At 34.1% G+C, this 101,519-nt stretch overlaps 13 protein-coding genes across 17 annotated transcripts; 7 read left to right on the top strand and 6 right to left on the bottom strand.

Moving 5' to 3' along the window:
* Positions 1–13,784: 13,784 nt before the first annotated feature.
* On the top strand, positions 13,785–18,953 carry eIF3e (eukaryotic translation initiation factor 3 subunit e). The gene is made up of 9 exons (XM_090102992.1): positions 13,785–13,973; positions 14,050–14,166; positions 14,462–14,629; positions 14,753–14,875; positions 17,119–17,360; positions 17,518–17,652; positions 17,791–17,985; positions 18,377–18,611; positions 18,844–18,953. The coding sequence occupies exons 1-9, from the start codon at positions 13,878–13,880 to the stop codon at positions 18,868–18,870; spliced, it is 1,338 nt and encodes a 445-aa protein (XP_089959118.1). The 5' UTR covers positions 13,785–13,877; the 3' UTR covers positions 18,871–18,953.
* LOC149907872 (uncharacterized) lies at positions 15,519–16,896 on the bottom strand. The gene has a single exon (XM_090102993.1). The coding sequence runs from the start codon at positions 16,724–16,726 to the stop codon at positions 15,740–15,742; it is 987 nt and encodes a 328-aa protein (XP_089959119.1). The 5' UTR covers positions 16,727–16,896; the 3' UTR covers positions 15,519–15,739.
* A 90-nt stretch (positions 18,954–19,043) lies between the features above and the next one.
* LOC149907870 (uncharacterized) lies at positions 19,044–19,254 on the bottom strand. Its single transcript, XM_090103419.1, has one exon. It carries the CDS (start codon positions 19,252–19,254, stop codon positions 19,081–19,083), a length of 174 nt encoding a protein of 57 aa, XP_089959545.1. The 3' UTR covers positions 19,044–19,080.
* Positions 19,044–20,301, bottom strand: mRpL53 (mitochondrial ribosomal protein L53). The gene is made up of 3 exons (XM_090103417.1): positions 20,111–20,301; positions 19,524–19,651; positions 19,044–19,415 (listed from the first exon to the last, which is right to left on the bottom strand). The coding sequence occupies exons 1-3, from the start codon at positions 20,254–20,256 to the stop codon at positions 19,261–19,263; spliced, it is 429 nt and encodes a 142-aa protein (XP_089959543.1). The 5' UTR covers positions 20,257–20,301; the 3' UTR covers positions 19,044–19,260.
* A 435-nt stretch (positions 20,302–20,736) lies between these two features.
* Positions 20,737–36,381, top strand: AGO1 (protein argonaute-1). 2 transcript variants are annotated; one of them, XM_090102990.1, is made up of 15 exons: positions 20,737–20,885; positions 21,064–21,401; positions 21,477–21,677; positions 21,758–22,001; positions 23,018–23,240; positions 23,480–23,725; positions 23,999–24,164; positions 24,433–24,557; positions 26,119–26,303; positions 26,547–26,713; positions 27,436–27,584; positions 29,712–29,889; positions 30,269–30,460; positions 31,110–31,279; positions 31,628–36,381. In XM_090102990.1, exons 1-15 carry the CDS (start codon positions 20,867–20,869, stop codon positions 31,764–31,766), a joined length of 2,742 nt encoding a protein of 913 aa, XP_089959116.1. In that variant the 5' UTR covers positions 20,737–20,866; the 3' UTR covers positions 31,767–36,381. The 2 variants fall into 2 exon arrangements, with proteins under 2 accessions (XP_089959116.1, XP_089959115.1); XM_090102989.1 differs by having other exon boundaries at positions 29,700–29,889.
* Positions 36,382–36,940: 559 nt separating this feature from the next.
* On the bottom strand, positions 36,941–45,137 carry LOC149907867 (tumor protein D52). The gene is made up of 5 exons (XM_090102988.1): positions 44,342–45,137; positions 43,145–43,308; positions 40,576–40,679; positions 38,500–38,662; positions 36,941–37,824 (listed from the first exon to the last, which is right to left on the bottom strand). Exons 1-5 carry the CDS (start codon positions 44,712–44,714, stop codon positions 37,705–37,707), a joined length of 924 nt encoding a protein of 307 aa, XP_089959114.1. The 5' UTR covers positions 44,715–45,137; the 3' UTR covers positions 36,941–37,704.
* Positions 45,138–47,853: 2,716 nt separating this feature from the next.
* Rpn13 (regulatory particle non-ATPase 13) lies at positions 47,854–53,320 on the top strand. Of its 3 annotated transcripts, none has more exons than XM_090102987.1 (6): positions 47,854–48,010; positions 48,118–48,458; positions 48,587–48,801; positions 49,608–49,807; positions 51,578–51,744; positions 52,833–53,320. In XM_090102987.1, the coding sequence occupies exons 2-6, from the start codon at positions 48,129–48,131 to the stop codon at positions 53,076–53,078; spliced, it is 1,158 nt and encodes a 385-aa protein (XP_089959113.1). In that variant the 5' UTR covers positions 47,854–48,010; positions 48,118–48,128; the 3' UTR covers positions 53,079–53,320. The 3 variants fall into 3 exon arrangements, with proteins under 3 accessions (XP_089959113.1, XP_089959112.1, XP_089959111.1); XM_090102986.1 differs by having other exon boundaries at positions 51,530–51,708; XM_090102985.1 differs by having other exon boundaries at positions 51,530–51,744.
* A 13,226-nt stretch (positions 53,321–66,546) lies between these two features.
* On the top strand, positions 66,547–79,838 carry shn (zinc finger protein schnurri). The gene is made up of 6 exons (XM_090102980.1): positions 66,547–67,079; positions 68,811–72,064; positions 72,147–72,314; positions 72,549–72,799; positions 75,366–75,565; positions 75,853–79,838. The coding sequence occupies exons 2-6, from the start codon at positions 68,831–68,833 to the stop codon at positions 77,511–77,513; spliced, it is 5,514 nt and encodes a 1,837-aa protein (XP_089959106.1). The 5' UTR covers positions 66,547–67,079; positions 68,811–68,830; the 3' UTR covers positions 77,514–79,838.
* Positions 79,750–81,749, bottom strand: Polr2K (DNA-directed RNA polymerases I, II, and III subunit Rpb12). The gene is made up of 3 exons (XM_090102981.1): positions 81,573–81,749; positions 81,138–81,230; positions 79,750–79,889 (listed from the first exon to the last, which is right to left on the bottom strand). Exons 1-3 carry the CDS (start codon positions 81,631–81,633, stop codon positions 79,867–79,869), a joined length of 177 nt encoding a protein of 58 aa, XP_089959107.1. The 5' UTR covers positions 81,634–81,749; the 3' UTR covers positions 79,750–79,866.
* A 3,069-nt stretch (positions 81,750–84,818) lies between these two features.
* On the top strand, positions 84,819–85,693 carry LOC149907863 (ARL14 effector protein-like). The gene is made up of 3 exons (XM_090103416.1): positions 84,819–85,098; positions 85,171–85,314; positions 85,432–85,693. The coding sequence occupies exons 1-3, from the start codon at positions 85,019–85,021 to the stop codon at positions 85,511–85,513; spliced, it is 306 nt and encodes a 101-aa protein (XP_089959542.1). The 5' UTR covers positions 84,819–85,018; the 3' UTR covers positions 85,514–85,693.
* Positions 85,522–88,249, bottom strand: LOC149907862 (nucleoside diphosphate kinase 7-like). The gene is made up of 7 exons (XM_090102593.1): positions 88,238–88,249; positions 87,487–87,764; positions 87,223–87,384; positions 86,937–87,135; positions 86,294–86,539; positions 85,926–86,039; positions 85,522–85,665 (listed from the first exon to the last, which is right to left on the bottom strand). Exons 1-7 carry the CDS (start codon positions 88,247–88,249, stop codon positions 85,522–85,524), a joined length of 1,155 nt encoding a protein of 384 aa, XP_089958719.1.
* Positions 88,250–90,122: 1,873 nt separating this feature from the next.
* On the top strand, positions 90,123–92,707 carry nmdyn-D7 (nucleoside diphosphate kinase homolog 7). 2 transcript variants are annotated; one of them, XM_090103414.1, is made up of 7 exons: positions 90,123–90,261; positions 90,351–90,631; positions 90,756–90,917; positions 91,041–91,239; positions 91,357–91,602; positions 92,003–92,116; positions 92,321–92,707. In XM_090103414.1, the coding sequence occupies exons 1-7, from the start codon at positions 90,259–90,261 to the stop codon at positions 92,459–92,461; spliced, it is 1,146 nt and encodes a 381-aa protein (XP_089959540.1). In that variant the 5' UTR covers positions 90,123–90,258; the 3' UTR covers positions 92,462–92,707. The 2 variants fall into 2 exon arrangements, with proteins under 2 accessions (XP_089959540.1, XP_089959541.1); XM_090103415.1 differs by lacking the exon at positions 90,123–90,261 and having other exon boundaries at positions 90,491–90,631; positions 91,052–91,239.
* A 6,409-nt stretch (positions 92,708–99,116) lies between these two features.
* On the top strand, positions 99,117–99,737 carry LOC149907860 (uncharacterized). The gene has a single exon (XM_090102591.1). The coding sequence runs from the start codon at positions 99,117–99,119 to the stop codon at positions 99,735–99,737; it is 621 nt and encodes a 206-aa protein (XP_089958717.1).
* Positions 99,738–101,519: the final 1,782 nt, after the last annotated feature.

The raw sequence follows: 101,519 nt of genomic DNA, 5'->3' as shown, positions 1-101,519 counted from the left end.
TCCATGTGTACAAGGTTGATCCAAAAGTAATGATAATTGGGATTTCCTGTGTACATAAAAATCAAAAATAACCGTTTCTTGCTTGCTCATGTACTCACTAAGTTATCACAAAAAAATCATATCAATAGGCCACGTTTCCAAGTATTTAGATTAATTTCTGTTGGTAACACTGATCTGCTGTACGTCCGCGCTATTCACTGTCCATCTGCACGACGTTCGCGGTGGTGGGGGTGCTTGCTGGATGAAAAGTTGGTCGTGCACATCCAGCAAGATAATAATAATAATTATTGACGTACGTCAACGCTATTCACTGTCGTTTTGCGTCGTGCATCGTGTATGACCTTGGCGGGACGTACGTCAAGATGGACCGTAAATAAGACGCTTTACACGAGATACCAACATTAAAAAAACATAAATTATAATTTTGAACACAGAGTATCTATAAATAAAACAGATTAAGTAAACGCTGTTTTCAAAATATATAATTTGATCTATAATTAAATTTTGATTTGTTAAAATAAAATGGTGGTCTTATTTAAGATTTATGACGTGATATTTATCTAATGAGATACGTTTTAAAAATAGATATATACCACAGATATATACGCACTATTTAAATGACAAAAATAAAATTATGTGGCTATGCTTCGTTCAAACCTTGGTTCAAACTTGGTTCAAACCAAGAAGCTTATAACTAATACACTGGAGATTGCACTATGACCATTAACTTGTAACAAGAAAATATGACGTTGAATGACGCCTGTACTTAGAGTATAGAATATATAGTATAGAGCGCGTGTATTGCACAAATTGCTTTGTGCCTTAGATCATTAAGTAATGGATAACACTCGCAGGCGTTTCCCCTTTTGCCGAGGTATAAGATTATTCGAATCGAAAAATCTTATGCTTTCATAAAAACTACTTGCGTAATCGATTACAAACACTCTGCGTATTCGTAAAACATCGAAAGGACGTCTGCGAGTGCTCCGCTAAAAATGCCGTTTTGCACTGTCAAGTCTTGCAGAAGCAATTCAAACATGTCGAATATTAAAAAAGATGGAATAACCTTTAATTTGTGTATATTTTTTTATTTTTTAACGTACATTTCTAATTAAATGCAATTTCTAATAATCGTCGATGTATCGTTTAGCGATATGATCAAGACAAATAATCGAGTCATGTTTCGAGAGAGAAAGAGACGAGACTATCATGGAAAGAAAATATACAAATTTAATCTTTATCTACTAAGAGATAAAGTTGAATTTAAAACGCGATAATGAACCGCATTCCTTACGAGACTATCTTTTAAAGAAATACAAATTTAATCTTTATGGTATAAGTTATAAAGTTGAATTTAGAACGCGATATTGAACCACACTCCCCACGAGACAACTTGGAATGAAATTCAAATTTAATCTTTATGAACTTAGGGATAGAGTTGAATTTAAAAACTCGTCGCTTAAAAGGTCGTAAATTTTTACGACTTTCGTGACACAAATTATTTTTATGAATGTGTGATTGTGTTTCAATAGTGTGAGTTACCCTCCCCGCACCAAAATCAGCAGAAAGTTTAGTTAGAACATTTGCCAGCGTACTCCATCCATTACTTAATGATCTAAGCTTTGTGCACATCGTAGGCAGATGAGCTATAAGATCGTATCGGTCAATTAGGGAAAGCTGGCATGTTCACAGTACTCACACTTATGCAATTTCACTTACAGTATGTTCAAAAATAAATGCGACTCTAGTTTCATTTTAGACTTGAATTGTAAAATGGGTGCGTTGTAGATATGTATATGCAAATATAATTACTTATGAAAGCTCTCATAATTTACCTGTAAAATTATAATTTAAAAGTAAATCAATTGATGAAGTTAATTATTTATTCTAATAATAATCAATTGGATAAAAGTATTAATAATCATTCAATTATCAAATAATAATTAAATTCCTGACTTTGGTCGAGTAAAGATATCTAAGAAATATTATATTTGTAATAAGTACGTAATACCTACCAATACACGCTAACAAATATGTGTTACATGTTTATTGTATAATTTTCACACTATTGGTTTTAAACTCAAACTCAAACATTTATACAATTAGACTTCTTCTAGAAGCACTTTTGAATCGTCATAACAGCTTAACAGTTTTAACATTTACCACCAATTCAGAAAGCAGTATCTATAGAGAAGAAGAAGAATCTATTTAATCATAATCGTAATCTTCTACTTCACTGTAACTTTCATCGCTCGAAGAACTCGATGTTTCGTTGTCGGAATTTCTTAATGTTATTATAAATGAGTCAGTGTAATTATCTACTTTTGGTTCTAATTGAATATATTTTTCCTCATGTTCTCGCGTCTTTCTCCAAACGTCACTAAACATATCCAGACTAATAGCATTTGCTTCCTTTCTAAATAATTCTTACACAGTTTTCAAGTTAAAGTTCACATTTTGTGATGCTGCTTTCCCTTTAATTATGCCCCATAGTAACTCTATTGGGTTGAGTTCTGGATGGTATGGTGGAAGGCGCAATACACTATGTCCATGATCTTTGAGGATTGCATCAAGTAGGTAAAAATTGTGTATAGTTTGGCTTATTTTTTTTAATAATGTGATAACTCTGATTATTAATTAGTTATTTGATTTTTGAAAAAAAAAAATGCCGATTTTAGTCAAAATTTATATTTCTCTAACAAGATCCTTATCATCCAAATTTCCACCTTGGTGAGAAAAATTGACATTTCTAATGAAAATGAACAAAAAATTAAATGATTTTATTAAATACTGTAAAATAGTCTATAGTAATTCTTCCATTTACTGTATCACAAAATTCTTCATAGATTTTTAGATATTCGTACTACACCAATTACATCACCCTGTATTTATAAACAATTGCAAAAAATGACACATACATAGGCCGGGAGATACTGACACAAAATTTCGAGTCATTTGTAACAGAATGGCGGTTCTACAGAGGTCTTATTACGCAATGACTAAAAGAAAAATGATGGTCAGAACTCAGAACGCTGGTACCGGCGGACTAGTCGCGTGGGCGTTAGTCGAACTCGTCGGATAAATAGCGAAAGTCAAACGATTTACAAATCTTCGCTTTCCGCGCTTTCCGCTACTTTTCCGCGGTATGGCGACCATTTGGAATCGTCCGAAAAGTATGGCTTGGCGATTTTAGTAAATGGCGAATGCACGACGATGGTTACCTGTGCAAAAGTGAGCCCGGTACAAATGGTTGAATTGTTTTTTTTAAATCAACGCATTCACGTCGGTATGGTGGACTGTAAGTCACATCGTAACTGTATGGCATGACACTACCGCCTACATCTTTTTTAAGGGCTATCGGTAAATTCTAAAATTTTTGTGTTACAAATCGTTGGACTTTCGCTATTTATCCGACGAGTGTGACTAAAGCCCACGCGACTAGTCCGCCGGTACCAGCGTTCTGACCATCATTTTTCTTTTTGTCATTGCGTACTAAGACCCCTCTAGACCGCCATCCTGTTACAAATGGCCCGAAATTTTGTGTCAGTATCTCCCGGCCTAACATGTGCAATGTGTAAATGTGTTGACGTTCCAGCTCTTCTTAATATACCTATAGACAGAGAATTCTCCGTCTACGTATAAGATACTATATAGATGTGTGTGTGACAAATAGGGATGGATAGATATCAATTGCGTGATGAGCTATCGATAAGTTATGTAAATAAATATGTATGTATCATATGTAAATTTTATGTTCAATATGTTATTAAAGGAGAAATGTATGAATCCATACTAATATTATAAATGCAAAAGTAACTCTGTCTGTCTGTCTGTTACTCAATCACGCCTTAACTACTGAACCAATTTGCATGAAATTTGGTATAGAGATATTTTGATACCCGAGAAAGGACATAGGCTACTTTTTATTGCGAAATATGTACTACGGGCGAAGCCGGGGCGGACCGCTAGTAAAGTATAAATATGTAATTTTAAATTTGTTTACCAAGTGAATAAAGTGTGCTTATTCCATTTGAATATTTTTTTGTATTAATTATAAGTACTTTAAAAAAATATGTTTAATTGGAATATCAGAAAAACGTATGCACTTCTTAAATATTAAAATTAATAAAATAAAAGAACGGGTTTAGTGCTATTTTTTCAATAATAAATAGAACAATAATAATAATGTTTTAAAATGAGAAATAATTAATAATTTAAAATGAAATAACAAATAAATAATATTAATAATTTTTTATTTAATTTTATCCATTCTATACCTACCAAAATCTTCAAAATCAATTTAGCGGTCCATATATCGTAACATTACATACTTTTCATTTACACTATAATACATTCGCATTCATAATATTAGAAATTGTATCATACCAAACACACCACAAAATTATTTATAATACATTTCTAGAAGAGTTTTAATTTTAAAGTAAAATAAATAATAAGTTAAAATATAGTTCTTCTAGTAAACTATCGAGTACAGCGTTGGTCAAGTCACATCACTACGATCACGTGAGTTGCGCGAGCGAGCCTGCGTGGGTCCCCTCCCACTTTCCCTTCACCCCCGCGATGCTAGATTTATTTTCATAAAAATAATTATAAAAATCGACTTACCGATGAAATGTGATACTGGATTTCAATTTTGTGATTTTTCTACTATACACATTAACTTGCTTTATGTTGCTCTGTGACAATCGAGTCAACACCTCTGAACAACGATCATATGGAACTGCCATATGCATGTACTTTTCCTGCATACCTAAGTAAACAAATCGGGGTACAAACATGGCGGGCTAGGGACGTTCACTTGTTCGTCTAGTCGATAATATTGTATCGATTGATGATAGAGTTAAGAATGGGTAATTCAGGTAATAAGAATTTTGTCTTTTTGAATGATAAGTATGCAGTAGGTGCTTACCTAGTAAGAGGTACTTCTTTCAACAAAATAAAAAAGATAACTACTTCTATCGGGCAATCGTTACTCGGTAATTCGTGATTCGGATTAACCATTTTGCAATTGTACCTACCTACTAGGGATAGCTGTAGCACAGTATTACCATATTTCCTATAGGAAATAATATTGTAATACTGTGGCTGTAGTGTGTAATCAATACATTTTGATATTTTCGTTCTGCAGTTTTATATGAAACAGCTGATTTTTTTCGCGATTGACAGGGTTTTCTTTATATACCTATGTATCCTCACTAATCCTATCCTATCACTTCCTACTAATATTATAAATGCGAAAGTTTGTGAAGATGGATGTGTAAGTTTGTTACTCTTTCACGCAAATACTACTGAACCGATCACAATGAAATTTAGCACACATATTGAGGGTAACTTGAATTAACACATAAGATAGGTTTTATAATATTATAAATGCGAAAGTGTGTATGTATGTATGTATATTCCGTTTTCACGCTAAAACGGACAAGCCAATTTTGATGAAATTTAACATCGGGTTTTATTTGACCGGAGCCATCCATAGGGTACTTTATTTATTTATTTATAAGCTTTATTGCACACAAACAGAAAATACAAATTTTACTTAATAGGACATATTTAGTCAAAAGGCGGCTTTATTGCTCCAAGCAATTTCTTCCAAGCAACCCATTCGATCATAAGAGCATTCTTTACCCGCGACTTCGTTCGCATGTACGAAAATAAAAAAGAGCAGAGCCGCTGGCTAAAATACATGTGAGTGACTCAAGCAGATGTTCAAGGGCAAGTATAGTTAAATAACAAACACAATTTTTTCATAAAATAATTTATTTAAGTTATAGTGGTTACTATATATGTTTAGGTACATGCGACAGTAGTCACAGATGCGGCAAATGAGCTTGGCCATATACAGTGTGGAAATTTGTTGACGGACCACTTCATTTAAACATTTAATTTTCTTTCTCTGTTTCTCCACTTTTTCTTCTATTTTTTTCATTCTTCGAGTGCTGAAGCCTAAAACATTAAATAAATTTTAATTATTGATAACAGTTCTCATAATTATACACATGAATCTCAGCATGTATGACTAAGACTATGAAAAAGTTACGTATTGAAGTTCCCTTTTTTTAAACAAGAATTATTTCATATAGGTTTTCTATTCAAGAACTGCTCTTACCAATTCAAGATCCTTGGCATCTTGTGGATGTGAATAACCTGAGCATGATGGTTGATCAGTAGTATTTGATATGTCAATTAAAGCAAATTGAGATGGATGGTCTGCCTGAAAGAGATAAAAATGTTACATTAGATATGGTCCCAAGTAATAATAAATAGATTGCTACAGAAACATGGACTCAATGTTTGGTAAATTGTAAAACTTTTAGTATTTTTTTTTTATTAAAATAATTTATTGAACAAACATAGTGTATTATATACTTATGGAAAGTGTAGCTTTCCAACAACGAAAGAATTAAAAAAATTTGAGGTACGTAAAGCTGGCGATGAAAAATTAGCGAAATTAAAAAAAAACAACACCAGAATTTGTTGCTTATTTGTTGCTAATTAGTTGCTATAATGATGATTTTGTTGCTCAACCCGTTCGCTGAAAATCAGCAACAGTTCTAGCTTAACGTTAAGGTAGCGTGCAGAAATCGGAAAAAGGGATGGATCGTTCCAAAAATGCAGATGAATTTGTTGCTAATTTGTTGCTGCATAAAAACAGTGAAAATTTTAAATTTTTTTCATTGGCGCCAAAAATAACACTGGCCATGTCAACTTAATTGTCGATTTTCGGTAGTGAAACATAAAAAAAAATTTGTTGCTCCTCACATCGTTCACTGGCAAAGTGTACAGAGCCAGCAACAAAATAGAAACCGGAAGTAGAGTTAATTTTGAAACCGGTTTGCTAGAAAATCGTCCACGCCAGCTTAACTGTCGATTTTCGGTAGTGAAACATAAAAAAAAAATTGTTGCTCCTCACATCGTTCACCGGCACAGTGTACAGAGCCAGCAACAAAATAGAAACCGGAAGTAGAGTTAATTTTGAAACCGGTTTGCTAGAAAATCGTCCACGCCAGCTTAACTGTCGATTTTCGGTAGTGAAACATAAAAAAAAAATTTGTTGCTCCTCACATCGTTCACCGGCACAGTAAACAGAGCCAGCAACAAAATAGAAACCGGAAGTAGAGTTAATTTTGAAACCGGTTTGCTAGAAAATCGTCCACGCCAGCTTAACTGTCGATTTTCGGTAGTGAAACATAAAAAAAAATTTGTTGCTCCTCACATCGTTCACCGGCACAGTATACAGAGCCAGCAACAAAATAGAAACCGGAAGTAGAGTTAATTTTTAAACCGGTTTGCTAGAAAATCGTCCACGCAAGCTTAACTGTCGATTTTCGGTAGTGAAACATAAAAAAAAAATTTGTTGCTCCTCACATCGTTCACCGGCACAGTGTACAGAGCCAGCAACAAAATAGAAACCGGAAGTAGAGTTAATTTTGAAACCGGTTTGCTAGAAAATCGTCCACGCCAGCTTAACTGTCGATTTTCGGTAGTGAAACATAAAAAAAAAATTTGTTGCTCCTCACATCGTTCACCGGCACAGTGTACAGAGCCAGCAACAAAATAGAAACCGGAGGTAGAGTTAATTTTTAAACCGGTTTGCTAGAAAATTGTCCACGCCAGCTTAACTGTCGATTTTCGGTAGTGAAACATAAAAAAAAAATTTGTTGCTCCTCACATCGTTCACCGGCACAGTGTACAGAGCCAGCAACAAAATAGAAACCGGAAGTAGAGTTAATTTTTAAACCGGTTTGCTAGAAAATCGTCCACGCCAGCTTAACTGTCGATTTTCGGTAGTGAAACATAAAAAAAAAATTTGTTGCTCCTCACATCGTTCACCGGCACAGTGTACAGAGCCAGCAACAAAATAGTTAAATTGAACAAGCGCTCTTAGACAATATTATAATATATAAGTGCTTTCGCGGTTTTGCGTACAAAATAATATTGTCATTGTAGTACCCTCGGACGGTGAAGTGGTGAGTGTACCAAAGTACATGAAGATTAATAAGAATAATTATTGTGTTATCGTCTCCTCAAGCACGTAAACACTTCTTTGCAAGAAAAACGGGCACCTTAGATTTTCTCACGTATTTTTAGTATAAACAGTTGTTAAAGGAATTTGATGCAATAAAATAAAATAAATATTATTTACTGCTGGCGTGGACGATTTTCTAGCAAACCGGTTTCAAAATTTACTCTACCTCCGGTTTCTATTTTGTTGCTGGCTCTGTACACTGTGCCAGTGAACGATGTGAGGAGCAACAAATTTTTTTTTATGTTTCACTACCGAAAATCGACAGTTAAGCTGGCGTGGACGATTTTCTAGCAAACCGGTTTCAAAATTAACTCTACTACCGGTTTCTATTTTGTTGCTGGCTCTGTACACTGTGCCGGTGAATGATGTGAGGAGCAACAATTTTTTTTTTTATGTTTCACTACCGAAAATCGACAGTTAAGCTGGCTTGGACGATTTTCTAGCAAACCGGTTTCAAAATTAACTTTACTTCCGGTTTCTATTTTGTTGCTGGCTCTATACACTGTGCCGGTGAACGATGTGAGGAGCAACAAATTTTTTTTTTATGTTTCACTACCGAAAATCGACAGTTAAGCTGGCGTGGACGATTTTCTAGCAAACCGGTTTCAAAATTAACTCTACCTCCGGTTTCTATTTTGTTGCTGGCTCTGTACACTGTGCCGGTGAACGATGTGAGGAGCAACAAATTTTTTTTTTATGTTTCACTACCGAAAATCGACAGTTAAGCTGGCGTGGACGATTTTCTAGCAAACCGGTTTAAAAATTAACTCTACTTCCGGTTTCTATTTTGTTGCTGGCTCTGTACACTGTGCCGGTGAACGATGTGAGGAGCAACAAATTTTTTTTTTATTTTTCACTACCGAAAATCGACAGTTAAGCTGGCGTGGACGATTTTCTAGCAAACCGGTTTCAAAATTAACTTTACTTCCGGTTTCTATTTTGTTGCTGGCTCTGTACACTGTGCTGGTGAACGATGTGAGGAGCAACAAATTTTTTTTTTATGTTTCACTACCGAAAATCGACAGTTAAGCTGGCGTGGACGATTTTACTAGCAAACCGGTTTAAAAATTAACTCTACTTCCGGTTTCTATTTTGTTGCTGGCTCTGTACACTGTGCCGGTGAACGATGTGAGGAGCAACAAATTTTTTTTTTATGTTTCACTACCGAAAATCGACAGTTAAGCTGGCGTGGACGATTTTCTAGCAAACCGGTTTCAAAATTAACTCTACCTCCGGTTTCTATTTTGTTGCTGGCTCTGTATACTGTGCCGGTGAACGATGTGAGGAGCAACAAATTTTTTTTTATGTTTCACTACCGAAAATCGACAGTTAAGCTGGCGTGGACGATTTTCTAGCAAATCGGTTTCAAAATTAACTCTACTTCCGGTTTCTATTTTGTTGCTGGCTCTGTACACTGTGCCGGTGAACGATGTGAGGAGCAACAAATTCTTTTTTTATGTTTCACTACCGAAAATCGACAGTTAAGCTGACGTGGACGATTTTCTAGCAAACCGGTTTCAAAATTAACTCTACTTCCGGTTTCTATTTTGTTGCTGGCTCTGTACACTGTGCCAGTGAACGATGTGAGGAGCAACAAATTTTTTTTTTATGTTTCACTACCGAAAATCGACAGTTAAGCTGGCGTGGACGATTTTCTAGCAAACCGGTTTAAAAATTAACTCTACTTCCGGTTTCTATTTTGTTGCTGGCTCTGTATACTGTGCCGGTGAACGATGTGAGGAGCAACAAATTTTTTTTTTATGTTTCACTACCGAAAATCGACAGTTAAGCTGGCGTGGACGATTTTCTAGCAAACCGGTTTCAAAATTAACTCTACTTCCGGTTTCTATTTTGTTGCTGGCTCTGTACACTGTGCCGGTGAACGATGTGAGGAGCAACAATTTTTTTTTTTTATGTTTCACTACCGAAAATCGACAGTTAAGCTGGCGTGGACGATTTTCTAGCAAACCGGTTTCAAAATTAACTCTACCTCCGGTTTCTATTTTGTTGCTGGCTCTGTACACTGTGCCGGTGAACGATGTGAGGAGCAACAAATTTTTTTTTTATGTTTCACTACCGGAAATCGACAGTTAAGCTGGCGTGGACGATTTTCTAGCAAACCGGTTTAAAAATTAACTCTACTTCCGGTTTCTATTTTGTTGCTGGCTCTGTACACTGTGCCGGTGAACGATGTGAGGAGCAACAATTTTTTTTTTATGTTTCACTACCGAAAATCGACAGTTAAGCTGGCGTGGACGATTTTCTAGCAAACCGGTTTCAAAATTAACTCTACTTCCGGTTTCTATTTTGTTGCTGGCTCTGTACACTTTGCTTGTGAACGATGTGAGGAGCAACAAATTTTTTTTTATGTTTCACTACCGAAAATCGACAATTAAGTTGACATGGCCAGTGTTATTTTTGGCGCCAATGAAAAAAATTTAAAATTTTCACTGTTTTTATGCAGCAACAAATTAGCAACAAATTCATCTGCATTTTTGGAACGATCCATCCCTTTTTCCGATTTCTGCACGCTACCTTAACGTTAAGCTAGAACTGTTGCTGATTTTCAGCGAACGGGTTGAGCAACAAAATCGTCATTATAGCAACTAATTAGCAACAAATAAGCAACAAATTCTGGTGTTGTTTTTTTTTAATTTCGCTAATTTTTCATCGCCAGCTTTACGTACCTAAAAATTTGACCAGTAGTTTTGAGGTCTTTTTGTGCATACACAATCAAATCTTTCCTTTTTACAATATTAAGTATAGAAAAAGTTTGAGACGATGTAATAAAAGTTTCACTTTAAAAGATTTTAATAATGTAGGTAATATCTTAAAAACTAAAAAATAACTCAGTAGGTTTTAAGTACCAGTCATCACACCACTTGTCTCATGACAGTCTAGGTCTCTAGAGCATTATGTCAAAAAAGATATTGTGAAGCATATAGCAATTAGATTAATCGGTCAACAGTAAGGGGGTACAATTTCAATTACTACCTTGTACCTAAAAAAAACAAACAGGATGAGCTAAATAAAATCTATACTATAATATTATAAAGCTGAAGAGTTTGTTTGTTTGTTTGAACGCGCTAGTCTAGGGAACTACTGGTCCGATTTGAAAAATTCTTTCGGTGTTAGATAGCTCATTCATCGAGGTAGGCTATAGGGTATATAATATATATCACCACGCTTCGACCAACAGTATTGGAGCCACGGGGGTGAAACCAGGGATGTTAGGGAGCTCCGTAACCGTAACCGAAACTATCGGATATCCGATATAAAAAAATATCCGTAACCGTAACCGAATCCGAAATAAAAGTTTCGGATAATATCGGATAGGGGCGGAGCTTAATTGAGACACGTTGACTTGTTGTTTTGATCGGCCGGGCGCAGCCGACACACAAGCCGCGCGCATTACAGTTTTATTTTAGGTACATAAGATAACACTCAATATTTATCTATACTTAATATTATAAAGCTGAAGTCTTTGTTTGTTTGTTTGAACGCGCTAATCTCAAGAACAACTGGTCCGATTTGAAAAATTATTTAGGTGTTAGATAGCCCATGTATCGAGGACGGCTATAGGCTATATATCATGACGCTAAGACCAACAAGAGCGGAGCAATGTGGGTGAAACCGCAGGGCACAGCTAGTTTATAATAATTTTCATTTTAAATACACACTGATTGTAATTCAAAACTCACAGACTGATTGTAATTTTTACCAAATGGTAACATATAAATAAAACCATTATAATATTAGCTATTTGTATTTTACTTTTGAAATTCCTTAAAATTTTAATATCCGTAACCGAAATTATCCGAAACTAACGGATAATCCGAAATAATTTCATATCCGTATCCGTAACCGTATCCAGTATAATAATCATTCCTATATCCGTATCCAATCCGTATCCGAAACTTCATATCCTTAACATCCCTGGGTGAAACCGCGCGGAGCAGCTAGTTGTTTAATAAAAAGATTGATGAATTATTTACCTTTGCAAATACTGTTGGGATAGCATCATCTCTCAATCAAACAATGTTTAAAGTCTTATTAAATGCGCTCTCTTCAAAGTGCAATGAGCACACATTAATGTTTTTAGTTCCTGGCCGGATATTTTCTATGCCAATCTTTTCCAACCATGCCTTTCGCCAGGATTCGTTACTTGGTAAACTAAAACGAGAAAATATACAACAATATATAACTTCGCACGTAATTAATAAACAAATTAATAATTTATCGATAAGGTGTTTATGCGATGATGTTCGACACTAGCACTCATGTTTATGTTTTCGATGCAAATGAAATAAGGAGAATATTGCGGGTTTCTACAGCTCATAATAACTAAGACGATTAAATGTAAAATGATTAAAAGATTTCTATACACTTGATAATAAATACACTTTAATATAAGCAACAATTTAACAAAATGTTAGCCACTTACCGTTGAAAGGTTAGATTCGGCCTGTTTTTGCTTTGGCATAGGCCACAACCTACTATAGAACACTTCATGGTACCTATTATTATTTTCAATTATACTTATTACACTCGATTATGGTCGAAAAACACTGGAAAATCATAAAAATTTCACAATTACATCTTCTCACATGTAAACAAAACCGTATACTAAGATGGCGTCCGCGCAGCAAAGGTACCAGTGTTGCCAACTCGGATTTTAAAAAAGGCGTAGGTCAGATAAAGAAAATTATGTAGAAATGTGAAATTGCCATATAGAAAATACGTAGATCTACGTACTTTTTTTCTGAGTGAAATTAAGAGAGTAGGGTAGGTAAAAGTAAATAAAACGACAATTTATATTACCCTAAAAGTAGTAGACAGCAGACAAACAATAAATTTAAAAATAAATTACTGTGAGCAAACAAAAAATCTACCTATGAAATAAGGTCTACCAGAATCTCAGGGCAAATATAAAATCATTTATTTATATAGATATTTATATAATTGCACATAGGGTATGAAATAAATAAGGTTAAATAATGAATGGATTAATATATTTGTGTATAAAGTTTGGCTTATTTGCCATGAGATTCTGGTAAACTTATACCACCTGTACTTAATTTAAACAAGTTTACTTTCAGTATCATAACTTTATTTAAATTATTATTTTTTTATTATACAGTATCCTTTTCAGGCAAATTAAATTTATACATATTTTTATTAAAATGCTTGAAGTTGAAAAATAATATTTTTTTAGGTTATGAAGATTCACTTTGACACTTTGACGGTCACGCGGGTCACGTCACATTTCATTTTTTTTTTTTAATTTATGGCTCCTCCGTTTCAAATGAATGGCGCGACGTGTTGAGTGGCGAGGCGAGGGGTGTGCGTTAGTATGAAACGGAACGTTTATTAATTTTTTTTTGCGAAAGTAAAGGTAATTATGCCCATTCAGTCTATTTTGCAAATTTGAATAATTTTGATAGAAAATACGTAGATTCTGGGACTAAAATTCGTAGGTTTGCAAGAAAGGTTTAAAGTACGTAGATCTACGTAAAAAGACGTAGAGTTGGTACCACTGAAAGGTACATCGATGCCAATGAAGAGAGCGCTAATAAAAAGAGTGTAGATGCTTTTTCTAAGGTAAAACCACTGTTGTGAGAAAGAGATGGGTATATCATTATTATTTCCGCGTCAAATTGAACAATTACGGCAGTTCCATAGGATTCTTTGTTCTGAGGTCAACACATAAATGACGCTTGTCAATGAAATATGACGATCTTGTGAGCTGTCGTCTGTCAAGTCTTCTGTCTTGAACACGAGAGATTTTTGGTTATTTTGTGAAAGGATAAAGTAAATAACGTAAATCATGAGTTATTCTAAATTTGATCTAACGTTTAAAATAGGTCAATACCTAGATCGACATCTCGTGTTCCCTTTATTAGAATTCTTGGCAGCAAAAGAGGTAACATGCATGTTCCCGTATTTCGATGCATAACCGGGTATAAAGTCTTTATAAAATCTTTGTATTTTGTTTTCAGACGTATGATCAATCAGAATTACTGCAGGCAAAACTGGAAATCTTAAGTAAAACTAACATGATAGATTACGTGATAGACATAAGAAGGTTGTTGTACCCTGATGAAGATACCCCAGAAGTAAGTTTCTATGATTGTAAATATTTTATATAATCGCATTATTTATATAAATCAAGAGTACCTAAAAGATGCCACATACAATGTCATTATAAATATAATTTGTATGTTGATAGTATTTCACTGTGTTAAATTTGTTATTGTAAGATACATGATGTTAATTTATATCATTACTTCTTATCATTTCAGAATACAGTTTTATTATTTCAATGTGACTGTTTGTTTCCATTATTTTTATTTATTAACATTAAAGGTGGCATTATTAACATGATTTAAATGTAAATTTATGTTGAAACAGGAAATCAAATCCCGCAGAGGTGTTGTACTATCACAGTTGCAAGAGCTTCAAGATGCAGTTGAACCAGTACTGAGATTAATGCAACGTGATGATGTCATGAAGACAATGGAAACCATGAGGGATCCTAAAACTCTCATCAATTACTTGACAACAAATAAGGAATTTGAGGTAAATACCTATTCAAAATTAGTACTTAACATTTTTATTTTTCTTATTTGTTTATTTGATTATAATGAATAACCATACACAAGAAAAGGATTAATTAAATGAAACAATTGTAATTTTTTTCAGTTCAAAATTGATATGATAGACAGCATGTATCGGCTGGCAAAATACCGATATGAGTGTGGTAACTATGTGGAGTCTGCTTCATACCTCTACTTTTGCCAATTGGTCATGTCACCTACTGATAAGGTAAAAATTTTCAATATTCTATTTATCATAAAAATTTACATTACAAAATTGCATAGAGTTGCAAAATAATATACAATTGAGTTTAAACTGCAGTTGATTATTCTAACGCAATCTGTTGAATTTTGTTAATTACTATAATATATGCTTGTTACTTCTTTTGCGTTCAAATTATAAATCTTAACCAATAGTAGTAACACAAACCACCCAGCGTGCAATATTACAATACATTGGCCACGGGAAAGCAGTACTTGAACAACTTGGCAGCTGCAATTTGCAAGCCTGAGCCATTTATTTGTTTGTTTAGCTGAAATTTAACAAACCACCCATATGTTTAACAGTGGCAATACGAGCAAGGCACGAAACAGAGCTTCACGCGGCAAATGCCACGCAGGATGTTACTGGGCTTCTACTCATTTTTAATGATACAAAACAGCAATCTTTAATTTATTTCGTATATTGTAAATAAATCAGTATTATTGTCACACATGACTTCACTGCTTAATTATATCTTGAATCGTAAGTTTCACTGTCTTCAATTGAATTCCTAAAAGTATGAAGAATTGTATAATAGTTTTAATTTAAAAACGTACAATAGGTTATTAAATACATAAGAAATACATACAAGCTGTTGTAAAGCATAAGCTGATTGAAAGATGGGTGGCATAGATTTCGATGTGCTTGAAGATGCGTTACTCCTGGAAAACATTGCGCACAAGTCTCACATTGATACACCATATTTGGTGTCAAATTAGTCTCTGCTTCATTACATACCTTTAGGATAAAATGGCCCACTTTATATCTGAAAAAAAGTTATTGGTATAAGCTTTTCAATCGTAATATAAATCTTGTTAATAACAAATCCCCTTACCTGTGATTATATAAATAATCATAGCTTCTAAATTTGCGATCGCATGCATTGCATAGTAGCATTTTTGGTAAAGAAAACTTATAGCACATGAGTAGCCAAGGACATAAAATCCAATGTTTTTCAGCCATCTTATAGGAATCAAAAGATAGGTTGCATGCATTACAATTGTAATTTTTATCGGTTGTGTGGGTTCTGGTGTGCTTTAGCAGTCTTGGTATACTTGTGTAGACTTTCTCACAAAACTCACATTGCAGGAGTAAAGATGTCTTTATTTCTTTAACGCAATCTGTATTATTAGGCTTGCAACAATAGGTTGAATGCTTTAACGCTAATTCCCGATGAGGCCAAACTTGGAAGCATTCTGTACAAGTAAAAATTATCTGCCAACGTGGTTGCTTGTTGATACCTGCATGTCTCATAGAATAATGTCGTCTGAGACCTGTTTCATAAACGAAAGATTTTCCACATAAATTGCAGGGATACGATCGCATTGGCCTTGGGCAATTTATATCGAATAACTCTTTCTTTTTTGTGTATATCAAGGTTCTATTCAACTTATGAATATTATCCAATAATCGAGCATTGTTTTCTTTTACTTTTTCAAGACTGTGTTCTAGTAAATTGACATCTGGTTCATAATTGTCTTGAATTCTTTTATTGGATATACTTTCTATACTTGAAGTTAATTTAAGTGGACTTTTCTCCGTTTCATTTTTTTTAATATGCAATTGTGATGCATTGCTGATATTTAAACTGTTTATTTCTTTTGCACATTTTTCGATGTTTAGGTTGGTATCATCGTCAACTGAAACGATTTGCACAATCAATCGAGATTTTTCTATATCTTTCTTTTTTACGTCAATTTTACCTTCTAGCCATTCACCAAATGTACATTCTTCGTCTTCATTTTGCCCGATAATAATTGATAATGACTTTGAATTAATACCGTTCTCTAATTTGTGTATAATTAATTTTGTCGACATGTTGCTCCGGCAGCAGCAGATAAATTGTCACGCTCACGTCCAATATTTTTTTACGAGAGATTGTCAACATAAAAAAATGAATAAAAGCAAGGCATAACAAAAAGGTTTTTATAAATAGAAATTAGTGATAAAAATTTTTTAATTATGATGGACCGGATATTTTTCTCTTTTTCCAATACGTTTATCTCTATTTTTGTGTCATAGTCATGAACGGTAAACTTTAGGGAAAATCAAATTTAGGGAAAGATATTTTAACTCGGCTCGATACGCCAAACGGGCTAAGTGGACTAAATAAATATGGTCAATGCTTGTCAATGTTACAAGTTGTAATCTTAAGGTTACAAAGTTAAAATGAAGCTTTGACTAATCAATTATGTATTACCATATTTTAGAACTATCTACCTGTATTGTGGGGCAAGCTTGCTAGCGAAATTCTCGTGCAAAATTGGGATGGAGCTCTCGATGATTTGACGAAACTTCGCGAATTCATCGACAACGGTGGCGCGGGAGCCACTGCTAGCAACATGCAGGCTCTGCAGCAACGCACTTGGCTCGTACACTGGTCACTGTTTGTGTTCTTCAACCACGTCAAGGGACGTGACCTGATCATTGAGATGTTCTTGTACAGACCATTGTGAGTATTTGAAGTGCGATTTTCGTAATAGTTTCAGGAAAAACGAAAGTTTCAGTATACCAGAGCCATTCAAGATTTTAAACCATAGAGCATTTTCAAGATTTTAACCTTACCCTATGACATATCTCCGTATAACGCATTTATTATTTTTCCACAGGTATTTGAACGCAATCCAAACCATGTGTCCCCACATTCTCCGTTATTTGGCGACAGCCGTTATTATAAACCGTTCAAGACGGAACGCCCTCAAGGATCTTGTAAAAGTTATCCAACAGGAGGCTTACACTTACAGGTATGTGAGTTAGGGTAGATGCTTATGAATTTTACAAAATAACATGCATTTCGCATGGATTTTTTCCACCATATCTATAGATGTCGCTATTGACACAATATTTTTCAAACTGCAATTATTATTTAATTAAAATTTCAGGGATCCGATCACCGAGTTCATTGAGCACTTATACGTCAATTTCGATTTCGAAGCGGCACGCAGAAAGTTGAACCAGTGCCAGGCTGTGCTCTCCACAGATTTCTTCCTTATCGCGTGTCTCGAAGAATTCGTTGAGAACGCTAGGTTGATGATTTTCGAAACCTTTTGCCGTATCCACCAAGTTATCAGTATTGGGTAAGTGGGAACTTTACTTCGATTTCTTCCCCTTTACTGAAGTTATTAATATAATCGATATATTTTAGACAAATTAACTAGATAGGTACATTTTTAAAACTATATGTTTCCCGCGATTTCACGCTCGTATAAAACCACGGGAAAAAGTATTCAGACCTTCAGGATCAAATTTTTAAATTATATTTGACCTTGTCTTTATATTTTCATACCAATTAATTCATATAATTTTATCCAAATCATTGCTATGGTTTACCTGAGAAAATGTAATACATAGACAGACATAGTTTCGTGTTTAATAATAATATTATGAATTTTTTGCTGCAGTCTTAAAATAGGTAAATTCTATAAGTAAATGATTTTTATGAAAATATAATTGACCATTCTTTTACAGAATGTTAGCAGAAAACTTAAGTATGCAACCGGACGAAGCGGAGTGCTGGATCGTGAATTTGATCCGTAACGCGCGTCTAGACGCAAAGATCGACTCGAAGCTCGGCCACGTGGTGATGGGCGCACAGCCGCTGTCACCGTACCAACAGTTAGTTGAGAGAATCGACTCCCTGTCCGTAAGGTCAGAAGCATTGACGTCACTGGTGGAAAGGAAACAGAAAGTTCGCAATCAAGACGTAAGTGACCTAAATGTTTTATAGTATGGTTTACAAATTACAATGCATATCTTATGTAGGCTAAATGGTTTGTAAATTTACATAAAATAAGAATTATAGTCTCAATTTATTTTACCATAAAAAATATTATGTTAAATTAATATAACTTCAAGCATGGAAAGTAAATGTAGTTTGGTTTGGAATAAAATAAAAGGTAATGGCATGTGTATAATATGATTTTTTCTCATTGCAGATACGCTGGGGAGCACAAGAATTCTAAGCCAAGTGTAATTTACGGTGTCTCAAATTTGTTCATTTTTGTAAAATGATAAAGTTTTATAAAATATACATATTCTTACCACACTTTGTTTTTTATTATGGTGAACTTTCCCAAATACTCTTTCCAGCAACTTTGAATTAGGGCATCATTTTGGAATAAAATAAAAACAAACATAAATCATATTAAATTTAATCTTTGATAACTACAATATTATTCTACAGGCTTAATTGTTATAAATCTAGACAGGATGAAGGCAACCAAAATTGTGGACATAACAAAAAAGACCACAAAAACGTAGAAACTGTCTTCAGAGAAGACATCTGTAAATGCTGGTATTTGGTTGTACAGCTCCTCAACTACATGCAGGTTTCCCTTTCTGGTCATTGTAGATTACTTCTTTTTACCTTTCTTTTTCTCTAATTTGGTTTGCGTTACAACTTGTTCTGGGGGTGCTAAAGATGAGACGTGTTTGTTCAGCAGTTGAAGAATTTCCAAACAAGTTAAATTTCCACTTTTTAATGTTACACCTTTTATATTTGCTTTTTCTAAAATAAATTTGAAAAGTCATTATTAATACCTATAGGAAGATTACTCTGAGGAAATATACTCAAATTTTATTTAATTTGAAGAATTTACAACTAATCATTTCATACCAGCTATGGATGGCAAGAGGTTTATGTCGACCGTTGGTTCAGATCTATCACAGATAACTTCAGTTTTTAACACACAGTTTGGGTTTGTCAGTAATATCTTAGGAGAGCTGATGTAATGTAGAAAATTTCTGAAAAGAAAAAAATAAATTTTGTCTTAAAACTTATAATATTTGCAACTGCAAATGCAATGATTACTCAATAACAGCTACATAATTTAAAAAGGTTATTTTTTATATGAATCATATTATTATGAGAATAATGACATTTCATTTTATAAACCATGCATTGGTATAAATTTCAAATTAAAGAAATGACTAGATACAAAAAATATAAATGAATTTTGGTGTGTACATCTAACATTGCCAGTGGGATTACCTTTAAACTCTCAATTCACATATTATCTTATTCTGAAAAGACTACATTCATATTACATATTATAAGTTAGCTACAATATGGTAAAACAAACACATATAATGCACTAAATTCAACACATTGAAATTAAATAGCTAGTTAAAAATAGACACCATAATTGCAATGTTTATCTTTGTTTTAAGGGTTAGAATATAACCCAATAATATTATTGTTACCTTGTGTGTGTTACGTTTTCACCGAAAGGATCAAATTTAACAGTTATTCTCTTGGCTGCTTTGAGATTTACAGCCCGTAATTGCTTTCCTATCGCTGAAACTACACCCCCCGATCTCCTGAAAGTACCACTGTATGGGATAGACATTTTCAGGACTTTTCTGGTTCACAAATATCAAAATCGACTGACTTTGATTTCTGTCACATCGTACCATAGATTATGTAATACTCTATACAGACTACTAATAAGTAGTGATACAGACTGATATAATAAAAAGTTATTGAAGTGAAACTTCTATATGCACGTTGAGAGTAAAATTTTAAGGCGACGATTTTCGTATCTTTCTAACTTTCCAAAGAATTTTCACTTCTGACACGTGTGCTCGGCACACAAGGTCCTTTTTTATATATTATCTTATTGTAATGAAAATTCAAAAATGTTTCTTGCCTAGTTCTTTAAAGTCGGTTAAATAAGTTGATGTATATAAAAAAATATTTTAAATTATATTTTGTGTAATAATTATCCATAGTCCGGGAGAAAAGCATAGAGAAGAAAATGAGGCGTATTTATGGATTGACAATGGTTATGATATGTCAAAATAGCTATTATCTATTCCAATCCATTAGATTAGACGTCAAATTCCAGCTTACTCGTAGTTCAAAGCCACATAATTTTAATGTATAGTTGATTTTTTTCAAACCTGTAACTTGTACAATATTTGTTTTATATATTTAAATTGATATAAACATATTACAAGATGTACCCCGTTGGCCAACGTAAGTATTCACCCATTATGTATTTACGACCACGAGTCAGAAAGCAGCTACATCCTTTGTTTGGTTGTCCTAAATAACGTTTTAGAAGTACTAATAAGTTAGAATTTATAAAGCATATGGTAATATTGGTATGCGGAATTATTATTTACGAACGTAAATAAATTTTCATGTTTTTTAGCTCCAGCGGGGGAGACTAGTGCAGGGGCGGTGGGTGTTACGGGTGCTGCTAGCACGCCAGTTGGCACAACTGGTGCAGCACCAGGGGCTCCCAGCGCTGCACCGACTACTGGTGCACCGCCCACTGGAGTTGCAGCGGGAGTTGGGGGATTATCTTTAGTATCGCCAGTTGCTGCTCCACCAGACATGCCTGATGTACTCACCTGCCCACGAAGACCTAATTTAGGTCATGAAGGCCGACCCATTATGCTACGTGCCAACCATTTTCAAATATCCATGCCAAGAGGATTTGTTCATCACTATGATGTGAATATACAACCAGATAAATGTCCTAGAAAGGTAAAGTACAAATCAAATGGGAAAATTTTTGTGTGATATCATACAAGATACTCATAAAGGTTAATTTTATTACAGGTAAATAGAGAAATTGTTGAAACTATGGTTCATTGTTATAATAAAATATTTGGTGCTTTGAAACCAGTGTTTGATGGTAGAAACAATCTGTACACCAGAGATCCGCTCCCCATTGGTAATGATAGAGTTGAATTGGAAGTAATTTTGCCCGGCGAAGGTAAAGATAGAGTGTTCAGAGTGACAATTAAATGGGTTGCACAGGTATGTGTTTTATTTATGATTGATAAGAATAATCATTCTATGTTTTTTTTACAAAGTTTTAAACTATGTATCAATTTAAGGTGTCATTGTTTGCGTTGGAAGAAGCTTTGGAAGGCCGTACTAGACAGATTCCATATGATGCAATTCTGGCCTTGGATGTTGTAATGAGACATTTACCATCCATGATGTATACACCTGTTGGACGTTCATTCTTCTCATCTCCAGAGGGATATTACCACCCACTCGGGGGTGGTCGTGAAGTATGGTTTGGTTTCCATCAGTCTGTAAGACCAAGCCAATGGAAAATGATGTTGAATATTGATGGTAAATTTTGTGTATATTTAAAAACTATTGTCTCCATTTTTAGGGTTCCGTAGCCAAAATGGCAAAAACGGAACCCTTATAGTTTCGTCATGTCCGTCTGTCCGTCTGTCCGTCTGTCCGTCTGTCACAGCCGATTTACTCGGAAACTATAAGTACTACAGTGATGAAATTTGATGGGAATATGTGTTGTATGAACCGCTACAAAAATATGACACTAAATAGTAAAAAAAAGAATTGGGGGTGGGGCCCCCCATACATGTAACTGAGGGATGAAATTTTTTTTTTCGATGTACATACCCGTGTGGGGTATCAATGGAAAGGTCTTTTAAAATGATATAAAGTTTTCTAAAAAACATTTTTCTTAAAGTGAACGGTTTTTGAGATATCAGCTCTCAAAGTCGTAAAAAGTATGTCCCCCCCCCTCTATTTTTATAACTACGGGGTATAAAATTCTAAAAAAAATAGAGGTGATGCATGCTAATTAACTCTTTCAACGATTTTTGGTTTGATCAAAGTATCTCTTATAGTTTTTGAGATAGGTTGATTTAACTGTAATTTATTATATTTGCTGCTACGGAACCCTTTGTGCGCGAGCCCGACTCGCACTTGGCCGGTTTTTATTTTGCTAAAATATAACTTTATTGAGAGCATTTTGCATGTGCTATTTGTTTAAAATTCAGTTGATGATTTTTATCTTATTAGAATAAAAGCAGAAATTGTTAAATAGTGTGAAGTTTGCCTGAACACTTATTATTAATATCATAATTTTTCCTGTGATATATTACATCAGACTAAATCATTTTGGATGTTAACTATACACATTTAGGGAAAAAGTAGTTTTCATGTTATTTACTTCTGAGATTATTAACAGATGCAAAATTTGTATCCCATAAGGAAGTTGTTAATTAATAACTAAGCTTCATTAACTTCACATTGATATCTTATTAATTGATGCAAATGTGTATTATTAGAGTTGTTTTTCAATGCCGTATTTTATTTTTATTTACTATTTTTAGTATCGGCAACTGCATTTTACAAAGCTCAACCAGTTATAGAATTTATGTGCGAAGTATTGGATATACGGGACATTAATGACCAAAGGAAGCCATTGACGGATTCACAGAGAGTTAAATTTACAAAGGAAATCAAAGGCCTAAAGATTGAAATTACTCACTGCGGTACAATGAAAAGAAAATATAGAGTATGTAATGTAACTAGAAGGCCGGCTCAGATGCAATCGTAAGTTTTGTTTTAAATTGTGTATGCTACAAAGGAAAAAAAAGTTTCAAAAAAGATATATTAAAGTGTTTTGTTTTGTTGAAAAAACTAAAACCTTATTAGGTTTTTATTATGTTTAATATTCAGTGTTATACTTTGCAGTAAATTATCCATTCTCAGTTAAAAAAATTCCGATCAATAAATGTTATCCTTAATTTTTAACTCTCACATAAATATTTAAATTAATTATTAAATTACAGATTTCCTCTACAATTGGAGAATGGTCAAACGGTTGAGTGTACTGTAGCTAAATATTTCCTAGACAAATACAAAATGAAACTGAGATACCCACATTTGCCCTGTTTGCAAGTAGGTCAAGAACATAAGCACACATACTTGCCTCTAGAAGTGTGTAATATTGTACCAGGACAGAGGTGTATCAAGAAACTAACGGACATGCAAACTTCTACTATGATTAAGGCTACGGCAAGATCTGCACCAGACAGGTAAGTGTTTTTTTAACATTTGCTATTTATTTTAATTTTAATTTTCATACAACAAACTATGAATATAAGTATGTTTTCGAAAATTCCCTGGAGTAATGATTTGTAAATTATATTTTTTTCCAATTTGAAAAAATAATTCTAGATTTTATCTTTTATATTTGCCAAGTTGAATAATGAACAATCTTGAATCATGTTTGAAAAATATCTATTCCTACAGGCTTATTATCTTATTTCTGTTTAACTAAATAGTATCCCTATTATTTAATAAAACAGGGAGCGCGAAATCAACAACTTAGTTCGTCGCGCCAACTTCAATACGGACTTGTATGTAAAAGAGTTTGGTCTCACAATATCTAACAACATGATGGAAGTCCGCGGTCGAGTGTTGCCGCCGCCGAAATTGCAGTATGGCGGCCGAGTCTCCTCACTGGGAGGACAAGTAATACGTTTCATTCTTTTTATTTTGAATACATGATAAAAAACGTTAAAAAAATAAAAAAAAAATGTTTTTTTTGTTACCATTTCTTATTAGTTTCCAATAGATCTTTTAATTTTTATTCAATATTTGCTCAATTTCATTGAATTAACAAAATCAGGGAACAATGAAATAAAAAATCAATAACTATTTTTTTTACAATTATAATTTAAAACAGGTAAAAAAAATATTTTGTCAAAGAATAGTTGCATTATGGTGTTTACTTTCGCAGCAAGCTTTACCCAACCAAGGTGTTTGGGACATGCGCGGTAAGCAATTTTTCATGGGCGTTGAAATACGAGTGTGGGCCATCGCGTGTTTCGCACCGCAAAGGACAGTACGAGAGGATGCACTTAAGTAAGCAAAATAATACATATTTTTTATGACATTAGAAGGCTTATTAATAACTAGCGGTCCGCCCCGGCTTCGCCCGTGGTGCATATTTACGTTTTCTCTACATAAGAACCATCCTCGTACTTCAAGGAATATAATAGAAAAGAATTATCGAAATCGGTTCAGCCGTTCACACGTGATGCCGTGACAACGCGAAACGGGTGCGGACCCGCCGCCTTTTTATAGCTCCCGCCGCGAAGCGCGTCGAACGCGGCAACTGATACACAAAAATAATCCTTATGGCATGTAATTCACGCGCGATGACCTATAGCGTATTTCATGTATAACTTTGGTGTTTCTACACCGATTTACATGATTCTTTTACTATAACCTGCCCAGGAGTATGAAGAATAATTGTGCCAAATTTGGTTAAAATCCGTCGTGTAGTTTTTGTTTCTATAACGAATATACAGACAGACAGACAGACAGACAGACAGACAGACAAAAATTTTACTGATTGCATTTTTGGCATCAGTAGCGATCCCTTATCACCCCTTCATAGTTTTTTTTTAAATATATTTCATGTACAGAATTGGCCTCTCTACAGATTTATTATAAGTATAGATTAAACAACAAGTAACCATATTTTATATTTATGTCTCATTCAACAAATTAAACTTATAATATAAATGAAATTATTGTATAGATGTTGGTGTGAGTATGTGTAAAAATGAATTTCCAATAAGACGCTTTTAAAGTGGTTGAAAGTATAAATATAATTAATAATCTTTGAATTCACATTCAAAGATTATTTATATTCATACATATCAATCTAATAAAAGGTGTTAAAATAAATTACTACTTTAAAATGATTTTAATAATGGAAACCAGTTCAACAGGTGATACCAAAAAAATACGAAAATCATTAAAAAAAAACCGGCCAAGTGCGAGTCGGGCTCGCGCACAAAGGGTTCCGTAGCAGCAAATATAATAAATTACAGTTAAATCAACCTATCTCAAAAACTATAAGAGATACTTTGATCAAACCAAAAATCGTTGAAAGAGTTAATTAGCATGCATCACCTCTATTTTTTTTAGAATTTTATACCCCGTAGTTATAAAAATAGAGGGGGGGGGACATACTTTTTACGACTTTGAGAGCTGATATCTCAAAAACCGTTCACTTTAAGAAAAATGTTTTTTAGAAAACTTTATATCATTTTAAAAGACCTTTCCATTGATACCCCACACGGGTATGTACATCGAAAAAAAAAATTTCATCCCTCAGTTACATGTATGGGGGGCCCCACCCCCAATTCTTTTTTTTACTATTTAGTGTCATATTTTTGTAGCGGTTCATACAACACATATTCCCATCAAATTTCATCACTGTAGTACTTATAGTTTCCGAGTAAATCGGCTGTGACAGACGGACAGACGGACAGACGGACAGACGGACATGACGAAACTATAAGGGTTCCGTTTTTGCCATTTTGGCTACGGAACCCTAATTAGAGTAACAGTGTCACTTAACGATAGCTAAGATAGCAAACATTTGTATATTTTATTAATTTTTTTTTTATAGAAACTTTACTCAGCAGCTTCAAAGGATATCAAATGACGCAGGAATGCCTATAATAGGCCAGCCTTGCTTCTGCAAGTATGCAACGGGACCTGACCAAGTTGAGCCTATGTTCAAATATTTGAAGTCCACTTTTGTACAACTACAACTTGTTGTTGTTGTATTGCCTGGCAAAACACCTGTTTATGGTAATTAGTCATTTAATTTATTATAGTGTATAGTGATTTTTGTGTCGGATTTTTTGTAAATATCTTTATTGAGGAGCAAAAAAGAATAATTTTGAACATTGATACCGTTTGATAGTATCTTTTTCTCACAAAAAAAAGTATATTATAATCAAAAAAATCTAAAGTACATTTTATTATGTCACTTCACTTTTTATAGTTTTCAATAATTTGTAGCTTAATCAATTCTTGTTTATTTTAATTTAGCTGAAGTGAAGCGAGTAGGCGACACAGTACTTGGCATGGCAACACAGTGTGTACAAGCGAAAAATGTGAACAAGACATCGCCACAGACCCTGAGCAATTTGTGCCTGAAAATCAATGTCAAACTTGGTGGTATCAACTCAATCCTTGTACCTTCAATACGTCCTAAAGTAAGTATGACTAAAGCATAAATGAATTTAAATAGTATTCAGTGGTGTTTTCAGGAATTTTATATGTTTAAATTGTGAAAATTAAATTGATAAGAAAAAAAAATACAGACAGACAATTTTTAATCTATCTGGAATATTATTAGATTTGATTACACAAAGTACATAATATGATGATTGATGCATTATTGCTCTAAATCGTTTACAATCAGTGTCAACATAAAAAAAAAATTCTGAAGCGTCACATATGGGACCCCTGATTGGAATGAAGTTCTTTTCGTTTTGAAATAAGTATTACAGAGGGTATAATTACATTAATTTAGGAATTAAATGATAAATGAAAGAAGTGAAGGAATGCTAATAGACTTTGAAAAAAGTGTCGGGAAGATTTTTTGTGACGCTCGCCAAGCCTTAGTCAGCGTACCGTGTGATAAGGAACTTCGTTCCAAAACATTAAACAAACATTAAATAATTTTATTAGCTGTTCAACCTAAGTTGCGTATTATCTTAGGCCTCTTACACATTATGCCGTAGCCCGTAGCGGCAGCGGCACCGTCGCCGCCGCGGCGTCGCTGCGATAGTCTGCCTGATTTATATATGGAGCCTTACATACGACGCCGCGGCGGCGACGGCGAGTCTTTATGCCGCGGGGGCCAAAATCGCTGCCGCCGCGGTGTCGTGTGAAAAGGCCCTTACTGCACGTCAAAAAAAATATTTATTTTTAGGTATTCAACGAGCCGGTGATATTCCTCGGCGTGGACGTGACGCACCCCCCCGCGGGGGACAACAAGAAGCCGTCCATAGCCGCCGTGGTGGGCTCTATGGACGCGCACCCCTCGCGGTACGCGGCCACAGTGCGAGTGCAGCAACACAGGTGGGTACTATGCTCTATGGTACTGGTAAGGATTTTACGATAGGGCCCTTTGAATAGGTTATAAATAAAACTAGGCAAATTGGCGCCTAAGAGCGCCTTCACATTTGGGCGACGTAGCTGCGTGACTGTGGAGATGTCAAGATTTCATAATTAAATTATAATATTGACATGATGGTCTTCTCTATTGATACTGCTTTTCGGATCGGTGGTAAATGTATATGTTATGATGAATCAAAATTGCTTCTAGAAGAAGTCTGATTAAATAAATAAATGTTTGAGTTTTAGGGCTGATTTTTCAATCCTTGGTTAAAACTTATTCGTCGAATAATGTATAAAACTACCATTTTAAAAACGTATTCTAATTGCCCTTATTTGACAGTTTACATGACATTTTAATATTATCGTGTAATACTTTATTGGACGGATTAGTTTTATCCAAGCATTGAAAAATCGGCCCTTAGAATAGTATAAACAAAAGCGGGTCATGCTCGGTTCCAGCGCGGCTACTGCGTTCTGTCTAATCAGCGATGAGCCAGTGTTGCAAGCGCACGTCAATATAATAGTACTGCAAAATGAGCGAGTTCCATACTGAACGATTAATTTTGGAAATTCATGAGCGTTGCTTGGAGACTCAAGATGAGACAATTGTCAATAACCTTTAAAAAAAGCTTCAAAGAATTATGTGCATTGTTTATTCCTACTTTTTTTTTGTTGAAATGTTTCCCCGTCGGTATCCATCTTTGAAATGAAGTGCGTCACACTTCAAAATTGCAGCGCGGCTGCCGCGCTACTAACGCCGTAATGTGAAGGCCCTCTAATATTACGTAAAAATCGAAAAAGATGGAAACAATAATTCGTAACGCTATTTTATATTTTTGTAATGACATGAGCTAGGTTCTTCTAGTTTAAAATAACTTGGAAGTACACTGGTAAGTTTTACTCAGGCATGACATTCTAAGTTTGGCGTCAATTGTTATTTGTTATCGTAGTGGTGTAATTTCTCTTTGTGAAATATTGTTAAGTAGATTAGAATTATTGCATGTTATTTTTATCTGATATATCGCAAAATATAGTAAAATTTATAATAATGTAGTCCCGTCTTACATTATAAACAACTTTTTGTAAGAATTTTTGCGTATCTCGTAACTACTGTAGTAGTAAATCAGTGATATTAATTTCCCATTGCTTAGATTAGAATATATCTTTTTATGATATAGAACGCTTTATAAGTTATTAAGTTTGTTTATTTTATTTAATTTAATAGTTACGTCACTTCGCCGAAATACTATGTTGATATGATAAGAAGGATTGGAGATTATCTGGAAAATAGTAATCACATTTTCTTAGAAAATACTTTATCTGCTTTACTAGTAAATAAATGATTCACGTATGTACACACACACATAAATACACATGTGAATCATTGATATACTGGTATAGAAGATAAAAGTCAATAAAAGTAAGTAGTAAAGTTTTAGAATGTGCTGATAATAATATGTTACTTAGAAAGTGATTTTGCGCATGCTGGATTTTTGTCATTTTCAGGTGTTAAAGTGCTCATGTTTGAAAATTTTGAAGTACAGAACTTTTAAACTACTATTTTTCAAACAATTTGTTTCTTCAGTATTCTAATATATTTATAATACATATAATAATATAATAATTTAACTTACAAAGTTATAAACATTGGTCGCTATTGATTTTTAAGGATTAAATTACTGAGCCGATATTAAATAGAGAGAATGAGCAGATTTACATATTAGTAATATAATTTTTTTTTAGTTAGAAAAGCTTGTTAGCTGGAGTTTTTTTTTTTGATGTTCCTATTTTCAGCATTTGAAGGAGAAACTTTAAATCGAACTCACGATCATTCAATTATCATCACCTTGAAATGTATAAATTAAACTATCATTATAAGATCCCAATATTCCCCAAGTCTTGAATTCAATGAATGAAATGAAAATCGGCCTAATTAAATTTTAAATAAAATAAATACAGACGCCATTAAACTTTTTATAATGTCTGCGGCTCTCCCAGCCGAGTCCCAAGTCCCTCCCGTAAAAACAAAAATTGTGGTGTTCTATGGCAGCAACGGGTAACCATCGATTAATATAGTGAAAATGACAGGCAGGAGATAGTCCATGAGTTAAGCAGCATGGTGCAGGAATTGTTGCTGATGTTCTACAAGAGCACGGGCGGGTTCAAGCCGCACCGTATCATCATGTATCGTGACGGAATATCTGAGGGACAGTTCATACATGTGCTGCAACATGAGCTGACGGCCGTGAGGGAAGCTTGTATCAAGGTATGTTTGCACTATTGGACTATAATATGGATACAAAAATAATAGTATTCGCTATTGAAATCTAGTAATTTCTCCGGTAGGCAAGTTTACCTATTTCCAATAATAGACGTTACTGGTGTAAATTTTAATCTATATACCAATTAAAACAAATATAAAACTAATTTGATTTTAATGAAGATGATAAAATCATCTAATCCAGCCAAATCTGCAGTAAAATTAACATCAAGTGAAATCTATCAAAATGTTTATACGTATCTTTTATATATTGCATATTTATTATTTAAACAATCTTATTAATTGTATATTTATAATTTAACCAGCATTAAATTCGAAGATTTATAATACTAATATGAATTTGCATTAATCGTAAAATCCACAGCTTGAAGCGGAGTACAAGCCGGGTATCACGTTCATAGTGGTGCAGAAGCGTCACCACACGCGGCTGTTCTGCGCGGACAAGCGCGAACAGTCGGGTAAATCCGGGAACATACCCGCCGGTACTACAGTGGACCTGGGTATCACGCACCCGACCGAGTTCGACTTCTATTTGTGCAGTCACCAGGGTATACAGGTAAGATCCGGCTCGAAGGATCATTTTTAATCTATGGTAATGTTATCTAAAATGTGTAAATGAATGAGAAAAAATGTGTTTTATAAAGCAGTGTGGTAAAAATTGCCTTACAAATTAATAATTTTAGAGACCATCCCAGTAAAAATGTTCCATTTGTAATATGAAATTGAAACGATTAAGAAACTAAAGAATTATTAACAGATTTTAAAAATTATTCACTATAATATTTAACCCGACGTATCGGACACTACAGCAAGCGTGGTCATGGGAAAACTAAAATGTTCCATCTTGTCGCTTATACAAAAAATGTTGTTTGTGGCCTACCCTCTCTATTCATCATCAGCCCATATACGTTCCCACTGCTGGGACAAAGGCCTATTTACCTAAACTTAAAACAAAAAAGAGACGGGTTGCACTCTGGGAGTGCCGGCAGAAGTGAAAACTTGATTATTAACGTTCAGCATGTTTGATATTTTGGAATGGTATCCGTCTTACGCATGGATGGAATATAAGGGCTAAAAAAATCCGTCTTACGCTTTTTCGATCAGGCCACGTGTCCTGACGCGAGTTTAAGATTTTATACCCAACGCCGCTAAAGAAATTTTCACTTCAAAAAAAGAAAACACTTATAAAACATGTAAACATCCAGGGCACATCCCGGCCGTCCCACTACCACGTGCTGTGGGACGACAACCACTTCGGGTCGGACGAGCTGCAGTGCCTCACGTACCAGCTGTGCCACACGTACGTGCGCTGTACCCGCTCCGTGTCCATACCCGCGCCGGCATACTACGCGCACCTTGTTGCTTTCCGAGCCAGGTACGAGTTGGCTAGGATTTATCCTAATACATATGTTAATCGCGAAAGTTTGTAAGAATGTGTGTTGATTAGGATGTTTGTTACTCACACTTGATGCCTGATAAAATCATCTGATCGTTTTGTACGAATTTTGGTTGGTTTACGAAGTTTGGTTAAAAAATGCCAAAAATCATGAAGTGTCGGGACGGCCCCTTACTTTTTATCCTGCAGGTATGTAAGTAGAGTGAAGCCGTGGGATCAAATTTGTTGTAAATAGATGAATAATGCTTTTACAACTATATGTTCGTTAGACAAAATATATGTAGCATATTAATTAAATAATTACAAAATGTTTGTGCTCGTGCGCAGGTACCACCTGGTGGAGAAGGAGCACGACTCGGGCGAGGGCAGCCACCAGTCGGCGTGCAGCGAGGACCGCACGCCGGGCGCCATGGCGCGCGCCATCACCGTGCACGCCGTCACCAAGAAGGTCATGTACTTCGCCTAACACGCGTTGCCATGGTTACGGCTCCCACGCGTCGCCATGGCAACGACGTCGCCAAGGAGCCGTACGCTTCGCCCGCACGCGTCGCTCCGGCGACGACTCCCGCGCTCACTTGATACACGATTGTCTATGGGCGGTCTTTGGCATTTATTCACGCTTAACGCCCGCAATCGTACGACCGCCCGGTCTTGAATTTGTAGCAATATTAATTTGGTTATGTGACGGACTTTTTATTTTTCGTCGAGTGCAATTCGCGCTTAATGTCGATGTTCGTAAAATCAAGTATTAAGATACGATGATCAGACGCTTCGCTGTTAATATTAGTGCTGCGCTTTTGACTCATTTATTATATAAATTTGTATTTTTGTTTGAGTCATTGAGATTCGACATATTGAGATATGGCACAGCTAAATATAACTGGATAAATATAAACTAAAAACTAAACTTCTAACGATTATTTCTAAAGGTTAATTTTTCAGCTATTCCTCAAAAGTTAAAATATTTTCATTAATCCTGCTCTAATATCTCCTTGTAACTTTAGAAGGTAGCTCTTCAATGATGGTTGCTATCGAAGGCAATGTAAATAAAATCTCTCGATATATAACAGAAGAGTCTTTTACTAATTAAGGTATTATGATTTTTTTAAATCTACAAAATCGTAAGTGTCGACATTAAAATACAATTGACAATTACGATTAAACAAATACTTTATTGTATGATACATTTGTTGTGAGAACGAGCCTTAAGGGTGAAATCCGTTCATTCCTAATTAAGAAAAAAATTAAATAAGCAAATAAACTAATGTTCTTAAAAATAATCGATATAAATATTCTGATTTCATTGATTTATTTTACCAGTTAATAATTTGTCCTTAAATATTAAACAAATAAAAAATCTTCGAACAGAAATGCAAAATGCATTTCATTATAGACTGGACTGGATATTTACTGGACGTCTTAAACATTGTATTAAGAGCAAGCAAAAGAGCCCTTTTTCCATACAAACGTAGTCCCCTTTTTCCTCCCTGGATTGTGCCACTAGAGCAATATATTTTTTACTATTAATCTATGGTAACTTTAGCCATGTTCCTACGTTTTCCTTTTTGTCATATATAAATTCTTAAAAAAGAATCTTTCAAAACGTAAGAAATAGGATAGATTTTCCGTTCCATAAAACTAATTTTTGAACATTATATAAAAAAACGACGTGTGGCACTCGGGAACTGCCGCGGTAAAGCTATTGCATGTTATGCCTTTGTAGCGACACCTCGCTCTGAATCCCGCAAGCGAAATTTTTTCGTTACAGAGCTATATATACAACTTTCCGACATAATCCATTGGGGCCTTTACGGCCGGCCAGTCGAGTAGACTAGTCGTGAATTCTCTCTTTTTCGATGGAGGAATTCCACCTTCCTTCCTCCACACCTTCAAGCCACACCTCCGCCCGTCGGAGTTGGGGAGCGTGAGGTTTTTCGTTACGGAATTTGTCGATTCGGTCCCCGCGCTCAAGGCCCGCGATAGAAGCTATGCAATAGCTTAAAAAAGCAAAACGTAGCAACATAGCCTATACTTTTCTCTACTCAATTATGAAAAAAGTAAATAAATCGGTATTGGAGGAGGAAACAGGGGACTACGGAACGTCAATTTGCGTAATTTTCCTTGGTATTTTCGGCCCGAGCTGCAGTTGTTCCTGTCGCGCTCTACGGGGGAGGCTTGAGGCATAGCGCGACAGCAATAGATCATAGGAAAACCTAATTTCGAATTCTCTCACTCGTTTTGTTGGCTCTTAATGGTAAAATAGATTGCAATTAGGAAGATAGGATTTTATTTTTGTATGTGTTTGCTTGCTATAATAATTAAATTGCGTATGATTAAAATAATTCTCTCTGTGTGTAACTCTAACTAAAAAACCGCCTTTCTGGACCACATCATTTATAATGAAATGTTTAAAAATATATCTTAAAGACATAAAATGGTACCACGCCATTTCGTAGTTACGACAACTATGAGACAATATCACTTTAAATAGCTTCATTTTCATTGATTGTCAAAAACATTTTAAAGTAAAACGAGACACAATAGTAAAATTTCTATATAAAATCTCTACAAACACATTTCAATCTAAAGGTATTGATAAACGACAATATCATATTTACCGCCTGCATTTCTAAAGATCAACTGAACAAAATTTATTTTCATGTTATGACGGAATATTTTCCAAATACATTATAGCAATAAAGACATAAAGAATACATAGTGATGTGTTTCATAAGTTATGTTGCAACTATAAACATATTTATATGTATTTGGTTATGTAATGGGCCTTCTTCATAATGCGAGTAGAGGCAATCACGATAGAGGGCCTAAATGTCTTTGATCGGCCGTCATTGTAGATGTTTATTCATAATCGCCGTAACAGCGGCAAATATCGACGATCATTTGTTGGGCCAACGCACTCGATTGTGAAGAGGACTCATTAAACAGTTTCATACAAATAGAAATAAGAAAATTGACAAATTTTTATTATTTCATCTGTACTAAATCAAGAAGATGAACGTATAATTATATTTTGTCGTAGCAAGATCATGTATAATATTACGAACCCCAGGTTAAATGATAATATTTCGCACGTGCCACATAATGCTCGAGGTGGGGATCGTTTTAATGCCGAGGATCGATTTTAGTTGTAAGTAATTTAAAGAGCTCTTTATTCATAAGTAGTATAGGTAAGTGTTAGATTTTTAGTCCAATATGCAATATTAAACTTATTTCAAGACCACTAACCCCCTCCATACCAAAAGTAAGGTTCTCTGCCGCCTTTTAGTAATAAGTATTTTTTTTATTTTTAGCTATTGAGTTATAATTATTTTATATTATCTGATATGAAATATCATATAAATGTATTTGACAGCTCGAAAATATGAGCATCTTTTGAAATCGGCACAAAATCGTGTAAAATATACTTAATTAAACCAGCGCTTTCATTCTAGTTAGTTGTAAAATCAGACGAAATCCTATCCTGCAACACGTTAATAATAGTCATAAATAATTTAACAATAAAAGTTTTTTGAACAAATATAGTTTTTACTAATGAACGATGGTCGGTTCCCTGGTACAGTTGTATGTCGGGGCCAGAGGAAGGTGCAGCAGGGATTTAAGGTGAAATAGTAATAATAAAAAAGTTGTAATATGTACTAAATTAAGTATAAAAATTTCGTTGTTTGCTTTTTTAATGTTATTAACACTCGGATAGAGATATCGCTTCTTGTGTCGTAGTATGTACTATGTATGAGTAGAAGATATTTTTATAATGCACGTTATTGTGTGAAACAGCTTCATTAATTAAGATTTTGATATAGATTGTAAACATAGATTCCAAATTTCTTCGTGCAGGGTATTTCGTTGAAATAAAGGTCCGTAGTCGAAAAAGACAACTTCGTCTTCTTCATATTATATGGAGCACGCCAAACATGTATTGATATACTACTGTTATTAACTTTTATGTATTGGTCTAATAACGCTTAAAGGTAACTCTTTCTATATGTAAGGTTTTGCGATTAGTGTAATTGTGCAAAATAAATATTAAGTTAACGTCTTAGATATTGTTTTTCTCATACAAGGGCTTTGAAATATGTTATTTTTAGGAATCTATTTTTAAGTTCTTATTTACATTTTACAAACTCAACATATCAAAGACAATGGACGACAATTATATACACGCACCATTATATTCGCAAACCCTTATACTGATTTACTGAGAAATAAGCTGGGTTTATGTACACATATCTCCAAATCAGCTCAAACCATCTTAAAAATAACCCTTACATAATTGTTATTGCAAACTGTACATAATTTGTAGTCTCAAATCTAGTTGTATAGTTAATAAATAAAATGTATTCTGGGGCCCTCCTCGATTATTTAACGACGCGCCTTGACGTAAGAAGTATGAACTATTCTCCTTACAAAATAATTGTATAAGATACTAAGAGTGGAAATTTGTTTTTATTTATTTGAATTTGATAAAACAGCTGCATAAAAATATCAATTATGTGTCAAAATTATTTTTTTTTTTGCTGTAAAGTGTAAGAAGCATCCTTGGTTTGATAATAATAGAGGTGTTTATAGATACCATTAACATCATCCGCCTCAGTTACGAAAAATTATTCTTTTAACCTGAAATTAGGTTTAATAACCAAGGATTTATCTAATGTAAACACGCGCCTATTTGCTTCAGTTTTCTTTAAAAAATAGTAGATCTCAGATTTCATATAATATATTTTTTTGTTTACAATTTGATTAAATATGTAACGCCTATTGGAACAAAATGAAGCTACCGTTTCTTGAACGTTTATTGTAAGCTTGTGTTACATACTTGATAGGTTTATGTATAAGTTGGTGAATTGTGAAAATGCTTTGAGTTTTTAATGATAAAATTACGCCATCGTTATACTACATATTTTTATTGTCTTACACAACCGTCAAAATTGCCACTGTATAATCGTTTGGTTATTTTTATATCATATCCATTTACACATTGGTAACAAATAGGTATAGAGATAATGTAGCGCATGATGGACATATTATATGTAATAGGTTTAAATAAAACTGTTTATTTAAAATATCGTTTTTTATTTCTTTTGTTAAAGACTTCCCTGTGTCGCTAGCTCATATCGACCTTGTTTCATAATGCATTATTATATCATCAAGTAAAATGTAAACGGTATGTTATGTAATCAAATGAAATCGTATAACACAATTCATCATACATAATTTATAATCTGCTAAGATTGTATTGTATTTTTCATTGTTGACATCAACTTGTTAGGTAGGTATTTAATATTTTGGAGCAGATTTATTAAGTTTCCTAATATTAAAAAAAAAAATATTTCGTGCAGGCTCGATACGATACGTGGCTCTGACTCTCTTGCTAGCCATTGCCTGTGATAAGAGAGACAGTCCCTTCCCTTAATACATCCTGATTTTGATAAATTCGAAAGTTTGTGAGGATTTATATTCGATATTCTTTTATGAAAAAACTACGGAACTGATTACAATGTTTGTTATGTACAGAGACAGGCTACTTTTAATCCCGGAAATCGGGATAAATAAAACGGGTTTTTCTTTGGAATCGCGGGCGAAGCCGCCGGCGGAAATCTAGTATGAAATAAAAAACACATGTCATTTAGTACATAAACTTTATTTTCCATTTAAAATGTATCAATGTAAATAATGGAAATATTTATAAGGAAAGCTAAGCATCTTATAAAAATATCTTTATCATTTTGAACTGCACACAGGCATCGGGCAAGTTGACAATTATACATAGTTATATTAAATTACAACAATGTGATACCAACAAGTATATAGAGTATATAAAATTCTTTTGCAAAGCTTTTAAGTGTGGACACCGTGCCTCGATCCTGCCTCTTTTTTACGTTTTCTCGCATATAACACATAGATTATAACGATTTCAATAAATATTAGTCGGAATGCAAGATTACACACCACGAAAGAAACAGAATACACTCCCATTTTAATTCAAGGCTCGCCCGTTAGTTCACCACGCCACAAGACGCCTCAAAGACAGATGAATGACTTTTAAATCGTACACTAGACACCGTTCATAAGACCCGGGGCACAATAATCTTAAGTCTACAATAATTATTGTGGGGTTTATAGTGCTGCGTTAATAATTATAGAAAAATCCCTGTCAGTTCATTTATCCTAGAAGTTCCGATGAAAAAATATCTAGGTAAAATTGTATTTCGAAATGGGGCTCATTTATCCCATGTTTTATTACAAGTATTATGTTAAAACGGGTTGAAATTGCAAACAATCTGTCATTAGATAGAAATAAAACTCGTGTGTGTTCCAACTTTATTAGCTCATAGTATCGCGTGGTGTGTGTGTGAGCGAGATGGGGTATGTGGGTCGCACTCGCACTAAGGCAGCGGCTTGTTCTCAGGGATGGAGGGCGAGGTGGCCCCGCTCGCACTGCGGCTCGCGTCGCGCAGCGCCTCGTCGAAGCTCTGCGTCGAGTTCGATCTGGACGATACTTTACCCTGCAATATATTTTGTTCCGTTTCATATATTTTTTAGGACCGATTTTTCAATGCTTGGATAAAACTTATCCGTCCAATAAAGTATTACACGATAATATTAAAATGTCACGTAAACTGTCAAATACGGGCAATTAGAATACGTTTTTAAAATGGTAGTTCTATACATTATTCGACGAATAAGTTTTAACCAAGGATTGAAAAATCAGCCCTTATACATATAACATTCAAATCCTAGTAATATTACAAATGTGTGTGTTTGTTACTCCTTCATGCAAATTAAATATCACATTCGGACATACATAACAGAAGAAAAAACTCTTTTATTATGTACATACTTAATCTCTAGATGAGAGTAGCCTTTTTGGTGATCTAAACTAAAATCAATCTTCGCTTAATTTCAAATTCGATTAGATCTTTGAAAATGTAACAGAATTTCATATTTTAAAATAATACAAAGTAAAATAAACAATAGATGCCTGCATGTTTCTTACGTTAACGTAAACGATTCAGGTGAATGAGGTTGATTCACATACATTTTCATAAAAGTAACCTTCCATGTGTAGGTTAATCAACACACCATAAATTATCCGAAAACGGATACCTCAAAAATTTCATACACTTTATCGACACATATATAATATTAATGACTAGTCAAATATTCTCAACAACGCATACCTTAACGTTCTCATACGCGTATCCCATACGTTCCTCGATGGAGCGGAACGAGTCGGAGTTGCGCATCTGGCCGATCTTCTGCGTGACGCCGGCCGTCAGCCCGCCGAGGATCGATGTCGTCTTCTCCGCAGTCGACTTTATCACAGATTCGGTTTTTTGGTATCTGGAATGTTGATTGATATTAATTGTAATCGTTCTTTCTTTAGAACTTGATGAGATGGCTTGTCTAACCCAATCTATAGAGAGGATGTATAATTGATTATTCGTTTGTTTGTTTGTTGCGACTTAAGGACATGTACTCAAAAAATATATGCTATATATGTTAAAAATTACCCATTGCGCGGACTAGACGTTAATAAAACAAGTAAATTGTCGTGAATATCTTTCTCGTGCTTTTGAAAATGTGATTATAAAGAAGATAAAGGGTATTTTTGAAGAGACAATATTGTAAATAATATTATGTAGTAGCAGAAAACTAAGCCTGAGGCTGAATGAAGCCCCAAATAATCTTTTTTACGACATCAGATATCAACAGAAATTTCCCGTTATTAGGAGATAAGAAGTAGATAATCCATTTGTGGCAATTATGTATTAGATTTATTTGCTATTTATTGTTTCATTCATCGCACACGCTCATTTTTGTCGGATTTTAAAATGGGTTCTAAAATCAAGTGCTAGAATGATCTACATCTACAATAATGTTATAAAGACCTTTCGTCTTTTGATGAACAAAGGCTATATTTTATAATTTTATCCCGGGTAAGACAGGCGGAGCCGCGCCGGGACGAGCGACGAGTTTATAATATTCTTGTAAAGAAAGCTTCGTTTGTATTGAATTGTATGAATTAAATACCTATTTTATTTATTATCATATCAAGCGGCGGTTTTTTATGTATGTTTTGTTGGAATGCATTGTTATTATTATTTCTAATAAAGGACGTTATCAATGAATGATGTTTTATTTATAAGTACTTATTATTATTATTTGCTTACATTTTTTAGAATTTGACCTATTTACGGATTAAAATAGCATTTGTTAACTAAAATATTGATGAGAATGTTTCATACATTTTATAAGCTTAATGACGTCAGGATATACCTACATACATATACTTTATGGCTTACAAACTAAGGTTTTTATAAACTGTGACTGACTAACGAAACTGCAACATCTTCATTATAAATCGTGTATGTGGAAAAAATCTACTAGCTGTAACCATTTCATTGCATCATTACACATTTACATAATTCTGAAATAGTGAAACCCTACTTTTCTATCAATGACGTTTAATCTATATCTAGTATCTACGTTACAATAATCCGCATTAATTAGCTACACATAAAAATTTTCATTGAAGTAAATCTATTAAAATAAGGTGCACGTACATCAACATGAAGTTAAATTTTATATTTTCTATCAATCCATATTTATAGTAAGTTGTCATTAAAAATTAATTTAAAAAATGGGAAAAGCAAAGTACAAATTTCATACAAATTACATTAAAATTGACGTAAGGTTAGACAATTTGCATACGCGTGATACGAATAAACAAGCGATTGCGCCGTTAAATAATGTTCGTTATCAAATATCAATAGCAATTATGACTAATGATTCGAGCCGACTTTACGAGTGTGTTATCAATGTTCAAATGCGTAAAATGTTAGCAAGTAGCTATTAGATATTGATGACGAACTAAAATAAATACAGGTATTTCACACCTGTTTTACTGATCAATAATTTTCTTGATGACAACCTTGATGTAGGTACTATAATCATCTAGCATCATAATCGCTTATTTAAAGGTAGGCAAAAATTAACACCTTATTTTAGTCTTTTATATAGCTCATTAGAAAACTCTGCCCAAACAAGCGTAGGTAGAGTTTTGCGTCGGACTGATTGTGACTTGTGAAGTTGTGAGTCTAGGTGTTTCTTGTTCGACAATGACGGACAAGCAGTGAATTAGACTTCTATTTCTTATCGGACTAAAAAGTAAACATGTATTTGTATCGGCAATCGAATTGAAGACCTCTTGTTGTTTGAATTATTTATATTAAACAAATATTATGATCACTTACACTTGGCTCTCTTTAACGTTTTTCAATCCTTGATTGACGTCCTCAGTGATCTCCTTCCAGACGGTGATGCCAAGCTTTCGTTTCAACTCGGAACTTTGGCGGATCTAAAGAAATTTGTATAAGTTATTAATGTTTAAATAGATTAATCGTTAAACATTTAAAGCTAGCTAAAAATAGGTATTTTTCTAAAATTACTTTGCATAATTTATATCAAATACTGAATGCAAAACAAGCACAAGATTTTTATAAAATTGCATTGGTGCTTATAAAAATGTGTTTATTTATTTTGTATTTAATATAATCTGATAACCTTTGTTTGCACATAAAAGAGTAAAGTCATTCTAGGTGAATTTGATAAAATCGACCATAGTAATAAGCGAGCAAGTACTTAATTTTAAACACTGCAATACGACCTTCACCCATAATTCAATGTTATATGTGTGGTATTTGGCCTTATCGCATTTCCATTCTAATTGTGAACATTTTGTTGTTGCAAAAATTAACCTTTTATGTATGAGATAAACATGTACATTATTATTTAATCGGCTACGATGTTGCAATAATAGATCAACGAGAACGCAAATTAGGTATATGCTATGTATTTATATAATTTTGTAAGACAAGTTGTTCAACATTTGATCGATGATAACTTCGAGTCTCGTCGACTTTCATAACACTATAAATTTATTCAGGCTATATTACTGCGCTATATGATAAAATAATAATTTCTAATAATTATATAATACCTACTTATCAACGAGATGTATCGCGGATGTTTCATTAATTTTAGATTGGCTTTTTAATTCTGTTCAACATCACACTATATTTTGGATGGAACTGAATTTAAGGGAAATCTACCTGAGGATGATGTATCGAAACCGGTTGTAGTTTTTGTGATTAATTTAAAAATTTATAAAACTGTGCCTTTTATTTTAAAAATCTAGAATTGTTCACACTTCTATAATTATAATTACATTTTTACTAGCGGTATGGATTATAATACAGTACATTTTTTTTTTGTAATACCTATGCACCAGACTCGTAATAATAACGTTATCCACGTTTTCATAAATTGTTTGATCCAGTTATAGATATGCTTTAATTATTATATTTATATGCATGTTTTTTCAAACTTAACATTTTAATCATATTTGAAAAAGTCCTAAACTAAATGAAATTTTATCGCGTGGAAGTATAAAGACTATCTAAATTCCTTATCCTCCAAGTTGAGCAACGTAAGTTTAGTAGTACAATATCAAAGTTGATAAAATTTTCGCCTTGATAACGTATCCAAAATTTAATCACTATGTTAAGTTTATCGTTTGATCTGTTAGGATATTTATCATGTATGTAGTTTAAAATTTTTGCCTATGAAGCCGAAAGATTAATGTAATGAATCTACCTATGAGTATGAAAGCATTCCATAAATCATTACTTTTCCCCTTACAAGTTTAACAAGTGACTATAAATATACTATAAAATATTAGAGTCAACTACAAAAAAACCAGTTTATTAGCACAATATGTTGAAGATTCTGCTCTGACACACAAAAGGAGGTTTGGGGCCGAAATCCGAAAGTTTTCATAATCTACTGAGTCGGTACATAATTAGTTTCAATTAGAGAGGTATAAAACGTTTTCACAAGTGGGTAATATATTCAATGTTATACTGAAATTTTGGAAGAACATTTAATAAATACATTCTAAGGTAATTAAGTAGGTACTACGTCTGTGTTTATAATAGGATTATCGATTCTTTATCGTCATACGGAGGCATTATGTGAAAATAAACTTGTATTCTATTGTCTAATTGGATTTTTACATGTCTAAGAAATCATGAAACATGGGACTGTAATATTAATGCTATCAATATTCAAGAAATACATACATAGGTATTTAAAGGTTTTACGTAATGTTGTTGTTAATGTGTATCTGAGGCTAAAAGGGCAAAATGGTGAACGTTCTGATTATTATATTACGTTCAGATCTCGAAAAGAATAAAGAATTCAAAATTTATATATAAATTAGGATCAGTGTTATAGTCCTAACTCTCTGTTCATCAGTTTCGATATCGATGACACATACTTTTGGAAAGTCTAAATAAACATCAATACAAAGATAACAATCTGCTTCATTGCGATCAGTAGAGGAAACACTTGTATTCGACTTACGAGAAGACTGCTTGTTAAAAAAACCAGTATAAAGCACAATATGGTTACCTAGATGTGTTAAACAATATTTATTTTTTTTTTATTTTCCAGTTACAATATTAAAACATTAGATACTACTTCCTCTTGAATTATTCTATCTATAAAAATGTATGCGTGTACTAGAGTACACACGTAAGAAGTGAAACTTCTTTATGACCTTAAAAATGTCACGAGTATGGCGTAACGCAAAAATGTCACGCGTACGGTGTAACGCAAAAATGTTACACGAAATTTTTGTCCAACCCCGATGAAGAAGTTTCACTTCAAAAAAACTGCATCAAAATCCGTTGTGTATCATACATACAAACAGACATAAGGACAGACGTGGGAAGCACCTTTACTATGTAGTGATAAACTCACTTTACTCTGCAGCACGGTGCGGAGTGTCGCGATCTCGTCCTCCACCCTGGCCAGCTCGCGGCTCCACTCGGCTTTGAGCTGCTCCGCTTGTTCCGGGGTCAGCCCGGCCAGCTCGTCGACGACGTGCGCGTCGCCTGCGCCGCTGCCAGGCATCGCTTCTTCAGCTGATACACAAATATACTTACTGATTTATATTGCTTGCACGATGTACATAGTAGTTAAACAAATTAAGACAATTAAAATCAGATTGCGATTTCGATGTAGGTACTAGGTAGTCTTATAAATTAGAAGGTACTTTCACAAATTAGTGGACAACTTAATATAATAAAGTGTTTTGAATATAATAACTAGAAGCCCGTAAGACATGAAAAGAATTACCAAGTAATAGTAATTATAGTAAGGAATATTTTAAATATTAGGGTACTAAACGTTAAGGTGCTCTATTCGATTCGGAAAAAATATTAATACTTAATTACTGTGTTCGACTTAATATTAAAAACTAGAAACTAATAGAATATTTTATACAGGTACATTGATTACGATGCCATTAACTGACTTGAAGTTTGTGTATATAGATTCAATGAACACAAGTGTGTTTACAATGACGTTTTCTTGATTTATCTTTTATTAGTCATAACAAAAACAAGAGTCGAGATCTATACATACGTGTTTACTAACGCTTCGTAATTCGCATAGTGACTACAGACGATTAATTATTCGAGTTTTTTCGCAATGTTGTAACACAACTTTAATGTGGAGCCTGAAGTGACGTTTATGCACACACTTTACCAATATTATGATATGGATATAAACACAAACACAAAGTGCACAAACTTAAATTATGATACTTTGTTGACACCGTGAAAACTTATAGAATATCATTATAGTTGGTAAAAAATACATACAATTTCTAAATTTTGTAGACATTGCCATGACATGCTCGTATGAAAACATATTGCTACCTATTCATATAACCAGTTTTAGAGAACAGACCAATAACAAGTTTTACCCGACAGGGTATAGTGACGTGTACTGTATTTATACTGTATTGCTACAGCCTACAATAATGTGAATGTATTCTTTATCTGTGGTAAACTTAAGACAACTCTCAGCAAATGAAGGGCCTATTATATAAACATGACAAACTTCACAAAGTACCTGTACGATGCTTTGAAATGAGATCACCCAAACACTAACCTCCTGGAGTTATTCCTAAAAACTTTTTGTAATTTGTGTGGCTCGACACTTTGGCAAGATACGGTTTTGTTAAATCTTGAAATGTAACCCGGACTTCACGCATTTTTTTTCTAAATATACGAAGTCGACGGCGACGATTGTCCATGTAAAATTCTGTTTCTATACATAAGGCAGATTCGGCTAGTTCTGGCAAGGAACGCCATTCGGCTTCCGCATCATCAGGGGTCCAGTTCACAATTTCTTCTAATTCATCCAATTCATCTACTGCGACGTCAAAGCTAGGAGTGGAATCATCATCAGGTGGCACAAAGTAAGGATCTTCCATATACTCCAAACTCGCTGGCCCGGTACTTCTGTCTCCGAGACCCGCCATCCTTTCGACTATCTACCTCGTCTGCCGCGGCAATTTTGCATATTTTTAATTGTAAAAAAATAACTGTCCAATCTAAATGTTCCTAAAGAGCGAGGTGATCGGACGCACATTGGCAACAAAAATAAAAACACTAAACATAAAACATGACACTGCAACAATAATTGTTCCTGAGGTAATTATATGACTGACATATTTTATTTGATCACAATAGTTTCATGGAATACAATTTAAATATATTCGCTGTGATGATAAAGGCAGCAATATGTTTCCTTTCTTCCGCCACGTTGGGCTCGCTAGCGCAATCGCCCGCGCTCGTCTCGCGCCGTTGCCCGAGTGCTCGCATTAGCCACTTTCACCACCTACCACGCGAGCTTTAAACATTATTATTTCTATGTATATTATAATGTTCTTGACCTTAAACGACGTATATTCTCAAATCACTTTAGTATTTTATGTACCTATGTCGAATTCGGTATAACCTAAGCGCATACGACGTCTATAGTGGCGGGACATAAAATAATGCCAAAAAAGTAACCTTGCCGTGTATGGTAAAGTTTATTGACAGCGCCGGAGGCAAGTGAGCGTCGAAAACTCGCCACTGAACCGCCGAACTCGCAACAAAACCTCCTTACGTCACCTCTTGGCAATATACCACAAAAAATGGTAAATTGCTCAAGTCACTGTGATTCATAAAGGAATTCAGTCTGCTCTCAATTTGAATGTCTAACTTTATTTAAAATAACATATTTTATCTAAATCTAATATGCATCAGAAATGAGCTAAATATGCGACTTTTTACTATGATTTTTTTTCAGGTTTATTATTTATATGAGCCCAGGCAACATAATAGAGTTTATATTAATTTTATATAATAATTAAGACAATATGTCTTAATTATAATTAATAATTAATATCTATAGGTACCATAATCAGGTACTTAGGTGATTTTATTATTATTTAACATTTTTTTTTTATTTTTTGCAAAAAAAATATCTTCCATTAAATTATTGATAGAGGTTTTATAAAATTGAATTTGAACCATTAAAATAGATTTTTGTTTAACCGATACTTTATACAAGACTTTTCTTCAAGAAGCAAGCACCCATGATAATTATTCATATGTGAAAATAATTAAAATTTCATATTGCTATAATGCTTTTTGCTATGACAACTTTTTTAATAATTTTGCAATTATTAAAAAAAAAGAGTATAGTCTCAAATTCAAGTATTGAGTATAATGTTTTGATGTGACCTTTTATTTCAAAACAAGAATAATCATGGTACCTACATAGTTAATCCATCAGGCCCCGGAATCACAGACACAATAGGAAATCTATTGTGTCGCGGTCGGATCTGGCCGTTCGGGGCTCAATGGGTTAATATTGAATAATTTGATATTAAAATATTTCATTTCAGTTGTTTAGTTTGTATAAATATAGCTGAGCTGAAACCTTTGTTGTGTGTCTGTGAAATATTAATTTCAGGAACTAAAAATACCGATTGGAAAAATTCTTTCAATGTTTGATAGTCAATTTATGTAGGCAGTTTATAGGATATCTAACATCATGAATAATGTGGGTGGAAATGTAGGGCGCAACTAGTAATGGACACTAGTTAAATCAATTTCAGCATACAATATTTATACAATATTGTGAAATTAATAATTAAATTGTTGGTGTATTTTGTTGCAGTATATTATGTAAGAAGTAATCAGATTTTAACACTGCATCATATCCAAATAAACATTTAGGACAGTTTTACAGCTTTCAGATATTGCTAAATAAATTGTTCAGCTTATGTATCCCTTTAAAAGGAAATGACTTCTAAAAAGTGCCAAATAGGCTATCATAGACATTATCAGCAGAAGATGAAAACAGGCTTGAGACTTACACAAAATACATGCTATGAGTCATGCATGTTTCATTGAGGAAAGAACTCCAATGGCACTTATGTTATAATATGTATACCATAACTAAATATACATACAAAATGCAGGTCTTGTGCATTAAATTATGGATTTAAGATTATGAAATGTATAAATAATAACAGTGATAATTTCCATAACAAACATCAATATAACAATATTCGCATTTCGTTTTCTTGTTGAAGGCGCATCGTGGAATACGAAAGTAGGCCAATTGATAAAAGAATAAAAGAGAACGGAAAAAAGAAAATTACACAACTTTTTAAAAGTAAGAGGAATAGATAAGTATGTTGTAAATATTGAACACTGACCTGTCTGAACGCCGCTCATTTTAATCAATTTAATTATAAGCAATTAATACTTTATGAAAATGCTTCTTTCTTCTTATCACTTTTGTTTATATCAAAACTTCAACTATATCTCTATTAGAATAAATAGATTGTCATTTACAAATAAAAATTAGTATTGTGTTAATGGAAAACTAACATATAAAATTTTCACAAGACAATCGGGGCTCAAGAAACAATCAACAACGTGAAAAATTAATGAAAAATTATATTGATAGAATACAAAGAATTGACAATTGTTAAATGACAAATGTCAACGACAGTCAACACAGATAAAGCAAAGTACGGTGTTTCTTTTTTTTTGTGATTATTTTAATTTGTAATACTTATTATTTAATAATTGTAACACTTTACGCATCGCTCTTCGTAATAAGTTCGTAATAGTACAATTTTACAAGTATTTCACTTAAATTTTACTTATAGGCAGTTAGATTATCAAAATTTATTTATGACTATATAATCTACTTTGATATTTAACGATAATTTGAGTTGCAATTTTTTATTGAAATAGCTTTTTAGAATTTCTTACATACTGTACCAGGAAAAAGCTAAGAAATAATAAAAATGCTAACTTTCCAAAAGTCGTGCATGTTGTCATCGGCTGCATCCGTTTGTAAATTTAAAAAAATGTTCATAGTTTATGGTTATTTAGTGTTGCAAATGAATAATTTCCCTAAATATAGGGAATCATTATAAATGAAAACTAACCTTTATGGGACCTGATTTTTGTAACTTCAAACATGTCATTGTGATTAGATTAGAACCATATTTCTAAAAAAATACAAAAATTAAATACATTTTAGATCCTTAGCATTTCTTTGAAAAAATAAATTAGGTAGGTACATAATATTATGTCATAGAGAAAGATTTATTTTCAGAGGGATATTTTTTAATACAAGTTGGTAACACTGTGACAATTACTATTGCATTTTTGTCAAATCTTGAAAATAATTTTCTGTAAGAAATACAATCTTTAATATAAAACTAATTCACAGATTTATTTATTTTAATCCAGTTTTCACAAGGTAAGTTGTTGATTGTTATTATGTTTGTAAGATTTTATTAAATTTCGAAACCTTTTCCGGCCAATCTCAATTAAGGCTTTTTCAAAGTAAACAATTTGAAATCACAGGATCAATTACAATGTCTGCTACTGCTTTATTTGGAAATACTTCGGGTCTCGGAGGGAGTTCTGGTGGAAACAAACACTTGGTAGAATTTCGAGCTGGTAGAATGACATTGAAAGGGCGTATGGTCCATCCAGACAAGAGGAAGGGCCTTCTTTATGTCTACCAAGGAGAAGATTCCCTCATGCACTTTTGTTGGAAGGATCGCACTACAGGCGAAGTCGAGGACGATTTGCTTATTTTCCCTGATGATTGTGAATTTGTGCGAGTCAATGAATGTACTACAGGCAGAGTATATGTGCTAAAATTCAAATCATTTTCAAAGAAATATTTCTTTTGGATGCAAGTAAGTACATTTTAATAAATTTTACTCTTAAGTTACATAAATACAAACAAACATAAATGTTTATAAATGTAAGTTTTATAATGTTACAAAATCACAGGTTGGATTTTTCTAAAGTATAATTTTTGTAGGAGCCTAAAACTGACAAGGATGATGAACTATGCCGTCGCATCAACGAAGCACTGAACAATCCCCCCACATCAGGTGGTCGGGGAGGTGGTGGCAGCGGGGCCCAGGATGGTGAACTGCAGAACTTGCTCAACAATATGTCTCAGCAGCAGTTGATGCAGTTGTTTGGTGGAGTTGGTCAAATTGGTGGATTGTCTTCCTTGTTGGGAACAATGGGGTAAGAGTTATGTTATATATGTATATGGCATCAACATTTATACACAATACACAAATAAAAATGTTGTGTGGTTTTATGAAACCACGATAATAATATCGTACAGTTCCGAACACTGCTTTATACCTACTCGGCAGCCGACCATCACGGGACATGCGCTACACAGACCAAAAAGTTGAGACGATGTAATAAAAGTTTCACTTTAATAATTTTTTTATATATGCTACTTACCTTAATTAAATTCATGTTACCTTGCTAATCAGAAAGCATTTAGTCAAGACTTAGGGTGCACTCACACACATCAGTCACCGTCACGGCACGTCACCAGACAGGATTAAAAAAAAATATGTATCAATAGTTCTAGTATGACTCTGTTCCCACACGACAGTCGCCGGCACGAAATCTATCAGTGACGTCACCGGTCAGGCACGTCAAATAATCTTTCCATACATGTATCATACTTTTATCCCCACTCACCCGGTGCCGTCACGTCTCAGTTCAGTCAGCGTCGTGCTACCGTCAATGATTGCTACATGTTCTCTAGCGTGACAGTTGACACACGTCTAATCACTGACTAACCTGATGTATGTGTTCAATGATTCAGTCAAACCGGCGACGTGACTGACGGACAACATGACGGTGACTGGGGTTTGTGGATACGTACACAAACCGTCACCAATCAGTCATCGGTGACTTGACGGTGACTGATGTGTGTGAGTGCACCTTAATTCCTATCTCGTGCGTTTTGTAACATTAACCTAATTCTGTCTTTTATGTAACAAGCAACAGATAAACAACTATTCTTTCAGAAATAACAGCAGCAGCAACAGTGGCAGTACTACTACAAGCAGCCGCCCCTCCGCGGGCAGTAACAGCAGCTCCCGTGGTGGTAGTGCCCCTCGCACTACTGAAGCCCCAGCGGCTAGGACTCCGTCCCGCGCAAGAGATGTGCCAGCCCCAACTGCCACACCACCCAACACTGCAACTGCAACTGCTTCTCAACCCAGAAGTGAGTATGATGATGGAAACATGGATCGGATATATCCCTTTCAAACAAATACATAGACCTTTTTGAAGTGAAAACTTCTTTAGCGGTGTTGAGTATAAAATCTTAAACTCGCGTCAGGACACGTAACCTGATCGAAAAAGCGTAAGACGGATGGATATCAAACATGCTCAACGTTAATAATCAAGTTTTCACTTCTGCCGGCACTCCCGGAGTGCAACCCGTCTTTTTTTATTTTTATGAGTCAGTTACTACAATGTATCAGTCAAGTTTTAACATAAATCATATAATGTGATGTGTAAAATAATTGGATAAATTGTTACATCAATACTTTCAAGTATCAAAATGTTGAAAGAATATATGTATTACTAGCTTCCGCCCGCGACTCCGTCCGCGCGGATGTCGGTCTTCGCGTGGATGGTTCATTTCTCCATTTTGAGTAACTCTGACAATAACATCTTATAAATATCTATTGGACTCAAATACGGCTAGGCCTATAATAATACCCAACGTGTGTTCGCTGTTCTACAGAACAACGTCTATGGATAAAACTGAAAAATTAAGATTATTTTTTTTTCTTCGTATTTTTTCAGGATAAAAAGTATCCTATTTTAGGCCCAGGATAATAAGGTATAATTATACCAAGTTTCATCGAAATCGAACCGTTAGTTTTCACGTGATGTCTTCACATACAGACAGACAGACAGACAGACAGACAAAAATTTTTTTAATCACATATTTGGGTTTGGTATCGATCCAGTAACACCCCCTGCTATTTATTTTTTCAATATTTTCAATGTATAGAATTGACCCTTCTACAGATTTATTATATGTATAGATGAATTATCATAACTAAACAGTGATTCAGCACAATTTGGGGTTATCCCAATATGAAATCTGACACCACCCACATATTATGTAGTTGGGTAAATAATGTTATGTATTGTATTATATAACATATTCCATTTAATAGAAAGCAAGCAAGCTTAACCCCACTTCTTTAATATAAGTCTGTTTTAAATTTAATGAACACTACAAAAGTAGTAAAATAAATAAAAACTGCATCTCAATGAACCATCAACCTACGTATCTCTTTTTTTATTCTGCAACCGCCTTTCAATATGGACATGATACGCTATATCCAATCGCCAATCCTCTGGTTAAAATAACTGTGATCCCAACGTTAAATCCCTGGAATCAATGAATATACGCTCAGGGATCACAGGAGACGGGCGCGCAACGTGGCGGTTATGTTCAAGAAGCTTATATCTAATACACTGGAGATTTCAGTATGAACATTAACTTGTAACAAAAAAATATGACCTTGAATGACGCCTGTATGTTTTTGAAGTGAAACTTCTTTATCGGGGTTGGACAAAAATTTAGTGTAACATTCATGCGTTACGCCGTACGCGTGACATTTTTGCGTTACGCCGTACGCGTGACATTTTTGCGTTACGCCGTACGCGTGACATTTTTGCGTTACGCCATACTCGTGACATTTTTAAGGTCATAAAAAAGTTTCACTTCTTACGTGTGTACTCTAACGTACTCTAGTACACGCATACATTTTTTTTATCCCTTTCACACCTAGGTAGTTAGTTAGGTGTGAAAAGGATAAAAAAACATACAAGCGTCATTCAAGGTCATATTTTCTTGTTACAAGTTAATGTTCATACTGAAATCTCCAGTGTATTAGATGTAAGCTTCTTGGTTATGTTTCAGGTGGGCAAATAGTACTATCGGACTTGCAACGCTATTTCTCTGGGCTAGGCACCGCGCCGGAGGAGCGCGTGGACCTGGCGGGCGCGCTCGCGGCGCCCGAGGTGGTGAGCACGGCCAGCGCGCCGGCCCACGCGCAGCGCCTCACGCCGCACCTGCCGCCCACCGTGCCCCAGGACGATGTAAGGACCACACTGCTCTCACCGCAGTTCGCTCAGGTGAACCAACCAGTCGCGCGACCACCGGCGCGATGCTTCCGCATGCGGCCCGCCCGGTCCCACGGGGTTACTGTGTTGAGCTAGCTTTTGTGCATCTGTGTTGGGAGCTGTATGAATGCAGTATATGGCTTGTTTACTTGAATATTGATGTGTATGCACGGAAAATTAATTCCCATAGTTTTATTTTTTATTTATGTGTTAGTTCAGTCACAAGCATAAATATGTTACTATATTAGAGTCATTTTAATAGGCAACATTTGACAGTCCAACCAAATTCAATAACGTAACCTTGTTCCGTCGGGCATTGATAAAAATATGTAATACATAATTTCGTTTTGTTAAAACTGCACAATTGTTTAACTTTTTTCAATACATTACATTTTATATTTTATTCTTATAATGACCGATGCGAGTAATTTTAAGATTGGATTTAACTAATAAACCATAATAAACAAATACTGATTTAATGAACTGAACGTCGTTACAATGTTGCGTCAGTTAACGCTTTTTCTTTTTAAACACCAGAGATGTTACTCTAAAAATCGAAAGCTGATATCGAGAATCAAATGCATTGTTCCTTGTGAAGAAATATCACCGCAAATTAAAAACCGCGTTGTGATTATATTAAAACAGAGTTATATTTATAATTATTTTAGTTATCTAACACACACTCGTTCTTGTGTCAGATATTTTTGCTAATCTCCCCATAGTAATATATTTATGTTCGTGACTGTATGTACATTTTTTTTTTCAAGCACAATGTTATCACAAAATATTCATAATTGTTTAATTTATTTGTTTGTTCAATCAAATCATACTTTGTATTTTTTATAATTTAAAAAGTGTATGTGAGGTCATTTTCACATTTGCATGTTACGTAACTAGCGATTTCTTTTAATCTAAACTAACACAATAATTGCTTCTATACTAGGAACTAATTTTCCTGTAATTAACGTTACAATTCATTAGAACTACGCATACGTTTATAAGATAATTGCACTGAGAAATAATATAACGAGAGAAAAATATAGATATTGCAAAATATTGTGTTCTTATAAGATATGTTGCTACAATTGATGTTTTTACAGGCGGCCAATCAGTTTTCCTCGGCGCTGTCATCGGGCCAAATGGGTCCAGTGATGTCGCAATTCGGTTTGCCGTCGGAGGTGACGTCAGCAGCCAACACAGGAGACATGCAGGCGTTCTTCAAAGCTCTCGAGAGCTCTTCAACTTCCGACGCCAGCAAGTCCCAGGAGGATGATAAGAAAAAAGACAAACCGCAAGATAATAAAAATGATAAGAAGGACGGTGACGCCGGAATGTCGCTTGACTAATTTCATCGATAATTCATGTTTTTTTTATCAATCGAGTCTATTTATAAGATTCTTGACTTCAAAGTAATTTTGTGTTTTAATGTATAATAATTCCCTTTATCGTTCTATTGTAAGTCATTTAATTGGCTATTGAACGTAAAGTGAAGATGTGTGTGAAATTGTAATTTTTTTAACGTCTTCTTCGTCTTACATTATGTACCTACAAAATTTTTATGCTATTCAATAAATTAGATTTGAATTTCTTATTTAATTTGAAAACACCACCATCCTTATATCTGTAAATAAACATGCAAACGTTGACTGCACCAGTTTGATTTTTAACATAATATAATACTGTGCAATTCACCAACGCTTATTTCAAGCCCATTGTTCAATATGAAAATGATGAGCAGAGTAAAATAACACGGTAAACGAGGTATTCATGGTAGGTTAGGCACGGTGTCGCAAGGGGCGAAGGGCGAGGGGCGCTGGGGAATCCTGGCGCCAGACCGGCATCGACGTCTGTCCCCCGCCCCGCGCGACCCACTCGAAATAGATGCACGGTGATTTACGCCTCCGATGTATGAGTAAATATGTTGCTTGCTCGCCTACCTTGGCATGTCCGCCCGCCCCCCGCGCGCCCCGCACCGGCCGCGTCGCGAGCGGCTCGCGGGTGTACGCGCCGAGCATCGCGACCACGTCCAATAAATGCGCGTGCTGGATGACGTAGCGAACATTTCACATTTAGAAAGAACATCGGTCGCGCTCAAGGTGACCATGCCTTCCATCGGTGCTCTGCTATAATGACTGCGGATCGCATAATCGGAAATTGTCAATTAAAGCAATTCATACCTGCCTGTCTACCTACTCAAAGAAAACGTTCGATTCGAAATATCTACACAAGAAAATATAGTACACTTTTCAATGATAATGTTTCATTTTTATTCATGATGACAATCATTAATTGGTGAAGTCATTACGTTATCAAATAATGATTGTTATTTATAAAAAAAGAACCCGAGAATTCTTGGTAACGATAAAACATAAACATTATTGTAATTAAGCTGAAATAAATGAATGCATCTTGCGCAGTGCGCTCGCTAAGGTTAAAAATATCTATTCGATACATCTGCTTCGAAATTATTTATCCGTCGATTCATATTCATGCGAGATCGTTCATTAGCGAGCGACAGTCGAAGGGGGACAAAAAGTGCCGCCTACCGACCGGTCCCGCTGGTTCTGGTAGGCTTGTGTGCCCTCTTCTCCATTCATCATAAAATACTATGTATGTTATATTAATTATATCTGACGATTTTCCATATAAGGTAACAGGAATTATTTTAGTTGATTGCCTACATCGACTCATTGTTGATTGCTTGCTGATGAATCATAGATTAAATTCAATAAATACCGCTGTTTCTTAGTTCGCTTTTATATGATACTAAAATAACGATAAGGTAGAGTTCAGTTAATTTTTGAGGAAAATACTAAACACAACATAAATAAGAAACCCATACTAACTAATAAAAAAATGATATGGTGATAAAAAATTATAATTAACTACAATTACTATTCAAACAAGCACAAAAAGTGTCAACATTTAGAGCGAATAATTTTAGCTTAAAAAATCTATTCTTCCAAATAGCACTTTCTGGCGCAAATCTATACTAATACATATTATAAAGCTGAAGAGTTTTTTTGTTTGGACGCGCTAATCTCGGGAACCACTGCATCCGATTTGAAAAATTATTTCGGTGTTCGATATAGCTCATATATCGAGGAAGGCTTTATGCTATATATATTATCACGCTACGATCAACAGGAGAAGAGCCACGGAGGGAAACCGCGCGGAGCAGCTAGTATAATATATACGTATAGGTAGTAGCTGCGTCCCACGGTTTCACTCATACGAGTAAAACCAAAAAATCGTATTTAGATTTTTTCTTCTCAAGTCTTAGTCATGTTCGTTCAAGATTGGCTGGAAGAACACACAGACGAACAGACAAAAAAATTGGAAAATGCTAATTATCGTGCTATAGTAATTAATTTGTGTCCCTTCGTCCAGCATACTCACCATGGAATCCTGATATTTCATGAATGTCAAAAAACTGTTCTGAAATAGTGCTAAATAGTGCCCAAAGGAAAAAAATAGTGCTCTTGTACTTGCGAAGTTATAGCCATAGTTCGATGAGTATGCTGGACGAAGGTTTCGCCCAGCATACTCACCTCCGTCCGGAGAATCTGTATACGCTTCAAACATAATTCATACTTCAAAAAATAGTTCCCAAATAGTGCCAAACGGTGCCCAAAAAGAAAAAACAGTGCTCGAATAACTTCGGAGTTACAGGCTTCGTTCAGTGAGTATGCTGGGCGTAGGTTCTACGCCCAGCATACTCACCTCAGTGCGCGAATATCGAACGAGCTATAGGTACAATTTACGTCTCAAAAAATTGTGCTTGAAATAGTGCCCAATATCAGTCCAATTTTTGCTTGACTTTTGACCTAGAAAACCATTAAATTTGATTGTAAACTTCTACATACATTACATTGAGTACAGTCGAATACAATATTATTAACTTTCTTTCTAACAAATTTTGTCTTGTGTAAATTATTAATTGTCTTTACATAGACAATTAATAATTTACAGGGGACAATTAATAATTTACGGGAGTATTTACTTTAGAATCGCAATATTATTAATTACACATTATTTTAATAATACTTTATAATAATATGATTAAGCCTTCGCGCGTCGCATGGGACCCCGGTAGCTAGGAACAATGATTTTATATACTTTGTCTAGATCACGGCGCTTGAAGGAATAAGGATTAAGATATCAAATGAAGTAAATCATGCATGAAAAATAAAGTTGCTGCTATTAATGCTTACATTACAACTGACAAAATTATTCAAAATAATCATTTTCCGGATCAAGGACGGTACCACAACGATTACGGAATTGACCTGTATTCCTCATGCGATAAAGTTCAATATAGTGTGGCAGTAATGGATGCACGTACGGTCAATAGGTATGGGGCTTACGACGCGCGGCGCCCGCGACGCAAATGAATATGTTTATGTTTAAATACTAGATGGCGCTGCCCTAACATCTTACGATTATTAGACAAGACTGATCTGTATTTTGAAGGTGATAAGGGTCCATTTTGTGTCACAAAGCAATCGGAACGAACAAGCGCTTCTCAGTTTCTTTGTTTGTTTACTTCGTCGCACAATTTTTCAAGATATTAATTTTATTGGCTGCAAATGACTGTTTTTATTCAGACAAACACACAATGCAATGAAGTAATAGACTTCATTTACGCTTAAAGTTTCATTCATTTATTATTATTTATAAAATATATAATAATGCATTTAATCGAAAGTTTTTGACATGTGAGAAAATACCATAATTATTTCCAATAACATGAAGTCTACAATTAGAAAGTTTAATATTTTTGTCCAAAAACATATTGTGTCGACGACTGTACCCCATTTTACGCTAGTATGTAGAAGTTTACATTAAAATTTAATGGTTTTCTAAGTCAAAAGTCAAGCAAAAATTGGACTGATATTGGGCACTATTTCAAGCACAATTTTTTGAGACGTAAATTATACCTATAGCTCGTTCGATATTCGAGCACTGTTTTTTATTTTTGGGCACCGTTTGGCACTATTTGGGAACTATTTTTTGAAGTATGAATTATGTTTGAAGCGTATACAGATTCTCCGGACGGAGGTGAGTATGCTGGGCGAAACCTTCGTCCAGCATACTCATCGAACTATGGCTATAACTTCGCAAGTACAAGAGCACTATTTTTTTCCTTTGGGCACTATTTAGCACTATTTCAGAACAGTTTTTTGACATTCATGAAATATCAGGATTCCATGGTGAGTATGCTGGACGAAGGGACACGTTAGTTTGCCGTGTATTTTTGGTAAAAAGCAGTTATTTTATTAAGTATTACAGACACCTCAAATTTAAAATTTGATTGTGCAAAAAATAATATATATATAAGTAACTCATAAGGTCAAGGAATGATATTCGCTTAACCTCGCCTCCAGTAGAAATGATAACGTAGTCTGATTATAACATAATTTAAACGAGTCGTAAAAATATTAGATCAAACATTTAAAGCTATGTAACTAAGTATGTGTATGTATATTTTTGTGATGGTGACAACAGAAATAACTTACAAATAGAAAGAAAAATATTAGATCAAACATTTAAAGCTATGTAACTAAGTATGTGTATGTATATTTTTGTGATGGTGACAACAGAAATAACTTACAAATAGAAAGGATTAACTAGTATCCTTAACCTTTATTTTTGAATGATCCAGAAATGCAATGGAATCATTAATTTAGCCCGACCATTACGGATTACCTAACTTCTCCCACAACCTCAACAAATGTGTAAAAATTGAACTTATCATATTATTATGTTAAGTATCTTATATATAAAATTCTCGTGTCACAATGTTAGTCTGCATACTCCTCCGAAACGGGTGGACTGATTCTCATGAAATTTTCTGTGCATATCGGGTAAGTCTGAGAATCGGCCAACATCTATTTTTCATATGTACCACGGGCGAAGCCGGGGCGGGCCGCTAGTATTTATATATACTTAACATAATAATATGATTATGATTATTATACGATAGGTATTAAGTATTTGCTATGACGTTTAGATATTTAAGTAGGTACTAAATTATAATTGACACACTGGCAAGTAACGAAGTTGTATGAGCAGGTGCAAGCGGATGTTCCTAGATGAGTTGTCTTTGTTAGCCAATGTTCTAAAATTATGACTATAAAGGTATTCATATTACCTGGCAAAAACTATAGTTAATAGTATACAGTGTATTCACAATACAGTGTATTAGCTATATTTTTAACACGCTTATTATATAATATATTAGTAGCCGCTCCGCGCGGTTTCACCCCCGTGGCTCCTCTCCTGTTGGTCGTAGCGTGATGATATATAGCGTATAGCCTTCCTCGATAAATGAGCTATCTAACACCGAAAGAATTTTTCAAATCGGACCAGTAGTTCTCGAGATTAGCGCGTTCAAACAAACAAACAAACAAACTCTTCAGCTTTATAATATTAGTATAGATTTGTATGTAATTAGTTAACTAGCTCCTTTAGACTCGATTTGGATTTTGGCTCATTTAAGTGATCCAAAAGCCACTAGAACCATAACGGACAAATTTAATTCAAACTTTGTTCACATATAACTAGGTATAGTGTTAAAAGATGATATAGGATTCGGTTACTTACATACAATTAACATAATATAGGTGAAGCTATTAAAAGCGTGTTAAAACCATGGCGTAGGCCTCATTGAGATTCCTCATTGAGTAAAATCAAAGTCATGTGCCAAGTATGTATCATTATTTTAGTACCTACTTATGCAAGACTTATGCAGTACCCATCTATGGATCACTTTTAGATTCGAATCCAAATTCTCATCGTAAACATGTTTTATAGAAATAGATAAAAATATACTTAATATGTTATAGTTGAGTGTCATAGGCATACAATAGATATAGTGTCCCCTATTGAATATCTAAAATTCCGTCATTGTCGATATGTTAGGAGTTAGGAGTGACGATATAAGAATATAAACCCATACTTTTGATACTAGTTCGATAGTTTGATAACGTAGAAAATACCGCATCTCTTTCTTTTCTTCTTGGCTTTTTTCTTCTTACTACTTACCTAACAGATAATATAATAAAACTACCTATTTCCATTCTAGGTCATAAAAGTAGCAAAGGTAGGTTACCTTCTTTAAATTTTACGACTTGCTGGAGTTTAGCTAAAAAGTGCTCTAGTGTAGCAGAATCTAAAATCAAATATGTATAGGTACCTTTTATTCATACTTAGGTACCTACACAATAGGTATTGAACCTTTGACCGTGTGACGTAACGTCGCAAGTATGACGAAGCTGAGTGTTCAAATCATCAAATGGTTGCTTACTATTTAAATAATAATACCGCTGACTCCAACGTCGAGTTGTTTATTAGAAGCGAGGTAGTTTCTCGGAAATATAGGGACTGTGAACGTGAAAAAGTTGGTAACCTGAGGCGCGGAGTGGTGGGGCGACGGCGCGTGCTGTGGGGTGTTCTGAGAAATTCATAACAAACAGCGCTCTGGGACCGGCGCAGGCCGGGGCTAATAGCAGACATTTCTCCATTATCTGTTGCCATCTCGCTTATACATATTTATAAACTGTATTTTGAATGAATCTTTTTTATGTAAGCCAAAAATGCCTTTAATTTTTAAAGGGCTGAGCGGTAAAGCTTCCAAAGGGTACTTACTTATAGTTGTTTATTTATTTTTAACTAGAGGTCCGCCCCGGCTTCGCCCGTGGTACATATTTCGCAATAAAAGGTAGCCTATGTCCTTTCTCGGGTATCAAAATATCTCCATACCAAATTTCATGCAAATTGGTTCAGTAGTTTAGGCGAGATTGAGTAACAGACAGACAGACAGAGTTACTTTCGCATTTATAATATTAGTATGGATTTGTAGGTAGTTAGAGCGTTTTAGAAATTGAGAAGTTGCATTTTTAATGATACGTAATTACTTAGGTATTCAATGAACGCGGCACTAACTTAAATGACAATAAACAATTAAACAAACAAACAATTTAAACAATTTATTTATTGTTCAGCATGGTGGTGTGGTCACAATCATTTGGAACTTCCCTTTTAAGTCATATAGACCTGTAGTAGGGAAGTTCCCTCTTCCTTACTGAAATATAGCTACATGCTAACAATACAACACAAAAATTATTTAATTTATATGGTACTAAGTAATAATAAATGTATAAATATATTATATAAGTAATAAGTAAATAAATACAATAAATAAAATCAGAATATTTTATATTATAATAAACAGTTAAGTACAAGTTCTTAAAATATTCTGAATTTTTAAAAAATATTTTATGGACTCTGTATATTTTATATGATCTGGCCATATCGTGAAACATTGACGATTTAACGATGATCAAACTATGAACGTGAAATGAGCAAATCTACGATATGGCCACGTCATATTATTGTATATTTATACTTAACTATATATTAATTGTAACATAAATTTTATAAAGGAAGTTAGGGAGTGCGTGCCCGTAAGTATCTTTAACAGACATATTAAGAAAGTGTTAATTCTTAAGACATTCCAATCTCTGTCGCCCCCGCCGGCCTTAGCACAAATTGTATAGCAACAAGGGTTACGTAATAGAAGCTGTCGCAAATTCAATAATGATCGCTAGTAGAATTGGATCTATCTATGGCTGTGTAAGTTTCTCTTTACTTTAATATTATTTCATCAGTTAGGTACCTATAGTTACTTGCTTGACTCTTGAGCAAACACAAATCTAATATTAATAATATTCCTTGATTTTATGGGGTTTCCTGGCAAGAATGAGTGAATGGGGATGAATGAGTAATAGTATGATATAGATTATTAGGTAGATACCACAATATACAGATACATACAGTAAGGAAACTTCATACAAAATGTTCGAAATGGCTCCCCCCCCATCAAGCGTGTTTACAAGGGTATTGAGGGGGATCGATAGTAGCGGGTGACACATCCACAGATTTAGAATATAGTATGGAAAAAAGTTTAAAGTGATGTCAATTCACAATAAATAAATATCGATTGTTTCAGTTTGTAGCCCTTTCAATAAATATATTTGTAAATACCATATCTGACTACAAGTTAAAAAGAGACTATTTTTTAATTTCTATAGATATGGCAGTATGAGTTTTATATTATGTTGACATATTTTCTATCAAAATGATAGCTACAAATAGTACCTATTAGGAGTCCAGTCTGTTTGGAGATCGCATCTATTTTTTACGCAATCTAGAAGAGCACGAAAATATAAAAAAAGGAAACCTTAAAAAAATCTTGTTTAAATTTATGTGCATAATTACGTAAATATTAGGGAAGAAAAAGATAGATATTATAATTATTGTATTTTTATCGATACGTGGCGTCTCCACTTTGTCAAGCACTAAGCCTGTCAAACTATTTTCTTTTTCTTCCTAAAACAAAAAGGTAGAGGTTCTATGCTCGTATAATAATAATTTTAATTTATTTTTGCATATTTTGTGTTTTTTAATTTAATTTAATTTATCGTTTTAAAAATAATTTAGTAGGTATACCTACATACAAGTATTGTAAATTCTGGTTTAAAATAATTATTGAATATATGTACTTATAATACAAATATCAAGCATTATAAATAATTTAGGTACATTAAATAGCCTTCGGCGTCCATAACAAAACTAGATTTCGAAATATAGCACTGATAAAAACGTATTTACTTTTACAAGCTGTATTAATTCGGATTGTTTCTTCTTGTAAATTCATATTTAGGCTACACCATTTTTGTATTTTAACGGGTTTTAATCTCCAAATTACCACAAAATCAACTGTGAAAAAAAGCAAACAGAAATATACAGGCCGAATTGATAACCTTCTCCTTTATTTTTCAAGTCGGTTAAATATCAAAAAGTAACAGCCCTATAGCTATACGTCATAATTTCATGGGGGGGGCTTAGTTTCCTAACTGTATGTACGTAGTATATATCTGTCAACTGTGTAGATACGTTGTTTATCTACGTATTTTTATTTTATTAATTTCGTAATCTCTACAAAAGGGTGACAATTGACGATCGGCTGAACTCTTAGGGCGGCCGTACACGGACCGCTCGAGCAGTTAACGGCTGAGCGACGTACACGGACGGCTCGAGCGGTCGGCGTCAACTGCTCGAGCCGTCGCTACCAACCGCTCGAGCGGTTGATTTTTTTGTCATTTTTTTGTCAAAGGTTTAAAAACGATTATTTAAGTAATATTATTTAACTAGCTTTACGACTGCGGCTTCCCCCAAGTGGCGATAAGAAATTCCTATGGGGAAAAGAAAGATATTTAGCTTTAAAAAGTAGCCCTTTAAGCGTCTAATGTTATATCTAGCCTTCTTAGTTCTCAGGTGGTTCTCAGTGTCTCCAGTAGGTACTCCTGCCACAAAAGGCACTGTTCCAAAGTGAAAGAAACAATCTTTCTCATTTTTGTACTCATTGTAAATGTAAACAAAAATAGTAAGAAAGAATACTACTTATCAAATCAACAAGCATAATGTCTACATTTATTTCGCATCTATATAATTATTGTCAACACAATTCAAACAACAAGCACGAGTGCATAAAGGATAAGGTGTGTTATAATTAATTATTACAGTACTTAATAATTATACTACATACAGATTAGATTGTAGAGAAACTATATTATGTGATAAGATAGTCCATAAAATCTTTTTATACCTAGTAGGTAACTACAAGTATAAATTATTGGATTGAAGTTTGAACATATTCATCTCACGAGAAGCCAGATTGACTCCAAAAATTTTTAAGTTTAAAAAATACATATACTTATACCACAGATAATATAATACTATACCTATACAAAAAATGTTATCAAAGATAGTAAGTAGGTATCTACTATCTAAGTAGATTTGCATGACGTGATATCATTTCTGCTGATGGATAACATTTTTATTTGATATTATACTTACTTAGATATTATTTTATTAGGCTTTTTTATCTTTTTTATCATATCATTATCAGTGAATGAAGCACAATTCAAATTACGTGGTTCATTTTTTCGTATAATTTTAATAGCATAATATTTATTCAGTCAGTAGGTATAATTTTATGATAAGGTATAAATCTAAGTACTTACTAAGATTATTAAATTATTTCAGAAATACTATACAATGTTAGATAGACTGTACACAAAAGTAAATTAAAAGCGATGAGTTTATTTGTTAAGAATGCTCGGAAGTAGAAACACCACCCAAGCTCGGGATTTGGCGAAAAGCCAAATGGTGATCTGCGCTCGTTCCTGTCACTCCACCATATTCTGCAATCGCCGTGATGTAAGGAAAGTACGCCAAATGTATTTTAAGAACATGGCACTTGCTCGGAAAAAATAATAAGCTTATTTTCGGGTATGAAAAGTATCGTAATAAAACGAATAAGAACGAATTACAATAAACGTCGCTAGCGAAGAGACTAGCGACGATGAATAGGTAGTTATTTATTTGGTCAAGTGGTTCTCGGCTCCGTCTGACTCACTCATAAATTATTATTGTCATATTCGCACATATGCAAAGGTAGATTTTTGTTGTTGATATGTGTCGGCTAAGTTTGCAGAGAATGACGCCATTCTCTTAGGACAGGTGTACTTAGCACTAAAATAATATACCAAGTTACAATTTTGAATACCTACAATTTATGGGAAATAAACAAATAGGTAGGTACATATATTTTTTTAAGCATTGTAAAGATAACAAATTACTTTATAGGTATGTAAATTTTTATTATGTGAATTTGTTTAAAACATTTCTGATTTCTTTTAAAATTACAGTGTTAGGTGGTGTTCCTATCTATAGCTTATAGGTAATAAGGCTGTGTACACACTATGTGTGTGCTATGTGCGAGAAAGAAATTTTTGGCAGTAACTATTAACATACGACACACATATATATACATCGATCGTCACCAACTGCACAGGTACCGCCTTCTTTACGTTCCAGCCAGCTTTCGCGAATTTATTTTTGGAAAAGAGAATGTGCGATTTAAAGGTCGACATAAGTTTTCTGGATACTTACATTCCTTTTTTTCATAGGTAAGTAAGGTTTTTGTAGCACGAGTTAAGTGAGTGGGCGTTACGTACCTAGTTACTAGATCTCAGAAGCAGTTAACAGTGGAGATGGTAATAAGCAACTAAGGCGCGGCCTGCGGTCCGTCACAACGTCGACATAGCGGTCGAGCCAGTCAGCCGTTGACCTGGTTCCTAGGGAAGTCCGACGAGGAGGGGAGAGCCCTCTCCATGCCCTCTCTTAGCAAAGTTATTTTAAAGACGTTTTTTTGTTTATAGAATATTCCGTACATATGAGCCTTCACAGTTTAAATTACCTACTTATTGAAAAAAAAATCATAACTATACTATTAAAGTACTATAATATAAGGTATATAATATGTAATATTAAGATGAGTATGTTTACTATAGGCAGTAGATAGGTATGTGTGGATAAATATTGTGTGTTCATTTCAACGCTTGCCGCCAAGACGGGTTTCCCGCCCACGCGACTTTATGGCGCCGACCGGACCAACATATTTTCTCAATAGCAGTTTCAAATGGTACAACGATGCTAAATTTAAAAATTGCATCGTTACACATTATGAATAGATACTTACTGACTATTATTGCTATTATTCCTTATAGAAGATTAGTTTATGAATATTTTTTAAAAACAATAGACGTATGGAAAGTATAGTATGTAGTATCAAAAAAACACGTATACGTTCCCAGTGGCGCGTGGAGCAAGGTCGTGTCGTGACGTCACCAGCGGCAACAGGCGAGAACGCCAACTAAACAACGCAACAAGTGCCCCGCGCTCGGCGCCCCCGCGCTTAACATACCATTAGCGAAACGGCTACTGCTGCGTGATAGGTTTCAATACTTTCAATACATTGACTGATATTGAATACATGACCCTGATTTTATTTCGTATGACACCATTTGCATTGTGTACATTATTAAATTCGCCTAGGTCATCTGAGGGCATCGTTGTCTAAAGACTGTAGTGACATAGAATAGGTATATACTATATTATAAATTATAATGATATTACACTATAACGCGACGTATTGACTCCTCAGATATTCTTGGTAAACATAAGTAAGTAAGTTAAGTACCTAAATAAACTCTTCATATAATTTTGAAATAAGTAGATTTTGTTGGAGAAATCAGAAAATACACATCTTAAAAAATCTCTAAGAACAGGCGGTGAGATATGCACGACACGACGATGCGCCTAATCAGTAATCACTCAGTGATTACTGGTAGTAAATAAATAATAATAAATAAATCATTGATTTTCCCAAAATCAATCAAGTCATGATTTTTATAAATAAAAAAAACAAGATTAAAATCGCGTAAAACGAGACACAAATTTTATTATCATTATTTTATGTTCGCCTTGTAAATGAAATTTGTTATATTAAATAAGAGCCGAGTCATTTTGCACGTAATGATCGGTAACATGATAAAATATTTAAGTAAATATGCTTATATCGTACATCTGGTGTATTTCGAATTAGAATGATTTATTTGTGTTCCAAAAAAAATGTTCTACATGAATTTTATCTTGGGCAGGTTATTCTAAATTAAGTTTAAATAATATTATTTCATAATGTATCATCACTCATTTCCTGAGCAAGAACCGAGCGACTGCATGCTATCGGCAAAACGCGTGCGTCATCGCCTCCGCACTTCTGATAAGCGCTTACAATTATCATTGCAAATAATAAATGTTTATACATTCGAATGTGACATGAGTGTCGAGGAGTTTCTCCACAGAATTATCACAGTTTATTAACTAAACACCACGATTAATGATCGAAATGACACCAGACTTATTTGTCTTTGAACGAAATAAGTATGTAGGTATGGTACTTCGTACAGAAATTCGATAAGGAGGTCTGTGGCGATAGAGAGTTCACGCGATAAGTTAAATATAGGAAAATACCTATCGAATATCGGTTAAAGTTTGTAATTACAAAACGTTTCTTACAGAGTGTAGTTAATTCATTTCTCTCACTTTATTAGGAACACACATTCAAATGTAATTTGAATTTGACTAAGACTGGCCCTTAAATTTTTAATGATGTTCAATTATTATTAATTAACTATGATAGTACGGACTGCGGAGATTGTTCAATAAACTAAGTCAAACGAAGCCAATACCCGTTTTAGTCGAACGCAACCGTTACGAAATCAATGCTGCATAAAAATTATTTTGTATTTACATCGTGATTTTTGTTCTCTGGGTATAGGGTACTCGGATACCTAGTTAGTATAGGCACAGATTAGAGAATAGTTACTTCGTAAGTATAGGTTTTAGTAGGTACGTACGTATCTTATGATATGATATTATGTCCTTGTGTCGTTAGGGACAGTAAGGTATACTTACATACATAATTTATTTTCGAAAATTATTATGTAATTTACCTATAATGTGTAGTGCGTAAAAATATAAACTTAGTGTGAATTAAAAAACAAATAATAATTATCGTAACTTACGTGTACTTGACACGTAGGCGACAGGCGTAGCTAAGTTCGACATAACCCACCGTCCCACGGCTCCTTCCCCGGGGGCTGTGGGTATCTTTGGAAGATTTCCCCACTATAAAAAAAAGGCGTAGCTAAGTTAATATGTACTTAGGTGTTATACAGTATACTGTGGTTATACTTAGGTAATTTTAATTATTATACTTCAAGATGGTTTATTGTTATTTAATTTATTTTCAAATAAACAATATTACTGCAACTTTCAATGATTTTCTAAAAACGTAGTGTTAAACACGTAGGTATTACGTATACTTTTAATTTACAAAGAGCGACCGATCCGGTTGTTGTGAAGGAATGAGATAGATACAACGCGCCATGAATCACTTCTCACAAGTCACAACGGGCGCAACTCGCAGCCGTAGAGGTGGAGGTGTGCGGGCGGTGAGGGGTACGGATTGTACAGCCGAACGGAACGAAACGAACTAACGACAAAGTACAACTAAAAACAGTTGAACAGTCATCTGCGGCGCGGTAACGTGCGTCGCTCGTTTCTGGAATGTGCGTTCATCCGATATAGTCACAAATATAATTCGCTAACAGAGTGTACTTTACGTAGTAATTGTTTCATTCGAAAAAGAGAGTGGTTTAGCCGATCGTGCTCGGGTTAAACGCGTGTGACAACATAAAAGGTGTGTTTATGTGTGTGTGGTGGCGTGGATCGTCGCGCAATTATTAACGATGATTCACTTGTGCGCGGGTGAAATGCAGCCTATCGGACTTGTTGACATATGTTCAGGAGGCGTAAACAAATGATATCAAATTCATAATATAATGGTGGACTGATTCATAATTCCGCGGCCGGTAAGAATTATATTATCATGTTATTATTGTCTGTTCTCTATATGAGGAGCACCTACATTTACAATAACATTTTGGAAGATTGAACTCGTGTGTTCATACTGTTTCATCTGACAGTCGGTCGATCGATGGGTCAAGGACTTGCTTGTTAACACAATACCAATAGTAAATCCGGTAATCTTATAAATTTTTGCTAACATTGTGATAATATTATAAACATATGAAAATAAACATAGAATGTAAAATAAGAATAGATACCTAATTCTATTTTTTATTGCTCTTTAATACGATGGTTATTTTTTTGTTAATATGCAAGCCAAGTTCCTGCGTGATTGTCACATTTGTAATGAATTTTATGAATAAATCATGCAAGGTAATGGACATTTAACGAGTAAGCAATCAATTAGAATGTAAAATTTGCAGAAATGAAAATTAATTCCTAGTAAACTAAAGTCAATTTTAGATAAAACACATCATTGCCGAACGTTATCAAAGCTTAGATAAGATAGGTTTACGTGTATGGTAGTTAGTGTAGGAGTATTTTGTGAGAGATAGGTAAAGTGCGGCGGCGTGCTGGCGGCGACCAGGGGACAGGCGTCGCCAGGGCCGCCTGGCTTGGCGCCAGGCCGGCGGGTAGCGGTCGCTCGCTGGGATTCCTTTGTTTCTAACAACCCTGCTAATGTTTTGGTTCTTATTATGTTGATTGCTTTTTAAATAATTAATAATTCCAGTTTTACGTTTTTAATACCTGATAAATGCAATTCGTATTTAAGTAGTTATATAAACGGAAGTAGTAAATAATGTATAAATTCAAGATACCATTCTTCACTATATTTACAACTTTGCAATAAAAACGCACCCTAGCAGTAACATAAGTACCTAGATACTCGGTAGGTACACTGATCCCCGGTGAAACAGCCGATTTACATCTGTGTGCGTAGTGCGTACTGCGCTTATTTGCTCGCTCGTTATAAACTAGTGGAGCGGCTTGCTTGTCTCCGGTTCTCAGAAATTGTAACGCCTTCTTGGAACGCAGTAACGCAGCCGTCCACAAATGCCACGAGTGAGCGCAAGCGAGGTCGCTATTCGCACTACTACATGCATTGACTTTATGTCTAGATACACTCACATTTCTGTTTTAAACATTCTCTCATCGCACTTGTTCGCATTACACTTGCATGCCTTATTTGAACCAAACATTGGCGATAGTGTCGATCAATGTACATATTACATGTACTTACATACGAAATTATTAAATATGTTTGAGTCTTAAATTATGAAAATACATACCTAAAGTTAAAGTAAAATTTACGTATAGTACACTGTACAACATTTACAATTATATTTCAAGTTTCTATTAATAAGAAATACGAAATAAGTACCAAATTGGCATTACAAAAACTTGGCTTGCGTAACACGTATTATAAAGACTGGGGATATCCTCGTCCGCTAGCGCGTTTGTACCTACCTACGTCATGATGATGTCACATAGTATACTAATAGACTCAACAGCACGGCACATGCGCCTTGAGTCTGCTCCTCCCCGCAAATACTTTGTTTGATAGTAGTTAGCGATTCATAACATATTCTCGAACCGACGTTTTATGGTTATTGTTATACTAACTTAACACATAAAATAAAAACCAGATTGCTCCGTTTCATAGAGACGTATTAATTAATCATTACGACTTAGTAGAACATTTCTTTTACGAAAACATTTTTTTTAACTTTCAGGTATACAAGTCGCGGTTAAGATGCCGTTGACCCAGGAGAAACGTCTTGATTCCAATTTTTCAAACAACAATGATCATAGCTATCTCCATAAGAAGTTCAAAAAAATGGCTTCGACCATTTCAGTGCTTCCAGTAAGCTTACCAAAAAGCGATGAAAATGTCCAAAGGGACAATAACATCCAGTCAGCTAGCTGTACTTCAATACCTAATGGAAGTATTGCAGCTGCACACCCAGAAATTGAAAAAATTAAAGATATATACGACAATCAAATTATGAAAGTCGAAAACAATGTACAAACTAATTTTAAATATGAAAATAGTAGGTTAAGTGATGTAAATAATATTCAAGTATCTGGTAAAACCAGTTATTCAGAGGAATTTTTTAAAAAGACTGAGAACTATGAAAATGATTTTAGCAAAGATGCTTGCAGTGGAGTGTCAGGGCGATATATATGCCCGTATTGTAAATTATCATGTGCCAAGCCTTCTGTTCTCCAAAAACATATCAGAGCTCACACGAATGAAAGACCTTATCCTTGTGTACCATGTGGTTTTGCCTTTAAAACAAAATCAAATTTATATAAACACAGAAGATCGAGAACACACGCTTTACGTCTACAGGGCGCCGATATATCCAATTGCCTAAATGATGAGGATTTATCTGGAGATTCTGAAAGTGATACATCCATCCCACCTACATCACTCTCAGACACAGGATCAGATGCTTCAATAATTCGTATTGAAAATACAAGAAATAATGAATTCTCTTCGCCTGAATTGACCAACGATGGTTTAAGTAATTTAATGGGTGTTTCTTCTACGTACAGTGATAATAAATTAAAAACAATTTATAAGCCGAAGTTCAGCGGTGCATTTAATCAAGGAAATGATGAAAAAGATAAGATAAAGAAAACTATTTCATCAAATGCTGACTTTCTTACAGAACATATCTCAAAAATTATATCAGATAATGAAGCCATTGTTGATGTTATTGAAACACCTTTACAAAAAAAATATAATAAGATTAAACAAATAGCAGAAAGTAAGCAATTTCATAGCGAACGAGAAATAAAACAAGAAATAACACCATTAAATTTAACAAAAAATACTTATGAAATGGATAGTCTAGTCAGAAAAAGATCGCACTCTGAAAGTTTTACACATACTGATGAAATCAAGCATCCTCTAAATCCAGAAGGCTCTATTATAAAAGATCTCCTATTAAAAACAAAAGCGAATGGCATAAACTCCTTAATGGGTGAAATAGAAGATAGTATTGGACCTGTGTTTATCTGCCCTCTCTGTCAGATAATGTACCGAAGTGCAGATAATTTGGAGATTCATAGACTTTATTACTGCAAAGGAAATTTATCTAATAACGTTTCTATTCCTCACAAAGACTTAAAAAATACACGGCCAGAAAACGTGTATGTTAGGAGCAACTCCATAAATGTTAGATTGCCTGAAAATCAAAACAACCAAGCTACAAGATGTACCATTTCTTCTAAATCGCCGCCTTTAAGGAACAAACCAGAGAATCTTGTTATAATAAAACCGGAAAGTGACATTATAGCGCCATTACCATCTCCCGGTCCGCTTCTTGGAAATACACGTCTTGTCGACTCTAGATTACCCACTGAATTTAATAGATTAAATGAAAGCCTAAGAATGAGAAGTAAAGACTCCAGTCCGAAAAGAAGATTGGATAGTAGGTCGGATACTTATAGCCCACGGCTGATAGAAAATGTATCTCCACGTTCTCTGGATTTATATACACAACCTAAAATAAGATGCATTGATTCTACAACTGCGACATTAAGAGCTATCGATGAAATGCAAATGAGGCACAATTCAACTTCTCTTCAAATGTTTGGTGGAGAAGTTAAAATTGTTGATCATTCCGGAAGCACGACGACCTTACGAATAGAACCTAGTAAGAATCAATTATCACCAATAATGATCCAACAAAATCTTTCTCCATCTAAGTTTGCAAGCGACTCAGAAGCCAGCAGTGTTGTTGTTAGATCGGGTTTACATTCAGGCGGGACTATAGTTCATAATCCACCGACACCTAAGGAAAATATGAGTACTCCCCAAACACCAAGAATTTCAGTATCTACGCCGAGTATGCAAAGTGGTATATTAAATATGCACGACATAAGCCATTTTCAGTTCCCACCGCTCAGCGCAATTACAGCTTATAATCCATTGACATTACCCCCCCTAAGCCCTTCATCCTCGCCTAATGGTGCAACAACTATTTTGCATGGAGGAAAACTTATTCCACACGTGCCCGGAATACCAGGGCCAAATACAACTGGTATCTTTGTAGGAACCCCAAATGCACAGCATAAAGGCAATGATATCTTCAAGGGTACCCTAAAATCTATGGACGGAGTTCAAGACATTACACAAAGCCCTGTTACAAATAAGAATTGCGTTGTTAATTATGATAAAGGATTTAGTTCGAGGAATTCGAAACTTCGATTGTCAATGCCTGATACAGTTAAATATGATCATAAAGATACCATAAACATTGAAATGCAAACTATAAATAGCGTGCCAATAATTACTGTAAAAAATGTTGATGAGCCCATAATTACTTCAAGAAATTTTTCCCCTAATGTAAGAACCACAATTACAAAACAAGATAATCCCCTAAAACGTAGTGCTGATGGAAGTAGAATACCAGTTCTTAAAGAGAATAGTAATTATTTATTGAATAAAAGTAAGAGCAAAGAATATAGTAATTCAAACAAAATTGTCGAAAAATATTCAGATAATGAAATTAAACCTTTTAATTTCGAAAATATAATCACAAAGGCGGAAATATACAATAATCAAATCCAAAGCTCATCTGAAGTACAAAGAAATACAAATGCCCAAGATACTTCAGCTGTGTCTTTACACAATGAGAGGTCAGAAACATCTTATTTCCAAAAGAATTTAACTGCCTCATCGGCATCTGAAGATAGAAAACCAAAATTTTTAAGACCATCTACTCTACCATTAAAACCGGGTACATTTACACCCAAAAGGCACCATGGTATAACTCCTAATGCTAACACCATGCCACTAGTTTCACCAGAAACACCGCGTCCTGCTAAAGCATACGGACAGCTTTATTTAAATGGCAATGCATATACTTACTTAGGACTTAAATGTTCAACTAAAGTATTCTATTGCACAATAAATCGGCCACAACCAACCTACGTCCCGAATCAACATTTTCTCTCGATGTATAGTAATTGGCAGGTAATTATTATTGTCTTGCAATTAACGATAGTATTTGTTCAAATTGAGGTAATGATTTATTTCAATGATTGAATGTTTACAGTTATTATCTGAGTTGACGCCAGACCCATTGGGATTGTCAGCATCGTCTGCTATGTCTTTATATGACTCACGTCATCGACCGCAAAACGTGGCTGTCGCTGTGATTAAACAGGATCTCATATTGACTCATTCATCACAATGGAATAAAAATTTGAAGGACAATAAACAGGTATGTTTTGCATATTATGACAGTATGATGATTTGCGTAGTTGTGCAATTACAAGTTATTATGGCTTTATTTATGTAACAAAGCGATACTATTGGTGCCTAAATCAGCGAAAGCTAGTTATATAATTGCAACTATGTTATCGTATTGGTATTGATACTTTGGATATTCGAATCAAGTACAAAAAGTATTTTATAATTTAAATTGTACATTAAAGATTTTCGTCTTAAATTCCAGGCAATGATGGCAATTGATACAAAAAGAGAAGATAATAAAATAAATTCAATGGATTGTTCTATGACAACAAAAAAAGAACTAACTGGAGGTTTTGAAAGCAATGAAGAATACACGTACGTCCGGGGTCGCGGAAGAGGGCGCTATGTGTGTTCAGAATGTGGAATACGTTGTAAAAAACCGTCGATGTTGAAAAAACATATTCGCACTCATACCGACGTAAGGCCGTATACATGTGTACATTGCGCATTTAGGTAAGATTTTTTTTTATAATCTGTTAATTATGTTTAAGTATGTCGTTTTTCGCTCGATAAATATTTAATGATAGCATGAGCTGTATAATCTTAGTTCCTTCAATTATAATTACAAGGAATAATGTTAATGAGCAAATTTTTTTATAAAACAGATTAAATCAGTATAATCTCATACTATTCTTATATTTATAAAACAACTGGTGAGGTAAAATCGGAATGCTGATATATTATAAACCGATAAGTACTACATTACTGTAAGTTCGAGTTAAGGAGACTCCCTAAATTTTATGTGAATTTGCATTAATATTCTGAAACAGTCACACATACAATCAAAATGGAACTTTAGTACCTATATGATTTATTGGGTCTTTTTCTTTCCATGTACAAAACAATTACGTAATTGTAACATTTCACTCGATTCATTTGTATTTTTAAAAATTATGCCTTATTAAAGTACTAGCGGTCCGCCCCGGCTTCGCCCGTTGTACATAATATTTACGTTTTCTCTACATAAGAACCATCCTCGTACTTCAAGGAATATAATAAAAAAAGAATTATCGAAATCGGTTCAGCCGTTCTCGAGTTATGCGCTTACCAACACATTTTGCGATTCATTTTTATATATAAGACTAGCGACCCGCCCCGGCTTCGCACGGGTGCAATGCTGATACTAAATACACTACAGAAAAACTTTTAACGTTGTACAATATAAAAACATAGCGGCCCGGCCGGCCGGTAACGCCGCAAACGGTACGTCCCGCAATTTTTAAATCTGTAATATCTTCGAAAATATTTAGTTAAATCATACGGTGTAAAGGGCCATATAGATCTATATTAAATGAACAATGTATTCAAGGTATTTAAATGGTTAAGGATTAATGCTGTATTGGTTAAAATCGCTTCGAAAATTAGCCATTATTTGTCGTAAAAAGTAAATGACAAAAAAAAGTTATTGTGGGTTATCCATAAGAGATAGACATATGCCATCGCGGACTTTTCTGTAGACCTTTTCAATGTGTACAATACTTAGTACATTATTTTGATAAAACTCGTAGGGTTCAGCCTGCGTTTGCAATGTAAGCGGAAGAAATGTAATTATTTACGACATCACATTAGAAACCTCAAAAATAACAGTACTTCTCCACTATTTAATGGATTTTATTATACATATAAACCTTCCTCTTGAATCACTCTATTTATTAAAAAAAACCGCATCAAAATCCGTTGCGTAGTTTCAAAGATCTAAGCGTACAAAGGGACATAGGGACATAGGGACATAGGGAAATAGGGACAGAGAATGCGACTTTGTTTTATACTATGTAGTGATAATTACATTTTTTTTAAGATTTACTTTGACTTTATGTCTAAAATAAATGTTAACATTAAGAAAATATAGTTTACTATCCAATCTCAAGATATGTTTTCTCTAGATCAATTATTACTTTATTTATAAACGAAATAAGAGAATTGAGACTTGCGAGATTTAGTTTCGAGCTCGAACGCGATCAAAGAGCGCACGCGATATTAAACTTTATTACGGATGTGTTAGCGTCTAGCACCGCGTAGCGGTCTAACCGGTCTCTCAGTGCCAGAAATTATGTTAGGAGCCTCCCCTAACCCCTTAACTACGGATTAATTACTATTCCTAGTAGGGATGTAACGATACATGATTTTGCCGATACGATACCGATACCGATATTTGTAGTAATGTATCGGCGATACCGATACCGATACCGATATCGATGGCTTGGTAGAAAAATAAATAGTGAATTATGCATAAAAAGTTACCAACATTTAACAGAGACAACTGTTAATCGTATTCTTTTACATAAAAATGCCAAATCAAAAAACAACAAAACCATTTATTTTAGTATTATTATTTTACGAAGTCAGTTAAACTTTAAGTAATACACATACAATCAGTACCTAATAAAAGTTTACTATTGGTAGAGTTTTTTCAGAAAACAAAGTGCGCACGCGCGGGCGGCCTCCCGCATCGTTCATTGGGCGCGGGTTTTTGAATTATTTGATATCAAAAAAATTGGTTGTTTGTAAAGTAGGTTTACGATCGAGATGTTTACGTGATAACATAATGCAGTGGCAGCGCTCGAGATGAAACGGGAGATCGGTCCGTCTCTCTCTCGTTATACCTGCGATCGCGCTCGTGAGGTTTTGGTGTGACACAAGTTTATGAACATGTCACCCGACTAAAACGATTTTAAAAACGTTATCACGTTAAAAATTAAAAAAATTCAAAATTATTTATTTCTTTCCTTTACATAAACAAATTTGTGATTGGAACACTCCTAGTAAGCAAATAAAATGCTTGTGTCAGGAGGTTCCGCTCTTCCTTAACACTATTACAGAAACAGAAATAAAACAATATGAATGAATACAATGCAAAAACATAAAAGAAAAAGAAAGAATTTAATAAAAAAATATCGGTATCGGTTGATTTATTATCGGCGATACCGATATATCGGCCGATATATCGGTATCGGTATCGGTATCGTTACATCCCTAATTCCTAGTATTAAATTATTAAACTTAATATTATAAATTTCAGTTTTAAAACAAAAGGGAATTTAACAAAACATATGAAAAGTAAAGCGCATTATAAGAAATGTTGTGAGTTGGGGATAAATCCCAATGAAGGTAATGACTCTAACCCAGAAGGTGTAGAAATGACACCATGTCCCGAAGAAACCGACGATGAGACTGATTCTGATGGCGACGATGGAAACGAAGGCGAAACGGAATCAAGTGGTATGTCAACTTACATTGAACACTAGAAAATAAATTAACGTAAACAATGTTACAGTATATTCATGTAAAAATTTAATTACAATACACATAATTTAATACATGTATCATTTCATAATAAGAAATTACTTTTCTTTAAAATAATTTTAAAAATTCTTTAAAATAATTTGGATTTTCTATTGTTGAAATGTCAACATTCTATTTAAAAGTTAACAATTCTTTGCTGTACTTATAAATATCATTTTAAAAGGATCTTTTCGTACAATACTTATATTTAATCTTCATTTCAGATACCGAGTTTTGTAAATCTCGATTACCTGAACATGAGGCTGCGCATTGTCTGTTGTCATTGGGAGGCAATAGACCTGCGACAACAACAACTCCCGGATTAATAACCAGTGCCAGGCCGTCTACTTATCCATATACACCTATTATCTCGGATAGTATGACACTGGACTACAGCACAGAAAAATTACAAGTCTCCAAGAGTTTAACAATCGATACTCGAATGGAGATGGACAATAATGAGCCAATGGATCTTAGTAAAAGTGATTTAAATACGCCTACGAATTTGCCGGAAATTCCGACCGCTAGAGAATCTAGTGTTTTAGCATCTTTAGCTTCTAATACAGCAAAATTACCTCAACACCAAACTCAGTGGGTGAACGGAGAACCTATGCTACATACATACTTAACAGAAATGGCCCTCTTAGATTCGAAAATAAAACAAAGTCAACTAACAAGTAATATAAGTAAAGTTAAAAAAATCGAATTGGAAAAATCTTCAGTTCCCGAACGAGATGAAGTAAAGGAACAAAAGAACAAGATAGAGCCCATTTCTAGTAAAAGTACTACATTGGTTCTTCATATAAACAGAAATGAATCCATCTCTACTTCTGTAGCTAAAGAAGAAAATATAACCCCGAGTAGTGAATGTCAAGTGACTATAAATGGTTCCATTGAAACCAAAAGAGCTCGTACACCTAGCAATTCTAACCCGGAAAATGCCAAACAAGTTGTTTCTGAATATTTAAAACATGCTAGGATAAGTCTCATGAAAACACTGGATGAATCAGGTATTCATGAGACCTCAAGTGATGACAGCAATGGTAGTAAAGTATGTATTGAAGAGAAAACAAAAATAGAAGATAATATGTCGGAAGGTGAAGTTGCAAAATTACCCCTAGACGATTCCATAGCTCCAAAAATTGTAATTGGCGGAGTAGCGTTTAAAGTAAATAAAGATAAAGATTATGATTCTACGATTCCCTATTCCCCTGGAAAATTAATGGATGATGGTCGTAGAGTGTGTGATTTTTGTAATAAAACATTCACAAAACCATCGCAACTAAAGTTGCATCTAAATATCCATTATATGGAACGACCTTTTAGGTGTAGCGTATGCGCTGTAAGTTTCCGCACAAAGGGTCATTTACAGAAACATGAACGTTCCGGTTCGCATCACAATAAAGTTTCGATGACATCAACATTCGGAGCTGCGACATCTTTTAATCCTAGGCCTTTCCGATGCTCTGATTGCAACATAGCTTTTAGAATTCACGGACATCTGGCAAAACATTTGCGTAGCAAAATGCACGTAATGCGTTTGGAATGTTTATTTAAATTACCATTTGGAACTTTTACGGAGATAGAACGCGCGGGTCTTAGCCTGACTGATATTGACACGACAGATTGTGCAAGTTCATTGGCTAGTTTACAAACTCTAGCTCGTAAACTTCACGAAAAAGATCCAACGCGTTTAGAATACCGGGAACCGAGCGCTTCTGGGGTACCCATACCTCCTGCAGGCAGGGAGTCTTCTGAAGAAGAGGAAGTTGCAGTAGCTTCAGAAAAGTCATGTGAAAATGAGAATGATAGTGAGATGAAAACTATTGAAAATAGTGATTGTCAGGAAACTGAACGAAATACTTTTAGTGCCACAGATAATTAGTGCCAAAATGTTTCTAAGTAGAATATTTTATGTGCAATTTTGTTTTTATGGTTATTTTAAGGTGTAATTATTATTCCTTGCTTAAGACTCAGAGATGTGTGAAAAACAAAATGAAGCGCTTTAATTATAATATACAATCCTGTATTTTATTTCAGCAAAGTGAAGGGACTTGTAAATAACTCATATTGATTATAAATATAAAATTGTTATACTTGCTTCCAGCATAAGCTTATATATTATATATGTATCTGTTATAAATAGCTGATAAGATAAGGATTAAGTAAGGAGTGAATTTGTTAATGTTTTTCGTTTTATGATAGGAGCATCCTGTAGCTTCGTCTTTTAAATGTTATCTATATAGATTTTGTGGTCCATATTCTTAAGTCAAGAAAGCTTGAAATATCAATGAGACATATTACAAATTTTAAAAACTTGTAGTAAACTTGATAAGACCGTTATTGAAACACTTTTGTATGTATTTTTATAAAATATATACTATGATGTATTTACAATGATAAATATCTACTTCCAAATCCTTTATATCTTTAAATGTAAAAATTGGCATATCAACATCCATAAACGAAACGTAGTCAAAACCTTTTAAAACTTATAAAGTCTTCCATATCGAAAATAGATTTTGTGCTAGATATTTGATTTATTACTAGTTACTCTTCATCATTTGGGTGAATATTTGACTTGCGTGTTTATAAGTCGATCTGTACAGGTGTTTATTAATTATTTAGATATTTTATAGAGTAAGCAAGAGAAGAAGCTTATTATATCTTAGGGATATTTGTATTCATATTTAATTTCCTATAAAATTACTATAATTATTCGTAGCCATCAATATAATCATGGAGAAAATTTGTTTATCAAAAGCTGATTGACATTGTTTAATGTTTTTGCGAAACTTTGCCAATGTGCTGAACTTTGTCAATGAATTTGTTGGTAAACAGATGTTAACCATGAAAACGAGGGTGAAGATTTAAAACTCTTTTTTCAAAAATTGTCTATAACTTTTATGTTTATTCAGCCAAAAGTTGTTAATGCCTTGTTTCTTATAAAGCCCGAGAAAATTAAGCCGACCGAGCCGAATTGACCATTAGCAGGAATAATTCGTGTAGTTTTGAAAATCGCTACAGTTATTCCTTGACATGTCCAGATGATCATAGCAAGCAAAAATCTAAAAAGGGTCCTTCTAACCCCCCTACACCGCCAGCTCGGCCCCCAACCTCGAGGACTTTGATATGATCATCTGGACCCGTCAAGGAATAACTGTAGCGATTTTCAAAACTACACGATTTGTTTCCGCTAATTTTACTAATTTCCTCGGTTTATTAGATAATGAAAATTATTTGTTTTAGTTATGCATAGTTGGATATTGACTTTTTTCTCGGAAGTTATGTCAAAATGCAATCATGCTAAGGATAAAAACTATTAAAATAAAATAAAACAAAGGAATGATTTTAGTAATTTTCCGATTGAATTTGTAAATTAGCTTCTGTATCGCCCCAAAATAACTTGTAAGTTGATTGTTTACTTGTTATAAAATGGGGCAAAAATACATGACCCTAAACCCAGTAAATGGGCAATACATAGCTTCTATATTATATTTATAATCAGAAACAAAAATCTATCAATGTATTTGTATCCAATGTATACCGATACACAATGTGAATATTTTACTCATGCCCTCTATCAGTACATCATTTAGTCGTCTTGATATAGAATGTAAATAAAAATTTATAATATTGACATGGCATCTAAAAATTTAAGTTATAAATTGTCTTCCTGACAAAAAAATATTATATAATAAAGGGCCTATTTTGATAAACATCCAATTTGATAAAATATATTTTGTAATATCAAAGAATAATCAAAATAGTTATGAGTGTGTTAAGATTCTTATTTCTTAACTTGTATTTTATTCAATGTGATAACTTTTACGTAATAATAAGTCAAGGTGACAAATATGCTTTTTAAAATAAAGTTAAGGAATTTATTAATAAAAATTAAAATGTTGTGTGAAAATATTCCTAATTAGAAGGTGTAAATGCTTTATATCGAGTAAATTGTGTTCAATCTATGTAGTTACAACAGTACCACTTTAAATACTACCAACATGGGGTAACTATATTATATTATCCAATTGTTATGAAGACTTTAAACTTATAATTTTGAATAATAAAAAAAGAAAATTGTGAACTTTAGGTGAATGTATTGAATTAATACAAACTTGTCAAATATTTACCCATTTATTGTTTATTATACATTTAATGAATGGATATTTTATAAAGGTAAGATTAAAGTAAATGTAAAATTATATTTAACCTCTACTTATTTATTGTCCTCTTCATCGCGCATCAAACACAACCACTGAAATACTGTTCAGGAAATTATTTTGTCACAATTTATGAAAGCAACCTAAGGAAAAAAAATAAAAGGAAATGGATAAAAACAACTAAATTAAATAATATATGAAGAAAAATAAGAATTAAGAATGTTTTATCATTAATTAATACAATCAAAGATGACATTTGAATTTTTCCTCATAACAAAATCTACTAAGATATACTTACTTAAAAGATAAAAGAAGAATCACCTGTGCGTATCGTAATGTGAGAATGGCCTAAGACTTTGTTCACATGTAAGTGATTCTATATCTATATTTCTGGGACATAAGCTTTTTTTATATTATCACATAGGTAATATAAATGTTTTGTAAATCTACAGATGATAAATCTCAGATTTAATATATTCTTGTTTATTTGTTGTATATCCTCATCTTTCGATTTTTTATCCGAAAATTTCTCCACCAAAAATTTGCCTCTGTAGGAATAGCAATATTATTGCAAAGGTCTAATTTGACCGGGCTATGATACAAAGACTGAAAATATTTTATTCCATAATTTACTCTTATTATGGGCTGGATATTAACAGTTGAATTGCCTTGATAATATGTTCTTCTTTATTTAATAAAAAAAAATAGTAATTCATGCCTGATATTCCATTTCGGATAAAAAATCGAAAGATGAGGATATACAACAAATAAACAAGAATATATAAAATCCGAGATATATCATCTGTAGATTTACTAAAAATGAAGACATGACATTTTTTTGCTTTTGATTTTTATTAATTTTCACTTTGATATCCGGCATCAAAATTTAAAAATTAGGATATCTTATGATCCGACTGACAAATTTAAAATTAAAAAAATATCACCTTTAGATTTTTTAAAGACGAAAATATGACTTTTCTTTTTTCCACTAAAAATTAATTTTTCTGGTAGATACACGTCCCAGAATATTCCAAGCCGAAATGAACAAACTAACTGATATCACCTTTTCAGAATCCAAAATAAACTAAATTTGAAAGTTTCAGATTTATAAAGCAATTGGGAACACGGTGAGAGCTTCCCAAAATTTTATTTTTTATTAAAAAAAAAAAAAAAATAAAATTTACTTTATTATCACCTGTAGGTAAATCAACGACAAATAATTTCCAATTTGGTAAACATGTAAAACTTAATTTCGCTTAGAGATATCCCAATCTGAAATTACATTTTGTCTGCTGTCTGCCAAATTCAGGGTCATATGGTTGAAGTTGTTTTAAAAAGGATACATCTTTTTGTTCTTTTCTTATACATAATTCGGTAACCACATTCTCGACATCTGATTGGATCTCTTGGTTTAATTTCGTTTTCTCTGTGGCATTCTGCAATAACATAGATAAATTAATTTTACTTGACAAAAGTATGTAGTTCTAACATTATTAATCCATACTAATACTAATATTAAATATTATAAATGCGAAAGTAACCCTGTCTGTCTGTCTGTTACTCAATCACGCCTAAACGACTGAACCAATTTTCATGAAATTAGGTATGGAGATATTTTGATACCCGAGAAAGGACATAGGCTACTTTTTATCCCGGGAAAATGACGCAATCCCGGAAATCCCACGGGAACGAGAACTATGTGGGTTTTTCTCTGACTGCGCGGGCGAAGCCGCGGGCGGAAACCTAGTTCATTATAAATTATTAATAGTAAAATTTACCTCCACACACGTATATCATGGGGGCCTTAGTTGCAGACGTTTCCTTATTGGTATCCGCCATTATAAATAGTTGATAAATTTAATAAAACGTGAAAGTTAATGTGCGAAACACATACATAACAGAAAGCACACACAATAAAAATATAACCGCTAAATAACCATATTTGACAGCTGTCATCACAGAGTAAAATTAAAAATAGTTTAATGGTTGTCAATGGAACACACAGCGGTATAGGTCTACCAGAATCTGATGGCATATTTATATTTACTAAATAAAAGATTTTCATATGGCAATTTTATTTGACAACTATCAAATTGGTTGTCAAATTATTTGTCTTCTTTGCAATTGATGAATCATTTTTAGGATTTTGTCTAAAAAATCTTCGAAAATGTCGAAAAAGCCGCTGCGATCACAAGCAAGAGGTGTTGTTTATAATGTGTATAGAAAAACATTCGATGAAGAAGGGTCAAACACATCACAATTTTGAATTTTGAATATTTTATTGGTAAGTTGGACTTACCCGTTTTGATACTTAAAACAAAAAGTATTATAAGTAGGTAACTATAATATTGTTTGTTGATTACTTACAATATAATTTTATGAAAACTTATTACAGGAGTTTCCAATACGGCTATTCGTCAAGCCCAAGCTGTCCAAGTCAATTTTATAATGTGTGTATCTTTAATACTTACGAAAATAAACATAGTTTTATTTTATTTTTATTTTATTTAATAAAAAATTATTAGCAATCTAGTTTTGATCTACATTATCATTATTCATTACATCCATATTTTTACATGGCATAATGATAATGAATATACAAATATAGGTATGTGTAAATAATAGTATGTATTACATAGATAAAAGTAATATGTATATTATACATGTAAGTATGTACCTACATAATATTAAGTTGATATCTCATTATTAAGTACAGTATTGTTCACTTATGTAATATGACTAATGATGTTGAGGACAAAATAAAAAATAAGCAGTATCAAGATCGTTCAGTCCATTTTCCCTAGGGTTGCTCACTCAAAATTTTGATTTCCCAATTTGCCATCAGATTCTGGTTTACCTATATTATGAAATTACCGTAGGTAAAATTCCCATTCACAGTTGACTATCAAATATATAAACTAAAAAGAAACTAAACTTAGACTTTGCAATATTATATCGTGATAAACAAATAAGAAATTTTGTTTTTTAATCAGTGAGTAATAGCCCAGGTTGAAATATAATTGAAACTGATTGATTTCATAAAGTTCTTGAGAAGTATCATGAAATTTCTTTCGAACTCTCGGTAGAGCAAGATGATATTAGAATCTGTTAAAGGACCATTTTATAACTTTATATAAAAAGGGCGCAGACCACGAAGCTTTTGGGATCTAGATTTTCGGGGGTGATGGGACGTGTCACGTGACACTTCCTCCCCCCCTCTGAACACGCATATATTCTACTATCCACAATTACTGGGAAACTAAGTTTTAAAATGCATTCAGCAATAAACATTAAAGATTGTGGGATTCCACTAATAGCGACTCGGAGCAATTAACTAGCCTGGAGAAGTAACAATTAATTGAACAATAACGCACTAGTTTGGCCTTTTTAGCTTATGGCAAAATGTCATGCGAAAAAAGAGGACAGATATATGTCAGTTCGACAGTTTGAAATGACATGTAGCCATTTCAATTTGTTTTGATCACCAGTCTGGTGATCATCGCTTGGTTATTTTAATTATTTTTTTTGAAGTGAAAAACGAGTGTTTTAGTTTAATTTGTTATTTTATGAAAAGATAATTGACTAAAGATAACATGGCTTGTGTTGCTTACGGCTGTAAAAGCCGTAGTTATGTGAAATCCGTCGAAGATAGAAATTTGTCATTTCACAGGTTAGTGATTTTGATCAATTTTTGGCTAATTGTATTATAAATCAGTGAATTTACGTTATTTTCTAGATCATCTAAGTTTTATCTACCCTTGATCATTGAAATGAAATCATAATTAGCTTATTTTTGAGAGAAAATGCAAAATATTACTTCCATAGTGTTGTGCAGTTATCGATACTTGAGTAGGTACGAAGTACTTCATTGATAATGACTGCTTTAGGTTAGGAGAAAAAAAAAGGTATTTAAGTATGGATTTTATTGTTATTTGCAGGTTTCTGGCTTGAGAAAAATTAAAAGAAGTTTGGGTTAAAGCTATAGCACAGGGAAAATTGGAAGCCTTCAAAACATTCTCGGCCTTGTTCAAATCATTTCGAATCAGACGGGAAGAAAAGTAAAGTGCTTTGCAGAGATGCTGTGCCACAAGTTTAAGGTGGCATCTATTTTAAATAATAAATATTGTAATTTGGTAATTAAGTATCGAAATAAAATGTTGTAAAAAGTAAAAATTTATTTTAAATTTTATTTGTTTTATTTGAAGCAATTTATTTTAAACTTTTACCAATTTTTTCCTGTGGGAATGAGTTATTTTCCCGCGCTAAATTGTAGCCTATATGTTATTCTGATGTTTAAACTATATAGTTTTTACGTGAAAGAGTATCAAATGTCCATTCTTATATATTTTTGCTTTTATAATATTAGTAGGATACGATTATTGATTTGTAAAAAGATCAACCAGGTGGAAGTCAGATTCGCGCACGAAGGGTTCCGTATAATTCTATGAAAACAGGAACAAATACGTACCTTTTTACGAAACCATAAAAAACAACCTAAACCGAAATACCTAATAATATTAATATTTTTTTATAAATACCACTACCATACAATGCAAGGCAGTCAATACTCATCGTAAAAGAATAATTCCAAATTAAACGAATCTTAAAATTTGGAAATACCTATCCATAATTCAAAATTAAACGAATCTTAAATTATCTTCAAGCAATTTTATAACTTAATTTTTTTATTTATCGATATTTTAGTATTCGATAAAGTGGCGAGCACTACCTTTTCAGAACAAAAAGTGGCTACATGTGGATTTGAATGCCAAGCCGATAACAGTGTGTTGTCTCTTTCTATCGCATTAATTAGGGTATTGAATAAAAGAGAGCCACTATATAAGAAACGTTCAATTAATTGTTACTTCTCCAGGCTTGTTAATTGCTCCGAGAATAGCGAACTAATATAATAATATAATTATTATCTTTATTTTATATATTTTACTCTATGGTAAGGTGCAATCTGGTTATCCCTCAGGTTTATCCATCTGTGCTCCATCTATATAAATTTCTTTGACATTTGCTGTCAATAGATATTTATATTAAACAAACAAAAACTTATAAAAATCAAATTAATATACAAGTACCTATAATAACATATTGTAAATTAATCTATTAGGATTAATTTCTTCTCCAAACTTTCAATTCATTATCAACTAACTGCTCTTTTATTAGGTACCGACCGTGAAAAACTGTTTGTGTCCATTGAATAGGTAGTTAAAAAATGCATTTCCTTCACAATTTTGATCCTGAAACTTCTACTCGTGAGCGAAGAAAACTAAATCGAAAAAGTTATTTTATTAAGTAAGTATCTATCTTTCTAGTAATTCATCAGTCAAAATGTTATGATCTTGTGTTTATTATATTTTATTTTAGTCGCAAATGTAAAAAATTATACAACGAGCGAGGACATTTAAACGCGACAGGTGAGGATCGTTGTGATTGTTTAGATGAAAAATGTCCAGGATGCCACTTTCCTTGTCCAAAGTGCAACTCTAATAAATGTGGTCTTGAATGCAGGTAACATTATATATTTTATGAATTATTTTGTGTATTTTCTGTGGATATTAAGTATTTAATTCTTAAATTCCTTATTTAAGTAAATGATACCTATTTTATCTTGCGTTTATATTGCAGAGTCAATAGGAAATGGATGTATGATAAAATAGAAATAGAAGGCAATGACATGGTTGTTAAAAATACATTTAATAATAAGTGAAAATAAATCTAATCATTGGCCAATAGTTTAAAGAAATATTCAACTTCAAGTTCACCATCTTCAGGAAGATCAGTGCAATGAACAGCATTATGTATTATGCTTTTACCATAATGTGCTCTAATGGACTCTGGATATAACTGACGTGCTAAATCCTGAAATAAATACAGAATTAAAAAAAAACGTTTATCTTTTTATTATGCTGTCCTTAACGGATAAACCAATTTTGATTTTGTTTGAAAGAGAGTTTTCTTACCTATGATTGATATCAGTTAAAGATATTAGAATATTGCTGCTACCACAAAATGGGAAAGGTTGGTGTTCTTAAATTTAATTTGATGTAGCCAAGAGATGTAGCCAAGATAAATGATAACTTAAGATCTATCTGGCTCACAACATAGTGAATATTACTTACTGGATCTCGAGGGCCACATAGTTTCCTGAATTCACAAACACAGTTCATATTTGAGTCTAAGGATTTCACTTCTAAAGCAACACATTTACCTTCAGCCAAGTGGATGCACATAGCCTGTGAGTGAAGAGAATTTATGAAACTCAATATGTGTGAATTATATTTAATAATTTTTGAATTAGTGAATCAATATATTTATATGCTAGTACAATATAATATTATCTGTGATATTATCATTTATCATAAAACTTAGGAATTACTGTTATTTAAACTGTTATATGTATAATCATATTATATTCAAGTGATAATTCTATTGTAAATATAATGGATGTGCATGACATGTACCTCAGACCCTAATACCATAATTTTACCTCATATTCAGGAAGTACCCCTTTATATATTTCGTAAAATTCCTGGGCATTTGCGAGTTTCACTGAAAACATCGCAATAGCTGCAATATAGAATTTCCCCGAGGTCGCAATTTGCTCCAGTATTGCGCCGAGATTTCCATCTATCACTGCATGAGGCTTTATAATGCAACAAGTGCAGTCTTTAAGGGTAGCTCTAAACGGCACTCGAGGAATACCTTTGTCGTAGCCAAAGAATAACTCGAGCATCTACGAATTAGAATTATTGAAAATTGATATACATATTATCAAAATAGTGCTTGTGCAGGAGCAAACTGCATGTTTCCCTATTTCCCTTCACAAATAAACGTAAAAAACTTCAAGGCGTGAGTAATAAAAAAATAAGTGTTGCTTAGCTATGTACTATTAACGATTAATCTAATTTTAAACTTCGCGCGGTTTTGATTCACGCTAAGAAGTACCTTTAAATGTATACAGTATATCTATAAGCAGTAGCATTTTCCGACACAAAAGTTATCATCTCATAATGAATAAACGATAAAATATGTTATTAAAGTCTACGAGATTAAGACAAATCTTATATATTATTGTACAAAAAAATCAGCCACGTGCTAGTCGGAGTCGCATAAATTTTATAAATAAATACCTGACTAGCGTCTTCCAAAGTATTGCAACCGTGCGCAACATTTTTTAATTTATTTTCTCCGTACAATTTTCGAAGTGTCCCTGGTGCTGCTTCAGCCGGATCTGTCGCCCCTAAACATTTACGCCATTTTTTGACCGCATCCGGAGCCACTAATTCCAGTCCGATAACTTCCGAGGCGGTCACATAATCTATTATTATTCTAATAGAATACACATTATTATAATTTATAACAATAACTATATTTTATTCTCTAATAATTATCTAAAAAGTGCTTCAATATAATTACGGCATCATATTGCTTCCAGATATGCTTTTGTAAAGTTCCATTGCAAAGTCCTTACTAATTTTTCCATTTTTCATACGGACGATACGAAAACCGCTTTTCATTATGAAAGTGATGATTTTCCCATGAGCACTAGGTGGAACTGGTTTGATTAGAGCAAATGTGCTACAATTAAATAAAATTATCATTTGAGAAACTACCTAGGTAGGTATATGATTTTAGATAATAAGTTATCCGGTAAATATTATAATATTATGTTGTTTTTACCTTTGCACATTATTGAATAAAGTTCTGCGAGTGGCCGGCGCACAATCTGATAAGTATAGTAATTTCGAAAATATGTTAACAATGTTGCCTATTTGTAGCATTTCAAGTTTCAACGGAGGCAACTGTACGCGTTTAAGAAGGTTTTTCCCCTTCTTGGTATTGATTATTTGTACTGAATTATCAAATGGATAGAAGTTCAAGACAAGTTCGACGATTTCATCCCCTTCCTCATCATACATTTCACACAAGAATGTATGTTTATCAAAGTAATCATATACCTGAAGTATTTAAAAAATTAATAATATCATCTCATTATTAATTTAATCTTGTTGAGAACTAAATGATAAGTTATTTTGATTTTTTTCCACTGCATTGCTATCATTTCGAATAGAAAAATGCTGCATAATATTGATTTCCTTTTTCAATGCAGCAATCAGCATTGTCTTGTATTTTAAATCAAATCTATACCAATAATAAAAAAAATATATTTTTACCAGGAACAATATTAATCTCCATTGAATATTCTATAAAATGATGTGCAGATTTAGGATATTACGTGGATTACCAATCGTGTAAGTAATTAATTTAATAGTTGCGTAACGAAGGCAAAACAAATTTTTCGATGGTAAAGCACTCTCTAAGCACTATCTAATAATTATTTATCGCATCTGCATCAGTGGTGCAATTGTAGTCTCTGTTTGTAATATTGAGTTACTTAACCGATTTTTATTAAATTTATTATATTTTATACCGATATTCCCATAGGAACATTAGGATTTACAGGAAAGATTCCGTCACGAGTGTGGGAGAAACCACAGACCGCGGAGCGCAGCTAGATCATCAATATATTTTTATACCCACCATTTTGAAGGAGGATTTAGAGGAATAATCCTGCTAATAAAAGGTTACTTTATATGTTTATTACGTTAAAATATAAGCATCTAAAACTATAAATATTTTGGTGTATGTTTCCTTCTCGGATCTATTAAAAATATTTGATCTGAGGTTTCGTTTCGTAGGTGTAATTCCCATGACAATGACGTTTTCATTTTATTTATTTACTTTTTTAACACATTCCTAATTAGTTAGTTTAAAATTTAAATGCACAAAACATATTAATACAGGTCCTTATACTACTGTAGACTACACTATAGTTCTTAACTGAAAATGAGTCTTAAATGTGGTCTTAGTCAGGCTGTGGTCTAAGAGCGAGCGCGCACGAGCAACTTTGTCTCCGCAACAATTTTGTCTCCGCAACTATTTTGTCTCTCCAGCCATGGGCTAGTATGAAAGTGCGCGTACGTAGCGACGCAACTCCCGGGAGACTTTTTTGTCCGCGGGTTCGGAGACAAGCCCGCGACGCAACTGTCGCCCTATCTATTGGTTTCAATGCAAGTGCGCGCACGGCGACAAAAATGTTGCCTGTCGGCGGCCGCCAGCCAGTTGCCGCGTAACCGGCGTAGCGATAATACGTATTTATGTCAACGTATTTATTCTCGTACACAGTAGTTTTAACCGACTTCAAAAAAAAGGAGGAGGTTATCAATTCGGCCGGTATATTTTTTGTATGTATGTATACCAATTACTCCAAGGTTTCTGAACCGGTTTACGTGATTCTTTTTTTTTTTATGCGGAATGGTGTGGAATTGGTCCCATAAATTTTATTCGGATAAGCCCAGTAGTTTTTATTTTATGAGCATTTTTGTCTGGTCTCGATGACTTAATTGAAATGTAGCAAGTAACTTTGATTCAATTCCAGGTAACCGATTGAGCTGAAATTTTGTATACGCATGTAAATTGGATAACGATGAAACATTATTATGACATAGAGCTGATTTGATGATGGAGTCGGAAGGTGGTCATAGGAACTTAGTAATATATTGACTCAACTTTATCGAGCTTGGGCTCGTTTGATTCGTGTTGAAAAATACACTAAAAAGTATTAAATAAAAACTAATTTACTTTTTACAATTACGATTACATATCTATACTAATATTATAAAGAGGAAAGGTTTGTAGGTATGTATGGTTTTCAGTTTTCACGCATAAACTACTGAACCGATTACAATGAAATTTAGCACACATATAGAGAGTAACTTGGATTAACACATAGGATAGGTTTTATCCCGGAAATCTCACGGGAATGGGAACTATGCGGGACAAGAGCACAGACCACAACCGTCTCTTCGAAAACCATGTTGATAAATGAAGAAAATTTTAAAGAAAAAGTTGCGTTGCTGTCGCTTTCGTGAGCGCATCGTTCAAAACTTTGCGAGGAGACAGCGACAGAGACAAAATAGTTGCCGGGCAACTAAGTTGCTCGTGGGCGCTCGCTCTGAGAGCTAGCGCGCACGAGCAACTTTGTCTCCGCAACTATTTTGTTTCTCCCATCAATTTGTATGGGGAGTTGCGTCGCTACGTGCGCGCACTTTCATACTAGCCCATAGGTGGGAGAGACAAAATAGTTGCGGAGACAAAAAAGTTGCGGAGACAAAGTTGCTCGTGCGCGCTAGCTCTAAGGTCTAAGTGGGGTCAGTATTGACCGTAGACCTTAGATCATTAGACAGATTGACAAATCACAAATAACCAAAAGACTTCCTTCTAGTTGACATTTGTTATAGCCATGGAAACGTCAAACAAAACGCAAACGGCAAATGTCATAGCTGAAGCGAAAAATCAAAACAAACGGTTTTTCAGCCCTTTTTAGTGAATTTAAAAATAATTGTGCTTTATGCTATTTACAAAAATTAGAAGTATATACCATTAAACGCAATGGTATATAATTTTTCTTCAATTACTTTTTATATTATAATTAATGTTAGAAAATATTGGGTTCATTACTTCATTCATGAATTTGATTCCAGGAGGGTGCTTACAAAGATAAATATACATTTATAGGGGAATGGTACGATAATCAAGCAAGTCTTATCAGGCGGTTCAATGTTTTTTACTATCCTACCGATGATACAATTGAAATGTATGATCTTAAAAATAGGAAAACATTTCTCAGGAGAGTGAAAGTGAATGGTGTAACTCTAGATAACTTTTTTATTGGAAGTACTCTTTATATATTAGGTAGATTAATTAAAATCACTGATTTTGCATGTGAGGATACAAAGAAAAAGTTACACAAGGATATGCAAGTGTAAGGATTTTTTAAAATAGTTTTCCTCTATCTCAATCTCATTTTTATTTATTCTTCTTTGACAAGATTTTATTACTAGTTCATATAAAATTTTATTAATAGATTAATGAATAACTTATTTTAGAACATTTGCATTAATAAAACCAATACCAACGAGAATTGCAGGAAAGGTAATAACTCATTTCCATGAACATGGTCTAAAGATAACGAAGATGAAGAAAGCTTGTGTTACATCAGACGATGTATCATTTCTGTGTAGATCCCAAGTTTCTGACAATACATTTCCGTAAGTTTTTATTTATATCTTTTACACAATGAATATATTTTTATTTTTTAACATACATGTTTTTACATTCAATATTATGGAACATAATTCTAATTCTATTCTAACAACTTAAATCCTTACAAGATTCCTTCTAGAATATCTAAGTGGAAATCAAGTTTATGGTATGGAATTAGTGGGTAAAGATGCAGTTGCAGTTGCTATGAAGGTCCTTGGTGATAAAGACCCATCTAAGGCTGAACCAGGAACAATTAGAGCCCTCTATGGGTCAGATCCAGTGAGAAATTGTGTCCATGTTTCATCAGACCCTGATGGTGCTATTCAGGTATGTGAAAAGTAGGGATAAACATTTGTTCAAGCATTATATATCAAAAAAACTTTGACACAAAAGGTAAGAATTAAATGTGGTTACTGCAGTGTTTTTATTTATTTATTTTTTCAGGATATTGAATACTTCTTCCCACCTCCTCCACAACACTTATCAAGACTCAGGCTTACAGCTACATTGTCTAATTGTACATTATGTATTATCAAGCCTCATGCAATAAGAGAGGGAAAACTAGGAGCAGCTTTAGAAGCCATTGATGAAGGAGGCTTTGATATAACAGCATTGAATATGTTTATAGTAGAAAATGTGAATGCTTCTGAGTTTTATGAAGTTTATAAAGGAATAGTCCAAGAATATAAGGTATACTAGTTTTTAATATGTTACTTATTACTATACTTAGGTGTAGTTTAAAGTGTTCAAATGTTTGTAAAATACTACATTGTCAACTTCTAAGTACATACTATTACCTAAAAAATAATTTCATTAAGAAAGTTACACAAAAGAAATGTATGTGAAATTAAGATGGTTTATTAAACACTACAGGTCGGCCCCGGCTTTGCCCGTGGTACATATTTCGCAATAAAAGGTAGCCTATGTCCTTTCTCGGGTATCAAAATATCTCCATACCAAATTTCATGCAAATTGGTTCAGTAGTTTAGGCGTGATTGAGTAACAGACAAACAGACAGAGTTACTTTCGCATTTATAATATTAAACATTGATAAGATATTATGATTCTAAAGAATAAATGTGTGTTTTAGGGTATGGTAGAAGAACTAGCAAGTGGTCCTTGTGTAGCAATGGAAATAGTGGCCAAGGATAAAAATCTCAATACTGCTGTAGAGTTTAGAAAATTGGTTGGACCTTCAGATCCAGTAAGTTTTTAATTCATTTATTGTATTGGTTATTTTTATTTCTGTTTTATTGTTGGGTATAATTTCATATTCATCTAATGAAAATTGTTAACTTATTTTGTTCAAAGTTAAAAACTATGCAGATAAACCTTATTATAGATTTGTAGAGATGGTTCTCTTGACTATATTGTGTCTCAGCTTATAAACTTTTATGAAACTTTACAGGATATTGCAAGGCTGTTACGTCCACATACTATAAGAGCGAAACTCGGTAAAACTAAAGTACAAAACGCAATCCATTGCAGTGACCTAGCAGAAGATGGTCTGCTAGAAGTGGAATATTTCTTTAAGATTTTAGACTTATGAACGGAAGAGGCTGATATTTCAGATTTTTTAAAAATCACAAAGAGGATTTTAAAATGCACTGTTTGTTTTTGAATTTAAAATTAATGGAGAGTGAAGTTAACACTACCCAATGAAATTTGAGCTTTTATTTTATAAAATTATTTGCAACTTTTTTTACAAAGTACATACTTATTATATGTACAAAGCTAGTCTGAAAATTATAAGATCTACCTAATGTTAAAGACTGATCTCGATTTTTGTTGCTCTTTCGATTGCAGCTTTAATTAAATTTTTTGAATACAAAAATGTCTTTTACCTCTATAATGATCCAAACACAAACACAAACACAAACACCAAACACCAATCACCAAACACCAAACACCAAACACCAAACACCAAATACCAAACACCAAACACCAAACACGAAACACGAAACACGAAACACGAAACACGAAACACGAAACACGAAACGCCAAACGCGAAACGCGAAACGCGAAACGCGAGACGCGAGACGCGAGACGCGCCAAACGCGAGACGCGAGACGCGCCAAACGCCAAACGCCAAACGCCAAACGCCAAACGCCAAACGCCAAACGCCAAACGCCAAACGCCAAACACCAAACACATAACACCAAACACCAAACAACAAACACAAACACAAACTCAAAAAACACAAACACAAACACGTGTTATGTACCTACATATAACACGCCTTAATTATTAGAGGATTAACGTTCAGCATGTTTGATATATATAATGGTACTAGCGACCCGCCCCGGCTTCGCACGGGTGCAATGCTGATACTAAATACACTACAGAAAAACTGTGAACGTTGTATATAAAAACATAGCGGCCCGCTCCGACTTCGTATAATCTGTGCTTCGTATAGATAGCCTGGCGGCCGGCCGGTACCGCCGCAAACGCTACGTCCCGCAATTTTTAAATCTGTAATATCTTCGAAAATATTCACTTAAATCATACGGTGTAAAAGGCCATATAGATCTATATTAAACGAACAATGTATTCAAGGTATTTAATCGGTTAAGGATTAATGCTGTATTGGTTAAAATCGCATCGAAAATTAGCCATTATTTTTCGTAAAAAGTAAATGACAAAAAAATGTTATTGTGGGTTATCCAGAAGAGATAGACATATACCATCGCGGACTTTTCTATAGACCTTTTCAATGTGTATAATACTTAGTACATTATTTTGATAAAACTCGTAGGGTTCAGCCTGCGTTTGCAATGTAAGCGGAAAAAATGTAATTTTTTACGACATCACTTTAGAAACCTCAAAAATAACAGTACTTCTTCACTATTTAATGGATGTTATATATAATATAAACCTTCCTCTTGAATCACTCTATCTATTAAAAAAAACCGCATCAAAATCCGTTGCGTAGTTTCAAAGATTTAAGCGTACAAAGGGACATAGGGACATAAGGACATAGGGACATAGGGACAGGGAAATCGACTTTGTTTTATACTATGTAGTGATATATTTTCTTAATTTATTTATTTAAATTTATTTTCTATTTTTTAGTTCGGTTTTATATAAAAAGCGTGTTTTTTAGTTTTTTTAAACTATTATTTATTTGCCATACGAACAAATCGATATCTGCGGTTTTGTAACGATAACATTCAAATCAAATGCAATAGGAAATACCATTGCAAGATAGTATCTTTAAATACCCATTGAATTGTATAAGTATATCTACTAAGAGTTGATGGTAAAATTATTGACGACAGTGCTCAGTAGCTACTTGTCCCCTTAAGTTTCCAAATATATTCGATATCGATCATCTTCAAGAATGCGAATAAATGTGCAAACAACAATGACGATTAAAAATCGGCACATTGTAATTGTAATGAATATGAATTAGTAATATTTAGGTTGGTAATATTGATAATTTAGGTAGCTGGTAATATTGAGCATAATTTTGTAGAGTTTATAGCCATTGTTATCTATTGCTAATATTAATTCACAGGCGCAGTTAATTTTAATTTAAAAAGGTTTCCATATGTCATACTAGTGAAAATTAGTATGTAAGTACCTAAATACATTATGTTGTAACCAGTATTCAAAAAGAACAAAATATTTCTGAAACAATTAAAATAAATATTATACGTAAATGTTTGTAGCGTTTATCTGGCTACAAAATTGAAATGATTGAATCTTTTGTTGGTAGTGGTTGGGAGGTATAGTGTCCTCGTTATTTATAGGTAATCTCGTATCGTATAATCGTTATTCGTGTTGCTAGGTGGCATACAATGAGTAATCATTTGTAATGAATACTATAGATATTAGATATAATATAAAGGGTATAATATAAAAGGTTGAGAATGATATAAATTATGGATTAGCATAACTGCTTTCATCATCTAAAACATTTCAACAGAGCAAAGATGAGAAATAAAGCGTGTTCTATTATTATTAGGGATAAACGGATAACGGGAAATGACTTTGTTTAATACTATGTAGTGATTTATTTATTTATTTATGTAAAGGTAGTTACCTTACAGCTAAACTTACACTAGGTATTACATTAACAATTCAATACGCCAATTAAAAGGTACACCAATAACAATCATAATACTGTGAGTGAGCAAAGTATAAAAGATAAAGAACGATATTAACAATTACAAACCCTATATTATATATAATTATAGTTAAATAAAAAGGTAACAATAAAATATATGAGTGAGTACAAGTGTGAGTGTAATTGTGTGCGTGTTGTAACAACACGCACACAATTACAACAATTCAACAACACTGTTGTTTGTGAATTTCTTTACAAATTTTGGTCAATAAGCTGTAGTATTACTTTTTTAAACTTAGAGCGAGATAATTGAAAGGGATCTGCCAAGGAGAATTTATTATTATAATTATTCGGAATTCTCAGAAAGGGTGAATGTTTGAGGTAATTAGTAGAGGTTGCTGGGACATTAAGTGATAATGTTAAAATGTACAATGTAGTGATAATGTAAACACTGACTTGCCTTTCATATTTTTATGCTTTACCTCTTTATTGATCCAAATTCCAAACACAAACACAAACACGAACACCGAACACCGAACACCGAACACCGAACACCGAACACCGAACACCGAACACCGAACACCGAACACCGAACACCGAACACCGAACACCGAACACCGAACACCGAACACCGAACACCGAACACCGAACACCGAACACCGAACACCGAACACCGAACACCGAACACCGAACACCGAACACCGAACACCGAACACCGAACAACGAACAACGAACAACGAAACACGAACAACGAACAACGAACAACGAACAACGAACAACGAACAACGAACAACGAACAACGAACAACGAACAACGAACAACGAACAACGAACAACGAACAACGAACAACGAACAACGCGAACAACGAACACCGAACACCGAACACCGAACACCGAACACCGAACACCGAACACCGAACACCGAACACCGAACAACGAACAACGAACAACGAACAACGAACAACGAACACCGAACACCGAACAACGAACAACACCGAACAACGAACAACGAACAACGAACAACGAACAACGAACACCGAACAACGAACACCGAACAACGAACAACGAACAACACCGAACAACGAACAACGAACAACGAACAACGAACAACGAACAACGAACACCGAACAACGAACAACGAACAACGAACAACGAACAACGAACAACGAACAACGAACAACGAACAACGAACAACGAACAACGAACAACGAACAACGAACAACGAACAACGAACAACGAACAACGAACAACGAACAACGAACAACGAACAACGAACAACGAACAACGAACAACGAACAACGAACAACGAACAACGAACAACGAACAACGAACAACGAACAACGAACAACGAACAACGAACAACGAACAACGAACAACGAACAACGAACAACGAACAACGATCAACGAACACCGAACACCGAACACCGAACACCGAACACCGAACACCGAACACCGAACACCGAACACCGAACACCGAACACCGAACACCGAACACCGAACACCGAACACCGAACACCGAACACCGAACACCGAACACCGAACACCGAACACCGAACACCGAACACCGAACAACGAACAACGAACAACGAACAACGATCAACGAACAACGAACAACGAACACCGAACAACGAACAACGAACACCGAACAACGAACAACACCGAACAACGAACAACGAACAACGAACAACGAACAACGAACACCGAACAACGAACAACGAACAACGAACAACGAACAACGAACAACGAACAACGAACAACGAACAACGAACAACGAACAACGAACAACGAACAACGAACAACGAACAACGAACAACGAACAACGAACAACGAACAACGAACAACGAACAACGAACAACGAACAACGAACAACGAACAACGAACAACGAACAACGAACAACGAACAACGAACAACGAACAACGAACAACGAACAACGAACAACGAACAACGAACAACGAACAACGAACAACGAACAACGATCAACGAACACCGAACACCGAACACCGAACACCGAACACCGAACACCGAACACCGAACACCGAACACCGAACACCGAACACCGAACACCGAACACCGAACACCGAACACCGAACACCGAACACCGAACACCGAACACCGAACACCGAACACCGAACACCGAACACCGAACACCGAACACCGAACACCGAACACCGAACACCGAACACCGAACACCGAACACCGAACACCGAACAACGAACAAAAAACAACGAACAACGAACAACGATCAACGAACAACGAACACCGAACAACGAACACCGAACAACGAACAACACCGAACAACGAACAACGAACAACGAACAACGAACAACGAACAACGAACAACGAACAACGAACACCGAACAACGAACAACGAACAACGAACAACGAACAACGAACAACGAACAACGAACAACGAACACCGAACAACGAACACCGAACAACGAACAACACCGAACAACGAACAACGAACAACGAACAACGAACAACGAACAACGAACAACGAACAACGATCAACGAACAACGAACACCGAACAACGAACACCGAACAACGAACAACACCGAACAACGAACAACGAACAACGAACAACGAACAACGAACAACGAACAACGAACAACGAACAACGAACACCGAACAACGAACAACGAACAACGAACAACGAACAACGAACAACGAACAACGAACAACGAACAACGAACAACGAACAACGAACGTTCGTCGGGTACCTTTCTTGTGTCAATACGTATTGAGAACACTCAGTCGAACATAATTAATTTAAAAAGTAATAAGTGTAAATATTGTGTTAAATCCGTGTTTATCACAAAGGACTTACCTTCAGTGTATCACAATCTAAAAAGTTTTAATAATTAACAGTGGTAAACACAAACTTAAGTTTAACAATTGTGTTGAATGATACTGACTTTTCTCGAATACCCTCAAGTTGAGAACGTAATATCAACCGGGAGCATTTATTAGTGTGCTTTTTTACAAAAACCGGTAAAACACCGAAGTATTGGAGCATTTATTACTGTGCTACTTTGACTTTTGAATTATTTTTATTACTTTTATTGTTCAACTTAAATTTGCATGATGGTAGCCTGCTCAGCGTGTAATGTGAATATTTTAGTAACCCAAAAAAGAATTAAATGCACCAATGGAAACTGCCATCACCTATATCACCAAGATTGTGTCAAGTTTAATGAAACAACTGGTTCACGTTCAAAATGGGTGTGCCCTGTCTGCGTGGCTTCCAGACCCAAGGTGGGAGACAACACCAATACCCCCGTTCACGACAAGGTTCCTAGAGATTTGATGGCAATGCCAGTAAGCTCCGTGCCGACGACCTCAGACAATGACACGGTGATATCGGAAATTCGCAAGCTCCGTGATGAAATGAATTCAAAATTCGAAAATCAAGAAAAATGTCTAAATAAATATAACTCAAACTCAAACTCAAACATTCATTTATTCAATTAGACTACTATTTAGTAGCACTTTCGAATCGTCATTACATAGTTTTTTAACATTTACCACCGATTCGGAAAGCAGTATCTATGGAGAAGAATCGGCAAGAAACTCCATAGTTGCTCTTTTAAATAATGTCAATAAATTTACATAATATGTAACTTATATCTACCTAAATACATAATATGCCAAAGAACTGACCTGTGGTTTTTACGCGACAACCCTCCATGGGTCTTTATCGTCCATATATTCCTGAATACTGTAGTACGCTCTCTGAACTAGTACATTTTTTATGTAAGTTTTAAATTTAGAACTACTAAACTCTTTAATATTGTGAGGAATTCTATTGTATAAGCGTATACCTTGACCCATAAATGAATTTTTAACTTTAGCTAATCGGAAAAATGGCATTTCAATTCTATTCTTGTTCCTTGTGCCATAATCGTGTCTATCTCCTACTCTTGTGTGCAAGTCAGAGCTTTTGTGTACATGCAAAATATTATTAAATATATACTGTGATGGTACAGTAAGGATACCAGTATTCTTAAAATGATCTCTTAGTGAGTCCCGAGCACGTAAATTATATATAGAGCGAATGGCTCTTTTCTGTAAGATAAATATAGTTTCTATATCTGCAGCCCTGCCCCACAGTAGAATTCCATAGGACATAATGCTATGAAAGTAGCTGAAATAAACCACAATAACTCCACGCTTATTAAAGTCCAACAAGACTTAAAGGATCTTGGCTCTCAATTTTCTTTAATACGAGAAGAATTGGATGAAGCTGTAAAGTCTATAAAATTTTTATCAGACGCACACGACGACCAAATAAAAATAAATGAACATACTGAAAGTTCTCTTTCGAAAATTCTTGACGAGAACTCATTTCTCAGGTCTGAATTAAATTTATTAAATACAAAAATGGCTCAGCTAGAACAATCCACTAGAGACAACAATTTGGAAATTCAGTGTGTCCCTGAACAACGAAATGAAAATCTTCTTAACATTATAAACAAAATAGCAAGCACAGTTAAGTATGATCTAAAAGACACTTACATCGCGGGTTTCCACAGAGTAGCTAAGTTGGATTCAGAATCAAAACGCCCACGCAATATTATACTGAAAATGAACAACCAACGTACCCGAGATGATTTCCTAGCCGCTGTAAAAACATTTAACCGCCAAAACGGAGAGAAATTAAACACATCTCATATTGGCCTTGCTGGTGCTAAGTCGCCAATATTCATCTCGGAGCATCTCAGCCCTGCCAATAAACAATCTTCACGCTGCCACTAGACTTGCTGCTAAAGAAAAGAAATACGACTTCATTTGGATAAGGAATGCCCGCATTTTTATTCGTAAGGATATTAAATCAGAAGCAAAGTGGGTAAAAAATTTAGATTTTCTAAAAACCTTGTAAACTTTAGCAACAACATATTTTCTCTTTACTGTATTTATTTTAAAATTCACTCTAAAATGTTATTACCAAAATGTACGAGGCCTCAGAACCAAAACAGAAGAATTTTACAAGTCTGTATTGTTAAATAACTACGATGTAATAATTTTAACCGAAACGTGGCTTAGCAATAGTGTATTTGACCATGAACTTTTTGACCATCGTTATAATGTTTTCAGACGAGATAGATCGTCAACTTCTTCTAGTGAGAATAAACGAGATGGAGGTGGTGTCTTAGTTGCAGTGAATAACCGTTTTCGTGTTATAAGAAATTCCAACTGGGAATCAGCATGCGAAGACCTTTGGCTCTCATTAAAAATTAATAATAGTTTTTTAATACACATATGCGCTGTTTACATACCTTCACCTGTTAACTCGTCGTACCTCGAAACATTTTTAAATAATACTACTCAAATCATACATAATAACGTGAACTCTCAGCGCTCTTCCACTTTTGTGATAGGTGATTTTAATCTATGGGAATTAGTATGGCAACGCGATCGTGATTTAAATTACCTAAAAACGTCTTCCCGTTGTAGTTCACTTAGTACATATTTCCTCGATTCCCTTGCATTTAACAATTTACAACAATGCAATGCTGTCGCGAATTCAAATGATCGTATTCTCGATTTAGTTTTAGCCAGCGAGCCGTCGCATGTCAACGTCTATAATGCTGATTTTCCTTTGGTTTCGATCGATGCGCATCATCCTGCTCTTAAAATTAATATAGAAAATCCATCTCAACGTCATTTGAAACCAAATAGCGACATTGTTTTATATGATTTTTATAAGTGCAATTACGAAGTAATAAATTTCGAACTGGAACAAGTTGACTGGACTTCCCAATGGATAAACGCCTCCAACGTTGACGAAATGGTCACAACTTTCTATGACACTGTATTAAATATTATTAAAAGTAATACTCCAGTACGCAAACTACGCAATGAAAAATATCCCACATGGTTTAGTCGCCCCTTAATAAAATCTCTTAAAGAAAAAGCTAAGTTTCATTCAAAATACCTAAAATATGGGAATCTCAGAGACAAGCTCCAGTTTGATTTACTTCGAAGGCGATGTAAGGACATGCTAGACCACTGCTACTCAGAGTTTAAAAATCACGCGGCTGATCATTTACGTCATCGTCCTAAGCATTTTTGGAAATTTTTTAAAGATAAAATGAGCAACTGCACAAATTTACCACATGAAATGGTTTTTAATAATACGGTTGTTAAAGGTGGTCAAGAAATATGCAATGCTTTCTCTGATTTTTTCCAATCAGTATATTTTTATTCATCGAATGCAACGACTTTATCCAAAAATATGCATGATGCAGATACAGACAGTGGTGTCGCCCCTTTTAGCACGTTGGTGATATCTGAAAAACAAGTGTTAAATCGCTTAAAACTTTTAGATGCCAATAAAGGCCCAGGACCCGATGCAATACCACCAATATTCTATAAAAATTGTGCCAAAAGCCTATATGTACCACTTACTCTAATCTTTAACGAATCATTAAAATTTAGCGTCTTCCCATCTACTTGGAAACTCGCACACTTAACTCCGATTCACAAAGCAGGCTCATTAAACGAGATTACCCAGTACCGACCTATCTCAATTCTAAG

This window comes from Colias eurytheme, chromosome 6, assembly GCF_061535395.1.
Source record: "Colias eurytheme isolate Ceu_HAF_F1 chromosome 6, ilColEury1 Martin Lab GWU primary, whole genome shotgun sequence".
Classification (NCBI taxonomy): Eukaryota; Metazoa; Arthropoda; class Insecta; order Lepidoptera; family Pieridae; genus Colias; species Colias eurytheme.
The sequence above is the reverse complement of the archived record's forward strand: the minus strand, read 5'-3'. Positions and strand labels throughout refer to the sequence as shown.

What these genes read in the sequence shown, in the direction of transcription:
- eIF3e (XM_090102992.1), top strand. Translation starts at nt 13,878, where the DNA reads ATGAGTTATTCTAAATTTGATCTAACGTTTAAAATAGGTCAATACCTA. An exon ending in CAACAAATAAGGAATTTGAG is followed by an intron (nt 14,630 to 14,752) that starts GTAAATACCTAT and finishes AATTTTTTTCAG; the next exon opens with TTCAAAATTGATATGATAGA. An exon ending in CACCAAGTTATCAGTATTGG is followed by an intron (nt 17,986 to 18,376) that starts GTAAGTGGGAAC and finishes ATTCTTTTACAG; the next exon opens with AATGTTAGCAGAAAACTTAA.
- LOC149907872 (XM_090102993.1), bottom strand. Translation starts at nt 16,726, where the DNA reads ATGTCGACAAAATTAATTATACACAAATTAGAGAACGGTATTAATTCA.
- LOC149907870 (XM_090103419.1), bottom strand. Translation starts at nt 19,254, where the DNA reads ATGACCAGAAAGGGAAACCTGCATGTAGTTGAGGAGCTGTACAACCAA.
- mRpL53 (XM_090103417.1), bottom strand. Translation starts at nt 20,256, where the DNA reads ATGTCTATCCCATACAGTGGTACTTTCAGGAGATCGGGGGGTGTAGTT. An exon ending in GAAAACGTAACACACACAAG is followed by an intron (nt 19,652 to 20,110) that starts GTAACAATAATA and finishes TTTTCTTTTCAG; the next exon opens with AAATTTTCTACATTACATCA. An exon ending in CCTCTTGCCATCCATAGCTG is followed by an intron (nt 19,416 to 19,523) that starts GTATGAAATGAT and finishes AATTTATTTTAG; the next exon opens with AAAAAGCAAATATAAAAGGT.
- AGO1 (XM_090102989.1), top strand. An exon ending in CAGATAAATGTCCTAGAAAG is followed by an intron (nt 21,402 to 21,476) that starts GTAAAGTACAAA and finishes ATTTTATTACAG; the next exon opens with GTAAATAGAGAAATTGTTGA. An exon ending in GTACGAGAGGATGCACTTAA is followed by an intron (nt 24,558 to 26,118) that starts GTAAGCAAAATA and finishes TTTTTTTTATAG; the next exon opens with AAACTTTACTCAGCAGCTTC.
- LOC149907867 (XM_090102988.1), bottom strand. Translation starts at nt 44,714, where the DNA reads ATGGCGGGTCTCGGAGACAGAAGTACCGGGCCAGCGAGTTTGGAGTAT. An exon ending in AACGTTAAAGAGAGCCAAGT is followed by an intron (nt 38,663 to 40,575) that starts GTAAGTGATCAT and finishes TCAACATTCCAG; the next exon opens with ATACCAAAAAACCGAATCTG. An exon ending in ACGCGTATGAGAACGTTAAG is followed by an intron (nt 37,825 to 38,499) that starts GTATGCGTTGTT and finishes AATATATTGCAG; the next exon opens with GGTAAAGTATCGTCCAGATC.
- Rpn13 (XM_090102985.1), top strand. Translation starts at nt 48,129, where the DNA reads ATGTCTGCTACTGCTTTATTTGGAAATACTTCGGGTCTCGGAGGGAGT. An exon ending in AATATTTCTTTTGGATGCAA is followed by an intron (nt 48,459 to 48,586) that starts GTAAGTACATTT and finishes TAATTTTTGTAG; the next exon opens with GAGCCTAAAACTGACAAGGA. An exon ending in TCTCACCGCAGTTCGCTCAG is followed by an intron (nt 51,745 to 52,832) that starts GTGAACCAACCA and finishes ATGTTTTTACAG; the next exon opens with GCGGCCAATCAGTTTTCCTC.
- shn (XM_090102980.1), top strand. Translation starts at nt 68,831, where the DNA reads ATGCCGTTGACCCAGGAGAAACGTCTTGATTCCAATTTTTCAAACAAC. An exon ending in CGATGTATAGTAATTGGCAG is followed by an intron (nt 72,065 to 72,146) that starts GTAATTATTATT and finishes GAATGTTTACAG; the next exon opens with TTATTATCTGAGTTGACGCC. An exon ending in AGGCGAAACGGAATCAAGTG is followed by an intron (nt 75,566 to 75,852) that starts GTATGTCAACTT and finishes TCTTCATTTCAG; the next exon opens with ATACCGAGTTTTGTAAATCT.
- Polr2K (XM_090102981.1), bottom strand. Translation starts at nt 81,633, where the DNA reads ATGGCGGATACCAATAAGGAAACGTCTGCAACTAAGGCCCCCATGATA. An exon ending in CATGATATACGTGTGTGGAG is followed by an intron (nt 81,231 to 81,572) that starts GTAAATTTTACT and finishes ATGTTATTGCAG; the next exon opens with AATGCCACAGAGAAAACGAA. An exon ending in TAAGAAAAGAACAAAAAGAT is followed by an intron (nt 79,890 to 81,137) that starts GTATCCTTTTTA and finishes ACAGTATTTCAG; the next exon opens with TGGTTGTGTTTGATGCGCGA.
- LOC149907863 (XM_090103416.1), top strand. Translation starts at nt 85,019, where the DNA reads ATGCATTTCCTTCACAATTTTGATCCTGAAACTTCTACTCGTGAGCGA. An exon ending in CGAAAAAGTTATTTTATTAA is followed by an intron (nt 85,099 to 85,170) that starts GTAAGTATCTAT and finishes ATTTTATTTTAG; the next exon opens with TCGCAAATGTAAAAAATTAT. An exon ending in AAATGTGGTCTTGAATGCAG is followed by an intron (nt 85,315 to 85,431) that starts GTAACATTATAT and finishes TTTATATTGCAG; the next exon opens with AGTCAATAGGAAATGGATGT.
- LOC149907862 (XM_090102593.1), bottom strand. An exon ending in TTATTCAATAATGTGCAAAG is followed by an intron (nt 87,385 to 87,486) that starts GTAAAAACAACA and finishes ATTTAATTGTAG; the next exon opens with CACATTTGCTCTAATCAAAC. An exon ending in TATGTGGCCCTCGAGATCCA is followed by an intron (nt 85,666 to 85,925) that starts GTAAGTAATATT and finishes TATTTATTTCAG; the next exon opens with GATTTAGCACGTCAGTTATA.
- nmdyn-D7 (XM_090103414.1), top strand. An exon ending in GTTTCTGACAATACATTTCC is followed by an intron (nt 90,918 to 91,040) that starts GTAAGTTTTTAT and finishes AATCCTTACAAG; the next exon opens with ATTCCTTCTAGAATATCTAA. An exon ending in ACCCTGATGGTGCTATTCAG is followed by an intron (nt 91,240 to 91,356) that starts GTATGTGAAAAG and finishes TTATTTTTTCAG; the next exon opens with GATATTGAATACTTCTTCCC.
- LOC149907860 (XM_090102591.1), top strand. Translation starts at nt 99,117, where the DNA reads ATGAAAGTAGCTGAAATAAACCACAATAACTCCACGCTTATTAAAGTC.